At 39.5% G+C, this 130958-nt stretch overlaps 1 protein-coding gene across 1 annotated transcript; it reads left to right on the top strand.

Annotated features, from left to right (window-relative positions):
• Positions 1–56968: 56968 nt before the first annotated feature.
• ST6GALNAC5 (ST6 N-acetylgalactosaminide alpha-2,6-sialyltransferase 5) lies at positions 56969–130138 on the top strand. Its single transcript, XM_086617285.1, has 5 exons — positions 56969–57034; positions 57695–57916; positions 117040–117449; positions 122796–122903; positions 129907–130138. The coding sequence occupies exons 1-5, from the start codon at positions 56969–56971 to the stop codon at positions 130136–130138; spliced, it is 1038 nt and encodes a 345-aa protein (XP_086473411.1).
• The last annotated feature ends 820 nt before the right edge of the window (positions 130139–130958 follow it).

Below are 130958 nucleotides of genomic sequence, written 5' to 3'. Positions count from 1 at the left end.
GTGTTGATTAATTCACACACATGTACACAGACAAAATGGCATGCTAAAAATCTCATACACTAAAACATCATAGATCAAGTCACTGGCATGTATTTTTTTGCTGAAAGTCTTGTTTAAGCAAGGGAGACTGCAGAGTTTATACTTGCACAACTACATGGAAGCTGTATATAGTGAGCAACTTGAGATCATCAAGTGATTGTGGAGGGAATTACTATGAACAATATAATGATTTTATTTCTCGTTATTTCTTCATGCTATCTTGAAAAGAACAGTTCTTTTCATCAGTACCTCAAAGATTCTTCCAAAAAAGTATGGAGCAGACTGACAAAGAGTTTCTGAAAGCAGTTTTGATTACATGAAAGGAAGCAGTGAGAATTTAAGGCAGGGAAAAGAGTAAATATTTGAGCTGAGGACATTTAGGCATAACATCTCAGTGCTTTATGTGCCATACGTCTCATTGGCATCAATGGGAGCACCTACTTAAAGCTTAGTACAGGGCTTGGGGTTTGTGCTTCATATCTGCAGATGGCTATAAAGCACAGAAAAAAAGAGGCCAATCTTTTCCTGGCGCTGAAGCCTTTGTTTTATCTTTCATGATACTTGAAATGGCAACCAGCCTTAGTGACAACTCAAGTAAATGTCAGAATGCACTTTTTTCAGAAAAAGGAGGGCCAGCGAGTCAAACTGTACCATTTTTCAAGGGCAGCTTTGCAATCCTTGGGAATTTTAAAATGTGGAAAGTACCGTGTTAATTTGAGTGGCTCGGTAGTGAATGGGATAATTTAATAGCACCTTCCGCTCTCAAGTATTTCTTTCCTTGAATAGATTATTAGGCAGCAAGAGTTAAGGATACAAACCTTGAATCATGAAAGCATGTCTACGTGCTGAAGAAGTATCACAATGAATTATAAGCACTGGTAATAGTTTAGCATCCAAAGGGCTGGTGACCTTTGCTTTTAAAAACATGCTTTAAATGTTATCATTCCACAGCAGCGTTTTCTCAACTCTTTATCTTCTAAATGCTTTTGGACACACAGACCATGGGATTAATTACATACTGCAAGCAACAATTCATGAATATTTAACACACTCATTTATACTTAATGAATAAATTTGCATTTTGACAGTGTTATTTAGTGTGGTTTAAGAAAATACTGCTCATTACCTTTCAATTTTGTAGATTAGGAGAATGTAATTGGAATGATAAGGTAGGAAAGACGGCACGATTTCCATGCGATTATTCGCACGGTTTGTTTCTGCAGGTTTTTGATTGAAACAGCTCTCTTGGTTTTGTTTGGGGAAAGTTTCTGTCTTGGTTGTTTCATCCCGTTCTTAGAGGTGAAGCGGGAAGCAGGGAGATGCGTTCCCGCCAAAAGGCTGAGGCGCGAGGCTGCCCCACCTCAGCGCGCGGCCACCCGGCCTTGGGGCAGGGCTTTGCCAGCCCGGCAGAGAGGCGGGCTTTCATTGGAGGAGAGGAGTGCCACTCTCCGAGAAGGGCCACGGGTTGGCTGTCCGTCACCAGCCTCTCGCTGAGGGAAGCGCTTCTGAAGGCGGCAACGGGCTCCTCAGCGGTGGGCAGGCAAGATGGCGGCTGGAGTGGGCGAGGCCAGCGGCAGCTCTGGCAGCTGATGTGGGCTGGGCGGTGCCCAGGACCTGCTATGGGTGTGTTTACAGCCTGCTGGGCAGCAGAGATTGCTCTGGAGAGTTCTAGCCAGGCATTTCCACCCTGGAGCTCCCTGTGGAGCGGCTGCACGCAAAGGGCTGCCCTGTTGCTTTGAGAAATCTTTCTTGGCCTGGGCACAGCTGGAAAGGATGGTGCCAGGGAAATGGCACCCTTGTAAAACACATTCTTCAGACTTGTGTGCCCAAGCACTGCCATCTCTGCTCAACATCTTCCAGCAGCAGGATCTCAAAGTTTCCAGGTGGATGCTGTCTAGGTCTGCCAAGGCCCACCATTGCAAACCACTCTAGGCTCTTAAAGACGTCGTATTTCACAAGATTTTGTGACTTTTCCTAAAGACTTGGTTCATATGAAAATGCTCTTTGGAAGAAGAAATAATGCAGTTCATCTTGCAGAAAAAACTCACAATTGATCTGTGTACCTTTCAGCAGTTTGGAAGTGAGAAAGAGGTAAAAAAAATCTTTTTTTCCTTTTGTATTGTTAATTTTTAAGCCTATCTCATGATTTGCAGAAAGGGGAAGCAGTGGGGAAGAGGAAAATATATTTTTTTTTCTATGAGCAGTACTGATATGAAAACTCTGTCCCATTTAAATTTCTAAGATTTTTTTTTTTCTGGTGATTTTAATAGGACTAAGTACTCAACCTTCGTACTTGGATGTCTTTGCTTTGCCTTTTAAGTGTGTATTTAAGCAACTCTAATGTTTCCTTAAGGCTAAAGATACCTTACAGATTTCTTAGATAGTACAAATGAAAAAGTATAAAATAATCAGAAGTAAAAAAGAATTGCCGAGGACTTGAAGGTCTTGGATATTTCTGTACCTGAACAGCAATGCACACAACAAAATATCCCACAGATTTCCTGTATTTAATATCAAGGGTTCGTCTTATAAAACAGTTTTTAAAATTGCTTACAATTTGCAGCTTTAACAAAGTATATACATTGTTTCTATTTGTCAATTTGAAGTGCCATATGGTGGCAGATACTAATCCACAATATGTTGCCATAGTTCTCTCTGATCACTCTGGAAAACAACATAATTACCCAAATGGAGACTTGACCTTTCATTCAGTTTAATGGACTGTTTTCTGAGCACATTTCTAATCAAAAAGAATTGCATGAAACGTTATTGTCAAAGTTGGCTACATATATCTTGTTGGGGAAGGGAAAAATCTTCGGGCCAGAATCAGGCTATACACCGTCTGTTCAGCACCCAGAGTAACGATGTCTTGATTCTCACAGGAGGGCTCTGGAAATAACTTTGATGTTAAGCAAAAGCAAAGATTTGAAATGTAAAAAACTTTGTTGATATCCTCCTCTTCCGGGCAGCGATGCATAAGCAAAGCCAGCCTATCTTTGACATTCTCTTTGTCCTGCGGGAGTATTCCCACACAATCTTAATAGGGGTGGATATATCAGGTAAGGCTTGGATCTGTGTTTTGGTATTCCTCTCCCTTAAATTTTGTAAGGTTTGAAATCTTACTGTTCTGACTGCATCTAGCGAGCTGAGGCCTATGATTTGCACTCACATTTCAAAACTGTCTGGGCCTCACTGATGTTACATCACTGTACATCTCCATATCAAAAATTATGTTTCAGTCTGTCAGTGACTTAATGTATTTCTAGTTTTAATATATCAAAAGAATCTAAGCTCCTGGAGGAATGCATGGGGCAAATCTAGGTGGATTTCCTGCACGAGATCTCCTTTTTACTTGATTTAAAATGCAAAAGATTTGTCTGGGGCAAAAGAGGGTGAATGCAGTCACCAAGGCCAGTTGTTCGTCCCAGAGAAGGCATGCAACCATTTTGTGTGTCTGCAGTTAGTGCTGATAGGCAATGTCACAGGCTTGGATATGCAGATGCTCCAAAGGACAGTTGCAAAACACAACATTCCTCCTGATTGGGAAGCGGTTCTTTTAATGCTTGGGAAGAGACCTTTTAGCACTGGTCACAGGTTTTTGTTCCTGTTTTGGTCACAAAAACGGTTGATAATGTTGATAACGTGTAAGCTAAAGAAACTAACATTCATTCTTTTGAGTAAATTTTTTGACATGTGTTACTCTTTTGGTCTGGAATTTGGTAGCCCTTTTAGTCTGTTTTTTCCCTCAAAACATTTTTCTATCTGGAATGCAGAATAGATCTGGGCTTAGCACACTGCCTTAACCCTTCTATCGGTAGCAGTAAATCCTAGAATTTCTGAGAATGGCTAGATCAAGCCCTTAGTATATTTCCCAAGATACTTGTTGCTGAAAACATGTATTGCTTGCTTCCATTTTGATAAGGCATGAAAGCAATAGAAGTCTTATCTTTAAAACTTTTCCCACTGGGAAATCTTGAATTTTTGAATATGGTGACTGATTATATGCATCACAAAACAAAAATGCATAATTGAACAGCAGCAACTGTCTGAAAATAATCTACTATTTTAACAGTTGAAAGTGCCAGTGTGACAAGTCACCAAGTATTTAAACTCTCTTCCTCTGATCAGTCTACATAATAGCTAGATAAAAGGTATTAGCTATGAAGACATGAAAAATGCAGTTTAATTCCTCCCATGCCACACCTTTGAGTATGCCTGGAGTCAAGTTTCATAGCAGCATTACCAGTAGGGGCACAACAGGCACCAACATAGATGGCGTCAGCCCCCAGCTGAATATAATTTTTCCCCCAATATTAAAGGTTTAAAACTTCTGGAAACAAAAAGATATTTCAGGATAGATTAAGCTTGTCTTCTTACTTCGGTGATCTAAATTTACTTGCGTAATTTAACTCAATAATATTTCGCCTGAAAATGCATGTGATGTGAACTGGGAGATGAACAAGTAAGCAGCCCTATAACTTTTCCTGAATTTTATTCCAGATTTATCTGTTTCTATTTAACAAGTTTGAAAATTGTATTCAGATACTTGAGAAATGCATACAATATGTTTGCTTTGGATTTTCCAAAGCAGTGGTACTCACATCCAAATATACAAAATCTGTATATTCATAACTTGTAATATATAAGGAAGGATTAACATCAGACTCCTTGGCTATGGAAATCAAGCCTGGGGGCAATGTTTAATGGAACTCAGAGTCAGCCATGTTTCGTCTGTGGCCAAAGCAAGGTAACTTTTCTGAGACAGAGAAATCACTCTCATTTGTATCCTGTGCCAAGGATGTTTAAGCCCTATGGAAATCTTCCTCTTTAGAGCATTCTTCCTTCCACTACTGTATTTCCTCTTAACAAGATATTGCTCTCATGCTATTAATGTTAATGAGAGTACTAGAATCTCCTAATAAGAAAATGTTTGAATTAATAAGGACATTGCCATTGCTGTCCAGGATCAGCCTGATTCTATATGCAGAGATTTCTATGGACAGTTTTACAAATGCTTTTATTAGGCCAGAGTAAGGGTCCTCTGGAAGCCCTACGCTTTCAGGGAGTGGCACGAATACTGTAGTCAGGCTATTTGGAAAGATAACACAGTAAAAATTTTACCAGTAAATTCTTTATATTATCTCAGCCTAAAAATGTTGACACCTGAGCAGAGCAAGTGCTGATACACTCATTTATAATGAATTAACTAGACTTGCTGGAGCTTTTGAAGGTTATGTGACTGCCTTTATTGATCTCATTTCACTGATATCAATAAAAACTGAAGTTTCTTGTTACCCCATAAGGCCATCCATGCTTTTGTCTTCCAGACTCATTTGCAGCTGTTGACTTTAATCTAGAAAGCTAAATAATCTGAGTGAATCTTTAGAAGAAGCTCTGTCTGATACGGTTTCTGTACTTATTGCCAGTGAAAGGACAGAAGCCATAGCCCTATTACTAGTTCTGGGAGTAATGAAGTTTGGTTAGCAATTGATTTGTCCTTAATAGTCTGCATTTCTCCATTGATTTAGCTCCACATCTCCCATGTCCCTTAAAAATCCTCATACTCTGTGATATCTCTATGTCCTCTGTCTTTTTCCACACTACCCATATCCCTTTTTTCTGTCCCTGGATGTACTTTCTGCTGCAGTAACTTCTGAAGTTAAGGTGGCTTCAGAGCTCCTTCTCATATTCTCTACCAACCTTTGCCCTGTCTGTTGATCAGAAGAACACATACTTTGACTAGTTTAAAATTATGTGTAGACTTCTGGTCTGGTTAACACGTGTGCCGACTCACCTGTTTGCTACTTCTCAGCCTCTGGGCAAACTGAACAAAAGAGAGACAATTTAAACCACTCCTGCCGTTCCTTCATTTGGAGTGCTAGTAGAGGCTCTTTCCTAGTAGCTGGCTGCTGAGCTTCATGAAGCTCATGCCTGTATTTGAGACTTTTGTTTTTCTGTGAAACTAGTTTTAAATTATCCAGTGAAATCTGAAGTTGCTAGACGGAGGCAGACAGACTTGTCAACAAGCAGAGTGTCTGTGATCACATATACTTTGACTAGATTGGGACATTAGGGTTAAACAAAAATGAGTGGGAAGGTGGAGGCAGTGATTCACTGTTCCCATGGTTGTCTTTGTTAACTTTCAGGATGGTGTTTCGAGGCAGATTGCTTCCTTCCCCTTTGGTCACAGAGATAGATGGGCTGAGAGGAGGCAGCAAGAGGGTTTGGGTGAAACTGTTGGAGGGTTGTATCATATTTTGCTTTAGGTGTCTTTCTTATTTGATCATATGGCAAATGTTAGTCATTTGATTTTTAAGAGGTTATCAAGGGGCCTGGAGACCTGCAAGTGCCTAATTTTTGATGTATTAATACTAGAACAATAAATCAGAGGTAAGAATAGAAATAAGGTGTGCAGGGAGATTTAGGTGATAGAAAACTGTGGGAAGAGATTTGGAGAGGTCTGGACTGCCAGCTGATCTGGAGGAGAGGAAAGAAAAGAGCAGCCTGACCTTTCTGTGCTGCCCTTATGAGAGGTCAAAGGAATGAAACAATAATGGCAGCCTTCAGTCTTGAAAAGGGCAGCAGGAAGAGAAGGGCAGTAGCAGAACTCAGCTACTGCTCTACATTTAATTAACATTTGCTGCCCACAATCCCATAATTTTTCACTGAGTAGGAGCCAGAATAAAAGCCATCCTATTTAGTGTCCATTTCACAAAGTGAAATCTAATTAGTAAAATGTTTAAAAGTTAATGAAGAATACACGATGTCAGAAAATATGTTCTAATGAAGTGCAGTCCTCTCATACAAGCACTTGTGCTGTCATAAACTCTTATTACGTAAGTAATATCTCAGTGTCGATGCTAATAAAATACGTAAGTAAAGGGCCAGGAGGAGTGCCACGCAAAATGTCTAGCCATCTCTTTAGAGGTTCAGCTTGAACGTTAATGAAGACTCCCTGTAGATGCCTGCATGAAAGGATCTTATTAATTTCTGGGGTTTGCCTGCCATTCATATCTGTTACTGCAGAATATTGGGCAATAAACCTGTGAAGATGTTTTATCTAGGCATGTGGGATGCAAGCACTGTTTTACTTTTGGACTGCTGCTTTTACACAGGCGCAGCCTAGTGTGAGATATTTCCCCAAGAAATTCCTGGGAAAAAAAATTCTAAGAATTGTCTGATGAGCCACAGGTATCACTGGAGTTCCTGAGGGATCTAGCTGACAGAGCATTTATTTGGCAGTTAAATACTAGACACTTGAATATAGAAGTTGGAATATTACATTTTGGATGCTGTAATATCTTCAGATGAAAATCTCTGATATGAGACTAAAATTCAATATTACACAATATAATATTTTACGCTTACACAGTGAAATTTCAGCACATTAATCTCTGGAAGAGTTTCCAGGGAATATTATGCATCTGTGGGAGATGCATCAGAAAGGAAATGGGTATTGAAGGTCTTTGAATTTGCACATGGAGACTGAATCAAAAATTATCAAGCCAAGAGACTGACAGAGTTCATTGGTTGTGGTTTAGACCTTTTAAACACAGAAGCTTTTTTTTTTTTTTAATAAAGAAAAGTTGCTTGAATATAAAAAAAACTTTGAATCAGACAAAGGCAAACCTGTTAAAAAAAAGTATTGGGTGAAAAAAAAAAAAGTATTGGGTGCAATAGCACTGCAGAGAACAAGGCCAAATTGTGTGTGGGAGTACATCAGCATTGCTCTGTTGAAGCCAAACGGAGGAACTGGCCCTGAATGTTGAGTCCTGCAAGAATCTTAGGTAATTTCTTCCTGAGCCTCTGTTCTGCTGTCTGCAAGCTGCTTGATGGCACCTTACTAGAATCTAAATGTTATCATTTCAAATGTGTCCTCTTTTTACAAAAAATATTCATGAAAATTAATTCCAAGCTCTTGTTATGTCAAGATCTAAATACAAGTTGTACCCAACTAGGACATAGGTATAGTGCAAAGCCTTTTCTTGTTATATAGTTACCAGAAACACTCTGAAAAACTCCAAGTAGGAAAGACATTCTCTGCTATTTTGATCTATGAGTAATCACATAAAATTAAAAGTTTTTAGTTGGAACTGCAGAATGATAATTGTATGACTTGAAGAGAAAGGAACAAAAGGTTTTAGTTGGAAAAATGGTATTTCTGTTGAAGAAAAAACGTGAAAGAAAAATCAACCTCCAGCAAAGGAGCTAGATGTGATGAGAAGAAAAGATATAAAAGTGATTCCTAAAAAGTGGAAAGAAGCTCTTCTAAGAGGTGTCTGAAAGGTAGGGAAAGAATCAGCTACCAGGCTTCTCTAGAGGAGTTATTCATAGCAAAATGCTGAAGAAAAATGAATATACTAGAGACTTGCTGTGTAGTATGTGTTCAGGCTCACATAAATACGTTTCACAGCCTTTCCAAGAGTAGGTCCTGTGAAGATTTTAACACTAACCTGGTGTTCACCTGTATCAGCTATCACTGTTATCGTATTTCATGCTCCTTGAACTAGGTTGGGTTTGTAGGGTTTTTTTAATTGACAGCTGTGGTTAGGGTGAAAATCCTGGTGGGTGAATTAGGAATACCTCCTGCTTCAAATTCGGTTGAGCGGGTTTGCCACTAGGATAAAATCTTATGACTTATTTTATATTTGTGCATATATAGAAATGGCCATCAGAAGAGGAAAGCAAAAAGTAATTTTACTTTGTCTCCAGTCTCTGAGGCGGGAAAGGGCACTAAGAACAGCCATGACAAGTGTATTTCTAAAATCTTTTAACAACAGGCAATTCATTCATAAGGGCAGATTCTCATTTGGTGTAAACTATGTACTTCAGTCATTAGTCTTGCTGTGCTGATTTTCACTGGAGAATCACCTTCACAACTTTCAGAGTATCATCCTATACGTTTCTTGCCCAGAGTGCCATCTCACAGGACAGTCAGATATGTTGACAATGGATATGGCATAAATAGGCAGAGACAGATCTCTGTAGCGATCATTTTGAAAGAGCCAGATGGCAACAACCACATTTATTTTTTTTCCCAGCTTCACAAATATGCTTTGCAGTAGGGCTGTGCATTTTCATTCCAAATGAACTCAAACAAAAATCCATGTATCTTTTCTACATACATTTCAGTTCCTCCGAGAGACATCTGTGGTTCCAATTATACAAAGTCCAAGCATCGTTTTACAGACTTACCATCCAGGAAATGCAATGACATAACCAGAGTACTTATAATTGTCGTTTTTTTAATTGGCTTCCTGAAACATTAAAAAAAAAAAGTCAGTAAGAAGCTGAGTTACTGATACTAGGCCCCACACATACCACTGCTTTGCACGAATAAGCCTTTGATTAATTCTGAGATCCTTTGAAACAGATCTTAGTCACGCTTAAAATGTAAACAACATTTCTGTATTCGATATGTCCACAACATTCATTTAGTAGTACTTTGCCTCCTACTTTCCTCTTTATATTCCTTCAACTTCACTGCTAATTTTTCCGTTTTATCTTAGTGCCACTCATAAGTTCATACCTTCTCCTAACCAACTGAAAACATTCTGTCTGCAATGGAGGTAACACTCTGCTATCCAGAGCATGTGTACTTTTGGCACTGAGGAGCATACATGCATCAGTTGAGTCAAGAGACTCATTAACTGACACGTAACTACCCTCTATAAAATTCTGGATTCTAGATGTCTAAACGTTATTCCAGACACAGGACCATTCGTGTGCTTTTTCTGCTTTTGCAAAGTTTTTACTGATTATCTTTACAGATAGCAGTACAGTTAGATCAAACATTCTTAAGATAAGTCTACACTGTTTTGTTTATCATTTTTTGCATAACAAAAATTGCTATTTATGGTGCTATAATGCAGCAAGGAAGAACTTCCCAATCCCAGATTCCCACTGAAGCACAGCTCCTGTTTAGTTCAGAAGATGCAGGAGATAAACCCTGATTCCTCCCACCTGCCCTGCCCTGAAGGTTATTTACATTGATGCTAAGGAAGGGCTGCACTGCTAACTTTCAGAATGGAGTTTAAGGGTTACTCTCACCCACTCTCTTCTGTGGAAGCTGCCTCTCCCCTGTCTACAAAGTATTTTGAAAACTGTCATCCCATTGGGAATGTTTGTTTCTCCCTCCTCCTTGCTGTGAGTTCACTTTTCCCTTTAATGAGGAGCAGTGCAGCCAGGCAGAGAGATGCTAAACGCAGCAAGATGACAGAGAAATCTACATTTTGCCAAGAAGGCTTAACACTGGCAGGTTCAACCCCAGACCCTCCCTTCCTTAGGCTCGGATTGAACACAGCTAAAGGGGGACAACCTGACCTGGATAGCAAATACAGGCTTTAGGGTTATCTTTGAGCCAGCTCTGTCAGGTGATCACACTATCAGCTATCTAATCTTTCAATATGTGATACTGGCCTGAATATGGTATGCAGTACACTGGAAAACAAAGGAAAATCTATTTCTTTTTATTTTCAAACTGTTGTCTGAGTGAGGAGGCAAGTGATTTGGGGTTTTTTTGTGTATTTTTATTTCTGCTTGGGGAAAAGTGAGGACTGTTTTTGATCCAAGTATGTCTTATATTTGGGGACAGTAAAATAAAGGCAGCAATAAACCTCTGTAAATACAATTTTCTGGAGTACAGTGGCAATGGTACTGATTAGCAATAAGTGCGCTGTTGTTCCTCGATATCTCTATGAAGTGGAGGCACAAGCATTTTACTCCCTGGTGATCACTCACTTGAGGATAACTTTTGGTAGGAATTTATGCTCAGCTGTATTCTGCCCTATTTCCTGGTATTTCTGGTAAATCAAACTGGCACCTTCAGCACATTTGCCTTTGTACTTTGAATGGATTGTCTCTTCAGAGATGACAAATCCTTTATACAAATTTTAAGGATAACAAACTCTGTGTGGCTTTTATATTCAAATTTGTTTACAGAATGATATTTGCAAATAACTGTTTAAGTCACTTTTTTTTTTTTAATCTGATGATGCAGTCAGTAGTTTGTTCTGTGCTTGGAGGTATATTTCTTTCATTACGTTCATTATTCATGATGGTTCTGTAGTTATTCCTATGCTGTGGGAATCTGCTGCATTCATTAAATATCGTTTCATAAAATTGATGGACTGTGGCTGGCACAAGTTTATCTATAACATTTTCAAAGAGAATATATCATGAAAACCAGCTTGTAAGATAAGCTTATGAGTTTTACAAAGTATGCAGATTTATTAAGCATTTCCTGTTTGTATTGCTCTGTCACCTCCATTAATGGAGGGAGCACGTCTCCAAATTGAGCCTAGATGCCTAAAGACTCTTGAAGCTCGTACTTGATTCAACTACATTACTGAGCAAGCTACTGACATACTGCGAGCCCTTTTCAAGATTTCATCTCCTATGTGACCTGATGCATAGTTTTGGAAAAATAATCATTGCATTCTAACCTAATTCCTTCTGCTAGTTCTATCAAGGGAAATTTCTTCATTTCCTGTATCAAATATTTGTGATACAATTTCAGTGTTGCACACCCATGTCTCCATGCAGGAACTGTTTATGATTTAAAAGTACATAAACAATACAACATACAGAAAAATACAAATAATTTTGAGATCCTTAGGGTTTCAGTTTTGTATACACATATAGCGAAAAATTATTGTTGCTATGATGGTCAAAGAATACAGATAAGGCAAGGTTAAGGTTTTGAAGAAAAAGTCATATGCATTATTACAACAGCTATTATAATTGTTGATGGAAAAAAACCTTTCACCTGAAGAAGACCTTGCACACCCAAAGCTAGTCTGTTTGTCTTTAGCGTATTTGCTAGTATAATAAAAGGTATCACCTCTCCCTAATGTGTCAAATTTATATTTTTCCTGAAAGCTGACTTTCCATGTGTATTCAGCAAGCTAAATTTTGTCATAGCCACTAGCTTTTTCTGTGGCAAGTGTGTCTGCACTCTAATAATGAACTAAAAACTACATAGCAAGGAGATTGTTATTGTAGTGGACAACACATCTGAAACTGATGGCTTCCGCACCGATCACTGTAAAAGTAAACCACAGATGGTGGGAAGTGCTGTGATCATCTGATTACATTAACGTGGGAGTACATTAGCTTAATGTATTGAAGGTCAGGAAGTTTCCATCTCAGTGTCACAAAACTGAAAATCAGCAAAATGTAATATAAACCAGCAATAAGTATAACAATTGATTGTCATTAAGAAATTAATTAACCAAAGAGAACTATTTCTAAGCAGTAGTGAAGAGCAGAAAACTGTAGACAGGTGCAATTTTACAATCACCTTTTCTCAAGGAATGTTTTTATTTGCAAAGTGCTGCTCTTCCTGCAGACACAGTTACAATAGATTCTACTTATGTGCTTCAGTCACAGAAGTCTATCCATGAAGTCATATGAAGTCTACCCATTCTTTGGGCAACCTGGTGTAGTGGAGGGTTTCCCTGCCCATGGCAGGGGGGTTGGAACTAGATGATCTTTGAGGTCCCTTCCAACCCTAACCATTCTATGATTCCATGAAATCAGAAATAAAGAATCAGAGCAGGAAATTGAACATTGGTGGTTAGTAATTTAATGTTTTGTGTAAAGTGTCATTCTATCCAGATGATTTTGTAGATCAGGCTTATGTTTCTTAGATAAATGTATGCATAAATTAAGCAAACAGTGGCAGAACTATGTTTCTTAGGTTGGCAGGTATGGTACTGGATATTTATAACCACCACACAAGTGTGGGTTTTCTGTCTGTTTGCCTAAAGCCTATTGCTGTTGCGATCCTACTTATTTTCCAAGCCTGGAGGAATTACAGTGTCTAGAAATACACTCTGGATTCTGTGAGTACACAAATTTACTTGACATTTCACAAATGCTAGAATTTGTTAGGCTGTTCTTTGTTGGATATGAATTGGCTTTGTTAACCTGTTCACTAACAGACATAAGACCATATAAAGCAAAAACCAGGACTTACTTAATTTGCTTTGCACTGATCTGCTAATGCACTGGAAGACATGACAGAATCAGAGAACCTGGCAAGTTCAGTAAGTTCATGGGTTGGTGCTGGGGGATTTAATGATAGAAACATGCTTGGCAAAGCATTTCTTAATCCTAGGGACATTTTCTCTCAGAAAGCTTAGATCACTGAAAATATGAAAACAAGAAAATTCTCTTTGATAGATTACGCTTCAACTTTGATTCTCATTCTGCTTAGCAGCCTTGATCCGAATAGATACCTCCTGTCTTTTCTTCTCCCAGCTAGCTCTGCTTACTGGTTGCAAAATATGGCTTTCGCTTTTCTGGCAGCTCCTCAAGTTAAGTGTTCAGATAGACAAACCACAGCTTTCACAGCAAACAACTGGAGAATTTCACTTTTTTTCCCATGTAGGTTTCTTTCCAGAGTTCACTCAAAGACTTTACTACTAGGAAACTGTATTTCAGTGAGGAAGAGACGTGTACAGTTGAGATCCCACAATGACTCTCAAGTTCGTAGCGGTTTGCATGGTTTCTATCTCCTGGCACAGTACGGATGGTTTAGTCCTAAATGGAGCTTGTAATGCAACAAGCCAATGACAAAACATTTGCCTTTAGCTTTCAGTACCGAGCTATCATCTTTCAAAATGGACAAGTCAGAAATGCTGATCTCAATGTCAGAGTGCTTCTGAATGTTTTTTGCAGTTAGCAATGCTTCCACTAAACTTCATTAGTCCACATTAGTGACCCAGCAATTGAGAGAACTTTAATTCTGTCCACTGTGACCTGAAACGTGGTGTGGCTGTCAACATGCCTATAGGATTGCTTAGTTTATGACAGATGGAGAATTTCACACTGTAAATACTGTGCAGTGCTTTCCCATGGTTTATAACTGCATCATATATGTATCCATGTCCAGTTATCATGCTGCTGTTAGTTTCTGAACCTATCCTGAGCTGAACTGGAGAGGCCGAACTTCCACTTCATTGGTCTTGGCCTTTTTTGGGTTTTTTTTAGCAGCCAAATAGCAGCGTGTAAAAGCTAGTGGTTAGAAACTTCCAGAAGTTCATCTTTATGTAGTCTAACAGTTTCCAAAACAGTATTTTGGAAGAATATATACCTGTTTTTCTTTCCCTTTCTTGTCTTTAGTACAAAGGATGCTGTATTACTGGATATTTAGTTCATTACTTTTTGTGGTATAATGCTGCTTAAAAAGATCTGCAAGCAGTATAAATTCGATGGGAATATGCAAATGTCATGCAATACAACAGCCTGTGCTAGAGTGGAAGAACACAGACAGCGGATCTCAATTTTATAACAAGGTGGTTTGTTGTTGGTTTGTTTTTGGTTTTTTTTTTTTTTAATGAGGCCATTGAGCAGAATAAAAAGTGTGTGAATTTTTTTCCCTCAATGCAAATGCGTCTCTCTAATCTTCCTTATTCTTTTATCTTTGGATGAGCTATTTATAATAGGAGCCCTCAGAGTGCTTTGTATTTTTTGAGCCTGTGATATTTTCACATCTGTCATCCAAGAAATAATTTCTTATAACAGACTTTCTAACACAGCCAGAGCATTTATCTTGCTGGCCTGTTAAACTGTTTTTCGGATCTGTTTGTCCAGTAACCAAAGGAATTCGGTCTGTCACATTTCCCAGTAACTCTCCTACAGACTGAAACACACCCTGTCTCAGAACGCTCCACTCATAACCCAGTGTGCAGACATTACCAACTGCTTCCCTGTTTCGTCATTCACTGACAATTATATGACTCATGCATGCAAATTAAGGATGAACAATTCTCATGAAATTTGAGTTTACCCAAACTTTCTAAACATTTTCTGATGTTTGCAGATGTACTTTAAGTTTTTGAGTCTTTAGGAGACATGATTTGTTTTTTCTTTTCAACAACAACATCTCAATGCTAACTATGAAGATGCCAACCCAGTTCTAAAGCACAAAAGATTTCCAAAGGCTAAGCAAGTAATGTCCCTGTCTTAAAAAAATAATACAGCCTAGTTGCACTCTTGAGAAATTTAACAGTGCATAAAGAGTTACCTTTTACTGCCTGCAAAAAAAAAAAAAAAGACAATCTTTAAAAATATGTGACCTAATTATTCATATTTATTTCCCCCAGGTAGCCAGAATTCAGGGGTTTATAAGTTATTGCAGTTAGGAATTTGATGCTGTGGTCTAGTGTCAGGGAATGTTTAACTTCTTATGGACCAGGCCTGAGAGCATCTGTCAGAGTCAGCGCCATTTGAGCTGGTATTTCCCGCTTACCTTACTGAGTAGTTAATGGCCAGAACGCTGTGGATATTCCACTTAGCCCATTCCAAGCATTTCTTCACTATGCACTGTGGTCTTCACAGATACACCTTTGGATGCGTTTTTAGACATGTGGACAGATGTATATTACACAGTTTCTATCTTACAGCTTAGAAACACCTATGCAGGCGTACACAAATGGTTGACATGTCCCAACACGGTAAGCAGAATTTCTGCATTTTTTTTGTGAAAGGAGAATTTTTCTTTGACAGGAACCTCTCAGGAAAACAGGCCAAATCCTTGATTAGCAAGCTGTCATACTCTGCTAACATATTTAATTTAAAAGGTTGCTGTAGAAAGAAGACACTTGTAGGCAGTCTAGCACATAGTAAAACCATATTTGAAGCAGACAAATGGAGCTAAATAAATCGAGGCAACCTACACCTCATTTAAAAAGGTCTGAAGTAGCATGAGACTAACACAAAACAAAACAAAACAAAAAAACAAACCAGAACCAAAACCAACCAATCAACCAAAACCACAAACAAACAAACAAACAAACGAAAAAGGAAGCTTTCTAGGATAATCATTATCCTAAGTGTCTGTCCTTAGTGTCTTGACTGTCTGGATGGCAATTTTTAGAATTCAGGAAATCAATTATATCACCACATTCAAGAAGATTCAAACTTAACCAGTCTGGCTTTATCCTTCTGTATGGTACCTATACTTTTTTAATGGTAATTCTCTGTAATATTTGAAAGATAAGCATGCTGCAAAAATCACACATATTGTAAGAACTTTCAGGAAGTATAAGAGCAAGGGCTTTCTTTATGAAAGAGACTGAGCACATGAGCAGTCAGATGAATATGGACAGCTTGTAGACAAAAAACACAAACTCTTCTTAGGAATTTCTGAGGAACAAGGAAGTTATCAAGAAAGAGAAATTTGATATAAACAGACTGTTTTACTCATACAAATGCTGAATACCAGCAATTAAAACATTTAAAGGATGGCACTGCATGTTAGAGACTGTCTTTGCAGAAACATTATTCTTCTCTAGTCTCGTGTAATATGCTTCATCCCTGAAGGGGATGCTGAGAAGTTTGAAGGGAGGTCTTAGAAATATTGCTCCTCCTTCTGCAATGAATCATTCCTTCCCAAGATAGTTAACTAATACCATCTATTTGCCATAAGCCAAATGATAGTCTAAACTTGATTATAGTAGCAATTTGCTTTTCTCTAGCATCATTTCAAAGCAGAGAACCTGAGGATATGTTTATTTATTACTTGGTGAACGAATATATTCTCAGCAGATGACAACTGAGGATAACATCCTGCTTTAACGGCAGTTTTTCATGGCATGGATTTTTCCACTTTCCTTCATACTCACCTTCTTGGATTTTTTGTTTGTTACTAGCTTCTGATGCATGTAGCAGTGCTAATCAAACAGGCTATGCCTTTAAAGCTACATTCTCTAGTCGTGCCTGGGTTGAATGTATGAACACACTAGCTTTCCACCTAGAGACACCACTGATGATAGATTGTGGTCTAAAGAGAAGTCTAGTAATTTAGACACTGGTAAAACAGCCACTTGTTGTCAATAGAAGTAAGTATAATTTGGATGGTGGTGTAACACACTGCTAGTATAAGTACAGTCTAAAATCTCTACAGCAGTGTCTTGGGCAAAGATGAAGAAAACAAGGAGGAAGGATATGTGGGAAAAGAGGCATCATTTATAGTATCATGACGTTTTGTCTGGCAGGCATGCTTGAGGAGTGATGGTGTAAGTGTCATCAACTTCAGAGTGTACTTTAAAGTCAAAAGAGTATCTTCTTCAGGGGAATTATTATACTGTATTTCACATTATAGCACCCACAAGTCACTTGTAAATATCTATATATATTTTAAGAATAAATAGACAGCCTGCATTTCAGGAGTAATCAAGCTCTGACTCTGGACAAGTAATACAAGGTTATATTACCTCAGAACTCCATAGTGGTCTTCTCTGCTTCTGTGTCTGTAGTGCGCTTCCCCGTAGCCTATATTGTCCCCGCGCCTAAGCTTCAAAAGCCTGTTTCTTCTTGACTGGTAGCCCTGCTGCTCTCACAGTGCTCTGGGGACTTATTTTCAGGAACTGACACTTTCAGAGGAAAGTATGCAGGGAATATGCATACTGATAAGTTAGTTCCATAGAGTAGCCAACATATGTAACAAAAAAGTACCACAGTGCAAGGTGAATATTTGATACATACTATGAATAGCTTGATTTTAATTTCATGTTGCTCTTCAACAGAAAACTTTTAAAGTCAGTAGGTCAAATTTCAACATCATATTTTTCATTCTCAAAATTAATTCCCATATTAAGAAACTGATAGCCATAGCTCAAAGCCACTTTTCCATATCCATATTCACGTACAGGCGTTGGGCCTAAATGACCTATTGAATAATTTAGAGCAAACAGGAACATTTTTATGGCCCCTTATAGCAGTTTTCTGGCTGCTTTGAGCAGCCACAGCTGCATAAAGCAGCCAAAGCCAGTCCCAGAACCTGAACCAAATACACACAGATTGCTAGTCATGCTGTTTAAGCCAAGAGTAAACCTACTTTTGAATATATTCATTTCTGTGTTGTAAGCAAGCTTAGGGCAAAGCCCTTGATGAGAATTTTGCTAGTGCATAACTTTTTGATTACTTTAGTTCCTGGCCTTATGAAGCCGTTCATAAGGCACTGTGTTTTGTGTCTTCTAAGACTCTATTTCTCAATTAGTTGATCCTATTTTCATTGCCTTTTAAAGGCAAGTCTTAATTTCTTTCTAACTGTCTGCACTGAATGATAAGATATGGGCCCTGAGGCCCTTTCTTTAGTTGCATTCACTGCCATTCAAATATAGATCCATATTAAAGTTTTGATCTCTTTCATGGGAATGTATGGCTGAGAGCTGCAGTGTATTTAATAAATCTCTTTTGAAACACTGAATGAAGTAGAAAGCTGATGAACACAGATTGATTATTAGTCAGGCTTGAGATGTATATTTTAGGAACACTGCCATGACTTGGTGTAGAACATCTAACTTTCCACAATGCTTAATATAGTGTCACCAGTTAAATCACTGACCTGGGCAAGGTTGACATGGCTTTCCTCTGAATTTCTGTCAGATTGCTAATTATGTGGACAAGCAACACATCTTTATCATTTACTAACACTTTCATGGACTTCCTACCCTTAGTTGTTGACTCTGGCTGGCTAAAGGAAACTGAAATTTTAAAAATTATATACTGCTTTAATCAAATATTACACTTCCATACAAGACAATTGAGGTTTTTTTCTGCAGTCTTCCTTGTTTCATCTGTACCACACTTTACTTCTTTCCACATACCGTCACTGGGATGTGTACAGTTGAAAATTAAGCAGGCCAAATAAATAATATCTGAATCGCAATGGGGGAATTTTGTAAGCTGCCTAATGGGTCTGACACCTAATCTATCTTGATAGGAGACAACTAACATTTAATGTTTCCATTCATGAAGAGTAGCTACTTAGACTGCTTAGAGGGTACCTTAAATTTTTGCATGCTATTTATTTTTCGTTTATGTGTGTTCTTAAACATCTTCCTCTGTCTGTTTGTTGGCTGATAAATCTAGCCGTTATAGTCTTAGTGTAGACATCATTTATACCTAGAAAAGCATATCTGAAAATGCATTACCTTTAAATAGCAGGATCCATCACATCTGAGCTCCCATGTCTGATAGCCAAAAAGCTCCATTTCATTTCAGAAGAAAAATTGCTTCTGTCAAGGTAAACAGAATGCATTATCCCCCTTTAATAACCATTTTTAAGCATGCTTCTGTATTACTTTTTTCACAGCTGTATTGCAATAAGCCTTAGAGTTATTGCCAGTTCTTCTGTCTAATAGGTTCATTATTCTTTTGCCATAATTGCAGCCATTAAACGTCCAATTGTTAAATTTCCACTCCTACATTTACTTAGAGTTACATTTTATAATGGGGTATGTCATTACAGCACCCCAGTGGCTACAGCTGTTGTTCAAAGTGTTTCTAAAAGTCAATGAGATCTATTTGAGATATGTCTGTATTCTTGATTTTTAACAGATTCTCTCCACTGCACTATGTGTGTCATCTTTTTTTAGCTTTTTCAAAGATAGCTGCATTTAGGTACACTTTACTGAAAGTTTAAGAACCTGACCTATTCAGGAAGACATAAAGCTGTGACTTTAATATTTCTAAAGCACCATTTTTTCACTTTTATGAAATGATTCATATATAACAAGGTGATAGAGCAAAGATTTAACTAAGGGAAATTAACACTTATGGCTTAATAGCTTTTTGAGAGCACTGATTTATCTTTTGTCATATTAAATTTGTTGGGCTTTTTCTTTGTTGTAGAAGCAGCCTAGCTTCTAGGGTTAGCTACAGTTGTGGTAATAAAATGATCTATTTAATGCCCTGTGCTTCATTATTTGACATTTCTAGATAAGTTAATAAGTATGCTAGGGTTTACTTCTTGTTTGTGTGAAAGGAACTTGTTGATTTGAAATGTTACATTTGGACCTGCTATGTAAGCTTTATTAAAAATAAGTAAAAACCCTCACAATTATCACTCTGTCCGTAATCATTAGTAATCCTCTTTCTTTCGTAAGACACTCATGATCTATCTGGTCTCAATTAGTCTTTTTAGAATGACACTGAAAAATGGTTTTGAGACACCTTTACTAACACTTGCATTAGTTTATGTTGCTGACAAGCATGGAGGAGCTGTTTTGGAAATTGCTGGTACCAACAATTGTCAACCCCAATCAATTTCCTGGGAAAGTTGATACACTATGCCCGATAACCCTATATGCGAGGTTATCCAGCCTCTTTTTAGGATATAACTTCATACCGCTTTAAAACTCTCACAGGCAGTATGTCATTTTTATTACTTAGATTTCACACTCCTCCATAAGAGGTTGATTAAAACTGCATTTGAAATGTATATCACATAAGGTTTTTTTATATATCACATTTTCATTCTTAACCTCATTATCAAGCTACAATTTTTTTCAATGATTAACCTAAAATTGCAGCATTTTGTGTCAGTATATGCAATATTTCAAATCTTCTACCTCATACATTGTAACAAAAATAATATGATATAGTGAGAAAGATATTTGATTTACAGAAAATAGAGATTTTTATTGAAGTACTTTTAAAGCGAAACATTTTTCTCATCCAAATTCCTTTCCATGTTGTAGAACATATACTGACAATAGAAATAGGGAGAGAAGAGCTCACTGGAAAAAAAAAAAAAAAAAAAAAAAAAGCGCTTTTTTTTTCTGTATGGAGGTAGGCTTTCCATAGAGGAAGGCAAAGAAAAACCCTCATGATCTCTGTTTCTAGATTGCAGTTCAAATCTACATCATTATCAAAGTAGAAAGTTGTTACCACATCATGTCTGTGTACATGACATTTATCTGCTTGTTATAATCATGTTTTCAGTACTGAGGTAGTAGGTAATTAATTCTTTCAGTGGCTGGCACTAGATTACAGTTATACGAGATATGCCAAGGTGTTGAAGATGCCATTCAGATGTTCTGTTCTCTTGTGGGGGAGTTCTTTTTGAGCAAAGTAGATGTGGAAAATTACTACTGTAAATGTCAGGTTTATAGCTACAGAACAGGCTTCGCTTTCCAAGATTCCTGGACTGCAAAACTCAAAGAGTACAAAAGCAGAGAGAAAAAAATCCATCAGGTAGCAAACTGGAAGAAAAAAAAAATACAATGTGATTAGTGTTAATGTGGAGCAAATAGGTACCAGAAATTATTTAATTAATGAATTTTTCCATTTTTAGCTCTTTGGGTCAGAGTGGAAAAAAAATGAAACATATGCTTTGTTCACAATCCAAGCCAGAACAGTTTCACAGTCAGCAGATTATCAGATTGTGAATTTCAGATATTTCAACTCGATATACTATTCACATATCCATCATAAGTCATTCTGCAAGTCATATAACTTAGTTAATAAATACAGCTTGTGTTTCACACAGGCTAGAAATAATTCCCATTTACATTTTTCATTGCACTAGTTACAAGTGTCATAATCTTCTCTCTTATACCCACAAGCTTGTCTCTATGACTGGTTGGAGAATTATGTAGTTTCAAAGATATAGTGAAGGTATAAAATTGCTATATTTTATTTGGCAGAATGAATTAGTAAACCAAATTGCTAAAATTGCATATTTTTTCCTTAACAAAGGTAGCTCATGTTAGTTAATGCTTAATAAGAAGATTATTAAGGTGGAAAGATGTTGGGAACAAGGTAGCTGACAAAGTTGTTTGATAGGGATAGATTGCAAGGAGCATTTTGAGTTTGGAGCAATGGAAAGGAAATTTGCCAAACAGAAAATTTAGATAAACTATGAGTTTGGAGATTCATCTAAAAAGAAGATCCAGGAAATGGTGTCTGGAGAGATGAAGAACAGAGGTGCCACAGTAGGATCTGATTTAGCTGCAGGACCAGCCAAGGCTACTAAGCAAGATAGGCTTAAAAACCTCCACAGTCACAGAAAGACCATGGGTTACTCCATCGGGCTTTATCCCAGCCAGTGGTGAGAAAACAAAGACAGTGAAGTGCACACAACATTATTTTTGAGCACAAATCTTAATATTTATTATGCTGTTCAATTAAAGAGACCATGGTTTCAGAAGTGTTTTACAAAATCTTTGTGAGTTATATTTACCATGTAAATTTTTGTAAACTGGATGAGTGGACATCTTCCAGTGGAGATTTCTAGAAAGACCGATTAAATCCCAAATGCTCCTGAAAGGTCATTGCCAAGTCCAGTGGGCAAGGAGTTCACCTGTGTATTCTGGCTGTCTGGAGAAGTTTCTAGAAATAGTAGCTACCTCACCAGAGCATATGTGGGAACTCTGAGTGCAATGTCTTCGCATTGCTTGGACTCCAGAGGTTGATTAAGTGACTAAATATAGCTCATGAGATTGTTTTAAGTTGCATTAATGACCAAAACTAGCTAAGGAAAAGACTTTTTTTTTCTCGTGTGAGCATAAGGTTGCATAAAATGGATATAGATTAAATAGCTTGGTACAGAAAGCCTTCATTGTTGTGTTCTTTAATTGTGTGATATTAACTGCAGTCACCTGATCAATGTCTTTAGATTTTTTACAAGTGTAATTCATTCTGGAAAACCGACTCTTTGAATATTGGCTTTTTTTTTTTTCTATGTTTCACCATCAGACATCCTCACAAATGACAGGGAATGGAATTAAAATCAAAAGCTGGAGCAAAGCAGAAAATCAGACAAGGTGAGAATATGATTCCTGATCAAGAAAGCTGGGTGCAGCCATATCTGACTATACTTAAAGGTCAAAATTTGACGCTTCTGTCCTCCCATATCCACCCCAGAATGGTGCCTCCTCTTCCCTGAAAACCCAGAAAGCTGTCTAGCTGTTAAAAGTTTAACTCTTCTTGATGTCTTTTGAGAATAGCAAACTTGAGAATAGCAAAAATAGCAAAAACTCCCAGCCAGGAGGAGTTGCAGGGTGTGCAGCCCATAAGTCTGCCCATGCTCTTTAGGCTTTTCCTAACACCTATAAGGAGCGATAGTTAGGCTTATAAGATTGGGAGATTAATTTGTACCATAATCTGAAAAGTATGACAAGGCTTTTGCACAATTTTTTCACACACAAATTAAAAAGTTCCTGTTGTTTAAGGCTCGAGTGTACAGGTCAAACTTCACTGAAAGAGTAGGACTGTTCACGAGCTAAAAGTGAAGGGAAAGTGCTACCTAAGTTGAGGATCAGAGTGCTGTGTCTTTGGGGTTTGAGTCCTGGGTAGGGGTTTGGAATATCATGATCTTTAAAATGCACTAGAAAAAGGTCTAGGGTAAGCTCTATTCTGGCCAAGCTCTGTGAAAGTATGACAGCTTCTGCCTGTGGAAGCAACTTCTTCTTGACTGTGGAAGAGGCAAATAATGCATATTTTCCTAACAGCTAGTGCTGAAGTCAGTATTGAAAGGCAGAGATGAGCCTACTTTCATTGGGGCAAATGAATACACACACGGTGGTGTTCTGGGAACGTGCATCTATAACACTGATGGTTGCCCAAAAACATTTTTAAGGCTTTAAGATCCAAAGAATCCTGAATAGGCTGTGCTTCAGCATGCTGCTGGGGAGTGGGAGCGAAGCGCATGTGTACATAGGCATGTTAGTTGAATGGTGAAGTTGTACAGCAAGTTGTGCTTGTTAATACAACTGAATTATCTACCTGTGGACTTAGTAGGACCTTTCTGCTTTCTGTTCTGCATGAACACCATGAACTACATTCCAGCTGTAAAATTGTTAGTAATGGAGGCAGAAAAGACAGAAGAAATGTAGTTTAACTTTCAATTCCTGAATTAAGGCATTGCAACTGAGGCAAATCCTTGCATCTTCTAAACTCTTAGTTGAAAAAAATGTTCCCTTTATCTTGGGAGTTGAATGACTTTAATATGATATCATTGGTGTAGTCTGTGTAACCTACAGCGGATCTGCTCTTGTTCGTATTGAAGGCACCCCAAAGTCATTATTACAGTGACTTTTTCTGTGACTGTGCTTTGACTCCTGCTATTGTATCCTTTTCTTTTCTCGCAACAGTACACCAACATATCAGCTTGAGCTTGAAATAATAATAACATTTTAGATAGTTTATGACACAGCCTTAACCTTCTTTAATAGCAGTTTTATGTATTCAATATTCTGCTGCTCTAGTTGGCTCAGTCTTTCAGAAGCACTGGCCACTAAATAAAATAAAGTTCATATTTATTGCTATGTGTCATCTAAAAGCAATCACTCAAAACAAGAATTATAAGATCTTCTACAGATGAAAATGTTTTTGTAATGGAAGTTGGCAAGGCCAATCTGTTATCATGAGGCGTGGAGAAGAAAGGCCAGTGTTCTTGACTGTTTGGTGAATGCACTTATTTTCTTTTTGCAATTTTCATTATGGCAAATTGTTTGACCTAGCAGAGAGACATCTTCTCAAGGCTGGGATCATATTGTTTTGCTAGTATAATTCCATCACAGTCAACAATGGATATAAATGGAAAAATGAGGCAGAAAGGTACAACAGTATAGAATGGTATGTTTTCAGATCAGTAATCAGTGTCTATTTAAAATAAAATAGAAATATATGAAATGAGGTGCTTTGGCTCCATTTCATTAGGGTGAAGTGAAGTTTTATTACTAGTGTTATGATCAAATGAAGGAAAATAGGGGTAGTAAGAGCTATACACAGGAGAACAAAAGCAAGCAGCTAAAAATCTGTTATATTAACCTTACAGTTCTTGACATTCCGTAAAGTCATTGAGATGTGATTTTTCATCCAAAGCTAAAAAGTTTCTGTGATAGTATTTGTTATATAAAAATCGCAAAATGGAAGTCCTGTATGTTGTGTGTATCACCATTGCAGCAGACAACGTATGTCTGATTTTCTTTGGGACAATGTAAAAGAATAAGAATGCAAATTTTCTAATCTAAATCCTAGAGAATAAACAGCAAAATAATAGCAAAAATAGCAAAAATTACTTGCAGAATATTAACTTCTACAAACAGAAGCACTGCTTTTTCCATTGCATTGCCAAATCACTGCAGTGGCATTTAACTGAGTGTACATATTCTTACTTTCTTTTTAAAATGGAGGTTTCTTTTTTGTTAGACTTTTAATGTATAGAAAGCATCATGCCTAGAGTCATTCTTTCTTAAATTTTTATAAGTTAGGAAAGCTTATTTTACAGTATAAACCAGTAAGTGAAGGAGCATCAGCCCTTCATGTATACTTACGCAGCCCAGTACTCACATGTGGTTGCAGTGGGCCAAATTTAACAATATTAAAGGGGGAAAACAGATATAAGTTGATCTTACAAACTTTTAAAGACATGTCTGTAGTTTCACAGAAGTTAAATTGAATTATGCAAGTAAGATCACATTTAAACAACAGCCTTCTATTTTCATGAACTACACAATAAAGATGCTTATGTAGACACTTCTTAAAAAGAAAAGGTTTTCTATGAGATAAGAAAAATAACACTATTTAATGTGGCTTTCTGTGAATCAAACTGCAAATATAGTGTTTCACTTTCTGAATTTCTGAACTGTTTTAATTATATTATGGATTTATCTCCATATGGATGTTGACATGCATTGAAACCATGGTTATTAGTCATCTGAACATGTACTGTCCTGTTTTTTGGTGGGGCTAGATTCTAATTGACATGAAGTGTTGGACACTTGCTGAGCAATGAAAAGGGGTCTTTAAAAAAATCTGCTTAGATGAGGTTTATCCCCCCCTTTACAGCCCCATAAGATGGTCAAAAGCAGGTACCATTACCTTAGTGCAAACTAGGATCAGACCCAGTACTTTCACACACATTTATTTTAGATCTTGGCATTACGGGTGTAAATGTGTACACGTGTTGTAAGAGAGTGGATAATTAATATAAACTTGTATTTTATATGCCTGTGATCTCTGGAATGAATCCCAACATATGTACACACATACGTACATACATACCTACATACAGCACTGAGACTCTTGCAAACATGAGGGCCTTTCAGTGTTTAATCAGCATAGATGCACATGGGTTATGATAACCCTCAGCAGCTTTGCCAGCTCACTTTTGCAACGGTCCTCATGCATATGACACACACTCACAAACAGCCTAGATATAGTGCTTTGCCTCCTACGGCCTTTTTATCACCAGTGGTTTGGCTTCTTGAGAGATGCTGAGGGAAGTTGGACTACTCTAGAAGTGAATCAAGTCTTCAGTCTTAGTTTCGTCTGGAAGTGCAAGGAGAGGAAGGAGATATGATAAAAAGAGTTCTCCCTTGCCATGTATTATGTCACGTTCAGACCTAATAGTAGTTCAGACTACTGCTAGCTAGCTCAACTGGAGGAAATACTGCTGTACCCTTTTTGTCAAATCCCTGGATTGATTTTTTTTTTTACTACTCCTGCAGTCAGAGGTGGCTGAACATAGAGTGGAAATTACTACCTTGAAATAGTGAAGACTTAGTAAAATATGGTTATTTTTTTTCGATCATTGCTTGCCAAGATACTCCTTTAAAATATGAAATTTTTATTTTTATTTTACTTATGCTTTTTAGAACAAGGTGGAGGCTTTTTGGCTTGAGACTACAACCAATTCTACTGTTTCACAATCTGTTTTTAAAAAAGTTATTTCTGACTGACTTATAAATTTCAAATCAACTCAATCTTTTTTATTCTGTTTCAATTTTGAGATATATTGATAGTGATGAGTCATATGAAAAAGAACTCGCATATGTAAGTGGTTACTGGAATTGTTAATATATTCAGCAATGATTTGCCACAGCGTTGGATAAAACTGTATTTATGGAAAAGATTTGTAAAGTCTCTGAGTGGGAGTTCAGTTTGAATAGACAGTAAAGAGTCTCTCGTCATGTTTATCCCATCTTTTCTTCCAATGTTTTGGGAAGCCTGCTGTAACTAATGTGTAGAACACTTAAAATGGTTGTAAAAATTACATTTTAAAAAAGGTTGGAGGGTTTTTTTTCCAATTTCTGAACACTCTGAATTTAACAGATTGACATCTGACATTTACTAAAGAAACCCATTCAGGCTATAAGAAGAAAATATCAGTTCACATTTTCATTTTGGTTGCTTCAACTCTATTTGCTTCAGTGCAGTTAACCAATAGAAAGATGCTGATCCTGAGAACATACATACCCATGGTCTCCTATCATTAGTTTATTACTGATCGGACTATCTGAAGTCCAAATGTTGTCTGTCTGATTCCTACAACTGTTTCCTACATCTTCTTGCTTTATTCTGATGTAAGCAAATAACAAACTTCAGGCATTCAAACAGAGCCCTTAATTCAATGATGTTGCATACTTACCTGTTTAAACTATGTACTAAGTACACTGCTGAACCGAAGCAATAGTGAGAACAGAATCAAACTTACTGGGTTTTTTTTCAGTGTTTATTAGGCTGTAAAGACTGTGAATATGCTTTTCCCAAATGTTAATGAGGATTGCTTGTCATGTGCAACGGGCACAATTCAGATGAGTGTACTGTCTGCTAATTTGCCATTGTACGTTCCCACTTGAAAGCAGTCAGGGGAATGAACATTCGGCCTAGGCTAAAATCAATGTGAACAATGCTATTGACAACATTTATCACATATTGTACGAGTAAATATAGTATCAACTGGAGTAATTAAGTGTGGCTCCTCCATATCTTACAACTTGTACTATTGCAGAAAGGTATTTATTTTAAGAATCAAAAATAACTCAAAATTACTGCATACTTCTGACAATTCCACATGCTAAACTTTCCAAAATTGCATTCAATTTTATCTTCTCTTTAGGCTTATTTTTTATGTTTGAGAGGCTTTTTCAAATCTGCTCCAATTCTTCAAGAATAGATAGGAACTATTTTTATAATAATTCTGTTTTGAATATCTTGATAATTGTGAAGCAAGTACTAGCAATGGATGACAAAAGAATAGTCTGTGCTTTCTATTTAAGTTACCGTTGAGAACAGATGAACTGTCGCAGCTGCAAGTGACGAAAGTCACGTCCACACTACTGAGATTCCAATTAGCCAACTTTGAACACAGTCCATTTGTCAGATTTTAGGTAGTGAACATTGCTGTTAGCTGGAAGCAAGAGACGCTTCTCTACAGGGAAAGCTATTACTGGCATAACACACGGAAATATTCAATTGTTCTCTACAAGCTATAGCTTTTGTTTCATCAGCAAGTATGGCAGAAAACCTGGCCAGGCTTTTCAATCGTAGCACAGCTTTCTTTCATCTGATTTTGATAACCTTGTCAGTGACGGGTAGCAGTGTCTGGATTTTGACATTGCCAATTTGATATAACTCAATGAAATTTCTTAAACAGATTAAAAAACTGATAAATTACGCCTTTTCAATTTTTCTTGATGCATTGTGCGACTACCTCAGGGCACAGTATGAATATTAATAATCAGATATAAGGTAATGCAGATCTGACTGCCAAAACACACAATTTCCATTCTTTATCTCTATTTTGTTTCCACTTGTTTTCTATATCAACAGTGGTTGTTGAAGTCCAGAAAGAGACATGTACCTAATCTTTCTCTATGTATAGGTTTTTCAGGAAAGGACAAATCTTAAAGGCAAGGAATATTTCCAAATCTTTTAATTTCAGTGACATCTCTTCTGAAAATCACTGTGGCAGTAACGGGCTCTGTTGTGTTGTAGTGGCTGTGGCAAATCTCTCTACTTAGCACCTTGGGCTGCTTTGCTAGGGATCATGTTAAGACTTGTAAACTTTGTCAATTCCTCTGGCCTTGTCCACTTAATTGTTTACAAAGCACCTGTGCTGGGTTTGTGTGGTGGGATTTTGGTAGCTGGGGAGAGGCTGCAGAGATAGACCCTGTAAAGAGATGCAAGAAGCTTTCTTGACTCCAAAACAGGTCAGACTGGTCTCTGGCCAGGTCAGACTGGCTTCTGGCCAGGGTCGAGACAATCAGCACCTCTGTGGATGCCATATTTAAGAAGGGGACAAAGGAACCTGAGCCAGACAGGGCCTGCAGTGAAGAGAGGGGAGAGGCAGGGGGCTGGCCCTTCTGGCCTCCCGAGCGGGCAAGTGAGCAGGCAGGTGGTTACCCATGCTGGGCTGTCACCACTCGACTGGAGGTGGCCATGGCAGCGTGGCTTGGAGAGCTCCTAAGCACCCCGCTCCCAGGGCACCCGCTTGGCAGAGTTCATTGCTGCTGGGACCACTGAGTTTCGTCAGGCCTGGCTCAGCTGCAGCAGAGAACTGTGACCTGGGAGAAACGGCTATGCAGACACCAAGGTCAGTGAAGACAGAGCAAGAGGAGGTGTGCCAGAGCTGAAACTCCCCTGCAGCCCGTGGTGAGGTGGCAGACTGCCCCCCTGCAGCCCATGGAGATTAATGGTGGAGCAGAGATCCACCTGCAGCCCATGGGAGAGGACCTCACGCTGAAGCAGAGATGCCTGTGCCCGAAGGAGTTTCAAGAGGACTGTTTCCGTGGGAAGGGACCCCCACACTGCTGGAGACTGACAGTTGAGCAGAGATCTATCTGCAGTCCATGGGAAGAGACTCCACGCCAGAGTGGGTGGCTGTGCCCTAAGACACTGTTACTCCATTGGAAAAGCCCGTGCTGGAGCAATCTGATGCGTAATGATTGCATCCTGTGGGAAGGACTCATGTTGGAGAAGTTCGTGGGGGACCGTCTTCTGTGAGGAGGGGCCCGACACTGGAGCAAGGGAAGAATGTAAGGAGTCCTCTCCCTTAAGGAAGGAGTGGCAGAAACAGCGTGTGATGGATTGACCTGCAACCCCCATTCCCCATCCCCCTGCACTGCTGGTGGGGAGGAAATAGAGCCAGGAAGAAGGAAAGGGTGGGGGGAAGGTGTTTTTAAGATCTGGCTTGGTTTCTCCCTATCTTCTCTGAAGTAACTGTTAATGAACTACATTGATGTGTCCCCAGGCGGAGTCCATTTTGCCTGGGGCCATGATTAGTGGGTGATCCCTCCCTGTTCTTATCTCGACCCTCAGACCTTTTGTTTGGAGGAGTGAATGAGTAGCTGTGTGATGTCTTAGCTGCCAACTGGGCTAAACCACGACTGCATCTGACACTCTTACAGTGCAATAATTAAATACATAATGGATATCAAAATACATGGTGTGCACCAGTTGACCTCCATCTCACTTGTAAGGCAGAATCACTTAGAGAGGCAGGAAAGGGTTACAATGCATAGATTTAAAATTTGACATCTCATTTATTTGGTTGGATTTTCTTTATTTATTTTTCTATATTTTAGTTCCATTGGTGCAGGATGTTTGTTAATAGTATGAATAGTAGATCCAGATCATAGAATACCAGGTTGGAAGGGACCTCAAGGATCATCTGGTCCAACCTTTTGTGGTCAAAGCATGGTCTAGACAAGGTGGCCCAGCAGCCTGTCCAGCTGAATCTTAAAAGTGTCCAACATTGAGGAATCCAGCGCTTCCCTGGGGAGAGTATTCCAATGGCTGATTGTTCTCATTGTGAAAAATTTTCCTCTTGTGTCCGATCACAATCTCCCCAGGATTAACTTGTACTCATGACCCTTCACTTTTTCCATGGGACTCCTTGTAAAAAGAGAGTCTCCATCTTCTTTGTAGCCTCCCTTCAAATACTGGAACATGGTGATAAGGTGTACCCTAAGCCTTCTTTTCTTGAGGCTGAACAAACCCAGGTCTCTCAGCCTTTCCTCATATGGCAGGCTTCCCAGTCCTTTGATCATCTTTGTGGCGGTTCTCTGGACCCTGTCCAGTCTGCCCACGTCTTTTTTTGTATAGCAGGGACCAGACTGAACGCAGTATTCCAGGTGTGGCCTGGCAAGCGCTGAGTAGAGGGAGATAATGGCTTCTTTATCTCTGCTGGTGATGCCCTTGTTGATGCAACCCAGCATTCTGTTGGCTTTCTTTTCTGCAGCATCAGCACACTGTTTGCTCAGGACCCCAAGGTCTCTTTCCACAGAGCTCTTCCCCAGCCAGGTAGATCCCAGCCTGTGCTACTCTCCTGGATTGTGTTTTTCCAGGTGCAAGACCTTACACTTGTCCTTGTTGAATCTCGTAAGGTTCCTGTCAGTCCACTCTTCCAGCCTATCCAGGTTTTCCTGCAGGGTGGCTCTCCCTTCCAAAGTGCCCACTTTCCTGCTCAGTGGGGTATCATCAGCAAACTTCATCAGGGTACACTTGATCCCATCATTCAGATCGTCTATGAACATATCAAACGGCATTGAGCCCAATATCTATCCCTGGGGACCCCACTTCTGACAGACTGCTAGTTTGAAAAGCAGCTATTTACCACCACCTTCTGGGTGCAGCCTGTCAGCCTCCAAAGACCACTTGTCTAGACCATAAAACATCAGTTTCTCTTGGAGGAAGCTGTAGGAAACTATATCAAAAGCCTTGGAGAAATCCAGGTGACAATGTCCACTCCTTGCCCCGCATCAACTGAGCAGGTTACTTTGTCATGGAAAGCCATCAAGTTTGTCAAGTGCGATTTGCCCTTGGTGAATCTACGCTGGCTTTTCCCAATCATGTGTTTTATTTGACTTGTGATAACCCCCAGGAGGATTTGCTCCATAACTTTCCCAGGGACTGAAGTAATACTAATGGGCCTATAATTTCCTGGATCCTTCTTTAAGCCCTTCTTGTAGATGGGAGGGACATTAGCCTTCTTCCAGTCTTCTGAGACGTCCTCCAATCTCCACAACTTTTCAAAGATTATGGAGAGCAGCCTTGCAATGACGTCCACCAGCTCTCTTAACACCCACAAGTGGATAAATTAAGATAAATGAGATAAATTAGATATTTTGAAAATAGGAAATCTCCTAAAGAAGGATGGAGTTCAGAGAAATTCTCAGTGAAGTCTAAAAAGCAGGATGATTACTATGAATGCAGCTGTGGGAGTCATCTAAGAGAGAGGCCCTGATCTTTCTATGATTCTCAGTAATCTAACTGAATCTAGTCTAATCTTGTCATCCTTGTGACCAGGACACTCCTTTTTTCCTTTACTAACTTCCTCCCCTTGCTGATCAGCTTCTCAGACAAGAACAGCACTAAATATACCATTTGTCCTTTAACAGTACCAAGCAATGATTATTCATTAAGTCTGAGAGACATCTTTAATGGCAGTTTTGCCTGACAATCGTATTTCACTGCCTTCTGGAAAGGTTTAGTAAGAGAGATCCTATTTTTCAAATTGAATTTGGAGTCTAGTTTCTGGTACGGTTAAGTGAGATAGAAAGTTAGATGGAAGTTAGATAACACTTTGTCACATAGTCAGAAAGTCCATGAAGATGACATCCATTTCTGGCTTTTGTCAACTTTCTCAGGCAAGTTCCACTACTGCTGACAAAGGGGGTTTCATTAATTCCCAGTAGACACCTACCTTGGCCATGGACTTAGGAAGCTTCTCCTAGTATTCTGGTTATATTTGCTTTTCTGCCTTCATTTTGTAATTCTTTATGATGATCCATTGTATAACTCTGAAAAATTTCACTGCTTCCTTGTCAAGTATTTGTAGATGTTATAATATTCCCTACAGTCATTCCTGAGCAAGTCTTAATTTAGTTATTTTAATCCTTCTTCAAAAGCACCTTTTCTAATCCACACATCATCTCTCAGGGTTTTTTTCTGAATTATGTTTCGTTCACTGACACCTTTCCAGAATTAGAGTGCCAAAAGCTACTACAGAATTCGATGTGCAGTCTCACCAGAGCCACAAGGAGAAAGATGACCACCTCCTTGGGCTTTGATACAATCTTTCTACAACCCAGAGCCAGTTGTTACGGTTGCTTCGGCCCTTCACTGTAAGCTTTAATTTGCCATGCTTGGCTGTCTCTTTGGACTTTCCAGTGTGTCCTTTCTATAGGATTGAAGTGCTTCAAAGCATATCAAAGCATTGATTTTTGGAGGAAGAATTTAATTCTAATTATTTTTACTCTTATTTCTGACATTTAAGAGTTTTTTGTATGACTTCTGTCTTTGACTAGAATATGAAAGTGCCAAATTGATTATGAAATGATATGCTGATATATGAAATATATATTCTCTACCTCCTTTAAATTGTCACTGTTGTAGATAAAGCATGCTAGCCTTCTGTTCATAGCAATTTTTGCTTGCGTCCTGTTGCTAAGACAGTGATCATATCCAAGATAATTTCAATACATTTTAAATAAGATTTTGTGAGAGGTGTTTTGCTAAGTCTGTTGATACGTCAAAGTCTGAAAACATAAAAAATGGAATCCCACAAGGATCTTTCCTATGTCCAGTCACATAAGCTATTGATTGAGATTGTGAAACAAAGGGTAAAAAAAAAAAAAAAAAATGTAGCTGAGACCAAAAGGTTGGGAGGGTCTGCAAGGGGAAGATTAGAGCTAAAAATAGTGATGTTAAATTGGAAAAACATTCTGAAATCAGTAAGGTGACATCCGATACAGACAGATCTCTAGATGGAAACACCAACACACCTCGAAGTGATTAGATATGCAAAATCACTGCAGATAATTATCTGGCCATAAAATGAATAGCAGTCGCTGCACCAATGTGATGCTGGATGAAAAAAAAAATACCATTCTGAAGTGTGGAACAGGAGTGTGATCTAATTAAGCCATGATTATTAGTACTGCTGGGGCTCTCCAGGACCACTATACTTCATTTGCAACCTCACAAATGTGTGGAAAATTCTGAGAAAGCTGAGAGAATTCCAGCAAAACAATACAAGGTTCGGAAATGAAAGGTTGATAGAACTGATTGGTAAAGAAGGAAGCTGAATATAGTAATCACCTGCAAGAAATGTTGTGACGAAGAGGACAATGATATGAGGTTTTTATTTCCCTGTGTCTACTTACAATAAAAAGGAAGAAATGAGTCTGTCTGAAACATATAATGTTGTTCTGACGTTACGAAAATCTTTTTCTTTATAGGAGAAAAGGTGGGGAGCAGGCTGCCTCTGGAAGTTTTGCAAGCTTTTCCCAGAGGATTTTAGAAAGATAAAATAAGCTAACTATTCCTGATTCTGTCTCAGCGCAAGGAGACCTTCTCTTAAGGCCTTGTCTAGCTCCGTATGTTCATATTTCTCTATGCACAGTGCTGTTTCCACCTCCTAGAATTAAAGTCAGAGAGGTCAGACTTGATACAAACTCCTTATTTTATGCCCCCGCCAGGCTCAGGACCTCTCTTGCGAATATTAGTGTAGCTTGTTGTAGAAATAAAATGAAGTCCAATTTTGTTGATAACAACAGTTCATCAAAACTTTTTGGGTTCAGCAAACTTTCTCTGAAGTGAAGGTAGAGATGTGGGGAAAACATGCCTGCCTCCAGGTGAGTCTGCCCTAGGGAAGCCTGGTAAAAGCCTTGAGCTCCTGAGCCAGGTATACAGAGACAACAGTTTTCTTTGATACTTAACTGTCCATATCACCTTTTCTTATTTCTCTATTTTACAGACCAAACTTGAAAAAAACAAAACAAAACAAACAAAAAACAAACCAAAACAAACCACAGTGCAGACAGCTCAGTCATTTTTTGTATCATTAGTAAGATAATCCTTCTGATCGTTTACTACCTGGCCTAATTTCTCATTAGTGTATTTTTTTCTTCTTGATGTCTGTAAATATTCTTTTATCCACTGTTTCTTCTTTAACTAAAATTACCTCAGTGCACATTCAGTTGCTCTTATCTCTCTCCAGCTCCATTCATTTATATCTAATTCTCTCAATTTCCAGAACATTCTCACTGCCTTACATTCTTTGAGTAGACATTTGGGAAGCTGTACTCACTGCTTGGCATTTTCCTTTCTTTATCAGCAGGATTATATTGTATTCTGATGCCTTTCAAGAGTCTGAGGGCTTCTTGCGTTTTTGTGTCAGAAAGCATCCTTGAACTCCAATATCTACCGCTTTGTGAATCCGTTCTTTAGCATGTACCAAAGGACTAATGGGCACTACCAGGGAGCATCTCCGTTATTTAAAATCAGTTCATAGGATGAAAAATTGTAGTAATGAAAGTTAGATCCATGATGAATGTTCTTTGTCTAGAATCTTTACTTTTATGACTCATGAAATTGTCTTTTGCGTAATTTAATTTTCAGATTCAGAGTTAAACTCCATGAGGCCAGTTTTTTAATTATTTTTGCCACCTTGCAAACAAAGGAGCTATATCCAGGCCATATACAGCCTTCTACATATATATTCAGGAACTATAAGCAAGCCCTAGAAAATATTACCTGTGCATAGAGAAGGTCAGGAGTGAGATATTCCAAAACCACACTGCAGCTCATTTTAGCTGTCACTAGTTTGTTGATGTAGGTAATAGGATTCAAGTTAAAGCAGTATGAAAAAATAGTCCACAGCTGGCTACCAAAGAGGGAAACTGTGAACCTTTCTTTGCATCTTTGCATTTTTCACACTGTTTCTCGAAGGAACAGAAATCAGAGAACCGAATGGCGAACAGTCATTAATTTGCAGTAGTCATCCAAAAGTGTTTGGCCAGCTTGAAGTGTCTATATATGCTGTTATTATAACCCTCACTGGATCACTCCATCAGTTTTACAGATTTTACCTGGATTCTTCTGTGGCCACCTCTCAACAGTACTGGAGTGTCTCACAGCCACTAAATTTGTCTATCCACACACCATTCCCATGAAGCCACTGTTACCGCTTTCTAAATAGGAAAACTGAGTGCCAGGTAAATGTCATGCTTAAAGTCATAAAAGTTCATGGCAAATCCCAAATCTATAGGAATCCTAACTGACAATCACAAAGCAACGACATATCCAGTATGTTCTATGGTACTTCAGATTATTGAGAGCTGAAATACCTGAAGATGGAATTAAATTAAATAACTTTTAAAACAACAAAAATTTTTATTGGATGTGGCCGCTGTGGGTCCTACTTCTGTCCCCACAAGAAGCAGCAGATGCATTCTACTGATAATTTTAAGGAAACTGAAAAATAAAGACTGACAAAACCAACAAATTCTGAATGTCCTCCTCAATCTTATTTTGAAACACCACTTTTTTAGCACCTGCAGTCCATTTAATGAAATGTCAGCCAGTTCTGCAGAAAACAGGACATAGCAGTCCCAGCTAATAAGACCTGGAATTTGTTGGCACTGTAGATACAGAAGTTCATGACTGTGTGGTTTAGAGAGTAAAGTGTTTACTTACCCTATGGATCCATGAGAAGTCAGACAGCAAGAAAGGTGAAACAGTAAGGTGCAGAGGTATATGTCATCAGGTACTGAAGCAGTCATGGGTAAATGCAGGTAAATGGAGCTCCTCTACTTCTAATTTAGAATAATTTAATAATAAAGCTTTTTACGCACTTCTTACCACATTTGTGTTTACCATTATGCCATTGTCTGCAAACTTAATGCACATAGTGCTTCTGGAAGCAGGGATTTTACAGCTATTGCAGCCTTCACTTGTAGGACAATAGCCACATTTCGAACTTGTTAGCCTTGAAAAGGACCCTTGAACCTTTTGATTTATGGAAGTTATTAGACTGTAGAAATCTAAATAGGCTTTCAAGGGGAAAACTATGAACTGTATTACATTCTTGGTTTACAAAAGCAAAGAAAGACTGGCAAATAGGACAGATACTGCCTGCGCATTATCTTATGGGAAGATCCCTGTGTGTTGGGTAAGAGAAGCAAAGACTGTAATACCCCATCATACACTTTTAAGCTAGCTCTTGTGAAACATGTTACAGATAATGCAACCAGAAAGAGCTATGTAGATGAGAGCAGGAGATAGTGGGTAAAGGCTGACGAAGTCAGCTCATGAGCCATGACATTCAGTGTTCAGAGAACAAAGCTGAGACTGGAAAATGCAATACAGCAACAAAGCAAAAAGCATGTCAAATAGTGGTATGGAGTGAGGTGGGCTTGCGATAATAAAAATTGCCGTGCATTTGTGACCTCCTATAAAGCACTTCTTTCTTCAGATTATCAGCTTTACAGTATTGATAACCCTGTGTGTAGAAAGAAACTACTTTGTTATAGACTCTTGGTGTAACAGAAAGGAAATAACAGGTATATTTAAATGAATTGTTGTATTTATTTTTCTTTGCATTGCGATGACACTTAGAGCACTCAGTCAAGTCAGACATGAGTGAGTAGTGGGAACTGTATATCTGCATTAGCTCTCGCATGTTTTATCTGTTCAGTCATACATATGAGTGAAATGTCAGGCACCTGCAGATGGGAATTAATTCTTATTATATTACAAGTTCAGCATCATCTAAGGCTAAACGTAGAGCCCATGGGTTCCTGTTATTTTTAAATTTAAATTGTTTCACGTACAGTGACAGGGGAGCTAGTGCAGAGATCGCTCTGAGTTTTGCATTGGAAGGATAAAGGGATATAGAGCCACTTTCCATGGAGTCCTTCAGATGCTCAGACTGCTAGTCAGGAATGATGGAGCATGGAGTCACACAACATGTGGATTGTTTCAGCACGGTCACAGGGAATTCTATACATCTGGGTTTAAGGAGTTCCCTTTTCCTATTCCTGTCTTACTGCTCCCCAAGTCTTTGGCCTCTGTCTCTATTGTAGCACTCTGTCTTGACTATTCATTTTAGCTGTTACCTTTTTTTTGTATTCTCAACCCTGATGTTGTTCAGCACCCTGGAAGAAGATCCCAGGCAGTAAAAAATTATTTGTGAAAACATTAACTTACATTTAGGTGGGTCATGAAATTGAGTGAAAGAGCTGATCTGGGACACTTTTCTGTCCATCTTTACAGCTATCTTTGCCCTATTCTTTCCAGATGTACAGCTTGTGAACTATACAGATCACCCAATGACTTGCTTCTAAGGAGCCAGGCTAGATGTCATACGTACTTCACAGCTGGTTTTCCTTTCTGGGGCCTGATGGAAGCTTCAGATTTGGGCTCAGATTGCAGAATTTCCAAGGAGGTGGGCTAATAAAAAACACACTGCAGTTGACTGCTTAGTCACTAGGTGAAGCTGGGACTGTGATTTCTAGGAAAGTTGAACATGGATCCCACTATAGGAATGAGAAAAATAGAGGACTCATTGCTGTATTAAAGCAAGACAACAACTGTGAGGATAGATACCTTTATTTTCCAAATCTTTTGAGTGGACCCTAAATCAATCCTACTAAACAGTAAATATTGTAAGATCTGATTAGTGTGTAAGATGATGGCTTTATAACCCTAAAAAATCTTTAGGACCCATCTCTATAGGCAAGAAGGATATGTTTTGACTTTGTCCTCAATTACAGACTACAGTTACTAGAGAATGACTGACAGCTTAGAAAATCAAACCACCAATTTTTTTGTACACATATATGTGTGTCTGTGTACGTATTTCAATCCATAAAACTTAAGAAAATTCAAAAGCAACTTGAGCATTATGTTGATCAGCTCACATGCAGATTTTATTCAAGCAAAATTCCTGTTTGGTTCAGAAAAATTGGGAAAGGATGGCAAAGTCTTGTCTTTAATCATCAGAATAGCATACATTGCACTGCGGCAATTTATATCCCTGGCTGGTCCACGTGCAAAACTTTTACATATATCCTTTCTGCCAGGATCTGAGTCCTGGGAAAACCAAGGTTAGCAAAGGAGTAAAACTAAAATTAATTGTGAAATGCTTTTTTTTAAAAGTAATTTATCAATATTCAGGGGTGAAAAGTAGCTTCAGCCTGTCACTGCAGATCTAGGTCTGCTGAAGACTTTCACCAAGCTTGACTCTAAGCACATCAGTCATCCTTTAGATACAAAATGTCTCCTAAATTGCAGAAAGTAAAATATGTGTATTTGTCCTTACTGGATGAGGGCTTTGAACCATGGGTGAAACTTCACAAATTGCTTTGTCACTGAATTGTTTTACAAGAGTGTATGAAACACCTTCAAGTACCAAAATGAATCAATTTACAGCATATGTTAATTGCAGGAAACTTCACTCTTTACACAGGGCTGTAAGACCTCAAAAACATCTTCAACCAACTGGGTAAACAGCGTAAAAAGGATCAAAAAAATATTGCAGCTGCATGCCTTTCTTCAGTCATTTATAACCTCATTATTATTGCTTATTTATAAATCCCTAGAAATAGGTGTTTCTAATAGATCTGCTGATAGATCCTGAACCAGAATGACACAAATGGCACACTGTAATTAGATAGGGGGAAGGGGAATGAATCTCATCTTCTGCCAAAGCTCATTAAAACAGGTTGTGCACTCCAGTGCAGAGTATCGCTCATGACTGGTAACAGAGGAGCATACCACTAGCTTGATAGGGAGAACATGAAACTATTTTTCTAAAAACTGAGGGAAATATTTCTAAAATATTTCTAAAATATTCTAAAATTTTCTAAAAACTGAGGGAGAAGAACGGACAAGTAGAAAGAAGAGTGAGTCTTCTTTTCAAGGACCAATATATTGCTGTTCCTAACCATACATTAGTAAACCAAAATGCCTTTGTGCTTTACCATTTATTAGCACGGCAAAGGTTTACTGCTCAGACAAGCCAAGGCCAGAGTCAGTGTCTGTACTTCCTAACCTGACTGGCATTTATTTGGCAAGGTGCACAGGTTTCTTGGCAGATCTGGTGACTCGTCTTTCTAATCATGTACTATGCATTCCTGTGCATTTATGTTTGACAGTATAAAAAGATGTGTGTGGTGCCTGGAGCTGCCATTTCTTATTAAAGCCAATATAGTTTTAGAAAGCATTTGACTTTGGGATAACTTGTGCATTCTTACTCATCCTTGTTTTCTAATGGTCAGTTTTTGACCATGAAGGATTCTCTGAATATGTAGATTGCACACATACTGCCTGTCACATTACCACTTACTCCAGCAATGCCAAACAAAACACAAATTACTTGGCAGTCTTGGCTTTTCTGCGTTTGCTTTGGCCAGACAGAATGGACACCCTGCATGTGGTAGCAGAAAAGAGGAAAAATATTGTTGAATGCAGCAACTTGCCCATGAAGCTTATTCTGCAAACAAATGTTCTATAGTTCACAGAAAGGTAAAAAACAGTGAGGCAGGGGTGTGTACAGCAAAATAGCCTTAAGTGCATTGAATATCCGCTAAAAAAAAAAAAACAAAAAAAAAAACATAAAACAAACCAGAAAGTAGATACTGTATAAAATACTTAAGAAATGGTGCTAAATAAGAGCAGATGTAAACTTGAGAGAAAGTGTTAGGGTAAATTATTTAGTGACCAATTAACAATTTTAGTGTAATGAAGCTTTTGGTTAAAAAGGCAGGAATATTTCCCTTCTGCTGAGATCCATGTAAGAGGAAGCTTTGGAGAGTTTGAAGGTTACTTCGGCCATAGCATGTCAGGGCAGGAGGCCCAATTTCAGCGCCTATTCTGCACAGGTCTTGAGGGAGAATGCAGATCTTTAAAGGTTTAATGTTATCCATAAAATACTTCTTTGGCTTTCATAAACATTGTATTAGCCAGTATAAGGTATTATTATTCTGTAAATCCTGTACAAAGTAAAATATCATTCCCATTAATACAGGGTAGGTGAGATGATTTGTTCCCACTCGGATACTAAATGTTTTGTTGACCTGAAGAACTCAGTAGAACTCTCTTGAGTCTTAGTTCTGTTTTCCCTTAGTAAACGGTATTTCCCAGCAAACTAGGTTTGGGACTCCTTGTTTGAATGCTGTTCATATATCATATGGACATATTGTGTCCTTATTACATGAACAATATTAGCGCTGTTCATTAGTTATTGATCAGAGACAATAAAACTCTCTGGATCCAGTTCTGATTTCAGCTGTAATAATATAAATCTAGTGGAACAACAAAGCTGATAGCTTTCTCTCAGTAGGAATCGGTGAATCCAGACTGAACACCTGCCAGCCACTCCTAGTCCAATTCATGACCAAATGACCACATACCAATATATCAGTGTAGGACTATATATGGTGAGATGAGGTACTGACAGAAATGCTAACAAAAAACAAGCCTTCTCTATTCTGTGGAAAGCAAAGAGCAAAATCCTCTCTATGGTTGACTTTGGTAGCTGTTTTGGAGTTGATTGCCTTACGTGGATTGACATTTGCTGAGAATTTGGGATAGAGGTTCTCCCATACTCAGTAATTTGGAACTGGATGTTACAAACCAAGACAACCATAGAATCATGGCTATTTGGAAATGAAAGTTTTCAGCATCTCTGTTTCTACTGCTGTGTTATGTTCTCAGCAACAATCATATCTGCTTGCAAACGTATGAAAAAGTTTTCCTGACAAAAGCCAGGGAATGGTAGAGGAAAGTCCTGGGAAAAGAGAATTTTCACGCTCTATGCCATGTATACCTGGTTAAATGGAGAGGTTAGTTGTGCTATCAGTTAAACTCCTGACTAAAAGATTGTGGAGTTTTTATGATGTGTAGCATCAAGAACAAACTGAATAACTTAAGGCATCACACAAATTCACAACTTAGAATGACTGAAACCTACAATTGTTACTAATACTAAACATACAAATTAATGGTAAAGCCTGGGAATATGTCCAGGCCTCTACAGTACTTCCTATATTTACATTCTTCCTCCTGCACAGACAGAGAGTTACTCTTTGTAAATGAATGAATAGATGTTAAGATGGTCCAATAGAGAGATTACAGAACATTAGCTGCTGCTTTGAAGTGTTATCCTTAGGGAAAGTAAGTTAAAACACAAAGAAGGCAAGTAGTAAGTTTGCTTCTGAGGCAACAGATAAGACTCACTTGGAGAAGTTTCAACACCAAGTGACCCAGCATTTCACTGCTGCTGAGGGAGGCAGAAAGTAAGGTGCACAGTCAAAGACTGATCTCTATCACAAGTGGCCACTCCTGAAGCCAGGGAAGTATTTAGAGTGGACACCATTTTCTTAACAGGTTCTTCTGAAGTGAGTAGTTCAGAGCTGTTACACCAGATCTTCACCCACCAGAGGGCTGCTCTTTAATTAGCAGAATCTGCAGCTGTCTAGCTAAACAGGTGCTATAGCTGTTTTGTACAGTGTATCTGGAAGCCTGTCACACTCTTTGTGTGGTAAACTTTTGTCTATCTAGGTATTTGAGAGTTACTTACCTGAGTAAACTCCTGGGATGCTTGGGTGCACCTCTGTCTCACCTGGGATTGTGCTTGCAACCTTGAAGTTTACATGACAGGTGAATGAAGTCTGGATAGAGGCAAGGAAATAAATCTTTCTCTCTGCTGAAGTCAGGAATAATTTTGCCATCAAATTCAATGGTACTGGGAAAAGATTTTATCCAGTATATGTAAATCTGATTCTTTTCTTTTGATCACAGAGCTCTCTTGAGCTTAGTTGTATGACATGACCCATTCAGAATCACAGTGCTACTGTTATGGGCATCAGTTGTTGTGATGAATTCCTGAGGTATGTTCCAAGCTCTGGATTTCATTGTTAGCTTTTGGTCCTATTTAGTGATTTTTGTTCTAGTTCTGGGATTTGACATTTCATATTAAGAAATGGTGTTTGCAAGGCAGCAGGCATTAAAATCAGAGTCGGTGGGAGCTTTACTGACCCTGACATTTGATGAAGACCTCATCTACCTACATAAATCAGCTTGGTTACTGGAAGACTTTGCGATGTGTTTACTTCTGAACAATAACACAAGCCAAACAGATACATCAGTAAAGTGAAAGAAAGAAAACATGTCAACAGAAGTCTGAATGGAAACCAAATACTGATGAGACTGAAACCTTATCTCAGGATGCAGGAGTTGGCATTCCCTGTTGCCAACAGCTTTCATGAACCAAAGAAGAAATATTTTATAAAAATTATAAAGAAGTTGGGAGACCCCCTTAGATAACTATCCACCTACATGTGGCTGTCACTGAAAAACTAAACAGCAGGAATAAAAACCCATAAATGACTATTCTTCAGTATGGCCAAGCGTCAGCCATGAGCCTCCAGTGAAATGAACGTGCTCTGTCTCGGGTAAATATATGTATTAATCACTTGGAGCTGCACTATCAAAGAAAACCAGCTGAACAACAGAACAGCAAAACAAAGAAGCTCTGAGGCCCTCCACTGCCTACAGCAACACGCAGTCGAAGATGAATACTCCGCTCATTTCCATTCTGAACTAAACTTCATCTTCAATGCCATCAATATCATCAGTGTCATTACTGCAACTGCTGTGTGAGTTTGATGCAATAATTATTAATTAGACCATTTTGCCCTCCTTCAACAACAGCCCTAGTGCTTCAGTTCCTGATGGAGTTTATCTTATTGTATTTTGATTTTGCTCAGAGCAGCCTTTCTGAATTCTAAGTTACTGTAAGGTAATTGAAAGTACAGCAAAGGTTATAGAATACCCTTCATACTTTACCAGCTCATCTGCTTCACAACATTACACATCAGCAGCACAAACAGCCAACTCAATAATGAAGAATGCTGACATAAAACATAGCACCCTACAATCACACACTCTAAGTCTTTCACTCTGCTCTCGATGGTCAGCAGATGAACAAAATTGGGAATGTCAGATCAAAGCGAGAGAGCACAAACCAGTTAAAACTCTGCTTTCAGAGGCAAGAACTATTCATCCTTAAAACATCATTAGTTGTTCCATTTGTCTTACACCACGATGATTGCCCCGTGTACCTCTGATACTTTTGGATTAGTCTAAATCTAATAGTTTCTTTTCTCAGCCTATAGGTATATTTAGCATGTTAGCTAACTTGTTAGCTTAAGTCAGCAGTAAGTTAATTTGCATTGTAGGAGCGCAGGTTGTTGCATCATCATTCTGCGCAGGGAGTAATGTACATCTGTCTGTACCAACACTGGTGTGGCTCCTGCCTCCTTTAGTTACTGAGTAGAGACAGGATAACAAATACACTCTTGTCTTTTCTTATCTACCTCTGTCTCATCTGCTCCTTTGTGTTTTTACAGTCCCCATCGCAAACAGAGCTCAGCTGCTCTGTTTCAGCAAAACGAAAAGAAAAAATATTAAGGTTATCTTCTGAAAATCCAGCTCCTTCAGTCTGTTGCAGGAAAGGTTGCAAAGATTTCCTGATATTCCCACCAATGTTCAGCTCTGTTTTCCTCATCTGTGGGGATTAATCTGTCCACTAATTAATGAACACATAAACTGGTGTTTACCTATAATTTTGGAATGGGAAATGGGTTTTATTGATCATTGCTGTTGTAATCCTTACTGGTACTGTGGGTGAGTTTCTGCTTCCTCACTCAAACAAATTATGTAACATTTAAGAACCAACCTATCAACCAAGGAAGTTTTAATGTGTATATTCACAAAGGTATACATATATATATACACATACATTAGTGTGTGTGTTAGAATCAGCTATTCTGTGAAATAGCTCTGTTTCCTGCCTCTGGATTGGGGTGTGTTTTGAAGGAAAGCACATTCATTTCATAAATTAGAAAGATATGTGGGTTTGGGTTTTTTCTAATGGAAAAGAAAGTTAGATGGAACCCAAGTTTTTAAACGGCAAAATGCTGTGCCTCATATTTGGTTCCAGTTTCTGCTCTTCACGTTTATCATAACCAATAAGCCAACATATAACTAGATCACGTGCATCTGATCCAGCAGCTTCTATGCAATCAAAACCTCCATTGACTTCCACTGACTTAAGAGTAGCTTCTTACTGCTGCTGGTGATGAGTTTGAGTTCCTACAAGTGTGATGCTTTAGGTTCGAATGGGCTGAGAGGCTTAAAAATATCCATGAACAGAACTACTGATAATCAGTGTTGCTGAAATGTCAGAGAAGTAACTCAAAAGTGTCATGATGCAGTTTCCTTATCACTGAAGTTATCCCTGGAATGGAAGAGAACTACAGAGGCTTTCATAATCTTTTTATAACATCGTTATGGCCTCATCCCTTTAGAACACTTGATACTCCTGGCTCCCAGGAGGGAGCACGGATGAAGTGAGCACGTAGGATACTTGGCAGTATCACAAATTTGCAGTCCTGAAATCTTTGGTTTTGAGATTCAGTGCAAGTTTTGCCTGAGTGATTTGTGAGGTAGATGCTAGGAAGGAAGCTTGAGGATTTAGCCCTATATGTCTCTTTGGTTTGGACCCATAGGTATTTAAATCTCCATTATTGTTTCAGTAAAGTTGTGTAAGAATTTGCTGAAAACTCTGTCCCCCTTGATTCTTAATGTCTACAGGATATTCCTTATGATAAATATTAATAATTTGCCAGGACATGGATGAATGCATTTTTATAATTATCAAAAAATAGACATACTGGTTTAGTGTTTAAAATTAATTATAGTAGGGAAACTAGCATTCCATAAGGGAATTACAGGAACTCATCGGAGCGAGTTCATTTTGCCTTTCAATTTACCTTTGTTAAACTTTATTTACTGATTTTGTGTTTAACTTCTAAGCACTTAGTGAAACCTCAATTTTTGATACTAGAGGGCTTTATTCCTAAATGTTTGCATTGATGTGTATTTAATTCACATCACCTTATATTTAAACCTGTTAAAGTCTATAAATACAAATAAGAGGAGTACAAGGCTAATGAATTTTCAAAAAGTTCCTTCAGTTGCAGTATTCTTTTTGGTGCAAGAATAGAAAATTAGTATTTAAGGATTTTAGATTGGTTTTCCCTCTGTATATGCCTCGGTTTACCATGTTACCAAAAGGCAAAGGTTGCCAAGAACTAGTGGCAGTTAGACATTGTTGATTTCAGGGCCAACTAAATGTCCTATCGCCTTCTCTGGTTCTCCTGTATCCTATCATAAGGATCACATTCCACTCAAAAAATGCATTTCCTTGGTCATGCAGTGTTATCTGCAGTGTTTTTCATAGTGCGAATGATGATCTGATTACTCTTAATTGCAGGAGCCTGTGATAAATTGGAACCAGTTGTTTAGTTAGTTTCATCAGGTACCTCTCAACATTTCACCTGTATTTTGTCGATTTCTGTGTTGCCATAGGGACTAATTCTAGCTTCCCAAATCTGTAGCACTGAGACTGATGTGGAGGTTACAGGTTACAGCTGTGAGCTGGCAGTGGAAGGATCTTTGCCAACACCTATCTGCAAGAAGCTTCAAGCTCATTTGGTGCATGAGAGGACAGTAATAGACTCAAGTAAGTGTTGATGTGTACTGGAAAGCACCAGTGTGGGAGGATGTTCTTTCAGCATCATTAATGTGAACATAATGCAGGAAAGCAGTCTAAAATACCATAGAAGAGAGTTCTGACATTTAATGTGGGGGAAGCAGGAAGCCAGGAAATGCAAGAAGAGCTTGTACCACAGTTGCTCACACGATGCCTTGTTTTACTGAAGGTATTTACTTTCCGTTTGTAGAGGCAGAGGCTTATTCATTTTAATACTGCTGGCATACTTCTGTCTGACTCTTTCAGAACAATGAGGAAAAGTAATAAAGAAATTGTATAGCTTTTTAAGAATTCATAAGGATTTTACATTTTTCTTCATGCTGATATGCTTTACTGCAAGGGGAGGAGACACTTCTTCCTTACATCACCCGTGATCACAGCATGGGAGAACAGTCCATAATGCTTCTAAAGAATTCTTCCTTCATAAAATCGCGTGAAAATCCAAGCTTAAATTAAAGTATTTTTTTCATTTGAAGCCCCACTATACCCCATGCAGGCCACTGTGAAGGTCCTCAGACTTGTAAGTTTTCAGTTTAATGAGTAGTGAGGGACTCACAGCAGTTCCACAGCTGTCATCACTTCAGCTCCAAAAATCTTTGGCTGAATCGTGATCCACTGCATATCTGGGAAGTTGTTTAGGAACTGTAGTTCCCTGCAGAATCTGTTTTAGAGGCTCCAAATGGTTACTGATGTATAGCAAAATGGGACACCTTTTTAAGGGCAGTTCTGCAAAAACAAGATCTCAGCTCTAATGCATTCTCTTTTAGAGTCTCCACCCAATCTCCCTAGTCTTTTAAAGATTGGTTTGCTTCCCTTAGCAAAAATAGCACTGAAAGTAGGCACCCTTGACTAGTCTCCCTCGAAAGTCAAAATTGAGATAGTATTGTGACATTAGTATGCATCCTTGCTCTGAACAGTGTAACTGATGCAATACATTTACAGCAAATTTTAAAATTTCCATCATAGTAAAGAGAAACTGCCATTCAATCCAGTGAAATGCTTTCTCAGCGTCAAAAGATGCTATTACCACAGGACTGGCATAATTTTTCATCTTAAAGAGGATATTAAATAAGCACAGCAAATTCGTGCAGGTGAGCCTACTGTGCTAAACATAAAATAAAACTACGCATTGTTCAGGATGAATTATTTTAATGCTTATACTTTGAGTCAATTGGCCAATAACTTTGCCAATTTATTAATACCTGCATTTAGGAATAAAATGGATCTATGTAACCCATATTCCTATATGTTTTAGTCTGATTCAATATTGCCACAATCAGCAGTCTGCAAAGTATCTGCTGGTCAGCACCTGGTTTGCATAATCTAGTGTTACAATGATGCAAAAACAGCCAACATCAGCTTCACAAAAAAAAAATTAAAATGTTCCTTTTTGAAATGTGAAGGCTAACCTTGTCTAATGATTATAAGACTTATGAACAATTCAACAGCAATAGACTAGAAAAGTGAAAGGTCAGCCCACATGTACACAAAGACTAAGCAGCTTTGGGTGAGATGAAAGATAAGACGAAGATCCAGCTTAGATCTAGAGCTGTATTTTCAGGACAGCACAGCGTGCTGAGAAGTAACATCCTTATACAGAAATAGTTAGGTTTGGGTTTAGGAATACACTTTAATCACTCAGATTTGAATACATAGTCTCCCTCTTTGTGGATCTTGAGCTCCAGACAGGGTGAGGCAGAGATGTTATTTCCTTTTACATCACCTCTTTATTAAGATTTAGAAATTATATTTCCCTTATATTTGGTATGGTCAGAGAGCAGCCGTTGCATGCCATGTTTTCTGTGTACCGTCTTCTGCTTCCTTTGCTAAATCCTAATTAGCTGGCTTGAAATGTCAGCAGCCCAGGGCAGCCTTTAGGCCCCAAAGCTTTCTTTTCTGTTTGTGTGAGTGAAGCTGTGCACATCAGACTTAATACTTTTCTTTAAATCTCTTTTGACTTTTTGATGGTTTGTGACAACATCTAAGACCTTGTTTATCCCTGACACACCCCTCAAAGTGCTTCCCACCCTGTATTATATCCATATTTGCTGCATATACTTTTTCTGCCCTACTCTAATCCCTTCCTCTTCCTCTCTCACCTTCAAATATGTAAAGCTGTGAAGAGGAGACCCTTTCTTCTGCGTGTTAGTTAACAACATCGAGACTGTGAAACTAAAACTTACAGCTCTGCATTCTAATTAATCAAAAAGACATGCTGTAATAATATAGCTACAGATAAGTAGCCGTGCTAGCAATCATCCAGTGCTCTGTCGAAAAGTGACTTGCCAAGCAGACCCATCATTAGCCAGTCACATCATGGAGCTCTGCATGGATTGAGTAAGTGCATGGTGGAGTAGGTGGCAGGAAAGAGTAGCCAGGGAGGACCCAGTCCAGCTACTCAGTGAGAGGGAGAGGGAGTGCAGGTGGTTCTAGTTGAAGATGAGGGTGGGAAGATTTGAGAAATGTTTATGTCAGGTGTTAGTCACAGGTGTAATGTGTTGGGACAATCAGTATCAAGTAATTGGAAAGTATTGCAGTGATTATGAGCTCCTGGACAGTTCTGGTTCAGCTCTGCATAGTTTCTTGTAGGTCCTCATGCCTCGCTGGCTGGAGAGGTGATGCAAAGCAAAAAGGGCTCAGCAAAGCCCCTGCAGAAGCTGAGAGGCGGAAACTGAAAATCAGAGTTGGACCATGTGTCTAGCACATATGCTAATAGAGGCTGGCCCAGTTTCTTATAAAACGAGCCTGTGCATAGTTCATCTTTGCCTTTTGGGGAAGGGTGAAGAAAACATTTTTTTCTAATGACCCATTAGTCTCCAATGTGTCTCATCAGCTTTTGATAACTGTTGATAGTAATTCGGGAGAGACGATGAGGTTCCATAACTTGGGGTTCCTAGAAATATGCAGGATCAGAAAGTCAAGTAATATTCCAAGCCATCGTTTGTATGAAGTCACTTTCCACCCAATTCTGTTTGCAGCTTTTTTAACAGAGATGGGAGATGTTGCTATGGCAGCAATCTTCAAGTGATGCTGAGAAATAAGAACTTTTGGTTTTAAGAAGTCAAAAAGGTTCAAATTGACAAAAGAGTCGTCTTCTAATTTTCTGTGCCCAACTTTAGGCTTTGTGGGCTTCAATACCCAAGGTAGTAAATATTCATAGCTACAAGGTGACAGCTGTAGTTAGTGAGCATCATTTCTTACCTTCACTACACATCTTCTTTAAGTAGGGATGAAACCACATGGATTTTGTGAGAACTACTTAAGGTGTACACAATGCTTGAAGACTAATAGTGCTTAGGATAAAATTTTTTGAGGATCCTAAAGAAACTGACAAAGTCAGTAGTTTCTTTGGTTAAAATGATATAGCCAGCTACACAAAAAAGACTGGCAGATAATTCCTTCTGTCCTCACTTAGAAAGAAAGTCCAACACTGTCTACACTTGCTCACCAGGAGGATATCAGATTATATAGAAAAAAAAAATCTCCAAAATCAGTGACTGAGCAAACATTGAGCAATTGTTTTATCTAATATGTTTTATATTGTTTTATCTAATACATCATGCCCATTGTTTTCACTTCTCTGGTAAACTTCTGTTCTTCTTTACTATTTGCAAGTTCTTGAACCACAACCCACAGTGTTTCAATCTAGCAGACTGCTAGTGAGTCGGAGCTGCTGTGCAGATGGACCTGAGCTCCTCTGCACAGGCTCCAAGCCTGGGCAATGTGAGCCAGCTTTATCCCAGAAGGCTTTAATCACAGTAATGCAGTTCTGTGCCTGAGTTAATGTGCCAGTATAGACATGCTTTCAGATTCCAAGCTCCACATTTTCCAGACTGACATTGCTTAGCAGAGAAGCTGTCATTTATCAATGGGCAGAAACTGAACCCACCAAAATGGAGTAACCATTGTTGGAGAGTGATTTGGGATTGTGACAGAGATAGAGCAGTAGGAGATTGAGCAGAGGAAACTGGTACAATGAGCAAGAACAGCTTGTGTCACGTTACCACCTGTTCCTTTGACATCTGAATTTATGGTCTAAACCATAAATGGCCTAAGGCCTCATTTATTTGAACTCAGGACAGAAACAGCACATGCCCTACAGAGCTTAGTGTCACATTTCAAGTACTGATCACAAGAAAAACTGAACAAACCTTGCAGAATTTAAGGGCCTTAAGTAACAAATAAAATTAGATACTTATCATAGAAACAAAAACTATCGTAGAGAAAAAAGGCATCAGAATAATCCCTTCTAAGCTGAAATAAATCACAATCAAAAAGGAAAAATAAAGCAATTATATAAATATGAGTGTTTAATTAGAAGGCTTTGGTTTCTGGAGAAATTCAGCAAAACAAAAGGCCCAATGCAATTGCCACCAAGGAAATCATCAGAAGGCAGTAAAAGTACTGCGGCAAAGCTCAAGTCAGTATGTTCCTGGCACTGTAGTTTATGGGAAAGAATAGATATATAATCATCACCTTGACTATAATATTTACCATGATTGGGAAAAGTTCAGGATTTTTTAAAGTTCTGTCACTTGAATCAAAAGCATAAGGCAGGTGGTGGTGACAAAGGCTAGGGAATGTGATAACAAGTATTAATAGCAGTTCAAAGAAAGGAGGCTACAGCTGCTGCAGGAAATGCTGGATCCAGCTCTGCAGCTGAGCTGAACTTGGTCCTCTGCCCTGAAGTGTAAGAAAGAAAAATGAGTGCACATAGCCATGGATTTGCTCTAATCCATGATTCGAGGATGCCAGTAGGCAGCCAAGATATCTATCCTGTATGAAACAGAGAAGACTTGTTTTCTCTATTTGTTTAAGAGTGACAAATATCAATAATATGGCAGAAATGTTTAAACAAGGACACAGCACATTACAAAGGAAGACAATCCATCTGTTTTAGCAGCTGGTTGGAAGCATTGGTCTATTGCAGTGAAGAAACTCTCCCACTGTTTCAGGCTATTTCTTGCAACGCTTATTCATCCTTGGTAGAAGAGCTGTCTAGAGTGGTTTGCAGTACCAAATTTGGACATAGGAAATTGTTTTAGAGCCATTCTGTACTCTCTTGTAGATGCAGATTCCAGGTTCAATGGCAATTAACTAAGCAAGGTACATAAATGTGGTCACTATCTCCATACCTCTAAAATGACTGCACCCTGGGCCCGTGATCTCTGATATCTCCTAGTAGAAATCTGTCCCCATCTGAATCTGCACATGGCTAGAACCAACACTATCTTTAACAGACAGCTCGCTTGAATGCAGACCTTCCTTCAATTCCTGTCAACTTCCTTGGGAAATGAGAGTACTCAGGACCTCTCGGTGGTAAGCTCAAATCCCCAGGACTTCAGTTGGGTAACTGTGTCTGGAGTGTGCTGGGTAAATGGAAGAAATTCACACATAACAAAGGCAGCCACTACATAATTCCAGAAGCACACGGGACATGGACATGAAATTGCTGAGCTATGACAGGAGTCACCAGCAGCCATTCTCACACTGTACATTAACTGATTTATTCCTCTGGATTTGCATATATGCTTATAGAGTGATATACTACGTGCATATCAAAGACGGTTTCTATAAACCTGTAGGTAAGAACAATACCTATGACCAAAGTAAGATATATATAGCTTGGCCACTGAAGGACTTTACTTGATTCTGTGACTATGCCTTTTCAGTTTGGTGGTAATGGATCCCCTTGTTGCCATAGTTGTTCAGCCTGTCATCATAAGTGATGTTTGTGTTTGTGTTGGTAATAGCAGGAGAGTTTGCTATCGACTCTCTAATAATACATAAAGAACTGCAAACCAATCCATAATGAGCACTTAACCTTCTTTGCTTCCTTTTTTTTGCTCTAATGCTCCATGTCTGATATTTACTTGGTATTTTTTTTTAACGTTTAGAAATTCTGTTCCATTTAGCACTTTGACTTCCTGTTGGTGTAGTTTTTCTCTGCAAAGGAGCAGACAGACACACACTGAAAGCTGAGCCGTTAGGGATCCACTGAGTTCTGTTATATTTTAGCAAAGAATTTTAGCCCTCAGAATATTCAAATGTATCCAGTATCTTACCAAATTATAGTAATTACGTCCTTTAGTCCATGTGTTAAATCTGTGCTCTGTTTATAGAGATTATTTGTACTTTCCTTCTTTTGCTTTAGTGGTGGACAGTAAAACAAAAGGCCGTGAAGAGTAGTTTCTGGTCATGCCTTTTGGCTGCCACAAGTGGTACTGAGTACTCTTCATCTGCAGCCTCCTGTGTTAATTTCTTAACCTTCAAAGTTTCTGACTTGAGCTATGGAATTTTGAGTATGCTGTATATTCCAGGATGTGCCCTGTTTAACTTTCTCTCTCAAAAAAAGTTATTAGAATGAAGCACAGTGTTTCCTAGAGTCATAGAATGGTTTGGGTTGGAAAGTGGTCTTAAAGCAGATGAGTCCATTCAGTTGAGCTAGACAGATTGTTTCTGAAATACCCAATACCTTTATTTATGCTTCCTAGATTGGGGAGAAAACTAAGAAATAGAAAAGAAAAAAGAGCAGATTCAGCAGATCTTATCTCACTATTTTCCTCCTGTTTTCATTTTCACTTCTATTTCCATGCAATATTTCATTTTTTTATGCATCTATCACTGTTTGCTTCTGTCAGAAGTTCAAAGAATCACAAAGACAGCTTGCTTTCATGAAGGAGAGACAGTATTGACTGATCTATAATATTGTTTCTACTTTTTTTGACCAATCCTCAATGCATATTTCCAGTTTCAAAAAGCATTTCATGAATCACTGGGCAGTTTGAAAAATCTATAGTGTATGCTCATTACATTCCTGGCTGCTGAATGTTTTCCATTGGTTGTGCTTGTGATGCAAAAATGTAGCCCTTTCTCTCAGGAAAAAGAGGTTAAAATTTCATATATACATAAATAATAAAACAACATGTGGAGGTAGTATCAGTATGACGTATTTCATTTCCTATATACCTTTGACTGCCCCTCTGTCCATTAATCCACACAAACTTTCATAATATTCCAACCTCCTTAGCACCTTTAGTCTCATTTTTTCTAGCTAGTCAGTCAAAAAATGCTTGCTTCTCCCCCTTGAAATGTGGCACTTCCAGCCGTCCTCCCAAATGTCGCTGGCTAGAGGCCCAGGACAAGCAATATTCTGTTCTACGCTGGTGATCATGGTTTAAGCTCATACCTCATGAGGCTGCAGGGCTAGAAGTGAGAGCTTTATGCTTGCTAGTGAGCTCCTTGCCCCAGCAAGCAAGAGGGATAAAAGATACATGTACAAGAGTTAATTTCTGTGGGGCCAGGATTTTACTCTGGGAGACAGACCCAAGGCTTCACAGGCCACCGGATATAATGGAAATGACAAAATGATGCAACTTTAACAGGAGCCGCTTTTAGATTGTATTTTTAACAAGTATTTTCTCATGCTTAGCCACATACAGAATCTTAGGAACTCTGATTCTTCGTTTCAAAGGCATAAGGATATAAAAGTGGTCCTGATACAATTAACTTCCCCTCTCCAATCTATTTTAAGTACTTCTATCACCAATATTTTTCTGAAAAACACCTTCATACACATAGCATGATGGAAACGTATTTAAGTGCTTTCAGCACTCCTGCAGAGTAACATGCAGAACTAGAGTTTAACTGCTTATATCACACCAGATCCCTTTTCTTCTCACTATTTTGTGAAGGCTAGAAGATAAACAAAAAATTCATTTTCTTACTCTCTTTAAAACTGGGAAGAGATCTAAACCAGTTTTCTAAAATATTTTCTTTTTTTTTTTTTTTGCAGCAAGGGAGCCATATTGCCACATTTGAGTCACAAAATAATTAAACATTTAAGACTGTCTGGGCTTTCATTCTGAGGAGGTGACAGGGCTGAAGAGTAGCTGCAGCTGCCAGTTTGGAGGCATTCTGTGTACTGCACGCACAAACACCCTCTGGTTATGGTGGAAAAGAGAGAGGGACAGCAGGGTCTAGGGCAGGGTTTGCTGGAGCCACACAGGCAGTAGCTCTTACCTCATGAGGTATGAGCACTCAGGGAAAACATCCTGGCAAACAACATCTGGGTCATCAGCAAAAATACTAGCCATTGCACTCATCCTAACTCGCACTGAATATTTTGGCTACCAGTTACTGAGATGCACTGGCATATGTGAAGAGTAAGAGGCTCCTCCACTGGAGTACTTGTTCCAGGCCAACCATAATGCGGCAAGTATGTTTATAATTGTTCATTATGTTAAGGTGTAGATTATGCTATGTTGTTTCTATATGAACTTCATGAGAAATGAACCTCAGTTGGAAAGGGTGTTTTACAGATAGACAAGGAAATCTCTGAAAGACAACCTGGGTTAAAATGCATTATAAAAATATAGTTATTTAATTCATCCAGACAGCTCAGAGAAAGTTGTTGCTTGAGCAGTTTTATTTAGGAATCGGTGAAAGAATTCTGTTGCTCCAAGTCCATTATCAGTTTTGAGAAGTTTGTCTCTCTCTGCATCACTACTTCTTACATGGATTTCTCACTCTACATGGATTTTTATTTTGTTGTTTGTGTCTTAGGTCCTCCTGAAGCTGCCATGAGCAGATTTTTATTTCATCTGACTGTTTTGTCAGCCTGTAGCTGCCAGAAAGGTGAGAGTGAGAAGGATAAATTGGAAGAGGGGACAACACTTCCATGCAGATGAAAAGCTCTCCTCAGTCAGACTTTGTTGAATAACCTAACCTGGCTGGCTCTGTCGCTTTTTCTCCTGGGCTAGGGAAAGTAGCTGTTTATGTTTTAATCTGTCCTTACCCCTAGCTCTAGGGAAGAATGGAAATGCATGAACAGTTCAGTATCTGTTGCATATTGAAAATAAATTGGTTGAAGCAGGAAGTCAGGTGGACTTTAAGATGTTCTTTGTATTGTTTCCAAGTTGCTTAAATGCTTATGAGTTCAGCCTATGCACTACTTCTCTTGGAAGTCTAACTATTGGGTATACAGATGCATATCTACAAGTACGTAGATTCCAATAATGTTAAAAAACAAACCTCCAGATAGCTAGAACTATTAATTCATAGGAATATAAAATTAAATTAAATAGCTGGGCTGTTTTCCAGATGATTTCTAAAGTTCTCATGCTTACACATAAAAACCTCTGTAGGATTTACATTACACTACTGCATTTGTTTCAGTGAGCATTTGACTGCCAAAAATACCGTCTATGACCATCATGGCAATCTAATTAAATGTTTGACGAGCAGAAAGCTGGATATTATTCAAGTCAAGCTCAGCATTAAATTAGAAAATTTAGTTTGTCTCCTTTATCAGTAGATTTTTAAATCAGCCTATTCTACCAAAACCCGTAAGTTGAATGAATTTGGTCAGACATACTGTGTAACAGATGTCTAACATACAGCCATGAGCCTGAATCGTAAAAATGATGTTTCAGTTTGGCATGGCAAATATATTAGAAAGGCTTAGAAAGGTCAGCCACCAGCAACCTGCTTGCTGATGGTTGAGAAACAGCACTGTAAAATGCATGAGCTGCCTTTTGTAGTCTCTTGCAGGAAGCCTCAGAGAGCCACAGATAATTTGCTTTCAATGATTCATCAAGTTGGCCCTTTGTTTCACTAATTTGAGTGTCAAGTGCAACCACATAATAAAGAATTACCAAGACCTGATAAGATTCTTCTTATATTGCTTCGTTTGTCTCAACAACTGGTACTATTGAAACCCAACTCACAAACTGAATAAATAGCAAGCATGCGTGCAATATGGCATTCTTCTCTGAAATGATAAAGCATGTTTACTGTGCTATCCGCTGATGTACCATACATTCTTGTTTCTTTTTACTCTCTTAAAAGGCACTAAATGCTGCATGCTGTGCCAATGCTAGAGATGGCATTTGCTTCACTATTAGTCCTCCAATGAATTAGTAAAGATAAAAAATGGATTTCAATGACAATCCCAGCCTTGAGAAGGCTGCTATTGTGATCATGGTTGAGTTAGCCTGCTGATCGTTTTCTCCTTAATGTAATCTTTAATGTTATATAGCTATAGGTTAGATGTGAAGTCATATATTAGAACTATTATTGCCATGAGTAATTTCAAGAGAAATATCTTCATGATTAGGAGATAGATGATTTTTTTTTTTTTTAATACTGTGCTGTCAGTTTAATAACATCGTAAGAAATCAACCTTAAAATGGCTTGTTTTGAAGGGGCACATTTATAAAGGCGGAATTCCCAGAGAAAGAAATCTATGTAATTTGAGGTCTGTTCATAAAGTTTTCACAACTGAAATGTGCGTCATTAACACACACGCACACACACAAAAAGAATTAAAACCCCCAAACTTTAGAAGGCTGCTTATGAAAGGAGAGTGGGAAAATGTTCGTCTTCAGAAACCAAAGAGATGGCATGGGGAGCAAGCCTGTAAGATTTACTTTAAAAAAGGAGGAAAGCTTCTGTGAAAAGGTTTTTAAACTGGTTTTCAGGGCTTGGCAAAGAAGGGCTGTTGTTAGCGCCGCACAAGGAGTTGAGGGCGTCGATTTTTTTTACTAACGTGAATTTAGAGTACTGCCTGCGCTGCCAGCTTCGGGAAACCCAGCTAGCGGCGGGAGAATGACGAATTTTCCGCTAGGGAAAAATACAAATAATGTAACCTGAGGGTCGTGCCCGGTGATACAAGCAAGGCAGAAGCCTGGGTCGAGCGAGGGAGGGTCTGCCTCTGCCCGCCCGCTCGGTGCCCGCCGGGGGCGCGGTGCCCGCCGCTGCGATCCCCGCCCCCCCGCGCCGGCGGAGCAGCGCGACCGAGGGGGAGGCAGAAGTTAACTTCCACCTGCCCTGAAGCTGCCGCTGCGCCGGCAGGAGGAGGCGGAGGCGGAGGCGGAGGCAGGCGGGGCAGCCGAGGACCCGGCTCTGGCAGGCTCCGAGGGTCCGGCCGAGTGTAATTCCCCCCTAATCCCCGCCACGGCGGCGCTTCCCTGGCCGAGTCATGTCTGCGGCTTCCCCGCCATGCCGAGCCTAGCGGGGAGCGGGAGGACTGGTGGCCGGGAGGCGCACAAAATGAAGACCCTGATGGTAAGTGTATTGTTGGCACTGCTCATCCCGGCTCCGGCGGCGGGGAGGAGCGGCGCGGCGCGGAGCGGGGCTGCCCCGGGCACCCTGCACACACGCTCCAGCCGTCCCCAGGCTGCATCCCCGCGGCTTTTCGGGTTCGCGCGAAGGCGAACAAACCCCCGGCGGCGGCGGCGGCAAAGAAGAACTTTCCGCCTGCTTTCTTTTATTCGTGTTGCTCGTGATTTGGGGGGTTTGTGTGTGTGTGCGTTTTATGGAGCGTATAGAAAGCCGGTCTGCTTAGAGGACGAGGCTGGAGATAGCTGCGCGGGGGGGAGCGCTACAATCTCCAACACTCGTTAAAATGCATGAATGACATGCTCAAAGGGGAACGGCTGCATGGGAATGAGGCGCGGGGGAACCGGGCACCCAGAGGAGAGAAGAGGCAAGGAAGCCGGGCTGGGGGAGAGGGAGGGAAGCAGGGGAGCGGGCCGGCGAGGGGCCAGGAGGAGGAAGGAGGGGGTTCCCCGATGCTCTCCTCGCACTTTTGCCGTGTCTCTGGCGGCGTGAAACTTGCGGGCGCCGCGAGTGCGGCGGCGGGGAGCGGTGCGCCCCGCTGGGCCCGCGGCGTGGGGAGCCCGCTGCCCCGCAGCGCTGAGCCGCTTCTTTCTCTGCCCCCCGCAGCGCCACGGGCTGGCCGTCTGCTTGGCGCTCACCACCATGTGCACCAGCTTGTTGCTCATGTACGGCGGCATCGGCGGCGGCGGGGCCCACCCGGAGCCGCGGCGGCGGCAGCAGCAGGTGGCGGCGGTGCCCAGCCGCCCACCGGGACGCGGGCAGCACCGCCCGGCGCTCCCCGTCGGGGCCGGCCTCCTGGAGGGCTACATCAGCGTCCTGGAGCACAAGGTGAGCCTCCGGCCGCGGGGCCGCCCCTCTCGCTCGGACCTCGGGGCCGCTGGGGACCCCGCGCTGCTCCGTCCTCCCGAGGGGGTACCCGACCCCGTTCCTGCAGAGCTCTCCTGCGTGCCCGCCGTGCGCGGGATGGAGTGCCCTGGTGACGATGTCCGGTCTGACTTTACTGCCGTAGTGCCTCGCCCTGGGTGCGTGCATTAACGGGACCCGGTGTCCAGCCTGCGGTTAGGCCTTTGTGGAGTGTTGGTTTTCTCTTCCTTGGTGCAGTAGGAGGTGGAGGGTGAAGTGTTTAGTTTCTGATGTTGGATGCTAAAGGTACACTACAAATGTATGTTTATGATAATCTTAGGAAGGGTTAAAGGAGGAAGTTTAGTTACTGGAAGGTAAAGTCGATAGATAGATAGATAGATGTTTATCCTTACCTTCTTTCAGCTTGGGAAACTGAAAAGAACTGTTACTTCCTGCACCGATGACCTGTTTGTCCTCCTCCAGGGGAGCAGTTGCCAACCATAGTCTCCATTCTAGAAAGTGGGGACACCTCTTTAATGGTGAACAAAATGATGTCCCTCCCCTTGACACAGGAATTACCAGGCTGGATTGTCAGACTGTAATACCCGTTTACCAGCGATAGCCAAACTAAGCTTTGATAACTCACAGGACAGATGTAAAGACATAAAGTGAGCAAGGTGGCCATTGATGCCAAAGAGATACTCGAGCTTCAGTAATTTTCTCAGAAGGCAGATTCCTCTGCTTCTTGTGCAGTGTTCAGTTTGTTATATTTACCTGGAAACTCCAAGGACCGCTCAGCCAAAACCTCAGATAATGTTTAGTACACACACTTCTTCCAGTAAACATTTACTGTAAAAAAATAAGCAAGCGAAGTGAGGATTCTTAACTTTTTCATGTTTTCACATCCAGATGGACATCTTTCTGAAAGATATGTTGTCTAACTAAAGTTACTGAGCTCAGTTTAGAGGTACTGTGTGAAGGTTAGTGACTTTGATATACAGAGATTTTTATTGTTCCTTCTGGCTTTGCTTTCTATGCAAGAGTTATCTGTAAAGCTCTTAACACAGAAAAATAGCTCATGATGGTCCCTCACAGGCTTTATTTGCTTTCATACATGGTTCTCCTGGAAATTCTCAAATGTAATGTCTGTATAGAAAAAGCAAGTTTGTCTCTGGGTCTCCCTACTGTGTGAGGTGTTCTCTTGTAATTCTTTTGTTCTTCTTGAACGTGACTGTAGTGGCAAGGTGTAGATCTATATGCACATGGTTTTTGTAAGCAGTAATAACTGAAAAGGTATCTGGGTTTTTGGGGTGTATATGTGAGTAGCCTTCTGACACTGGTAACCCATTGATTTCTCATGACTCCCAAACATCTCTCATTAGTAGAATGTACTTAAAATTGCTGTTCTTTGTTTATTATTTTCTGGGGTAATTTTAATGTTTCCCTGTGTTTTGGAGAAAGCTGATCCTCTGGCTTTTTAGTATGTAGTAGTATGGCCCAAACCCCACAGATACTCCATTTCTGAATTTCATTTCACATAGCTCATGCCTCATGGTAATGTGCTGAAGCTGTAATAACTTTCCATATAACTTCTGAGGGTCAAAAAGAAGATTGCGCAGTCCCTGCTGTGTTCCCAGCTTGCTTTGTCTTATTTTAATGCACATGAGATCATGCAGAGAGCTGTGCCACTGTGGTATACAGAGCAGTGAGGACACTGTATTACCATCAAGAGATGATGGGAGAGAGAAGGGCGTAGATTTGACTCTTTGTAGTGTATTTGTTTTAGTATTTTAACTGACCCATGTATTTGACATGGATTTACAATCTCAGAATACATAGGTTTCCTGCAGAATAAGAAAGTGAAGAATGTAAAAAATCACAGGCATTTATGGTTTGGAAAAAGAAGGATGCAGAATTGGTGATGATGAGAATAGGGAGAGATTGCAAGAACTGAGAAATGTTGAAAAATTTTCAGAGAACGTGGTTTTTGGGTGGGACACTGGAGACTGCAGAGAAGACAGCTTGAATAGCAAGCAGCATAAAAGTCCAGACCAAAGTAAGAGAAAATGAAGGAATCAGGGAGGTTTAAGGAATATTAGGAGAGCTTCAAGAAGAGAGCAAGACAAAATTCTGTAGCTGTGAGAAGGATATGATATTTGAAGACACAGGGAAGTCTGGAAGGCGATGAGAAGTACCTGTTGTATGAGAACAACAGGCTTGGAAAGGTAAGGAGGAAATGACTTCAGCAATGGTACGTGTTATTTTGATGGCACAGAGGTGACAGTGTGAAATGGATGGTAGATTTTTCACAATATAGTTTCTTTAACTTTCCTTATAGAATCTTGGGGTTATCTGTCAGATTGAATGACCTGAAGCAGAATGACCACTATACAAAATTCATCCATGGTATGTGTTCGTGCATGAATGACAGTGAGCAGCAGACTAAATGTCTAGATTATTCAGATCTAGAAGCTGAAACATGTTCTTAACTTTAGAAAGACTTTGTGTCTGAATCCCACAGTTGGCTTTCCTAGGAAAACCTAGTCTCATGCTTATGGTGGTGTACCCATTCTGATACATTTAATAAATATGCACATATATATACAAGCTATATGATAAGTACTTAAGTTATTATTAATCCATAATTACAATATGAGTATTGACACATAAAGAAGTTGTGTTATACGGTAGACATTTTTCTCCAGGGATAAAATTTAATAATTTTCCACGTTGTGAAATACCATGTATTACAAATGTCTGTCTCTACTAGCAGTACAGCTCATTTAGTAGTGCTGGAAGATCATGTATGGAGACTGTATGCCAGAAAATCAAGGTACTTAGTAAAGTACCAATGATTTCAAAATATAGTTTGCAATATTGTAATTACCAATTATTTTCCTCCTTTTATTTTATATTCAGTAAGAATTGTAGTTCCTCATCCATTCTGTCAAGATAAGCAGGTGGTCTCTGAGAATACAGCTAAAATATGTGATATTCATTTTACGGGTTGAAGAGCCTTTTTGCTGGAGTCCGTTGTCACTTGGGCAGATTTGTGATGTTTTGTTTCTTAGTGCTGTTTTTCCCTGAATCAAGTAGCAGAGATCAGAACCCATGTTCTTAGCTTTAGCAACCTTTTGCAGTGTAGCAGTGCAAACTTTGTTTTTGTTGACCTGAGCTCTTAAAACAAGAAAATTCAGAAATGCAGTGGATTCACATATGGGTTCTTGGCATGTCCCAGACCAGCAGCAGTGGACAGTCATTGATGGATGTTTGAAATGAATGAATTATATCTTTTTTTTGTTGTTCCTAATAGCCAGATGTTTATATCCTAAAACTTCTCACGTTTGGAGCCGAAAACACGGTTTGCTGATAGTTGCTATTGAGAGGTCAAAACCCAAAATGAAATGAAGTAGCAGCTGCCTCTGCTTCAAGGAGCTGTTGCTTCCTACAGAGGCACGTTGGCAGAGCATAGCATTGCTTAGTTATTGCATCTGTTCTGCAGTTAGAAAGGACAAGAGTCCCAGACTGTCAAACTAACATCTTTCCTGAATTCTTTGAGTGTAATCCTGAAATTAAAGAGGCTTTGTCTCTGGCATCGAGGGAAGCAGAATTATGCTTTTCCGTGGGGAGGCATAGGGATAAGACTTTCTGTTGATTTATCATCGTGCTAGCAAGAAATTACAATGCTAATATTTTTAAAACAATTACTGCATACAAATAAGAGACTGTTAATGAAAGTAGAAAACCTAGCACTATTCCAGAACTTGCAAGAAGTAAATATTTAACTATTATAATACTATTCTGAAATGAATGTGAGAACATGTCTGGATGGTTAAAAAGCTTTTCACCCAGTATTGACTCAACAGTTGGTACTGCGAATAAAATACGAGTTTGTCACGTATGTAATTGAACAATATTTCAAGCCATCAAGGATTTTGTTTCTTAGAAGATAAAAAAAATAATAAAAATCAATCTTGCAGGCAAAATGTATGATTTATTAGAACCACGTTTAAATACATTAAGAGAGCATTGAGGTCAACATGATAATTCAAGTGATCACAATGATTTCTTAATTTATGATAATGTAAATTATCATATGCAAAGAAGTCTTTGTGATCCCTTTAAATTAATGCAGATCAGAGAATAGTGTAGTTAATGAAGTGTTTGAGGAAGAGTCATTCTGCAAATAGTGCTATAGCTCCTTAATCTCTCAGACACAATAAGTTGTTCTGGGATGGAACTATTTTTTCTGGGATAGTAAACTTTGTGCACGTAAAATAGAGGGTAATCTTGACATGTTTTGTACTCCTTTTAGTGAGTTTTAGATAGAAAGAGTTTGGAAATTGAGTTTTTACCTAAATAGTTAAACCATTGACAGTTTTGGGCTGAATAGTTTGTGGAGGGTCACTAAATCAACCTTCGTAACTAACTTACATGGAGATGGGAAGAAATTAAATTATTTTGAGGGCTTTCAAATGAATTCATCAAGGAATCATAATGTATCTTACAACAAAACAGCTTGTCTTGCCTGAGGTGGGACTGAGTCCACTGAGTTGAGGTAAACCATGTAGCATGATTTCATTACACATTCCTATTTGCCTCTGAAATTCTTACCCACAAAAGAAGGAGCACAGACTTTATTGTGCAATTAAGTATTTGATGGAGCTTTTGTTATGTGAGAGATCCACAAGAGGGAGACTGTATTCTGGAATAACCTTGTGGGGACACCGTCCGTCGGAGACCTAGCAAGGCGGGAACCAAAAAGCCCCTTTCTCAGTTTTGTTGGTTTCTTGGTTTTTTTTTGTATTTTGAGGTACTGTGGTTACCTTTTATGCTGATAAGCTGTAGGTTCATTAAACTCTCATACAGTTGACAGAATTAAAAAAAAAAACACAAATAAAATCAGAACCGTGATAGTCAGAGAATGTAACTGAATATCCACACGCACGGAGCAGAGACAATTGTTTTACCATATTTACCCAGCATTTGAATTATGACTCTCCTGTGCTTTATATTTTCTTGCTTTTGAGCTACTGCAGCACTGTGCTTTTTCAGCCTAACAAATCATAATACTAGATTAATTCATTTGATAACACTTGTCTAAAATTTTTAGCAGCTTCTGTGTGTGCTAGATGATAGCCTACAATACATAGCGCACAACAATGGAAGGAAATGATGGTACATTTTCCTGTTTTCCAGGTTGCTTGGCACCTCTGCCAAGAACTAGACAAAGAACTGGCCTGGCACTGTTCCTACTTAGAATATCTTGAAATATTTTCAAATGCTTAAATAAAGGTATCAGTTAGCTGTGCAGTTTATGCATTAATTTTATTAAAAAGGCCATATTCTGTAGTTGGACAATTTTTAAATAGAATTCTGACTCCAGTGTCTGCTTAAGACAGAACAAAAAAGTTACTTATCAGGATAATAAAAGCAAGTGATATTTTACAGTTATCACTATCACCTAATTCTTTCTAAAGTAGGTGGTGTTAAAGGTGAAATCTAACTAGTAGAGGTGGTGACTCCAGGCAGAGGTCAAGACCTGTTGCTTAGAAGAATTGTCTAAAAAGAGTACAGGTACTATTAAATATTCAGATGTCCCTGAAAATTGAAAGGTGTTTGGTATGCGTCTCATACATCGTGTTATTACATTCATTCATGTAACGTCATGCATAAAAACCAATCCAACCACAAGCTAGCTGTGTTCTGATCCTTTCCTGGTTATTGAGAAGATAAAGGAGGGTAAATCATCATTGTTATACTGAAAATAGAGAAAGTATTGAAGTTTATACCAGGTTAAGATCTTGCCTTATGTAATTTGTGACATTTTGTGATGTAGCTTTATTCTTTCACAAACACAAAGATTATTATTATTTATTCTTTCACAAACACAAAAATTGTTTCAGAGACTGTATCACAAAATCTTGATGATTGATTTCTGTACAAATGTAAATAGTGGGTACATGCTCAGGTCAAGACAGTTAATGCAGAATTGTGTTTTAATTTTCTCACATTTTAAAAAAGTCACATCTCACAGCAATATCTGATACCGTGAAATTGGTCATAATATGTTATCTTGGTTTTACAACTGACTAAGACAAAGTTATTTTTTTTCTTGTTTTTTCTTCATAGAAGAAAAATTGCAGAAGCATGAAAGTGTTTTATTTATTTTGCACTTCTGTTTTTTGATTGATTCTGGATTATAGCCTTTATCCTGAATTGTGAAAACTGAAGAACGAGTAAGAATGCTCTTATCTTTTTTATGAATATCCTATGCATCATGTTTTAATAAGTGGGTGCTGTCTTTTTCCCTTGTCTGCTTCCCTATCTTCTTTTGCGAACCTGCAAAATTCTTCGTTTGGTGGATATGCAAAATACTTCCAGGCTAGGAATTGGTGGCACTTTGCTGGTGAGATTTGCCTGTCTGTCATGTGAAACCCCTGAATTTTTTTTTCCTTTTCATTTTCATCATTGGTTTCAATGACCGCATTTATATTTCTAATATGTGCTGATGTATATTATATTTGATAACCATTTAAAGTTACCGTATTGTGCACTTTTTGCACAGTCTTTCACTATGAGCATTTAGGCTATTTTCATCTTCCCGTGAAGACAAAGTGTTCTTTTGAAGAGTTTTAATCCTTAGTGGAAGCAAGTCTGAACTAAATGAGATTTTTCAATGACAGGAAATGTAATTTTTGTTCACAGCTGATGGATATCTCTGAATAGAGTTCCTTAAGTTCTCCCTTTCTGCTTGTCCTGGGGCATAAGTGGATATTGAGTGTCATCCTAGCTATGTGATATCCTCAGAACAATAGACTGCCGGTAGTTTCCTTCTGCCGGTGACCTTCCGTATTCGTTTAACCTGTATTGCTCAGTAACGCTCTGTATGCACATCCTTGATGCTGAGGTGGCATTGATAGGAAGAACTCAGTGTATTAATTGAACTTCTAATTAGGGCAATTATGATCAAATCAGCAGTCGTTTGGTGCTGATGCAAGCAGATGTGACAGCACAAAAGCTACTTTGAAGGTGAGATGAAGCATCATGATGTTTCACCTCACTCGGTTTCACCTCATCCCTAAGCAATCTCCATTAGTCATCGCTCTTTTGTTCTAGTAGTTAAAGCTTCAAGCGTTAAGACCAGGTTAATTATTGAAGGTTGTTATCATCTGGAAGAGCAAATATTTTCAGTTCAGAAACTGCTAGTAATTGTTCGTCATTGTCATTCTGAAAATATCCAAATGCAGTTTTATTCTTAAGAGTCACATAGGAAGTGAGGGGGCAAGTCAAAGTTGAAACCCTCTGCCTTCAGAGAGTCTGTTTGCAACAGAAGTGCAAAACGCAGATGGAGCAGTGGAGCTCTGAGGTGCCCCTTGATGGTGTTACATGAAAGATAGAGTTGGATGCTGAGAAACACGCACGTTCCTGTAGAGAATATACCACATTTGAACCAAGGTCAGGCGAGTCTGATAATCCTGTTAGTGTCTGGACTGTATTTAGAGAGACATACCATATAAGAGAAGCACAATGTTTATATTAACTGCAATAATAAATACTAGATTCTTACTGGAACCTTGTAAGAAAACTTCAGAATAAGATTGGGTTATCTTAAAATATGGAGGGCCCAAACCAATATATTTAATAGATTACTAGAGTATTTTTTCACAATGACAGTGAACTAGCGCAAAATGTTCATTGTCCAAGAAAAGGGAACAGTAATGGGTTTATATGGTATACAGGCAGCATAGATCAGGTTTTCTTAATTCAGATTTAATAATCTGGACTGTCGTAAGTAATGTAGAACAAGAATATATGAATGTGTACTTGGTTGTCGAATAAAACATGTTAAGAATTCATTGCAGCTGTAGAAAAATTTCCATTACATGGAATGGCTTAGTAAGAAATAAACTGGAAAAGAGGAGGAGAATGTTTCTCAGTAAATAGTCAATACATTTGGAATATGCATTTTGTTTAGCAAATAACATATTTTGATTTTAGTATGTTATTATCATCCTCTGGTATTGGCATAATGTGTAATATTGCAGAAACAAAATATTCTGTACATTTTGTACTGTTGGACAATATTAAATCAGAATATATCTTGCCCTCAGCTGTAGCAGTTCATAAAAGTAGATGTAATAACACTCAGCAGAGCATCAGTCTGAGTTATCTGTAAAGAAAAGAAAAACTCAACAGTGCAAGTTTGTGCAAATGTACATCTGTATCGAGCCTTGCGCACAGGAAAGTTAAAGGAATATTGTTACGCTTAAGAAATGGCTCGCTGAGAAATAGGCTTCTGGAGACTGCACTCATCACCAGGTACGTGCTACTTACCGGTTTGCCTGCGTGAGGTTAAAACTTTTTCTCCCAGTTTGAGACACTAGGCTGTGTTTCACAGATAGTGAGGTGAGTTAAATTTGGGCTCCTTACCTTCTAAACTTTCTTGCTTGCTTTGCGTTCTCTGTGGATAGACATTTTTATTCTATTTCAGTGATATTCACCTTTGTCACTTGTAGGAAACATAAGCATCTGAAGAAGCACGTAATCGAGGCAACTGACAGGAAGGTAGTACATGGTTATGGGCTACTAGAGTGTGATGCAGAGATCCCAAAGCTAGTGGAGGCTGGGTCAGTAAGTCTACATTGCCTAGTTTGAGACAGACTTGTTAGCTTGAATTTGAAAGCAGAATAGTTGCATTGTATCTGAAAAAGTAAATCCTGACCTTTGGCAGGCACATTTCTTCTGAAGCTGGGCTGGCTCTGCACTGTGCTTTCGGTGCTGTTCTGGGTCAGGGTCGGCTGAAGCTACACAGAGTGCCCAGGGAATGGTGGTACAGACAGGCCCAAAACATTTCTGGGCGATTCTCAAGTGCGGTGCCAGGGACTGAAACTGCATGTCAAATACTAGCTGTTCTTTAACTTTAGTCATTCAAACTGTGTGTATGTTGTATTTGCAGAGATTGAACGTTTGGCCACAGTGAAGATATGTTTAGAAAACATTATGATTTCCAAGACTTGTCCATAGTCCTTTTGAGAAAGCTTTTTGGCCAAATGCACGGAAGCAGTGCTCCGCCAACCTTATCCTCAGTGTTTATGCAGAGCGCAGAGGCTCACAGGGAGTATGTGCTGTTGTACAACGGATGCTGTGCCTTCCCTACTCCACTCTAGCTTTCAGTATGGCATCTTTGGGTCTGTCCTTCAGACACTTGGCTAAATTTCATCCTTGGAGATTAGAATAGTGACAAATGTGCTCCTAAATTTTGTTGCTGTCCGTTTTATTCCTAACGCTACTGTAAAAGTGTTAGTTCTGCGCATCTCAGCGTATTGGTTGACTCTAAAATAGGAACATAAAGCCTCAAAATGCAGCCAGGGGTCTGAACTGTAGCTGCCAGAGTGATGCAGAGTTAATACTGCCTGTCCTTCCTCAACTCATCTGCCTGTGCCTGCACAATTGTAGGTGAACTTCTCTTTTTAAAACACAAAACATAACAAACCACTTTGTGTTTTATTTAGATGATTTCTTTCTTAACACTTAAATTCCATAAAATGGTTATTATTATTGATATTATTGATGACTATCCAAAATACATTTTACAGATTAAAAACCTATGGCGAAGTCACTGCTATTTCCATTTGTTCATCTGCTCATGTATTCTCTTTGTAATACTGCTCTGGATTTCTTTCTGTTTTTAATAATGTTTCATGAGCTTTATGAAGACTGAGATAGTTTGTTATAATGCTGCTCACATTATCCATGAGAACTACCTTGGACATGAATGCGACTATACATAACCAGCACTTCAGTAAGGGTTTCCCCCTCTTGCTGAGTGCCAGCTGACATGATGTCTAAGCATATGTCTATATGGGATTTTGCCAGCAGACAAGAGCATGCTCTGCCCTCCCTTTGAGCTGGTTGGAGATGCATCAGCTCTGCTCTGGCAGCTGAGTAGCTGCAGTTAGCATGTTGCTAAGCCAGAACTAATAAGCTTGACTGAGCGGCAGGCTTTATTATCTTGGGCTTAGCAGCATATTTAGTGCAGTTATGTACCTTCCACCACAGAGCTGCTTCTCTGTGTTCTGCAGTCTTGGCACGCTGGCAGAACTTGCTTGTGGTTGGTTGTACGGAGCATGGTCAGTGTTTGTTTGCATCTCCCTGCAAAAACCTACTACTCCATATCCTAATGGTTTCCTAACCCTGCTCCAGAGGGGTGTTTTCAATCCTCTGCCACACCACCAAGAATTTCCTACTTAATACGATTGAAGAATGTAACTCCAACTACAGATTTATTGTACAATTGCACACTTCTCAGTATTCAGTCAGAAGTTTTACTTCCATACCTCCCACCGCTCTTGTTACTTAGATTTTGGTCATTAGATTGCCACAAATTTAGTACACTTAACAAAAAAGACTATTTCTTAGCATTTCTCTTTCATACAGCAGCCTAATATCATAGATGATGTTGTGGATCAGGTTTTCAAAGTTTGAAATGAGACCCTGAATTGAGTTCACAAAACACGATTTAGTCATCTAAGTCACCATTTGTAACAAACTCTGCTGGTTTTGCTGGGCATATACTTATCAAAGAAAAAGATTTTAATTGCTTTGCTTTAGAAAATCATGTTTGAGAATGAAGCTAAGGGTTTTTTGCTTGTAACATGGCTATTTCTATATGCATAACTTATTTTATCTGTAATGTTTGTGCTTCCTGGTATTCTTACCATGTATATTTCTTTGGAAATGTTGACGATTGTATCTTAATTTCAGTCAATGAAGGATTTTAGCTGATAGGATATTTAGTAATATCTTCACTATCTTACATAAGACTGCTGAGTCTTAGTGTTACTCTTTCCATATGTAATTATCATATTAATAGATTTAATTTTGATTTATCTTTTAATTTTTATGAATAGCTGAAAGCTCTGTTTTTTTACAAGTAGAGTCAAAACTAGAGCTAAATTCTTCACTTTTGCTGTGTCTGCTTTATGTTTCGGTAGCAGCGCAAAGAAGCAATGAACCTAGTTATGGATATGCTGAATATTCTTTCTCGGGAGTAGTGTCGGTATATCCCTGATGGTTTAAGGGCATAAATGAAGTACTTTGTGCAGCTGGTAGATGTGGAGGAGGGATGTCAGGGCCAGGAGGGTATCTCTGGTATTAATGTGTCTGATTTCTTCCAGCACAGTGATCCCTTTTGATCTGCAGCAATTTGTGCAATATAGAACAGCTTTCAGGGTATCTTTAATTATGCCTGTGGACGTTTTGGCCTGGAAAGTGAAATGAGGCTTTAGAATCACCTTTCACTCCCAGCTGTGCTGATCTGAAACTTTGAACAGCTTGTTACCTACTTGGAAGTGTAGGGATCATGTTTCTGCTCTCATGAAAGACACTGAATGTGCAGCATCCTGGGCTTCAGTAGAAGCTCTCAGTCTTTCCGTCAGAACTCTTACTGCTGTCAAGATGGAATAGCAACATGTCCTATACATACATATACATATAGCCTGTAATAGCATGTATCTTCAGATCAAATCTAGATTTGAGATAATTCACAGGACCTGAAAACCTGTCTTCGAGGCTTCGTATTGATATGGAACACAGTGAAACTGCTGCATTAGGAGCACCTTAGAGGTAGAGTTTATGCTAAAAACAGGCAGAGCCATTATGCTTATGTCAGTGCTCTCAGGCATATATAGAATAAAATGATTGATGGTAAGATGCATCAGCTTTATTAAAGTTTCTCAGAAATTATTTTTTATAATTATGCCTCTTCCTAGGGATATTTTTCAGTGTGTTATGAAGATGACATATCCTATTTGTAGTGTGTAATGTGACAAAAATCACTTTAACATGACAATTAGTGTCCTAACATTTGAACTTTCAGGTATGATTGTTAATTTTCATGGTCTATAATAAATAAAAAAGGATTAATTCCACTTGAAGCTTCAAGAGGTAATCTCCGCTATGCCATGCTAAGTCCAAGGACCAACAGTTAGTTAAGTTCTCAAGACCTTTTAAAATTGAGTGCAGTGCTCAGAGGAACTGCATGAAAACCTTGTGACTGACATCAGAAGTAAAACCAGCTATAACTGAGCAGTGTGTAAGCCAGTTTAGCTGAAATTGTGGTCCCATCACCTTTTGATTGTGGATGATGAACTTGCATCTGCTTGTCTTGTTTTAATTGGAATCGCTTTTTTGCGTGCCAGTCTGCAAAGCACCGAGACTTTGAAATTCAAAATAAAAGCAATCTTTAAAAAAAGTAGGTTTTCTATATGTAGGTTTCTACATTTTCTAAATGTAGGGTTTTTTTGTTTTCCTTGGAAAACAAATAGATCTGTCAATTTATTTTTTTTCATATCCCATACTTTACATCAGTAAAACTACTGAAAATTACATTACACTGTGTTTATTAAACTTGTGCTTCTACGCAGTAATACACATAAGACATCTTATACTGCCTTAAGGATTAAGTTAAGCTCCTTTGTCAAGCCCGTTGGTATGGCAGGACTGTTAATCTTTAACTGTCAGAGTCTGGTTAGATCCTTCTTTAGGCTGAGGCCATGTCTAAGTGCAAAGAAATGAAAATGAATCAACTCTCCTAGTATTTACGCCTTCATATTTTTGCACAGAGCAATCAATAAAAAGAGAAGCTATGTTAAACATACATATTTCTATAAGAAGATTGTATTTCAAGCTCTTATTTAGCAGCATCATAGTTTGCTTTATGTTTGTGCTTGTAAAATATGAAGACAAAGTTGACAGAAATTGTTGCAAATATTAGATTCATGAAAATAAGATGTGCAGTGGGTGACAGCTCACTGAAAGGAGGACAGCGGAAATTTTGTGAACCTACATTTTCTAATTAAAATTCCATAGAGTTGTCTACAGTATGTTCATGTTTTATTACATCAGTAATTACTCTTACATTTTCCTTCCAAATTACAACATGCAGTCACAAAAGAAGAAATGTGTTATAGTTGCAGCATGGTTAGACAAGGCAAGACTTGAAACAAAACTATATGAAAAGAATGGTGAAGCTAGGAGGCAAAGTTAAATCCATTGCAAAAGAGTAAAGCTAATATTTTAGTCCCAACAGGGTGTAAAACTGGTAGTAGGGAGCCACGGTATTGTGCTATAGGTGGCAAAGGTTTACATTTCACTGTGGATGTCTGTACTGTTTAATTAATGATGTCCTAGCTAAAAATTGTGAAGAAGAATTTTTTAATAATTATCTGATAATAACCAATTAGTGTAATTTGTTTAAATATTCATTCAAAGTGGTAACATAATCATCCAATGAAGTGACACAGGTTGTATGTTGAAGCAGTAGGTAAAATACACTATAAAGAAGCTTTTGAGTGTGGTAGATATCTAAATTGTACTTTCCTAATCAGGCCATATTTTTTTAAATAATAGGAAAAGAAACCCTCAACAAGTAACAATTTTCTTTCATGTTCTTCTTCAAATATAGTTTCAAGTGGCTGTTTTTATATTTTACACACATAAACCTCCTATTTTCTGAAACAAAAGGTTCTTTCCCTCAACTCATTAAATAATAATTCTTTGTACTTACATATCACATTACTTCTGAGGATCTCCAAGTGCCATAGAAGCATTAAATGGAGACTCCTGCCTTCAACAACAGGAGTATTAATTCCTTATGACATAGGGGGATAGTGAAACAAAAAAGTTCAGACCCTAAGTCTGACCTTGAGTGTCCAGCGAGAAATTTCAGGTAGGGGTTTGAAAAACGCTGAATTGTTGAAAGCTGAAGGGACGGAACCTCAGGATAGGTACACAAGCAATCACTTGAGATACCTGAATTCCATGCATTTCTTGGAAGTGAAATTTCAGACCTTGTTTTATATAACACTGGAATTATATACAGTGGATTGAGGGAGTTGTGCAGCTCTCTGCTGTGTAGAGCTGCCCAACAGAAAAATACCTAAGTGCACTTTCAGTCCAACCCTCTGTTTGGACAGGATCATGGTGGAGAATGGTTTAGCCCAGATAAAAGATAACAAAAGACAATGCAATTTGTGGTGTTGAGTTGGGGATCTTACATGGAAATGATGTTTAAAGCATTTGAGTTCCTGCTCCAGAAGCTGTTAAAGCACATGTTCTGAGAAGCACATACATTGGAGATTACAGCTTTGTAACCTCTGAACAGCTTTCTAATCTATTTTTACCAAACAGTGTAACTCCCCCGACTTCATCTTATGTGGCGATGTTGGATGTCCTGCGAGGCTGCCCGATTTAGCCCCTATCAGATCGTAGCAGACACACAGAAAGAGCAGTCCTTAAGCACAGATTTAGATGGTGGCTGAACAAGGCTTTTCAAGACCAGACTTCTGGTTTTGGCTTTCAGGTTTTGTCAAAGCATCATCAACTGCGTCTGAGACACTGAGATCTCAGTCTATATTAGTACACAGGCACTTAAATAAATGGCCTCATTTTCAGAGCATGTTGAACTACATGCATTTTGCATCAACCTTGGTAACTTAGGGCAGGTTAACTCTTTAAGTGTAGTATTTGATGTGTGCAGTAGGGCTGCACAGTATTTTGGGCTCTAATAAGCTTTAATGGGGTGTGCAAATACATGCACTGAACAGCATTAAATAGGCACCCTTGGGTCCTTAGGGAAATAGTGTATTCATCATACTGGCACCAACTACTTACACAAAGTTCATTAATTTATTATGCCTTAAAAATATTTGGTATATATTGTACGTTACTATATTATGCATTTGGTATCTGTTATATGACATATTAAAACTATATTCATTTTAAAAATCAAATACATGAATTTCAGTGATGGGGAGAAGAATTGTGATAGCACATCTCAGATTTTTGCATATTCAAGTAGTCCTGTCATATTTTAGTGTAAAGAAAAATAAAATCCTTGCTTGACTGCAGAAGATGACCAACAAATAGGATGATTTAAAACATATTTGAATATAAATGTGCTTGTATGAAGTGCCTGATAGTTTTGGAGTATGAAGTCTATCACAATCCTGTGAAACAACACTTTGGGAAGAGCAGGAAAAATCTTGCCACGTACCTGGAAAGATAATCTTTAAGAGCAAAGGTAGAAGTAGTCTTTAGACTGCCAGCTCAGTCCTTAACCTCTCTATGAATGCTGATCCAGAGACTCCTTGGACAGTGATTTGTGGCAAAATCACTTGTGGTGTGTCTGCGCTTGATCTAGTGGATGAAACTGGTAGGTGTCCTGAAATTCTGTAGACTCTAAGGGCATCCACTGTCTGGTTAGTGTTTAGATAGCCCTTGGCTTTCTTTGCCTACGCAAAGTCTAAAGAGCAAGTTGTTGTGGTTTAACCCCAGCCAGCAGCTAAGCACCATGCAGTCACTCACTCACTCACTCCTGCCCTGGTGGGATGGGGAAGAGAATCAGAAGGGTAAAAGTGAGAAAACTCATGGGTTGAGATAAAGACAGTTTAATAGGGAAAGCAAGAGCGACGCACACATGCAAAGCAAAACAAGGAATTCATTCACTGTTTCCCATTGGCAGGCAGGTGTTCAGGCATCTCCAGGAAAGCAGGGCTCCACCACATGTAACGGTTCATTGGGAAGAGAAATGCCATCACTCTGAACATCCTCCCCTTCCTTCTTCTTCCCCCATCTTTATACGGATACGTCATATGGTATGGAATATCCGTTTGGTTGGTTGGGGTCAGCTGTCCCAGCTCTGTCTCCTCCCAACTTCTCATGCAGCCCAAGCCTACTCGGTAGTGGGGTGGTGAGAGAAAAGGCCTTGACCCTGTGTAAGCACTGCTCAGCAATAACGACAACATCCCTGTGTTACCAACACTGTTTTCAGCACAAATCCAAAACATGGCGCCATACTAGCTACTGTGAGGAAAATTAATTCTATCTCAGCCAAAACCAGCACACAAGTACAAAAATTACAAACCCAAGAATACAGATACAAAAAGTCTTAACTATTTTCTGTATAGCAGTAGTGAGATACTACCTGGGTACAGAAATATAGGATTTATGGAGTATGATCTTTGAAAAAAAAAATTAAGGTCTTCTTTCAGGCTTAACATGGCGCAGCTGAAGTCTAAATGACCTTGGTTTTCTTTGCTTTCTATGGATTAGGAGTAAATATTTTTCTTTTCTCTTTCAAAGGGTAAAAATAACGATCAGACAATTCTGTTCTCATTTAGGAAAGTTGGGGAAGACAACTGCAAGTAGTGAATCCTATTATCATCAGTAATAAAACTGCAATAAAAGCTGCACTGCACAGCTTTCAGAGTGAAGGTGTACAAGTCAGACCATTCTGATTAGACACTGAAATACATATATTTCTGCCAGAGTGTTGTACCTTAAGCTAGATACATGACTCACAAATGGTGAACTCTGACAAATAATCCATCAAGTGATGTTGAGACTCTGTCAGGGAAGGCAGCCTCAAACAACTCTTTTTTTTTCTTTATTATAATCCATCACTGCTTCTTGTCTGTCTCCTAACGGTCTTATATTGGCAGACATTCTTGTAACTTTCTCTCTCTTTGTATTTCTTGGGAGAACAAAACTATAGCTTTGGGTGAAGGCCATTCCCACATGCTGCGTTGCAGAGTGAGGAAGAGACACATGAGGTCAGAAAATGCTATGAATGAAATATTTTTATTCAAAGAATCCAGTCTTGCTTCTGCTAAAGCTCTGTGGAATGCTCCCCTGGAAATCGGTGGAAGCAGGATTAGTACCCGGGTCTGCAGCCCAATCAGTTGTTATTAGCAGAGGCTGCCAGTGCTGTGGGCACAGGCCTGCAAGACGTTAAGCATCAGCTACTGATCACCTAACAGAGCACCTCTCATGTTGGCGCATAGGCTATTTCCTCTTTCTGCTTTCAAGTGTTGAAATCTATAGATCAATAAAATTTGAAGACAGAAGGGCAAGTAGCATGCAGGGTCAGGCCCTCTCTGTCAGATTCATACAAATTAGGGAAAAGAGTGAGAGGCTGCAGTCTAGGGCTAATAATTGTTAGGTCCCAAAGGCTCCCTACACTGAATGTTTCTAAAAATCTTTGTATATGAGTCTCATCGTTAATGGAGCACGAGAACTTAGAATATGGCAGAAGAAACTGGAGCCATAGTGTTACTACAGAATTGGGATTGGGGAAATAATTATATTATTTTTAAACAGTTTTTAGGATTCTCTGCATGACAGCGATAGAAAGTGACACTTGTTTTTCTATCAAGTCTAGATTTTAGTAAAGTACAGACTTTGGCAATGCTTATTGTCACATGTTATTCTTACAGTGTTTGTACATTGACCATTTGTAAGGAATTCCCGTTTGAGGGTTGATGTTTCAGTGGTCATCCTCAGACCTGAGGAAATCTATATGGTTTTATGAGCAGTGCTGGGATTATACAATTCAGGGACACTGAATCTCTGTCTTTTCATTCTTGAAACTAGCACTGAGCTCAAGTCCCAGTGGTGCCCTGAAAGGCCAGAACTTCCTTTCATAAGCCACTGACCTTTCTTCTTGATTATCTTTGTGAACTGGTGCTGTCTTTCAGTTAATAGAACTTTGTAATCAGGGAGCTAAGAGGGATAAAATAGACGTTACAGTTTTGCTGCTGGTTAGATTTTAATGTGAGTCCTGAATGTCTTTTAAATATGTTATTTTAAATCTGAGGAAATGGAGAAGAGCACTCCTATGTATTAAAAAGGCCAGGAAAACAAACAAACGAAAAACTCATTTGTCTGATAAGATTGAAGGATGTGTCACTCAACTTGAAACTGGAGATATGGATACAGAAACTCTTTATGAATGCAAAAATACAATGCCTTACTGTATTTTGTATGCTTTCTCGAAAGATTTACTATTTTAAATATAAATCCTGTTTGTAAACATTACTACACTACAACTGACTTCCAGTTTAGTCCTGTAGTTGAGACTGGAAGAGAAATTCAAACAGCAAAATATTTCTGAATCTGGACTGTATCACTCTTGGCCCCTGGTGAGAGTTAGAGCAGCTCCATGCTGTCTCTAAATGTATTCTTTTTTTTTGTGTTATCCTTTGTTACAGAATAGTTCAAGTCTGTATTGTTTGCTGCAGCCTATGCTAATGGATAAGGGAGAGGTTGACGTGAAGCCGTTCTTGGATGCTTCCTAAGGTCTGCCCACTTGAACACTCCTATATAATATTTTAAAAGTATGAAATGGGCTCAGTGTAAAATAGAATCAGGCTAACTAGTCTTTGTTTGAAATCTGGATATTAAACTTCCAGCGTTTCAAGATGAATCTGTCTGTGTCTGGATGTGCCTTAGGTTTCAGAGAGGGTCCCCCCTCCCAAGAAAGTTAAGGCTCCACATCCTGAGATGTTACAGGCTTTCCTGTAAGGCATATGGTTGATAACTTTGCAGAAGGCATTTGCGGTATATTTTAGGTGAAGGCTGAAACAGTGGTAGTGAAAGCTCCGTATCTCCTAACTTTTGCTCTATATCTCACTTTTAAACACTCAACTCTCATTCTTAGAGGGGCCATTGAGAAACAGTAAAAGATACAGAACAAATGCTATCAGCACCCTCATCTGGCCACACATTCAAGAACCTCGAGTGCATTTTCCTGTGTTAATCAAGTTGTTCAAACATTTCTCTGAACACTCAATGTGGACATATTCTTCTAGGAGTGATGTCTTCTGCAGGATGCACCTCCCATGAAATGGTGCTTACCTAATGCTTTGTATTGAAAGCAATATTTAAAGAACACAAATTATAACTTGGCTTTAGCAAGTGATGTTTGGCAGTACGTTTGCTTTCTTAAAACAGAAATGAAAATAGTATGACAGTATGTGAGAAATTGTTTATTCAAGGCTGTACAAGAAGTAGACTGCTACGAGTAGACCTTGCTGTTGTTTCTGTTAATGGACTAATTGGCTCCGAGGACAATGCAAACAGGCCACAGTTACAGAATAAGGTGTTTATTTATGTTAACATTATTCCTTTAAGCCTTCTTGCAGAGTAGGCTCTGAGATGCCAGGTGCTTTCAAACACAGGGTGAGGAGACAGTCCCATTTTATTGATTGTTCTTTTTACATGATATACCTAGCACTTGCATAGCTCTTCCTCAAGTGCTTTGAGCCCTTAGGGTAAAGAAGTGTTATGACTCTCGTTTTAGAGATGAAAGATGGAATTCAAAGTGATAATTTCACCATAAACTAGGCCGCCTGTGGGTTCGAAGTGATCTGCAGCGTTGCTGCTTAACCTGAAAGGCAGCCTGCATTGTTCGCCCGGGGCTTCTCTATTTCTTGGCCAGTGGCTGACCAGGAGGATCCCGATGGCTGACTGGGAGGTACAGCCTGGCCAGCTAGAATAAGACTTAGTGCACATCTGTACCCACACTTGCTGGACTTGCTGCATGTCTGCTGTGGTTGTTTGATGAAAGGCAGCAAATTCTTGTTTAAGGGGACTGACTTGCAGCCAAGAAATGGGAAAAAGAGTGAAATTAGATATTTTCACTTTTGCGTTAAGCATTTGTCCTACAAAATTGTGTAACTCAAGTGTTGGATGCTGAATGCAGGTGAAACATCCTTATCTTTGGAAAACTATACCGAGAGCATCACAACCAAGTGTCTGTATTTTGCATGTGATTATCATGTTCTTTTTTTGTGGGATGATTAAATGGTGTTAATTTTGATTTTACCCTGTGTAGCATATCTAACTGCAAAAGTAGCAGGCGTTCTTTGCTGCCTTTATCATGTAATCCAGTGGTGTATGTGAAATCACCAGTTTTGCAGATACGAGGGAGGAGACGCCAGATTTGTATTTTCTCACTGATAAAGCTTTTGAAAAAGATTCTTCCAGCTTTTGAAATGGCTCAGTTGTGCCAGTTCAGATTTGCGTTTCAGAATGGTTCATCTTCTTATTTCCAGTAAAAGTGGGGATATGGATGAGATATGTAGTGTTGGGGTATGGGATGGGATACAGACAGGATATGTAATTCACCTGCAGTGAATTTGTGATACATGGTGGATTTGGTTTAAAAAAAGAAAAGATCCATGCTTTAAAGCCCAGTGATGGCAATATAAATCAGCTTTTAGTTATATTGTAGCTGTGTTTACATCAAATTATTTGGAGACGCCAATGCTAAAGTGTAACATAGTGAAACATTTGTTCTGAAGTCGGAGGAACTAGCTCCTTGGTCTTCTTTCAGTGAAAGTTAAATCCTTTATTGGAAGAGCAGTAATCTCAAAAATGCCAATTGTACTTCATCTCAGTGTGACTTTTTTTTAAATGTTCTTTTTCCTGTGTGTTACTTCATCATCTCATTGCGTCTCAGTGCAGTCTGTTGCTGTGCATTTAAATGAAATATACCGTTAAGATATATAATACTGAAAGCCTCTGCTCTAAAGTCCAGTGAGACGCATTTTCCCTTTTACTAGTAGATAGTGGTAACGTAAGTCTCTAATCTCATTAGTTCGAAAGAACCACCCCAGAGCACTTGGGTGCTTTAAAAAAGCAAGAAATAGAAGAGACATGATTAAGTTTGTAGAAATTGGAAGGAAAATGTTTCTTTTGAGGTAACAATACACTTACGTGTTCAGTATTAATGTTCTGGAAGACAATGGAAGTGTCTTTGATTTTGAAGTTAATTTGCCTGTGTCCTGCATGAGAAAATTTAGTATTTTGCATTCATTTGTTTGTGATACAACTACAAAATGGCATGTTGATATTTTTTGCTTTTTGTAATTTGCCTTTCTATTAATATTCTTTATGCTGTGTATCGTCCAACCCTCTGTGAGAGGAATTGGCAACTCCATTTTTGTTTTTAGCTGCAGTGTTTACGATTATTCTCAGGTGTGCATTGCTACTCTTGGCAGCTACAAAATCTACCAGCTCTTCATAGACATGTTTATTAAGAATCATTATTGTTTTATTCAAGCATTTAAATTTGACTGATGAGTTCCTCTATATGTTTTTTTTCAAAAGTCTGTTAAATCCATGTATTTGATATTCTGATATAATTGCGTGTGCTTGTGTTAATGCTGTTTTCCAGAAGATTAAGCATATGCTATAGAATCTAAATTCCAGTTTTTGAAAGAAAAGTGCTGATGATTTCAGTGTTTGGTTTAGATAGAAAATTAAGCTTGATAGGGGACAGACAAGAAGCAAGTGGTGAGAAAATAAATGTCAGGTCAACTCCTCATGTATTTGTTATTCACCTGAGCCATTTTACTGTCTGGTTTGTAGGTCCATCCCATTGTCATGGTTTAGCCCAGCCAGTAGCTAAGCTACCACAGGGCCACATGCTCACTCTTCCCTGCCCTGGTGGGGTGGAGAGGTGAAAAATGTGAACAAAAGGTCTGAGGGCCCAGATAAGAGCAGGGAGGAATCACCCACCAACCATGGCCCCAGGCAAAATGGTCTCCGCCTGGGGACAAATCAATTTAGTTCATTAACAGTAACTTCAGAGAAGATACGGAGAAACCAAGCCAGATCTTAAAAACACCTTCCCCCCACCCTTTCCTTCTTCCTGGCTCTACCTCCTCCCTGCCGCAGGGGGACAGGGAATAGGGGTTGCAGGTCAATCCATCACACGCTGTGTCTGCCATTCCTTCCTTGAGGAGAAGGAGAGGACTCCTTACATTCTTCCCTTGCTCCAGTGCCGGGCCCCTCCTCACAGAAGACAGTCCTCCATGAACTTCTCCAACATGAGTCATTCCTGCAGGATTCAATCCTTACCCATCAGATTGCTCCAGCACGGGCTTTTCCAATGGAGTCACTGCTTCTTAGGGCACAGCCACCCACTCTGGCGTGGAGTCTCTTCCCATGGACTGCAGATAGATCTCTACTCCACTGTCAGTCTCCAGCAGTGTGGGAGTCCCTTCCCACGGAAACAGTCCTCTTGAAACTCCTTCGGGCACAGGCATCTCTGCTTCAGCGTGAGGTCCTCTCCCACGGGCTGCAGGTGGATCTCTGCTCCACCATTAATCTCCATGGGCTGCAGGGGGGCAGTCTGCCACCTCACCACGGGCTGCAGGGGAGTTTCAGCTCTGGCACACCTCCTCTTGCTCTGTCTTCACTGACCTTGGTGTCTGCATAGCCGTTTCTCCCATGTCTGAGTCCTCTCTCCACTGCAGCTGAGCTAGGCCCAATGAACCTCAGCAGTCCTGGCAGAATGAACTCTGCCCAGCGGGTGCCCTGGGAGCAGGGCGCTTTGGAGCTCTCCAAGCTGTGCCGCTGCAGCCACCTCCAGTTGAGTGGTGACAGCCCAGCCTGGGCAACCGCCCACCCAAGAGGCCGGGAGGGCCAGACCCCATCTCCCCCCTTATTTCACTACAGGTCTCACCCAGTTCAGGTTCCTTTGTCCCCTTCTTAAATATGGCATTTGCAGAGGCGCTGTTTGGCTCAGCCCCGGTCAGACTGGTCCAACCTGTTTTGGAGTTGGGGAAACTTCTCACAGCTCCTTACAGGGGGTATCTCTGTAGCCCCTCCCCTGCTACCAAAACGCACCACATAAACCCAGCACACCCATGGTCTGGATGTCACAAGTCTCTTACATGTAAATGTCAGCTTAAATTTGTTTCTCAGTCTGTTTTGTTCAAAACATGGAAAAAGACTAAAGGGTCAATCATATTTATCTTAATCCAAATTATTTTCAGTAATTGTATTTTCACTCCTCATTGATTCTAATGGGACATAATGTATTATATGTGCCCTAAAAATCCAAATAAAATACAAAGTCCTATTCATGCAATTATGAGTTAAAAAAAGATAAATACCCATTATTATTCATGTAATGCTGTATGTTTTTATCAGCTGCGCCGTATAGTTTATCAGATATGGTACATTGAATCCTACTGAAATCAATGAGAAATGGATATGTGACTATTCACCATGCTCGTTTATTGTAATGTTTTGGTTATTTAGAGCTGCTAAGGGTTTATCACCAGAAGTTATTTTTGCGTGTACTGCAGTTACCCTTAAAACTTATCTGGTAAATTAGCACTCAGAATGGAATGATTTGCTGTAGCGGCATTTCTGATGTCATGTCATGTCTTGTCTTTCCTGCCCTCCCTGTCCCTCGTTTTGTCCTGTCACGCATATATACGCATTTGGAGAGTGGTGGTGATGATGATGGGGTTACACATGTGTATTAACATAAGTTTGATCTACACACTTTGAATCTTGCTGTGGAGAAGAACTCAGTTGTGCTGTTAAGTAGTGAAGCAACAATCTTTAGAGGTCTATGGCAGTGTGAAGACTTACTATATATAATGTCATCTAAGGTATTTATGGTAGAAGATGAGCCATATTAAGAAACGAGAGAAAGAACAGTCAGTTCTTTCTAGGGTCGTAGTACTATCACCTTGAATTTAAGTAGGTATCGAATGTACACTCCTCTCCAGAAGGACAGCTGCTTATTTAACATGTCCATCAGGTTATAGAGAACTATATTATTACTTGGAGAGTCAGAGTCTTAAACCTACTCTTTCTCCTTGCCCTTTTGCAAAGCTTTGTTGTGTGACTCTCTGAAAAACTGTTGGCCTATAGGTACCTTAGTTGTTCACTTCTTTTGATAGGAAGGCATATGGTGCCATATGCTGGCCCCTTGCTCCACCTTTTGTGAGATGGTTCTCTAAAATTCAGTGCTTTTCCAAACTATCTACAGTAGCTCATCCTTTAGTAGTGGTGGTGTCTTCTGGAATGTTAATGACAAGTTCTTCCTTAGGGTTATCTTGGTTTTCATCCTGAATGTCAGGTAGCCCGATGTGATGAACACAACATTAGGCATTCCAGGAGTGTAGACAGCACTTTCATCTTGTACTTGGTTAGAATTTATTAAATGAAAATGTCTTACGTTGGATTCCGATGTCCTGGAGTCAATACCAAATTCATCAGTGACTTCTGTGCGGCATCTTAAGAGATTGTAATAAATACTGAAATGTATTCTGTGAAAGTTTTCTATTCTTTTTGTTACTGACAAAAAAAAAAATTCATTCTTTACTTTGGGACGGGCAATGTCTTGTCTCAAGGAAGCTAGAAGATACATTTCATTTTGCTTCATTTCCCAAGAACTTTCAGTTATGTAGAATTGAAAGTCACAGTTCTGTCAGCATACATGCCTAAGTTCATGTATGTTCGTGTTGAGCTGTTCCAATAGCTGTATGAATATTCTGTTTAGTAATGCAAACAGACGTCAGAGCTTGTACTGCAGACCCGCAGATTTCAAACCAAAGGGTGCTGTAGGAGTCCTGTAAAGCACTGAATTGCTTCATCTTGAGCCATAACAGACCGGTATCTACGGCAGAATATATTTTCACTGGAGAGCCATATAGGGTTATAAATGTTATATGTGATCATATAATACATTATTGTAATTTGCACTGAAAACTATTTTGGTTCTTGGAATATGAGAAAACCTGAAATATGGTGGAACTTGTGTCATGAATCTTAATGCTCTAGCGTAGAGTTTCTTGAATTAGAAACTTGACTTGTTCATATACTGTCTACTCACAGCTTTTAAGTGAATCATTTAAACGCAAAGTTCATTGCTTGACTTCCCATCCTGTACATTTATTAGCATAACCTCTGGCTTTTTGAAACCAGAAAATGTTTGAGTTTTTGTAGATTTCCTTCCTTTTGGAATAAAACTCTGTGTTCCCCCCCCCCCAAGATTTCAGTTGAAGTTCTCAGCTGGTCTAAACACAGTCTAGTATCATTCAATCTTTTGAACTCTTCTACAATATTGGTGAAATGTTACCTACTGTCTGTATGTGACTGGAACTGACACAGTTCCCGTTCTTTCCTCCGTAAGTTAGGTCTTTAACTTTGGGTGTAAGAAAAGTCCTTAAGTATTCTCTGCAAGATTTCATTGTTGTTATGCAAGTGTGTCTCTGAAGATGTGGTGTGCCCTTGTACTAACGTAGTTCTTGATATTTGCACTCTCCATGAGGAAGTGTGATACAGGGTCTGTTTTTATGCACAGATTTGAAGAACAGAATATAATTGAAGCACGCATTAATCAAAAAGTGTAGTTTCATTACCTTTAATAGTTCATTTACCCACTGATGTTTTTGTATTGTAGAAGATCAGGATTGAAATTTTCTTCCCTATAGCTGTAGTTTGGAAGTGCAGCAGGTCAGCCCCTTAAGAAGACCTCTGTGCTTGCCATTGCGCCAGGGTGTTGCCGCAGTTCACCATGGAGTTGTACCGTGTGGGGTTAGTGTGCCCGACCCCCCTCCCTCAGCGCCTCACGCTGTCTTACCTGGTTGGCTGGCAGGTGGACTGTGCTTTTGATCACCTCCTTTCTTAGTCAGGTTTTGGTGTCAGGAAGGAAGCTGATGAGCATTATTTTTTTCTGATCCTTTCTGAATACCAATTACAAGTGTGAGATCTGTTTGAAGGACCATGAGTTGTGTTCCCCCTTACTGAAGAAATTTTCTCTAAAAATTGTCCCATGTCATTATCCATTATATTTTTCTAGTACTTTCTTTGAGACTTTTGACTTTTGCCTACTCCATAAGTGCGGTTTTCTTCTTCCATATTACAGTGTAATGCTTTTTGTGAAATTTCACATTTTCTTGCCTTTAGTTCTTTCTTCTTTGCGTTCTGCTTTCTCCTTCCTACTTGCTGAGTTAATCCTGTTTCATGTTTTGTTTTACTTCTGCCTTTCAGTTTTCCCAGACTTCAGTTGTGGTTTTGTGCTAAGTATGGCTTGGAGGCTTATGGTGCTAATCAGGGCTTACAATGCTTGTTTTGCCCATTACATATAATAAGGATCAATACCTTGGCTAGATTCCACCTCAGACTTCCATGTCTTTAAGCAGGAATTAGGTTTGAGCTCCATAACACTAGCTAATGCCAGACATCATGTCCATAGTCAAACTATGCAGTTTACCTGTTCCGAAACAGATGGGAATTTGGAGGACTGTAGCTCCTCTGCAACCACTATCAAATTTCCTGGTACTCAGAGCTCAAAAGAGATGTGCCTTTTCAGAGTAAATCCGATCAGGCATCCAGCCTGGAGCTGTGCAGAATTTCTCAGTCATATTTAATTACACAGGTTTATCTTTAAATTGTGTTTCTGCAGGTGCATTTCTTTTGTCATAGAAAGCCTTAATCCTTAAAAAAGGTGGTTTGAATTTAAGCACTGAACAAATTTATGGTTAATTACCTCCACAAACTACACTGTAATGAAAGTGAAGTTAAATTTGATGCCAGGCACCCAAATCTTTACATTAGTTACTAAATAAAAGCTATCCTATATGGTCAGTTATTTGCAGCTGTAAATACTGTTTGTTATTATGTATCAGGTGTTTTTATTGATAGCTTGTTTGTTTGAATACAGTTGTAGATATGTTCTGACAGCTGTGAACATTCATTTTTCCTATGTAGGTGATTGCATGGAGAATAAAACTTGCCTAAAAACCTGGTGATATTGAGTGTCAGGAATATTGCAGGATATAACAAATGTTATTTTAGTTATTGGATAAATTAATAGCCTGCACCTTTGCACTTTTTAATGGGCATTCATAAATAACTTAAGGGAGAGAGGTAATGCTTCTGAGCATTGCAATATGCTGCCCCAAAATGAGGCTGTGGTTTGGTGTCTGTGGTTTGTGGAGGAATTAATGATAGTGAGTATACGAAATTACTTTAATATGCGGTATATTTCCCCGAGTTTTGAAGATCAAAGAAAGCATAAACATGAAAACAAATCGGATCTATTTACTTATTTCGCTCTCAGATAAAAAGGAATCCCAAGTGAAATTAAATTTATTTTAATTACTGATTTAATATAAAATAATTTGTATGGTAGAGTATTTCTTCACTTGTTTTTAAGTGAATGGAATGGCTCTGAAAGTGTTGCATTTAGTTTTTATACTTAGTGTGTTTGCCAGTGAGCAATATTATAATAGTAATGAGAGGATGAGTTTCTTTCGCCATTGTCCCATACTATGCTGTATTTAAAGGGACCAAAGATAACGTACTTTGATAAAAATATACTTTTGAAAAAAATATTAACAATTTTCAAAACAAAAGTGTTTTGAAAGGTTTTCTGTGAAGAGAATCTGTGTTCAAATTGTGACCATCATTGGTATTTTGCTTTTCTGCTAAAGGCATCAGTTAGTAATGTTTATGATGGGATACTAGTTTGAGAGGTAAAGATGTTCCATTGAGAACTTGTATTTATCCTGCTGAATCATTCATTGCCTTTCACAGTGCTGTTATAAGGTTGTAAATTTGACCATTAAATATGTGACTGGAATGTTTACCTACTTCTGTAAATTTTTCAGGCCAGGACTCATCTAGCTTCTTCCAAACAGTTCTTCTTCCCCCTCAGTTAGTGCCTTCACTGTACAACTTCAGATTCTTAAAAGAAAACAAACCCCCAACAACCCAAAACTTCTATTATGGTCTGTAATGTTCTGTTACGAACAAACATCAAATACAGTAATTTAAGTTCCAAGTTCCAGCATCAGTGCTGTGTGTTACAGCATGTCAGGGGTTCAGTGAACAATCTTGAATCAGGGCAAGTCACATTTCTCTGTAACTAACAAATTTGATATTTTCAACTGTACCATACTTTTCAAGCTTTTATAAATGTTTGATGATGGAGCGTTTAATTATGTGTTCAAATTCCAAAGATTGTGTTTATCATGAATTATTTACTAGGATGAAGATTTTACTCATTTTTTTTGTTCAGTATAGAAGATTTTAGGAAAGGGGACTTCAGAATCAATTTTAAAGCCTGTTTAATGCCTAACTCACTTTGACTTTCTGTTGCATCACAGGCCCTTGGGGAGGCATAATGTTTAGTCAAATAACGCACGCTACTGTATTTTAGAAGCCTCACTGCATTGGCTACCTGAATACTTAGGAATATCTCATGTATGGGGCAGAGCAGTGTGTGAGCACTAAGTCAGATGATGCTGAGAAACTATTCAATGACTCTGCTATTGAGGCCCTCTCCTCTCAGCCGCTAAGTCTTGCTCCAGAAATGTCCACACACTTTGGAGAATCTTTAGTGATATTGAAAGATCCTGGCAGGAAAACCAGACTGTAATTACAGCTATATTCCAATGAGGTACTTAAGCATGTGAGTTCATCTGTTACTTTAGTGAGAATAATTAAACATTTAAGCACATATTATCTATCACGCATGGACTCAGCGCTGGACTCCTGCTTATCCTAGTCTGATTCCAAAATGGCACCATCTTCCCCTGGTGCATGTAAATGTTGTCAGTGGGTTCGGGAAGTGATGACCTCTCATGAAGAGATCCTGTATCTTTAGGAATATGTGGCTACTTATATCTGCACATGGGTAGCTTTTGAGTAGTTACTGTCTACATGATGTAATCCGTAAAAGTGGTGTTAGTGCTTTTATATCCAGAACTGAAGCCCTTGGTATAAAAGGGGCTCCTTCTCCCCTACTTTCAGTTTTATGTTGTACCTTAGCAATATGAAAAGGCATGAATTTTTGTGCATTTATGGTCAGTCTGTTTAAAAAAGATCAGAATAAAGTACACTATCTGTTGGTTCTACCAGAGAGAACAATTGTTACTCTGTAAATCAACATACTCTCCACAAATCTGAGAAAGTATAGGATATAGAGTGGGGTTTTTTTTAAGGATGGTTAAATTCTACTTATTAGATTTGGTTGTATGGACCAAGGTGTGCTGAACTGCCCTTTCTTAGATGCAGTAGTTTGCTCTGAGTGGAACGTGTGAATTTGCATTGGTTTGGCCGGAGAACTAGAAAGCAACGAGAATTGAGACGCTGTTGGTGAGTAGTGTCTCCAGGGAACTGCAGTAAAGAACCTTTTCTGTTACTGTGTATTTTTTTTAAGGCACAGGTAGGGAACCAAGCCTGAATGTGCTAAGAACTCTACAGAAGTGTAATAGATCAATTCTCTAACCTAAAGATTTTGAGGACTAAATGAGATGAAAGACAGTAGGTAAGGCGAGAAGGTGCAAGGTAAAGCATAAGGTAACAGATGAGTGTTACAGTACGCTTGCATCTAAACTATGAGAAGTTTTTGTAAGTGCTAGAAGTGTTATAGGTACTGTTTATCTCATATCGGTACAGTTATATACTAATTTAAATAAATAATGTAACTGTATCAAACGCCAGAAAAAAGTCAAGAAGAATGTTGAAGCATCACAGGATAAAATAAGTGACCAAATTATCTACGTATTTCTGTGCTTCTCGTAAGTGCTGCTGCAGTGGAAGGTTCCTAAAGTACGGCAAAATGTTTCGAAGGCTCTAAACTCCTGTGATCCAAAGTGACCTGTCCGTTAGTAGAAACAAGGTTCTCAGTACAAGTGTGAGGATATATGCCTCTGTGTGTCAGTCCTGGTTAGGCTGAGTACGGTGGATAAAACAGAACAAAATGTTTTATGGTATTTAAGAATACACTAGATGAGATTAAGATTATTAACTACTTACTAGGCTGCAAAGGAAGGTCGAAATATTTCTTCAGAGCACTGATACCAAAGCAACATATCTGATGCATGTGAAACATCCACTGTGGGGATTACCTCATATATCAGCTACATCGTTCAGTTAATGTCTGTGTGCCTGTTGCTTTCTCAGATCAACCGTCTCGTGTCCTTGTATTGGTTCTGATCCATTAAGAACACAAAAGGCCACATTTGTCATATTACTTCAGTGTGTGTAGAAGTGTCAGTGCAGACACACAGTGAAAGTAGGATGTTTTGGAGTCTGCAGTTAAGTAGTGACATCTGAATATTAAAGAATTGTGGCATGATAAAGTTAATTTTTTAGGTATATTCTGAAGGAGAAAGCTTAGTAGAATGTATTTTGAAAGAAAGATTATGCCTCATTTCGGTTTGATGTTGTGACACTGTGCTCATCAGCTGTGTAACACGGTAAGGTACTTCAGCATCTGTCAGACTTGTAATCTGATGAGCTATACTTGGAATAAACCTGAGTTGATGAAACAATCAGTGAGCCTTTGGCACTCTCAGAACTGATTAGTGGCAATCTAGCCAGTCTTTGCTCATGGACACATGACACCGCACTGTAGGTACTGAGGCTGAATCATTGAGGTTTCCCACCGCGACTGACCGTTACTTAATGCTAACAGCTGCTAAGGGCATGATCGCCTCATTTAGAGAGGTCGTATATCCTTTCAAACATGGTAGAATTGTGATTATGTGGATACCTCAGTACTTGTTGAGAGGTAGCCATCTATCGTGGGGTCTCTTATTGTTATTCCAGACAGTTCTGGTCATTTTTCCATAGATATAAGTAGTGCAGTGACTGCTAAATGCACAGGAATGATTGATTCAAATTTATGCATGTTAATTTTTAGACTTTCTGTCTAGACTCCATAAACTTAACCAGTCATGCACTGAGATATATCTGAATTTAAAGGTGCTGCCTGACAAACTCTGACATCTCATGCAACACACCTCCACGAAAAGCAGTGGCTACTTGCCACGTAGCTGATGTATTACACATACGATGCTCTATTTGGTATATAGTATTTCATGCATTACACTTGTAATACATGCACTTAACATGGTTCAGGGAAACAAATATGCACTTTTCTATCTGAGAAGGATTTGTACAAACCCATTGATGTGATTACTCACATGTATCAGATTATGGGATTGGTCCTGAAGTCTGTGGATTTACTTGAAAGTACAGTCAAGGTTTGTGACCTTCATCTGCAGGCAAGCAAGAATACTACAAAACGAATTTATATATATAGCTACATAGTGTTATACTGAGTGATTTGAACCAAAATCTTGTCTAATAATAATTCAGTGAAATTCAGGAATGTCTTTGGCACTCTGCATTAGTATCAAGTAATTATCTCCAGCTAAGTTAAAATGAGGGTCAAGACTGATTCTGGCTATTGGAGCAGGAGTGTTGCTTGCTTTATTGAACATGTTAATTTAAAGCTGCATTAGGAAGAGATGAAAAAAAAAATAAATTCTCCAAAGTGAATTTCATAGTGACTTTTTTGAAAGACTGGTCACAAGTTTTTTTTGAAAAATGAGAGGGCTGTTTGCAGTTAACTGTGTGTTGGTTGGATGGACACAAGCTGCCCTAAATCGATACTAGTTGACTGCTTCTGGTGTTGAACTTGATATCTCACATTTAGGGCTCTTCAGTGGAAAGATCTCATCTCTTATTGTAAAATAATGACAGCAGGTTTATAATTTGGCATTTTGTAAAACTCCTCAGAATGATACATATGGGAGAAAGATCATAGCCTGTTGTCTTATCCTGATATGCCTTAGACTGGTAAAATTGTAAATGATGTCACTTAGTGTGGTTTGGTCTAGCTGTGCCATCATGGAATCATTGTACCTAGGAGTGGTGGGCAGTACCATCTAAATGTTTTATGTGGTACCCAGAAATAATATAAATACTTTAAATACTGTTTGACCTCTCTATCATTTCTCTGATGCCTAATTTCAGATCATTAGATCTGAAACTGACAACATTGCTGTGGACTGGATACTGCAGCACAAATGGATGCTGGGACCTTTCTGCCCAATCCAGGACCCTTTCCCCACGCAACTGGCTGTTTCATCTGGGTTCGCCTCAAAACCTACAGATACTTTTTGCATGAGTTGCATAGCAGCTCTGCTTTTGCTTTGGAGAAGGATGTGAACAGCTCTACCCACCGCTCCTGTGGGCCTAGGAGCCCCATTTCAGGCCAGCTCAGGCTGAGGCCATCAGTCCCTGCCCCAGTGACTGACACCAAACACCATTGCAGTGCCAGTCTCCAGCTCTGCCCCAGCCTAGCCCTGCCAAGCCACGCCCAGTCTGCAGGCTGACATCCTGGCCTGGCCTCAGCAAGTCCCCGTCCCCGTGGAGGTGCCTGGTACCCAGGGCAGGGGCTGCCCCAAGCTGTCCTGCTGCCTGGCTGGGATGGTAAGGCTCTGCCCTGCTCGCTTCTGGGAAAACCCTCACTGCTGCTGCACCATAGGGATCTGCTGGACCTCACTAGCGCACAGATGCCACGATAGCATGGTAGAATCAGCACCTGGTATTTTTAGTATAATTCAGTGTTTGGGGGTTTAGAATCCAGATCTTAAACTGATATCAGCGTATTAGCCGTCATGGTAGGAAGGGATCAGGCTGCACAGAACAATGTTAGTATTTGAAACAGTTTGAAAATGTTCAAAATTTTAATGTGAGATTATTCTCTTCAGTGAGGAGGGTGCTGCAGACCTCAGCAGAGGGATTGTGTGACTAAGCCAATTTCTTGTGTGAATACATTGTCTGTGATGATAATACCCTGAGAAATCCAGAGGGCCAGGTCTTCAAAAGTAGTTTGATGAAAATTGTCATTCGTTTCAAACAGATTTAAATATCTATGTGTTTTAAAGTTCCAGACCAAAATATTATAAAATCCACACAACATTAAATGGGAATAATGGAAATTAACATTTTTTGACTGTGACTCAGGTGAATGTATTCCTTAGCTGTTCATCACTGCTGTGGTTCTCACCTATCTCTTTAAATTAGTATTTGTTTGAAGGTTTGTTACAGTTAAGCAATTTTTCATGATGGTCCCTGTAAATCCAAATAAAAAATATATTCTCAGTTGTTTATATTCGTTTTTTCTAGCGCAAGAGGAATATTTTAAGGTATGAGTTTGCATCAGAATAATTCATAAAGCAGAGTTTGTTTCAGGGCTATTTCATAGAATCATAGAATACTAGGTTGGAAGGGACCTCAAGGATCATCTGGTCCAACCTTTTGTGGTCAAAGCATGGTCTAGACAAGGTGACCCAGGAGCGTGTCCAGCTGAATCTTAAAATCCTTCACTTCCCTGGGGAGATTATTCCAATGGTTGATTGTTCTCATTGTGAAAAATTTTCCTCTTGTGTCCAATCGGAGTCTCCCCAGGAGTAACTTGTACTCATTACCCCTCATCTTTTCCATGGGACTCCTTGTAAAAAGGGAGTCTCCATCTTCTTTGTAGCCACGCTTTAAATACTGGAACATGGTGATAAGGTCTCCTCTAAGCTTTCTTTTGTCAAGGCTGAACAAACCCAGATCTGTCAGCCTTTCCTCATATGGCAGGCTTCCCAGTCCTTTGATCATCTTTGTGGTGGTTCTCTGAACCCTGTCCAGCCTGCCACATCTCTTTTGTATAGCAGGGACCAGGCTGAATGCAGTATTCCAGGTGTGGCCTGACAAGCAGGAGATAATGACTTCCTTGTCTCTGCTGGTGATGCCCTTGTTGATGCATTCTCGTGGCTTTTTTTGCTGCAGCAGCAGCACACTGTTCGCTCATGTTGAGCTTGTTTTCCACTAGGTCAACTAGACTCCCAGGTCCCTTTCCACAGAGCTCCCAAGCCCTCTCAAAAGTAGCTGTAGTAGAATTATGGATATTGTGATCTTCTTGAGGTTTACTTGTACAATTGCTCCAGGAGGGCAACTTGATACTGTACAGTGGTTTAGTAGATTGTGGGTGCAGGTTGGGATTGGAGGAGGCATTGCCTAAGAATGCAGCTGGAGATAATGGTGCTCGGTGCTAGGGACAACACGAAGGTTAACATAAGTTTCCGTGCTCTGTAGAGCTGTTGAAGAAGTCTAAGGAAGTAAGACAGAATGTATGTTTATCCTAGCACATCACAGACTGTTCGGAAGCATATTGGTTCAGCCAGGAGGAAAAAAACTACATGTATGTTGGTATCACTGCAAAATGCTTCAAATATGTTGATGTCCAGAATATGTCTGGCTACAGTAGGGGAAGATATAGTATTTTTACATTAGAAATAGTTTTGGCTGTACTCATGAGTTACTTTGGTATTTCAGAGGAACATTTCTGCATAGAAGGTAAGATGGCTCTGTCAGCATGAGACATTTCAGATTTACTAGTAGATATTCCTGTCTGAGTGCCTGTCCTGCAGAGGTCTGTTGCTTTGCTTCTTAGACAGTTTTACGTTGTAAACATTTTGGTTCTTATCAGCCCTGTCAGGAAGCAGACAGTCTGCTGCTCTGTCTATACATTAAATTGTATTCTGAAAATGGAAATATTTGGAACACAAATGCTCTGAATAAATATTGCAACCAGCACAGTGATACAAAGCAGCAAAAAGAATAAAAATGCTAGGCTCCGACTTGCAAAGTGATAACTCCATTGAAAGCACCTCATAACTGTGGATCTGTTTCCATCTTCCATAATTACACAATGTGAAGCGCTATTAATGGAAAGTCTGTGTGTACAAACCCTGAGGAGAACATCAATGAGAAGAAAAGTTTCCTTTGTGTTAATAATGGTGTGCCTTTGATGTACAAACAAAAGATAACTGCTTTTTCATGCTTTTTTTTTATCAAGAACCCTGTTTTCACTCTTTCTATGAAAATGTGCTCTCTTTTGTTGGGACCGGTCAACATGCAGTTTTCATTCTATTATGTTCACATCCCTAATAGAAATAGTCATCTTCTGCCATGGGCATAGATATACAGTGTCAAGATGCCTTATCCCAGAAATGCCTTTTATTCTTGTTTTCCAAGACTAGCTTATCATGGAACAAACACCTTTTATACCTCTAAGTCTGCATTGACATTAAGACAATTGTACTGCTTTAATTATGCTTTTATAATTAAAATGATACGACTTCTGCATGTGTACTATATTTCCGTGAGCACATTGTTTAGAAATTTTTTTTTAAGATATCCATCTTATTCCTAGCATGTTTGTGTATAATCCTACCTCTCACTACCCGTAGTCTCTTATGTGTATCTAAGTCTCTGATGGTGCATTGTATCCTCAAGTCATTTAGCCCTTTCTCTGTTCATAATGATACCACTGACCCCTCTGAGGCAGTTCCTTGAAAGGAGATAAGTTTTTCCCCTGCCGTTGACCAGTAGGCTGACCGTTGTGTTCAGCTCTCCTGAGGACACTGTTCTGTTTCCCTTAGGAATACGAAAAAGTAGTTTCCCCAGATAACAGCCAAAAACCCAATTAAGCTTAGATTAAAGAAAGGGAGGATTTATTGGTGGTTTATGGAATAGAGAGAAAAGGAAAATAAAAGATAGGAGATATTAAATTGCCTGAAGTGGCGACACAGACTGTCCAGTTGCTAGCATTACTTTTCAGTTTACAGAATAATTGGTGGAGTTTTAGCCGGTTTTAACCATATAATAGTAAAACACTGGCTCTCCCACAGCCCAAAGCCTTGACTGTCTTTTTCTGTCAGAGCTGGGAAGACTGTGACATGTTGTCTTTGAAACACAGTGTATGGCTGGAAAACCCCCTCGGTGACTTGGTCTCTGAATTTGATGTGAAGGTGTCAGTAGTTACAAAACATGTTTATTTTCCCAGTGGGATGCTAAACTGCATGCAAATTGGGCCAAGTATACAGGACTTTAATTTCCGTTTTCCTGGTACATTGTATTTTAGCACATGATTTTCTAACGTCTTTCGTATGATGTCTTTCACGTCTCTTCGTGATCTTCCAGAAGATCCATTGTCTTCTCATCACCTGTTTAAATTGGACACTAGGTACTGCCTAGCTTGAAACACAAGAAAACAAATTGTTTGCGTATCTTTAATTAACCCTCTCTTTTGTGTAGATTAAGATTGCCTTTAGTAAACTGTCAGGTTTCTTGGCCAGTTGAATAAACAGCTTCTTGCTGCGTTTCAATTACTGCACTTTTGTATTGCTAATGAGACTAAGCAACAGTTTCTTGGAGGCAATCTTAATTTAGTGATTTCATTCACATTTTTATACAGGTACAGTGTTCCAGCTATGTAATTAATGGTGCTATCTCAGCTTTAGAGGTAGATAGAGAATTAAAAATCAGCATGACAAATAATTCAAGTATAGTTCAAATTGTGAATCTGTGTTATAACTTACCTGAAATTATTTTCATACTGCAGAGTCCTAATCTACTTTACATAGTGCATGCAGAATACACATAGTGCAGACCATTCTGTCCTCAGAAAGCAGCAGCCAAGTGGACAGTATCTGACTTGGGAAGGTTCATGACCAGAACATGACTCTTGTGAATAAGTCATGCCATCTTCATTACTGGGAGTAGGCAGGACCTTAGAGCTTTTATGGCCTTGTTAGGAGTGTTTCTTCACGGCAGACTGAGTGAGCCTCTCAAGGTGAAGGGTAGAGCTCACCAGTCTTATTAATATAGCCAAATTCCTATCAAAACCAATGTTTATGTGTACAGTTACATATTTTGAAGTTTCAGCAGCATTCAGAATGCTCTGCAGGCAAAGCTGTGCTCTGATGGACAGCTGCAAAAGCAGTGGGATAAACTATAGTCGGATGATTTGTAAATGACCCTTAGGTCTTTTGTAGTTAGGCAGAGGAAACTTGATTATAAATAGTTCTCATTATACTATTAAAACTAGCATTCAGCTTGTTGGCCAGATTACTTCAAAGAGGAATTTGGAGCTACTGTACCAGGAAAGCAACCAGAGATACTCCAGATACAACCAGAGATATTCCAGGGTCAAATGGTAAAACAGCATCAGGGAAGGTTAGAAGGATACATTTGCAAGTCAAGACAACATAGAAGGAGATCTAATTATAGGCTTAATCGCTGTAGGTAATGACAATTCAAGCTACTATATTTAACATAGCCTGGATAGTATAACTGAGGTCATCCAACAAATGAATCAAAGCAGATTTTCAAGAAACATTTAGAAAGGAATGGAAAGTCTTAGACACGCTGAAGCCAAGATGACTTATTGGTCAGAGCCCAGATTTCATCCTATGTATAGAACTGTGGCTTTGTTTCAGAAAACATCTTCGATGTGATTATTCATAAATTTCTAGTAATTTATATGCTTAGAGTTTTGCTGGAGCAGTGCCCATGAACACTGTGGGTTTTGAAGCTGGAAGTTGAACTAGGGTACATGCTATGGTCCTGTTACCAAATCCATCGCTGGCTTCCATGGTGAGTTTGGCTGAGGCACGTGGGAATGTTACGACTATTTACTCCCGAGTCTCTCTACATCTCAACTACCTGTCTGTCTTCATAAAAAGCTTAAACATCTCTGATGAATAGTGCTATATAAGTGCACTAACTTGATGTTTTCAAGGAGGATACAAACAAGGGCCAGTGAAAGAGTTGACTGGGTGAGTGAATGTAGCTGTATTCTCTTCATTCCCACTTGTCCATATTTGTAGTTCACAAAAGCGGAAACAATGTGGTATTAATTCATGGTCTATAAAACAAAATCGCATTTTTAGTCTTGCATTTCAATCGGTCTCATTTTTATGAACTTTTCAGTTGTGTTTCACTTGGGATGTATTTGGCTGCTTGACAAAGTGACTGGAGATTTATAATTCCTTATTAGTAACTCAGGGCTCTAAAGGGAATAACAGAGTACTTATTTACTTTTCTAGGTCAGACTCATGATGTAGGAGTTTAATGAACTTCTGCTAAACAGGAATTGAAGCAGAATTAAAATCTCAGAGTGCATCTGTCCAATAAGGTTGTTCATCTTATTTTCTATAGGTTAGATATTTTTTCCTTGTGCAGGGCTATTTAGGCTGCACTTTCTAAGTAATCAACCAAGAATATGAGACTCTCATATAGAACCTGGTGTTAAGTCAATGCATTGGTGTGATTTTGCTCTGAAATTGCATTATGTCAGATAACTGTATTTATGTATCAGTGTTCAGGGCAGTAAGATCCCAGTTCGAATGTGCTGAAAAAGAGTTTGTGATTCATGTCAGCAGCTAAACTATTGTTCCAGTTTAGATGTCTCTCAGATATTGTTCGAATCAATAAGGTGGCTGCTTCTCTGTCAAGAACACATTCAAATCTATGTTCAAGAAAAACAGTGCAGTATCTACGCTTTCTTATAAATGTGAAGGGAATAGTGTTTCATATTCTCACAGGAGATAAACATTGGAATTTATTTGGAATTAAAAAATTAGTGATAGAAATAAAGATACATGAAGAAACACAAGAACACATTACATAACCACAGCCATGCTTTCCACTGGACTTTTATTGCAGGAAATAACGTCTCCTCTTTAGTGAAAAGAAGAGTTTGTTTTACATTCAGAACTGTCTGTGAATCAAACATGTAAAGCAATAATATATTTGGAGATCCTAAGTATTTCAACAGATACTGTTTAAGCCTTGGAGGTATAACTGTATGCGCACATAAAATGCCAAATCTCCTTGGTTTATGCAGTATTGAGTAAATATATATCCATTAACATATGTTTAAGACGGAATACAATTATCTGAAAAAAACACAACAAATACAAACCAAGACATAATAGAAAACAGTGAGTAAGGGGTTATGTCTTAAATATCCTATCTTCATGCTTATTTATGGCTCTGATGAAACACCTTCCTTCACATTGTCCTAAATGCTGATCCTGAAATAAGTTCCTCTGCCCTTTTCTCAAAAATCAGAGATCAAGGTCACCTTTGCATAAAACCTTCTAATCTTCAATTAAGCAAGGTCTTCTGCTTTGCCCTGAAGAGTAACCTGGTGGTTAGAATGCTTATCTGGAATGCAGAAGGCAACACTTTCATGTCTTCCTTGGTTGGAAGTGATTTACTATTCTTTCTCTAAGGATACAACAATAATCTGTGAATTATAAACTAACATGTGGGTCAGAGTACTTCGTACTTCTTTTTGGACCTGCGCCTCTAGCTACAAAGAACTGAGCAAGTGGGACCATGAGCCAAAGGCTGGGAAGAGCTTGATTCAGCCCCTGCTCCTCTTTCTGCGTTTTATCCAATGATCATTTTACATAGAACTTATGAAAGTCCTCGGAGCATCGGCTGGCTGCTTTAGCCTTCAGGCAGGCATGTTGGACAGACTCTCTTCACCGTTTCTTCTTGTTATTCACATTAGATTTTCTTTTTCTTTGCCTGATTTCTGCATTAAGTGATGGAAAGGTGTATTGAATTTCAAATTCTTTTTCGGCCTTACTCCTCATCAACCAAGTTGCCAGCTGGTAGAGAGTGCAGAATCCTAATTACTCTCTATGATGTAAGAAAGAGAAAGAACCTAACTCGACATTTGGACCAGGTGCTAAGAGATACATGGAAGGAAAACCAAAATGGCCTTTTTATTAAACAAATCTGATGGAGACGAGAGGGAGGAGGGGATTTCAGATTTGCTTTTCTGTTTTTGACCAGAGAATACTTGGCTCAAGAGCAATAAGCTGCCATTATTCTTGCTTGTAAAAAGCACTTAAGAAGCAGGACTGCATGCAAATAGTAAGATGAAATTCAGATTTAAGAATAAGCAAGCAAGGCTGTGCCCGAGAGGTGAACAAAGGAAGCTTTCAAAGTGTTACTGGTCGGTCTGGTTTTGTTGTTGGTCAGTGGGAGGACAAGATGTAGTTGTTTGTTTGCCAAAAACAAAGGCTGAAGAAATTAGAATTTCTAGAGTTTTCTCAGGGAATGCCTTATTGAAATGGCAGTGGAGGTTGTTGGCTTCTTCAGGATGAGAATAATGGGAATAACTTTGTGTGACTGCTGATGGCCAAGGGAGGAAATCAGATGCCAGACCTCTGCCAAGGAGCACTGTAGGTGTTGAGAGAGGACAAAAGGTGTGATCACAGACTGCACAGTTGTTTTGGAAAAGACTAATATAGAAGCATTAGTACTCCTAAGTCTGGTAGAATTGGACTTGATTGTGAGGAGGTGATGCGGCTTGCCTAGTACACAGCACTTCTTTACCATGTAGCTATATCTCTGATAGAACTGCTTTTTTGGCATAATATATTTGTTTTGCTGTAACAATAACATGCCTCTAGAACAAAAATGACCTAAGAATGAGAAGGGTTGAATACAGAGTGTGTGTCTCTCTTTTTGGGAGGGGTCGGTAGAGATAGCATTCCTATCCCATTCATTGATAAGAAATTTTTTCCACTAAGATATATGAACTACCTTGAAAACTGGGTCAACTTAAGCGCTGTCACAAATGCTCATCACCAAGTGTATATTGCGGCATACCTGTCACACTCGGCAGCTGGAACAAATTTCATGAGGAGACTGGGGTAGAAGGTGAAGCTCAGCAGGATTATTGGCTGTGAAGGAATCACACTTTTGCGGTTTGTCTGGTATAAAACAAAAGAAATGGGGCAAAATGTGCTTACTACTGATAAATAGAAATAGTATTTGTCTTTTGGTTTTTAAACTGATATTTTTGTTAGTCAAATTTATTTGCATACGTTTGGTAAATACAGTGTTATTCCCATGGTGGATTATTCTTGCTGCTTAAGAGACTGAATTTATTGACGTATCTAGACATGAAAATTTACTGGGAATTGCTTGAAACCCTTTAGGAGCTGAGAGTTCTTTAAATGAAGTTAGTTTCAGTGTAATAATGGGATTGTTGGTGATAAATTACAATATTACATATTTACTGCTAACCAAGGAAGGGCTTTTTAGAAGATGCTTGCTCTTTTATGCCAAAATGAAATTGCACGGATGAAAGTCATGGTGTCCTCTCATGGCATATCTTTGCTCCAGCAACTCTTGATTGTAGTTCACTGTAGAAAATTTAGGATTTGTGTTGGACAACAGCAGCATCTTATCCTAGTTGATCTGTCCCGTAATGCCTGGGAAATAATAGCATGTATGACTGATGTGCCCCAGTGCTGTATGTAAGAAGGTAGCTTTCCAGTCTGGAGAGCTAACGTCAGGGTCAAGCCTGTACTTTCCTCACTGTGGTAACGCAAGCTGAGAGCGTCCTCTGAGACGGGTCGTAAGCTTTCCTGTGGGAGTAGGAAAATGGCAGAGAACAGTAGTTAAAGTTCAGGCTACCTCTGCAGTTAAAGCCTGCCCTAGGAGTAAGTGATTCTTGTCTGCATCTGTATCCATTCAGTCCTTGGCTTTTTCACTGACAATGCCAGAAGGGTGCCAGAAGGCAGTGGTGGCTTTGTGATGCAAATCAGTCCTGCCAAGTCTCACTTACTAAGAAGGTGACTCATTCATTCGGGATCAATTTTTAAGGCAGCTTGTAACATCTCATTTGGCATGAAGGATTTTGCCGAGGGTTTCAATGAGACAGTTACAATCTCACTCAAATTATTATTTTTAAAAAAAATTCCTTTTGTTCACATTTTCTCTCTGAGGGTTGTATGTGAGTGCCAGCAGCTGGACAGAGAGTCTGAAATGCAATAAATTTGGTCTGCAATAAAAGGGTGAGTAGAAATTTTGCCTGCAAGAATGAGTTGAAGAGTCTTTGGGTTTTTCTCGGGAGGAAGGCAAGAGCAGAGAGGAAAAGAGTGGTCCAAATGACCTTACTGTTTCTACCGGGGCATATGGCAGAGGACTCCTTAGTGGTCTGTTCTTCAGAAGGAGAAGTGGAGGGGAAGCAGCACAATAGAATCTTTTGCTAAAGCGTGAAGAGTAAAGCAAATAGAGGCTCTAGTGCTGTTTGAAAGGGAGGGAGTAGGAAGAGACTCACTCAAACATGTGTGGCATGTCCTGGAGTACAGGGATGGAGCCAGCAGCATAGTGGCAGAGCAGAGAGGAGTTGCTGTGATGCTGAAAGCATGTTAGCCTGCAGAAAATTTGTGAATACAGAAAATTCTCAGGTTTTGCTGCAGAACTGATTCTGGGGAGGAGGACATGTTAAACTGAGGCAGAGGAAATGCTGGGCTCAATTGGAAGCAGAGCACCTGAAGCACAGTTCTTCAAAACGCTGGTGGGAATCTTGGCATTAACAGGGTTCAAGAGGAGAATATGATGTGAGACTTCCCAGTTAGGACTACTCAAAACTTCTAGGTGGAGAGTAGATACAGATTAAGCAGCAGTATCTCAGTGGTGATAACTACGGAAGTCTGAAGTGAGCATATATGGCCGTTCTTCACACGTTCCCTAGATACCATAGCTCTGGGCAATCCAATACTGGTTTAAAAATCTTAAGCTATAAATATTAATATTATATTGAGAGTTTATTTTTTCCTTTTCTTTTGAAGTTTGCATGTGTACTTAATGTTACACTTTCCAGTTTCTCAGCCACTCTGAGAAACTTGTTCTTTTCTCATTCCATCACTCCGAGACCTGGAGATTTAAGAAAAACATGCAATATTACGAAATATACAATAAAATTGTAACATTTGGCAATATTGTAAGAAGAGTAAACAGATCATCAGTCTAAGACCATTATATGCAGTAATTCATCCTTCTCTGTTGGTGATGGGTGAGTCAAATGATTGCCAGAAGGAAGATTGTCTACTGAGGTCCAGAAATGCTGTTAATTTCCATTTTTAAGTCATAAGCAACCATCACTATATTCCCAAGAGAAAAAAAAAAAAAACAACAAAAAACAGAATGTAGACCCTGAAATTGCAAATATATTGAAGTTACCAAAACATACTTTATTGGAGTAACAGCTATATGTTTTTAACAAGTGAGGAATACATACAGAAAACCCATTTTATAATCTGTCCATAGGGGGCAGTTTGTCCATATGAAGTCTTTGGTAACCCTCTGCTGATAGCAAATACAAAAGAAGTAGAAAAAAGATGAAATCTATAGCATGACCAGCTGATTGCTATAACATCCGAAAATTCACATTCACATCCTCTATTTTTGATGCCCTCCTTTCATCCTTCAAAATGAATTTCAGGGATGTTTCAAATGCGTTCTTAATTTACCATGTGTGCTTCATTTATGGTGTGTCACTGCAATGGCATATATGTGGCATAGAGATTTTAGCCTAGAAAATAAAGATATACTGGGGAGTGAGCAACCATGAAAAAATGGAAAAAACACTGAAAAAATAGTGAGTGGAGAAGCTTTTTGCAAAGGAAGCAGCTTGGATTTGAGACAGAATTCAGTGATGCCAGCCTGCCTTTGATAGCTGAAGTGTATTAGACAGTTGGAAACAGAGTTGTAAAGGAGAAATTTAATCTTCTCCTTAGAAGACAGTGAAATTCAACTGACGCTGGCTAAAGGAGAACCTCCTGTAATGCTGTATGTCTAATTTTCACAGAGAATATTTAATTCTTTCAAATATTGCAAGACTGCATTTACCGCTTTAGTAAATAGAAAATCCATTTAGTAAATGTTATTTTGGAGGGTGTTGGCATCTTACATAGTACTGAGGCTTCTTTATCCACTTTTTACCTGACCTGCTAAACAACTGCAAGTTTTCCTTCATTCAGTAAGCTTTAGCTGAATAAAACCCCCTACCAATTCTTAATAAAATAATCGGATAAGAAAAGGCATGGTATTAAGATGAATGGTTACTATGTGGAAAATTATTCAAGATAGAAATATTCTGCCTGCAGTTCTATTAATTTTATCAATGCATATATATATATGCATCAATGCATTTATCAGTGCACAATTATGGTATATAAGAATTACATATAGCTGTGTGCAGTAGAATGCATGGTATCTAACAAATCTTTACACTGTAAATAATTTACGTTTATTGCCCAGCAGAATCAGAATTTTTCAATCTCAAAAGAAAATAAAAGTCTTGTCAGCCCATCATGTTGTCATTATTACTGAGTGCCTAGTAACCATTTCCACAAATGTAAAAGTCTAGACATCCTGCCTCTTCTTGGATGAGATAAGTCGATTGATTCCTAGAGCCAATTTGCTCAAGACGCACCTACCTTTTTCGAACTCGATGTAGCATTTGCTCCGGGTAAGAAGAATAAAGAGAATGCTGGTACTTGTTTATGCTTTGGGCTAATCTGGAAAGGGTAGAATATTTTATTTTATATTTTATATACCCCCTGCTACTAGTCTTGCTATCTGGGAGAAAGGAGGCATTTTTCTACCATGATACTCACAGTACTTAATTAATACTCACCACAGCTAAGCCCTGTAGAAAACCACAGGTAAGGTTTTTTGTTCTTGAAAAGAAGAGGGAGGCTGACTAACTACTAAGACGCAAATTGCCATGGCTAACACAGGAAGTATGCAGTTATTTCTGATGAAGATGGTGTATTAATGTTTTGTTTGTCTGTAGACTTGAGTTGATCATTGCAGTCTTTTATTTAGGAGGGACAAATACACTGTAAAATATTGCGAGGTAATGTTGGATAACTGGTCTTCAAGAAGGATTAAAAGGCATCATTCAGAACATACAAGAGAAACCTATGTCAACATGTAAAATGCACAGATTCTTTCAGGTTATATTCATCTGCAAATAGTAAATACGTAATTCACATTTCCGAGGTAGGAGTTTGTACTCTTCACAGAGCTTGCATAGCCTATACTTCGTAGGCAACTCAGGAAGGCGATCAGTCCAACTCGTGCCACTTCCCTGATCTGAAAATCTCATTGATAGAGAGTTGCACAAGAAAGCTGGTTTGATGTAAAAAAATAGGCATTGAACTTGCATATATAGTTTGTCTGTGATACAAGTGCTGCCTCTGTAATGCAGATTTCGTCTCTTAAGAAACATTCACTTCAAAGCGTTATGCAAACTGCTGCACTACAGCAGCAGCCATAGAAATGTATTGCGGCGTGTCCCAGCTATTACACACACCTGTCAGAGCAGGAATTGTAAAAACAATCCGCTAGCAAGCATTGGAATCGCACTGGTACAGTACTTTCTGCCAATTTAAAAATAAAGACCTTGGATAGGGTTGGTGTAATGTCCAAAGGAAGCCTTGTGTGGTTACAAAGCTGTGGCATTGTGCTTTTAACCTGCTGTCAGCCCAGAAGGAAAGATGAATCTGTTTTCTTTGGATTATCTGAGGTGCCACTACCTGGCAAACCAGAAATGTCTTCCATTTATGCACACTAAAGTGAGCACTAAGCAGGGCATGTCTTTATTAGCTCTGGGAAAGAGCTTTCCTATTCTGGTGTTAGCAAAGGCTAGGATTTATTACAGTGTAGTGTGGGAAGAAATTAGTCATCCATGATGTGGAGTACGATATTTTGTCTTCCATGTGGTTTCTCCAATTTTGCCTTGTAAGCCACTAGCACTTTCCTGCATTTTAGATGATGCATTTGCATTTTCAGTTTGTACATTTCTCTTTCTGGTTTGCTCTTCATTAGCAGATATGAGGGGAATAGATATGGGAATTAAGGGGAAAGGTGGTGAGCACTCCTAAAGCTGCAGCAGAATGGTTTGGGGAGAAGTGGTGTCTTTAGATACTGCTATGGCATCTGGATACTTGAGAACCCCGTCCATACATGTGAACTAAACATAGAAATGCCAAAGTACTTACAAAGGGCCCAATTTACAAGTCATGTGTCATTTTTGCACTGAATAACTGATATGTATTTGCAGTTAACACCATTTGTGTCTGAGATAGAAAAGTAAATGTAGCATCCCTGTTTCCTAGCAGTTCAGAATTAGGACTGTAATGTAAAGTATAATGTCGGGCAGTGCCTTGCCTAGTCTAATTTATGGCTTTGGAACAGCTTGTTACACACGCGGTGTGGAACTTGGTGATGGGAGTAAAGAAACCCCCATCTTTTCATGTGCCCTAACAGCAGATTGCCTGGTCTGCAGAGCTCTGCTGCATCAAAAGTAGATTAAATCTTTATTTAAGAATCACAGGATGGTGATAGTGCTCCTAAACAGTAGCTGCTATTAAAATGTCAGCGTTGCTGTCAGTCACCACCAAGTACCTGAGTTAGCACTGTTTTCCTTGGTATTGAGAATGGAAAATAGACAGGTTGCTATTTAAAGTGAACTATTGTAAATGAGGAGCACAGATTTAATCTGTTCTGATATGGCTTATTATCCATCTGTAAGATTAAAAATGTATGTTGTATTACTTCAGGGGTTACACTGACCTCTACATTTCATGCTTCTGGATTTTATTATTTCTTATGTACCGTTAGGTTTTTATTCCATATTTGGGCAATATCAAGGCTTAGTCATATACATGAAAGAAAATGTAAAGTTACAATTAAAGTAGTAATTGTCCATTTTATGAAAACTTTAGAGCTTTGTCTTGTGAGCATTGTGCAAAATGGCAGATATTGATATTTTAACTAATTATTCACTCAAGGATTTGGCAGGTCAGTCAATGGGAATGATGTACAGTGGACTAGAATTGATCACACTTCATTTCCCATAAATTGGCAGAGCAAACGGTAGCTTAGATGGTAAATTAGGATTATTGCCAGTCGTTTTTGGGCTCATGCCTTCCGTTTTTTCTTTCTTTTTCTTTTTTCTTCCAAACAAGAACCCCCAGACTATTTGATGGAAGTCAATGTCCTCTGATGTTGGTAAATAAAGTAATGCAGAGTTTTTGTAGCCTCTGAGGGACGTGAGACTATTTCTGGCTCCATAATTGATGCTGCTGCATAGTCCTATAATCACCTAATCTTATTGGATTGTCCCCATGTGAGGATTTGATTTCAAATTTAGTAATCATACATCATTTATTTTCACATAGATTACAGGTTCATCTGTAAAGTGACAGAATTTCACCCCAGAGCTGTTTGGATGTTCAGCTTTCACTTCTACTCTTTTTGGATATGCTTGTGACGCTTCCAACTTTGGTGATTTACTAGCAATTAGTAGGCTTCCATGACAGATTTATTGTAGCCTTTCCAAAGAGTGATGAATCAGGTTTGTGGTTATGAAGAAGTGGTTCCTTAGGATTTCTATTTAATACAGGAACGCAGATTTAGATCTCGTGAAGAGCTTTGGTTTCTAAAGCAGGACTTAACCCAATTAAAGCTCCACTCCTAAACCTAAATGTAAAATTGCAGTTTAAAAAAATCTTTGCTTAGCTGCTGCCTAACCCTGAAAGCACATAAACCAACTTGCTGTTTCCTCATTTGAATTTCAAGTGGACTGGATGCCCACACTTTTTTTTCTGCATCTGCCAGAATCTTTGCCTGATTCCCTGTATAAGGCTGCTCAGGAGCTGGAAATTAGAATTTCTTTCTCCCAAATGCTCTGCCTAGTTTGGCAGACCCACGCTACATTAATACAGGCAGCCATGCCCCTAGAAACGTAGCTGGAAGGGATGGTGTCATCTACCCATAGGAGTTGCTTCTTGTCAGCGTTAGCTAGAGGGTAGTTTGTACTTGGTGTGAGGTTTTTGCATGCATTCCAGTTTCTGCTATTGTGCTATTTTGTTCCTGTCAAAAAGGTAACTTACTATTTATCTTTTGGGACAGGGATTGATTCCTTTGGAAACGGTGAATATTCAAAAATAATCTAGTTGTGACAGGACCAAATGTTTTTGCAGTAACAAGCTTTCTTTTGAAAATCTATTGATCTGTTCTTTTTATTTGCTTTCCCAGATGTCTGTTGCTCAATAGTGACTGAAAAAATATCTCATTTCTTATGTGAAACCATCCACATGCTAAACAAATACACACTGAACCAAAATAAACTATTTTAATAACTTATTTTTTTAATTAAATGCAAATGTAGCATCCATTGCTGTTTGTTAATGCAAACAAAACCCCCAGTGCGTTTGACACGTTAAAAAGAAGATTTTTTGCTGTGTTCGGAATGTTATACAATAATTAAAAAGGAAACAAGCTAAGCCTTCAGAACCTGTCGCCTTCTATAGAATGTAATTAATTTCTGTTTAATTATAGTAGTAGGGCTGTAGTGTGATTATTATTTTTGAGGGGTAGAAATCTCGCACTGGTTTTCGTGTTTTGGAAAGCAGAACACTTGACAGAAAGGGAAAGATTTGAACCAGGCTCCAGCTGTAATTAAATGCTGACATGTCAGTGGAATTTGGCTGCTTCAAATGTGGATTTCCAGGACAGAGGCTCCTCCCAGCTGTAGGGTGCTAACAGGAGCAACAGTATCTCCTGGGAAGATGATGTGTTGTTTTTTTCCTTGGATGCACAAATCTGGGAAATAGACAGGCCTGACGCAGTGCAGACACTGCCATGGTCAAGGTGAAATTCCCACTTGGTTCACACTGGTTTTTAGGATGTCAGGGTGCCGGCTGTCCACGAGGGCTCTCCCTTCAGAGTGGTGTGGACAGTTGGGGTCTCACTGTGCCTTCAACCGGGCAGACCGAGCCAGGATTATGCTCTCATGCCATCTCCTGGCAGATTGTCACCATGTTTGCCTCTCCACGATGCCTGTGCCCCTTCTGCCCTGCCCAGTTCTCTGCAGGTGTGTTTGTCACAGCATGCCAGCCCTGTGAGATGGGTGTGACAGCCAGTGGGGCTGCAGGGGTGCGTGGGCACGGTGGGGGATTTGGGGAGGGCAGCGCAGGCACGGGGACACTGCATGGAGCCCTGCTGGGGATGCTGCAGGGGTCGGATGTTACACCTGAGCAGGGTGCGCTCAGTAAGGTGGGCATGACCGCTGGGCTCTGAAGGTATGTCAGGAGTGTGAAACATCAGGCAGCTCCCGAGAACCATCTGATGTACGTGGGCGTGTGGGCAGCAGAAAGGCTGGTGCCACCTCGCCCTACCAGCGAGGCAGTGGGGTCTGGGCAGCTGCAGGCAGTCTCCTGGCCCTTCTGCTGCAGGGTGAAGTGATTCTGAGGGCTGTGCACTAAGACAGGATGAACCACCTGGTCACATCTGTTCAGTGGAATGAAGCAGTTACACCTTATGGGTAGCTGGTCTTCCTCTTTTTAATTCTTTGATGAAAGATTCTGATAAAAAAAAACCCTGTCAACACTTCAGTGTTTCTCCCCTACGAGAAGAAAATACTCTGCCATCTCTCCTGAGAGTAGAAATTGTGGCTCTAGAGAGGTCTAGGTTTGTCAAAAATGCTGTTTAGGTGGGTGGGCATTATTTGGGGCAGTAAGCTGGAAAGATGACCCACATGTCCAGTGCTTTAGAATATGCCTGTTGCTCTGAAGAACCTGCTTGACAGAAGTTTCTTCACATGAAGCAAGAATCCTGGGCTGCAGCCAGGCGTGGTACAGAGACCCGAAGAGCAAACACTGGTTACAGAATTTAAAATTTCCTGCTGACAGGTACCTGTTAGAAGTCAAGGCATTCAGTAATGGTGATTTGAAACAACGAAAGATTAAGAGATACTTTGAAAAACCTCTGCAGCCTAGTACTTCTTGGTCATGCTGCCATGTTCGCCTATTCATTCTTCCATGAGCACCACCACTATCACCTATTTTACTGTAGCATTTTGGGCTGAATTTGATACACCTTCAGTGTCACTAAAGAAAGCAGTGCCATCCACCTATCTTATTCTTCTTCTGCCTTGGTTTTACTTCTGTTTGCTTCCTGTTCCCATTGTGAAATGGATCCAAGGAATGATCCAGTGAAATATACTCCCCCTCCAAGGCAGGAAGAAGTGAGTGGGAATTGCTTAATGTCACTACCAGGTAAAATGCACTTCAAATGACACATACATCACAGCCAAGGAGTGCAATTGAGAACTAGTAATGTAAAAGGAAAAGCAGATGAAGTTTATAAAGCACCCACAAATCCCCTGGGACTCTGGTACTCTGCATTTCACCTCTTTGCAGGAAGGTTTCACGTCTGCTGCTGCTTACTAAATGATGATTCCTTTTTTCCTGATATCTGTAGTATCTCTTCTTAAACTTACCTCTTGCATCCTCATTATGGCACACCCTTCTACACTTCACATTCCTTGTCCAAATGCATTGGGTAACTGTGGATTTCATTTCTCAATTTATAGATAAGCTTCATCTTTAAGCAAGGGATATTACTGAAGAGTGTTAGCCAAGTGCTTGGGAATCATACTTCACTCGAATCAGTTCATGGTAAATCATAAATAAAAGCATTTGTGTGCCACAGCCACAAGAGATGGCACAATTATACATGTCTGTGAAATACACAGATATGGAAATAGACATAACTCTACTTCTAGCAAGGTCAAATCCCCTCTCTCCCTGTAATTAACTGGCTTGCTATCAGCTCTTTCCTGGCTCAGTTTTTCAAGGACTCTCTCTTCTCATTCCCCTTGCAGCTCAGGGTACCTTCCTCTGAGAGAGACCTTCCTTTCTCTCCAGCCAGCCTTTTTTTCTGGTTCCTTCAGAGATTCCAGTAAACCTCATCCTTTTTACCTGAAGTTATTTACCCCTAATTTACTCAGAAGATAGTTTCGACGTTCTGCTATAAATTGAAGAGCATCTCTTTGGAGAAGCAATGCCACGTTGGCAGACAGAGTGCCATCTCTTGCATTTGATTGTCTAATTAACCCTTGATGGTAGATGCACTTCAGTGCTAAATGTTTCCATCCACTGTTTAATTTCGTATTAACCTGCACACTGACAATTAGACTCGATACAAACATCCTGATCAGATAACTATGTTTATTTGTTTATTTTTGTCTCCTGATCAGGACTGTGATAATAGTAAACAATTGGAGAGACATGTTTGGGATGCTTGAGATCCTTTAAAAAACAAGACCCAAAGAGCTGACCCCTGAATTCAAAAGATTATTTTTCAAATTTAGTCGTAGTCCAAAACCAGTTAAAATTGTAGTGATACATAGTTGCAGATACAGATTTTAAAACATCTGTCTTCAAGATGTTTTCTTTTCACCTGGTTTTAGTCCAAAACTGAATATACAAATATTTTAGCCTAAAACACGCTCTCTTTTTCTTCTCTACATATGTGCATGGGAGAAATTCCCAGTGACTTTCTGCGTCCTGTAGCTATGAAATGTTTTGACCAGTTTTGCTGCCAGTACCAGTTTCCAGCATCTGTCTTTAGTGTCAATATGCCAGTGATTATGGAGGCTACCTTGGGATCTTGCTGCAGAGGTGGTACAACTTTGTATATTGTCAAACCTGATACATCCTCAGAAAAATATTTTAAAATCAGACGTGGTATCCTTTTGCAAAAAAAATATTTTTAATCTGCTTTCGTTTCCTAATTTCTGATGTGCTTTCAACTCAGAGGGACAGCAGTAAGAGCATATAGAGCAGTCTGGGTTAATATCAAATAAGCTGATGAAGATTACATGGAGGTAGCCACAAGAAAATCAAAAGGCCTTAGAGAAAATTGTGAGGCTGAACATTTTTGACAGCTTTTGAAACAAAGACCTTTGAACAAAATTTTTGAACAAAGACCTTTTAAAGGAATGAGAAGCCTTATATTTATTTCAGTCTACTTCAACAAGGTAAAGAAATACAAGACAAAATACATTTTAGAGAAAATTCTCTATGGGTTCATTACTTCTTTCTAACCAGACATTTGGTCTTAAATTTCATCTGGCCTGTTCTAGGGGCTCTGTGCCGTGTTGAAGTTGCCGTGTTAAAAGTGAGTGCCATTGGAAAGGCTTGCCTGTGTCCTGACAATTGGTATCACATTTTTGCCTTGCAGCCGTAACGGTCACAGCGAGAGTTTAGAAGCATTTGGACGAACCAAGTAGTGTCACAGAAAGCAGCAAGTGGTCTAGTTTGAAAACTTCGGTGCAGACTTTAAGGATCAGTGATTCTTAGCTGTGAAGCTGGGTTAGGTTAAAAAAATGACCCTGTAAAACTTGAAGCTCAAAAAAATCTCGCACAACCATGGCAGGTGCAGAGAGAGCAGCTGAGGGCGTATTTCCATGAAGCATTTAAACTGGAAAGAGTTGCCAAAACATACCAAAGCAGATGAGAGAAGTTGATGTGAAAACTTGCTGAAGCAAAACCCAGGTTGTCCAATACCTTTTCTATAGACTGTTGACATAATTCCTGTTTTTTCTGACACCTCAGTGATAACAATTTGCATAGTTAAGACACCACGCTTGTGGCTTTATTGCATTTTAGCGCAAGTACTTTAGCTGCAGAACAAAAGGAAAGCAGCTTGATGTAATACGGATGTCTATTTGCACTCCTTTTAAGATAAACATTAGGTAATAACCATTTCTTTAGAGCCTGTATATTGTTCATATGATTCTCTCTCTTGTATAGCAGCTCATGTTCATCAACATGATACATTCCTGCCTGATTTTCCAGTTCTCTCTTTCATTGAGGATATTCTTTTCTTTCTCTGATTGCTTTTTCGTCTTAGACCATTACTCTAGTTGATAGCTTCAGGTTATCATTGTATCCTATCTCCCTCTCCAATAAGCCTATGATTGATACTAATCTTCCTCATGGGACACATTTATAGGATGCAGGATGGAAACTACTCTCTAAATCTTAGCTTTATATGTGCTGACAATTTGCAAGGTTGCACCTTATATTCACTTCAGGTGGCTTAGGGGAAAACATCAGCACCTGGTAATCATGCTTCTAAATAAGAAGAGAAATGTGCTCCATATACTAAAAGTTATCTTGTTGTTCAGTCTCCTGTGCTGCTTCTGCTTCTATTTGATGTAACTAGAAGGGGCTCGGTTTCCATAGGTGGTCAATGTCCTGTAACCAAACTCATGCCTTTTGTTTCCAGCGAGAGGAGCCATATTTTAATTAATTTAATAGAAGCTTTGACTAGCAGGCAGTCCCCTGAAAAAGAGTTAATGTGCCGGAAAACACTTCGCACAAGCAGAAGACTCTTCATTGACTAATGTGCTTAGCGGTACTTCTTCTAAGAAAATTATCCCAGTGAAAGCTTTATGGAGTGCATTTGTTTTTCTATTTTTCTTTTCATAATATAGCCTCATGGTTTGAAATTGAATTAGGTATGTCTAAGGACCTTTTGAAAATAGAATTATTATATTTTTACTACATGTTTTGCAGATACCCATCAGTATAGTATCATGGAAAAAAAAATATTCCTTTTCTTGGAGGAATAAAGCCTAGGGCGCTGTGATCACTAGTGTGATGAATGCATTTGCTGAAGTTTGGCTATTTCACTGTTACTACTTATCAAATATCTGAAGGCAGTGTCCAGTTATATAATTAACTCCAAAGAATCAATGGGAAATGAAGATGCTAATGTTTCCACAACATTTGCATATTCAAGCTCCACAGCCCAAGAAACAAAGAGAAGCAATAAGAAATTAATTTGGTATATCTTTTATCTTTTTAAGCAGACATGCATTTATCTTTATGAACAGACTTGCCAGACCTTTTTTGAATTGCAAAGTTTAGTGGCAAATGCTTGTTATTTGGATTTGCATGAGGATTAACAATGTTGGGCAAGTGGTATCTCCTAACCCTTTCTGTTTACTTGAGTGGTACCAGTCACTGGGATAGAGCTTTCAAGGCAATCAGTGCTTTTAGTTCAGTGGACAATGCAGTTTGTTTTCATGGCAGATTCTCTAATGTTCCAAAAGTCTAGTTCAACAAAAATTATAAATATGTTTGCTCATAGGATTCCCCCCCCCGCTTCTTTAGAGCTCTCTGTACCTGCTAGCATAAGTGTTAAAGAATGAAAATTTATGAAACTTGAGGGGAAAGTCTGAGCTGGCATGCATAGTGTAGAAATTAAGCTACACTCCCTATCTGAACATGCGTGTGAAAATGTCATGGTCAAAGCAAAATTATGTCTTAGATCAGAACTTGGCACCACCAAATCAAAACTCCCAGAGACTCGAAAAGGGTGTGTACCCAGCAAGTTCTAGTTGGTTGAAGTTCAAAACTCTCTTCACACTTTAAATGTTTCAGTCTGTTTTTTGTTCCAGCTTTTTATACACAGAAGTGTTACCTAAAATATCCCAATATGCATCTGAATAATTTTTACTGTTCAGAGAAGACTAGTTTGAGAGCATCATTGCATAGTGTGTCAGGTAGATGGGACTTGAAAAATACCAAAGCAAACTCTTTGTGCTTATATGTTCTTTCATTTTTAGTTCTTTTCATATTACTATGAAAGCACTGTTCCAACACCTATATATTACAAAGCAGATATTGCCAGGGAACTTGCATTATTTTCACAGGATCATGTCTCCTGGAGTACTTGCATTGTGGATGTCACTTCTGAAGTGCACAGAAGTGTACTTCACTAATGAGACAGTTTGAGCCCCACAGCTTGCTGCATTGACTTACAGAACAGAAGTTACTTCTTAAATGCAAAGCTTCAGGGTTTCTATTCTGCTATAAGGTAATTGTTGGGAATTTCTCAAAGAAAAGCAGATTTGGCCTTAAAATTGTCAGTCCTCCAGGAAAAATATTAAGGAAGGAGGCACGCTGATACAAACAATATGTATATCTTGCTCATGAGGGACAGACGTAGTGGCAAGAGAAGCTTTTACCTGGAGCAGTGCTGAGTGACAGGGGCTCACAAGAGCTGGAACAGCCTTTGTGGTGTACCAGCAATGGGCTGGGGATGTCTGGAGCTCCTGCAGAGGTTGGGGTGCCCACTGTGACAGGGGATTGTCCTTGAAGCCTTTGGGAGAGGAGAATTGGGAAGGAGCAGCCAGCCTAGGGGAGCAGCGGTCCCAAGCCAGCAGCTTGTCAGAAACCTCAAAGCTGCTCAAGGCTACAAGAAAGTAAAAAGTTACAAATGAAGCTGCCAGGGCAAAATATGATATTACTGGCAATGCATTAATTACTCACTGTTGTTGCCCGTGGCTGATGACCCAGCAATCAAGAACAAGCCGTAAGTGATAAATTACACTGAACATGAGATGAACACCAGGTTCATTAAACATCACGTGTGAAATGCTGATTAAGTTCTGTGCACAAGGCAAGGAGCATAAAAAGCAAATACTGAGCTAACGTACAGTGAGTGTCACAAGGTGGCTGTTGTGCTTAGACCAGGCACAATGGGCACTAGGGAAGGGAGATGGGCAACTCCTGCCCATGAAATTGTCTGCTTTATTACAAAAAGAGAAAGCTAGACTGCTCTGGAGTAAGGTCACTTTCTCCTGAACAAGCAAGGCTGTCTCTTGTAGTGTATGTGTGCACTTTTTTAACCATTAATATAGCCTTATGCTGAATTAATTCAATTGAAAATGGAAACCGTTTTGCTTTCCTGTACATCAGTTGTCTTATTTCTACCACTGTTTTTATTTAGTGGTCAGTTTGGGAGCTCTTGCAGAGGAGGTGGCTGGTTCCCTGACACGGTTCAGGTAGCTAACACAGAGTGAAGAAGCCCTATAGCTTTTCATGCCAGATCAGACAGGAGACAAGCATGCTGACGGTGGCTAACGAAATGGTGTAGAGTTGTTGCAGTGCAAGAGGAAACGTAGCTATCAAGTATCTTATTGATATTTTGCACTTTCAGTCTCAAATGCTTAGCTAAAGGTCATTCATCCAAAAGGAGTTTGGGTATTCTGTAACCTTTCTCGGTCTCTCTTGCTCTCTCCAAATACACTTTGAAGTCATCTGTAATATTTGAAGATGTATCTATGAGGAACGTTGGTCTTGATGAACTGACAGGTGGTCTTTTGCTGCTGAACTCAGTAATGAGCTGTTCTTTGCTCCAGAAGATTTTTTTTTTTTCCCAGTTGGCCAGGTCATCATTGCCCAGATAAAATACTCTTTTTCTTATTTATAGAAGGGAAACTTTTATACTACTGATAATGGAGTGATCTGAACCCAGGGATCTTGAAAGTAGGTCATTAAGTACTCACTATAGGAAAAAGCGTGTTTTCCAGTGTTCCTGATTTTACTGGAGGGAATTGTCTTGTTTTCTAAATCTTGGCTTTAAAATCCAAAGGCTTTTATAAGCAAAAAATGCTGATCATTTGATTTCATCACAAGGAAAATAATTATATCTAAGAGTAACATATTTTGAATTGGGAATAAAATTTTTCCATTGATTTTTTTTTTTTTTTGAGCAATAAAGTGTCTGAAAATAGCATTTTTCTATCATTGGCCAACATAGATTTTAAAGTCAATAATAGAGCAAATTGCCTTGAAGTGGAAAATACACAAACAACTGTGGCATTGTTTTTTGTTTCTGTTTGCCTGTGTGTTGGCATTAAACAAATCAGGTCTATGTGCTGTAGCAGCAGTACTTAGTGGGCTATAATCTATGGAAGTGAAAGTTGCCAGGTGTCAGTCTGGCCCATGGTGTGTGAGGATGCACCCGTTTGTTACGGCTACTGTGGTACTGCTGTAGGTTTTACCAGAACCTAGCAAGGTTCACCTGCTCCTTTCAGCCCCTTGGGATAGCCCATCTATCCCAGAAAAGCACCAGTTGATTTTGCCATCTTTTGGGATTCTAACACTGTGAGCTTGCTCTTTTGTAGCCTCGTCTGTCTCTCTCCCCCCCCAAATGTATTTTTAGGTGACCAGAACTGAGAGGTAATTTGGGCGATTTATTTGGCTGATAGTTGGCTCGTTCACTACGTGCCCTGAGAATTGATATGACTGACTCGTGTCGTAGAAGTAGCCACGTGCTCTGCCGCGTAGTGCAGTTCAGGTACACGGGAAAATGTGGCTGGTTTCTGACAACGGGTACCATTAGATGTCAGTGGCTTTCACATGCGTTATATGCTACATTTCCAGATAATTAATACAGATGCCATAAAACTCACCTACTTCTCACCCTATCCCTTCTCTGGGCATTTTGAAGCAAGGCTTATAAGTAAGGGCCGCATCGCCTGCCTAAAATATAACTCATATGTCATGGCTTTGCTTTTTTTTGGTTTGCTTTTTTTGGTCCAAGTATCACTGTAATAATTACCGTAACAGAGAGCTTTCTGTGGAGTTAATGTTCTTCTGGCTTAATGGCCCCTGGTTATTCTCAGGCCATCAACTTTTCCCAGCTGGTCATCAATCCCAAAGAACTGCCTCATGCCTCCATTATTATTGCTTAAGTAGATGACATTTCTGGTGCAACCGCTGCCTCCCAATGAGATGATATTACAGCCAATAGCTTTTTTTCCCCCTTGCTTTCAGTATTGTCAAAGCATTATGAACAGCTGGTATGAGAATGTTGTGGCTGTTGGCTGTGAATTCCTCTGACAATTTTTAGGTGCGAGGTTTGTAGATTTTGACGGAAAGAATCTGAGTGAGGGGACTGAAAATGACTTGCCCGGAGCCAGCTACATGGGCTCAGCCTCCATGCATCATTCAAGAAGTAGCTGGGCAATACCTGAATGTTTCAGTCCAGAGACTTTCTCCCAGAAGGAACAGTTTTCAAACAAGATCCGTGACAGATGTTTTGGGGAGTGTTAATGTTTATCATCTAGCAAACGCTGACATCCCCTCCCTCCCCAAATTTCCATAGCTCCACTGATGGGTGCCCTTGTTTCCTAACAATTGATGGATTCTCTGGCAGACTTTTAAAAGAAGCAAGAAAGTTGTAGCCCAGTAGGCCAGAAACCAGCAGAGATTATTTAGGTGAAAGTGCCTTGCTATGTGGGTATTCAAACCCATGTGAGTCAACATTGGGGCTGACTACATTTCCTTTAACCTCATTAGCACTTCATCTTGCTTTCCCAAGCATGATGGTGGAGCAGCTAGTTCACCTTAGAGCCTTTTGCTAGGTAATTCATCAAAGTGGCAGATGAAAACTTAATAAAATGCATGTAAATACTGCATTAGGAACCTCGGCTCACAAAGGCATCAACATTTTTACTCATATCATTAGCTCTGGATTACAGTCCGTAGATGTGAAAGAAAAGGGACTTTGTTGTTTGGGGAAGATGGCGACACAAAGCTTACTGGTTGTATCGTTATGCAAAGTTTATGGTTTAGGTATTTTCTCTTTAATAAAAAGCAAGTCATTATTCATTAGGTATTCTCTTAGAAAAAAAGCTCAGACTGCACTGACTTACTACCTTCAAAATTAAAAACAAGTTAGTTGCTTAAGTAAAATACCCCCTTCAAATGATAGAGGCCAAAACATTCCCAAACGGGACTGAGATGATCTCAAACCTAGGTTATGTCTTCTTTTCAGCTTTAGTTTTAAGCTGTGCCTTGTAGCACGCTGATTTAGTCGTTTGATTCCTATATACATGTGGTTGATACTAAGTGTAATTATATGTCATCAATTTCTAGTAAACCCACCAAGTTACGCCTGGAGACATGCTCGCTGTGTTTGTAACGGCATGAGCAACGAGCTGCCATGGGGAGCCACAGGGTTCGATCTCAAGGAGCTGAGGCCCTCGTCGTCAGAGATGGGTTTATATTGCCAGCGCTCTTCAGGGCCAACAAAAACTGTCTCCTCCTTGGTGTGGCACAGGATCAGGCAGTGCCACAGTGCAGGAGATGACGGCTCTCAGCGTGTTGTGTGTCTGATTTGGAGCCTCTGGAATTAAAGAAGCCTGTTGTTACTCACCAGGAAGGTTTTGGAAAGCCATTCTTTATAGTTAAAGATGAAAACAAAATTCTGATAGACAACCTTAGGCAAGAGGATCAGTAGCTCAAAATGATCATGGACCAAAGTAGCCTTCCAAGGAACTTCAGACTGGTGAGCAACCAGTTCAGTTTGTTTGCCTTTTTTTTTTTTTTTTTGCAAAGAAATGTTAAGATACACACTCTGTATGTTCTATAATCTGATGTTACTGGTCTTAAACGCTGCAAGATACTGTTTCATGGAGGGCCACCCAGGCACACCTCCAGTCTTTACTGTCTGGTTTATTGTATTCTTGTTAGAAATTAGCACTTTGGGGATACTGTTAGTTAACCCTTTGCCCCTTTCTAGTTCTTGTGCTGAGTAGCAGACACATTTAGATACTCCTCTTACTGATACTTCAGCAATATGATTTATAATGTGTTTTCATTTTCATGAAAGCTTGTTTTACTCCCCTGATTCCACCAGGTCAGATGCTCACTGAACAGGCACCTCTCGTTCCATTTTACTGTGTAACTTTTAAACATGACCTGACAAGCTAGAAAGAGTTCAGTGCACTAACTCACTGTCGTGTAAAATATACACAGACATTAATGACCAGCTCTGACTGTTGAACCACAAAAGAGGTACAAGAGCATTACAGTGGTTATGGCACCAACTCGGAGATGGCAGGGAAAGATTGGACCAAGGTATAACTCTCTTCCCTTAGCAAAATGTCCTGACACCAAGGTTGCAATGCTATTCACACTTGTGGTTATGAGGATTTACAATTGATTATTTTCTGCCAAAAACTAGAAGAATAAAAATATTCCAATTATAGCTCTTCTATGGCAAGTGGAAGAAGTAAAATCCTATGCAGCTGGGAGCAGTATAGAAGCTGTTATGATTACTGTACATGACACAGCAGTGGAAAGGAGGATTTAAACAGTGCTCTTAAATCCACAGAGGAACATTGAGAACTGTACACCCATACCTCATTCTCCCCATCTACACAATGTACAGGTAATGTGTCCCCAGTTATTTGAGAAGACTGCTGGGGGAGATTTATGTAAAATCCTCTCGAGATTTTTGCTGTAGAATATGCCATGTATATGTAAAATATAGTTATCGAACAGTGAATAGTGACTGGGATGACGTTTACAGCTAATTTTGAAGTGTCTTTGTCTTTGCAGCCTTTAAAAATGCACTGCAAGAGTTGTGCATTGGTGACCAGCTCTGGACACCTTCTGGGAAGTAAACAGGGTGACAGAATCGACGAGACAGAGTGTGTAATACGAATGAATGATGCACCTACTCGAGGTTATGGAAAAGATGTTGGAAACAAAACGAGCCTTCGAGTCATTGCACACTCCAGTATTCAGAGGATTTTGCGAAATCGCAACGAACTCTTAAACATGAGCCATGGTGCTGTGTTTATCTTCTGGGGTCCAAGCAGCTACATGAGGAGAGATGGTAAAGGCTTGGTGTATAATAACCTGCAGCTGATGAATCAGATACTGCCTCAATTAAAAGCATATATGATTTCTCGCCACAAGATGCTTCAATTTGATGACCTGTTTAAACGGGAAACTGGGAAAGACAGGTGAGAACTTATGTGAATACATTTGGGGGATGTCATATAGTAATAGAATAATGTAGTTTATATATACCAATTTCAGATCTGCTCAGAGGGACCATCACCCCATTACATCCTCTGCCTCATGAGTTGTAATAGGGTATGACATGCCAAATAACTTCACTTGTAACATAAGTAAAAAATATGCATCACAATAATTTGCATCAAGTATTGCCTCATGAACTGAGAATACCAGAATCTGGATGTACTGTTTATACAGCCAAGGAGGCAGGAGCTGTTTAAATCTCACTTTGGGGTAATACACTTGAAAGTTTTTTTACCGATTCTGAAAAATCAGAATGGATAGGTTATGTTTTCTTATAGAAGAAATGCCACCATTCAGTGAATTATAATAGCTGTTTATTGAATTTAAGCATTCTTGGAACACTGCAGCTGTGAAGCTTCTTGTAAAACAAATAAACATTAGTCATACATTAGGTGCTTCAGAACAGTTCATCTCATATTTCCAACTGGGAGAAGGAAAGTTATTATGACAGTTACATCTTCATGAGACTGTTTATGACTTGTAGGCTCATCTTCCAATCAAATTTTTAATAAGTGACCCACTGCAGGACTTGAGCATTTTCACATATAATGTTTGAAAACAAGCATTTAAACCAAAGACTTTGTAGAAAGAAATAAATTTATTTTTAATGAACTCCCATTTTTTACTTATTAAATATGCTGCTGTAAAAATGGAACAGGGTTCCCATGTAGGTACAAATGAAGAGGTAACTCAGGGTGAGGTTTTCTGTGCACACTAAAGCTTGGAGCTGGGCCCCATCCTCTTGTAAACAGGGAGGACTCAAGAGCAGGGATTTTGTTTTCTGGGCTGCACAACAGAGACAGAACCAGTGTTAGAGGAGACCGTTGTGTCCTCTTAGCTGACGGCGACTGTATCTTTGCTTCACAGTTGCTGCCTTTGTCTGTCATACCCCCAATGGTTTGCTTGCAGACCTCTGTTCAGTTACAGTGGATCAAACTTTGTATCTGAGTTCTTGATGGACTCACACTAGAGCACACAGTAACTTGGTCAGTTTCTTACCATTAAAGGTCCTTTTCTTTCATCCTCAAATCGTTGCTTCTGAGTCTCTGCGAGAAACTCTGCCTCTGCCAGAACGAGAAGGAAGTATAACGAGGGGAGATACCCTGCCAGATCTGATGTGTCACTGTCTTTTCCAGGTTTGTTCACCCAGAGTAGAGCGAAGTGAGAAGGTGAATTAAGCACTTGAACTCTTCAAGAAAAGGATTATCTGTATGCCCAGTATTTACAAAGGCATGAAAGTTAACAAAGCTGTAGTTGCACTGTAACATGGGCCACCATGAGCCCTGAAGGTCAGGCCCTGTACAAGGAATGCACGCTGCCACCTCCTTTCCTGGATTACTCTTCCAGTGTAAGACCGCATGCAGTCCCCGCTTTTGAGGAACAATTCACCTCCTCTGCTTCAGTCTGGCCAGTTCTGCCATGGGGAGCCAGGGTCCCGTTCCTTTCCTGACACTTGCTGTGCAGCTTCAGTTCTGCATCACCCATCTGGAGCAGGAGGCCAAGAGCTGTGCGTGTGATGAAGGCGTTTCTCTTTCTGCACAGATGCCAGGCTCAGTCTTGGTTCCTGAAATATCCTCAAGGCATTTCAGACATTAATGACATTGTAACAGGTTTATAGTGGACTCAGTCATGGGCACCCTGAACTCCCAGTGTGAATCAAGAGCACTTGGATGCTAGGAAAATTCAGCCTCCAGAACAGGTCCTGTTGCTTTTAAGGAATTGCAGGCTCTGCTGTGTATGAACCGCTCCTTTAGAGGGCACATACAGCATACTTGAAGGACTAAGAAGATTAAAATGGGAGATGAAAATAAATGAATAGGCAGCACAGAAAAGGAGGGGGAAGATGAAAAGAAACACTGGTAGGAAAGAATTTGTAAGGGAAAAAAATTTATGTAGCTATGGGGGCAGGAGCAGAACATCGTACAGCCTGGAATGTCACTGTAGCCTGGGAGGTTTCTGCTGAGCTCTTGACATTAGTGCCTGCAAAAAAACAAAGGAGGGAGAGAGAAGCCTGATTGCAAGGTTGCAATAATCAAACCATTATTTTCTGTCTTGAAAATGATGAGAAAAAAGGTAATTGGATGCATTGTGCTTTCTGAAAAAAAAAAACCAAACCACATCTCATTTCGAAATGAAGGGAAACCTTCAGAAAACATTGCCAGTTAAATAGTATGGTGAATGACAAAGGCTGCAGAGCAATATACTTGGTATTATAAAGTAACTGTACTTGAAAATAACTTTATAATTGAATAAGGGTACATTAAGAAAATATGATTCAGAACCAATATTATAGTAATTAGATAAAGGAAGCATAAATGAAATAACTGCAGGAAGAGTATTTCCATAGAGATTATAAATGAGATTTTGGTGGAGCAGAAAGGCCTTTAATTGTAATTTGGTGTGCACTACAGAATTATCAGCACAGTGTGTTAGTTCATCCTATAAAAGAATATCTGATAATTTCCCCTAATAAGCACATGACAGTTCTTCATATTCTTTCATTACAGCTGATTAGGTATAAAACCAGTATTATTTGTTGGACTCTTACTCAGATCTTGTATGAAAAGGCAGGACACTCTAACTCTGTTTCTATATTGCTGTCCTACAGACCTGGTATTTAAAGAGGCCAAAGTGGTACTTGAGTAAGTTTTAAAATTTTTATTTCATTGTTTAGCTTTTATTTAAATTTATTCTCCTATTTATTGCAAACACTAAATTACAGCATAAGTGTGTGTAAGCAAAAAGAAAACTAACCTAGCAGACACAGCCTAGCTGGGTTGCCTGACCTGTGCAAAGCCCAGCCACTTTGGTCATGGTCTAGATATAACGACTTCCTCGGTTTTGGAGTGTACTAAGGTCTTCTGCACCTAAAACAGTGGCCTTGTGCAAGCTCCAAAGTACTCTTAGCCTGAACATGTTCCTGAATTATCCAGTGATCTATAGGCTCAGAAACTCTCAAGTGGCAGGAAAGCAGTTTTTAGATTTTTTGCTAGCTTTCCCTTCTCTCATCATTTTGAGCCAAAAATTATTATTTACTGTTTTGTATTGTTGCAGTGCCTGAAGACCTTTGCTGAGCTTATGACCCAGCTATGACATTGTGACAAATTGCACTATACCCCCCCGAGCTTAAGTGCAAATTCAGAAAATAAATAAGGCCCCATAATTGGAACTAATGAGATGCTTAAATCATGTTATTCTCCAAATGCTAGCTTAGCCTGAAAGAAGCTATACGTCAGGAGCAGTAAAAACGTGCGTTCCAGGAGTTCATACGTTACCAGGTGACCCACAAAGGACAGGACAAATTACCAAGGCTCCCCAGCATCCTTCAGGCATTTTTGGTTAAAGAATTCTCTTATATTTAGAAGTACCTTTTCAGCAGCCAGCACTGATACCAACACTTTTTTTTTTTTCCTTTGCAATAGTCTAATTCACTGAGGAAACGGGAATCCTTGGTACAAGGCATTCCTCAATCTGACAGTGCTCAAAACCTCTCCCTCCGAGTGCCCCATAGGTGACCTACCTGGATCCGACTTGTTCAGCATTAGGTTGGGAAGCTGCATGGTGGGCTCCTGCCCGCTGAATGACACAGTAGTGATTGCTGGCACTTGCTTGCAGTGGCTGTTGTGGCTTCAGGTCCCTGCTTCCAGGACTGTTGTGCATTCCGCTGTCACTGAGTAAACTGTGAAAGATGGCCTTGGAACTGGGCACAGGACCTGGGATGCCCAGGTGACTGCCCTGATGAGAACCTCATGTTCTCTGCTGCACTTTTTTGGGGAGCTGCAGAATTTCACAGGTGTCAGGTGGATGTAGGTGTGGTAGAATAGGGCTGATGTAAGTTCTGCATTAGTACAATCTGACACAGCACACGAGCCATCCGGAGCCTGCACGTGCTCTCACATTGCTTCGGCTTCAGTGAGAGTTGAAAGGAGAGCCAGTCACTGTGACAGGCTGTCATCAGGCAGCTGAAGCATTTTTAGGACACAGATGACACAAACTTGAACTTCTTCCTGCAGGACTTTTCTAGATGAGTGAAGAGCCATTAGGGAGACCTGCTGTCTCCTTCTTTTACAGTATTTGAAGGAAGAATTTTGAGTGAACTTCTTTTCTCCGGAGCAAATACCTGACTACGTCCCTCCATTTCTAAGAGAGGTGCCTGACTGGGTCCTGGAGGACTGCCCCTAAATATGCCTTTATGACACCTTTAAGGTGTGCTTCTCACTGGCATTTCCTTGACCCTCCCATTCCAAGACTGACAGCTCTCCCCAGGCATAGGAACAGTGCAGGAACTTAACAGAGGACTGGGACTTTCAGTGCATGTGCCCAGCAACCAGTAACCATTCTAGTACCCAGCACTTACAGATGAACAGCAATGACAAGCAAATGCTGGAAAGAGGAAACGTTACTGTTGACATTTTGCAGATAAGAACCTGTGATACAGCAGAATTTAAGCACAGCTTGTAAATCTCTTACATCTGTGAGCAGTTACATGGAGATATCTCCTATTTTGCATAAATAATGCTGAGATCAGTTGTGGTTTTTTAAAGATTTCTCCCAGCCTGCAGTGGTGGCCAGGAAAGGAGCTGCCTTTGAGGGCTCCCCTGCAGCACTGACATTCATATTCAAAGGCCCCGCCAGGCAGGGATGGGACTTAGGGCAGGCAGAGGGATAGCATCAAGGATGGTGGTTTCCCCAGCTGGCTATGGGACAGGTATAGCTGCAGCTAAGAGTTCCCTGCCAGCAGTCACAGTGAGTGGCTGGGAGCTTCTAGAAACCAAATAATGGATGGGGTGGGAGGAAGGATGGTTAGACGCAGCACTATAGGCCAGGCCTCGCTGCAGCAGACAGGCTCCTTTGTATTCTCTGGGAGGCGGCATTTTAAGCAGCCCTCTGCATCCCCCGTGATGTGTCCTTCCGAGCACTTAGTGTGTAAGCTCCATTAGGTGATTACGGATGGGTATAGATTACTAGCAGAAGAATATAAATATAAGACATGAAGTTTCAGTCACTTAAGGTAAACTTAGCAAAAGGTCAGCTAAATATTAACATTGCTGTGCCCAAAATTAATTACAGCAAGGGCAGTTTCTGCATAGATTAGTCCACTGACAGAAGACACTAGCAAAATCATTAGAAGATGAATGAGCAAAGTAGTGTTGGGTGCCCAATGTTCATAACCTTTCCCAAGAATGAAAAAAAATGCCCAGAAATAGCTTCAGATATCTCAAGAATTATTTGTCAGCCTAGAAACTTAATTATGTTTTTGCTTTCAGGAAGATATCCAACACTTGGCTTAGCACGGGCTGGTTCACAATGACTATCGCATTAGAGCTCTGTGACAGGATAAATGTTTATGGCATGGTGCCACCGGATTTCTGCAGGTACGATTTTTATTTTGGAACCATTATTAGCCAACAATGTTGAACGTTACAGATAAATATCTGAATCTTAATTTTTTTTCTCTGCAACATGTCTTTAGTCCACTTAAAGCAATTAATTACCATGTGCCAAGATCTGATTCTGAAAACAAGAAACAGCATTTAATTATGTTATATAAAATATTTAAAAAATTTGTTTGTAGCATGGGAGAATTAATCTGTCTTGTTGGTTTCTTTTAGTCTCTGAATATTTATCAGCTAAAAGTAATGCAATAATTGGCATGAAATTAATCTGAAAAAAGGAGTATTGGAAAACATTAATTTCTTTTTAAAGTTTCTCCCCAGTTAATAGAGGAACAAAGTTCTCACAGCGACTACCTTCTAAACTGAACTTTCTATGCAACTCAAATTAAGGTTGTATCTCTGTCACGTGAAATCCCAATCATTCAGGAAACTAGCTTCCTAAATAATCCCCACCAAAAAAAACCCAGAATTTGGACCTGCAGAATAGGTGATCGGTCCTGAGGGATAGAGGGAAACAGTCTGGAGGACTTCTGGTACTGGAGCAAAATCACGTTAGCCACATGATGCAAAGCACTGATCCATTGCAAGTTCATACAAACTTGTTTTACACGTCAGCAATCATTATGCTGACTTCAGTATCACCTGTCCCTCCATTACTAAGCCTCACTCTGGCCTTTCAGAAACATGTAGTTATGTGCCCACACCTCGTCCCGATCCCACTCGCACCCTTAGGTGACCCAGCAACACACAGAGCTGGTACTGGCAGTCTGTGATGGCAGCACCAGTGTAGTGTTTCATCACCTGCTCATGAGTCCCTTTCACTAAGAAGTACTTGCTTGAATTTTCCGTTGCAAATCTAGTGCTCTCACTGAAGTCTGGTTCATTGACTAATTCAAGATGCCTTTCAGGGGCAAGGGGAGCAGGGCTGCAGTGACAGGTGAGCTCATCTATCAAAGAACAGACTTTCTCCTGAACATGGAAAAAGATCATTCAGGAATCTGCATTTGTCCTGAGCACATAGTAGAAATCCCTGAAGAAATTACAATATAAAATGTCAACGCTAAATTCCACTTTGTAAGAATTTCCACAAACTATAACAAAACACTGATGATAAATGCTGTGATGTACTGCCAGATTTCATCATGAATTCTCCAAGGAAAATAACAAACTAGATCAGATATTCCAGACAACATAAATACCTCCCACAGCACAGCATTTTGGTTCCCCTGTCATTTCAGTTGGCCAAGACACACTTCTTCAGTTTTTGTAAGTGGCTGGTCTGTCTTACTCCAGAAGTGGCAGTATTCCAGTGGCACATGGAAGTAATTCTTAAATAAACTGCAGAAGACAGCAATTCACTGTGAAAGAGTGCTCAATCCTAACTTTTCAGGCAAAGTCAGATTAGCTTGGATAGATATACTTCATTAAAAAAGCCAACTGTTTTTAAGAGAGGCTAAAATTGTCACCAAGACCATAGAAAGGCTTTCATAGAATTGATGAACTGAAATCAAATGGATATAATATTAAATTATAACACCAGAAGGGCTGTAATCAATCCTACCATTGATAGGTGTGATAATGCTTACAGCCTGCATAAAAAAAAAAAATAAATCTTAACATAAAGGTACACTTACTTGGTCATAAAAAGGCAAAAGGTCATTTCTGAATCAAAAGAATATAAAGTGTCTTTACTTCAGGTTTGTTGCCAGATGGTGAAGGGGAAAACTGTAGATGCCACACCTGGAAGAAGCCACGCATGAGGATCTATGAAAGGAACCTCTTGCTATAAGTACAGTTAACCACCTTAGTTTGCTCTTCAGCCAAGATGGTATAGCTACTTTAGTTGCTGTGCAGTTAAAGAATCATTACAATTAAAAAACAAACAATCTCTTATTTCTATTCAGAGTTAATAACACCAAATTTACAACTTCAGCAGATACCCATTATTTTTTAAATATTAATTTGTGGAGTAAGTAATGAGTGTGGGTGATCACTGTCCTGGAACTAAATCAGTATCGCATCTGTAACGTGAAGGACATCTCAAAGGTACCATGAATATCACACTGTTGATTCTGCTTCAAATTATTGGCTTAAGATCATTAACCAAACTGCTTCCCACCCATGCAGGAAAAATAGTCTAGCGAAGGAGTCTGGAGTACAGACTAAAAGATTTGTCACTGTAATTGCAACAACGTGTTTTAGATTCATTTCTATTTACTGTCACTGGACATTGATTTTTATAGCTGAACTGGAATTGGTGGCCTGATTATTATAAATTTCTAGTACTTTTCAGCAAAGCTCTATGCAATATTGAATCCCTTTACTCTGCTACATATTTCAGCTGTAGTAAGGGTTAACGGCTTTGATATCGCTCTCATGCTGTTAAACACATCCGACTTGCACATTCTAGAGCAAGATGAAAGCTTGTGCTCCCGTGCGTGTTGCAAAGGTTTTGGAGAGCATGTGCACCTCTCGCTCTTTTGTCACAAGACAGACGAGCCATCTTGATGAATTTCTTCCAGTGCCCAAGGATCCAATCCTAGCCTTTGCTGGAGCAAACTAGCACCCCAGATGGGAAGCATTTCCTTCTCTGAGCTCCCTTTGGCAGCCTGCCGTATGCATGGGACTCACTCCTGAACTGGGACATAAAGGATTTTTCCTCTTGCCTCCCTCCATCAGCAGCCAGACTGTGGTGCACAGAGAGCAAGAGACAAGCCTTACGGAAGTTTGTAATAACTCCAATCCCAGTCCACTGGAATATCGGCAGCAGTGAGCGGTTGGTTCCTTGTAGATCTCTCTGGGTACTCATGCACACAAGGAAAACTCAGGGTGTTGGTGAGAAGAGCCCTCTTTAACCCTCCTCCTCTTCATGGGCCTTCTGGAACACACTGAAACTTAAAGCTTAATTCTGAGCCTTATTTTAACTAATAGGAATAATTTTTGCTCCAATTATGGAGCCAGATCATTTTCCTCTAAGAATCCTTGTTTGACTGTCAGGCCATTTCCCATCTATGATAATTTGCCTGAAAATTGGCATTTGAAATCCTTTAATTTATTCCTGTGGGTACAGCTTTTAAATCTAGTGTTTTCTTACCTCCCTCTCTGCACTGTCCATTGCTTTAAAACGAGCGCAAAGATGCAGTTGTTGCTGGTTACATTTGCTGGGGCTTATGAGGGGTTGAGGGAAGAAGGGGCGCTCACAGGACTGTAAACTGGATGGGAGGTAAGTCGTGTCCTTTGGCCCATATGCCTGGATCTCACCTCGTTACCTTAACAACTTAATAACAAAATGCATAAATGGTTTGGAAAATAGGGCTCATATGGAGGTCAAGGAAATGGGAACCTGGGAATAGAAGGCAAAAAATTAGGCAGAAATCTTCATAGCCCTGGCTCAGCACCTTGCCCTTCACTCGGCATGTTAATGACACTTTATTCACCCTTCAGGACATGAATTATTTTACAAAGCGTGTGAGTACATAGTTTTAGCAGGTTGATTTATAACAGCTCTTCATTGGTAAAGGAAGAGCTTGACCAGAATGTGATGTGGGCTGGCCTTGGTTTTCCGCCTTGTTTCTTTAGAGGCAAACACTGTTTGCTGTATTTTCAGCTTTCACTGTGGGCGGATACCATCTGTGGGAAAATGTGCGCTGAAGTGGCAAACAGAAGATGACTGACATTGAGTACAAGCGCTTACACGGGTGCTGCGCTGGCAGGCTATGCGGCAGGAAGTATAGGATATTTTACAGAGGAACTTTCCTAGATTCCTCCCAGCTGTGATATTAATATGCATGCAAAGTCTGACAAAATACTGATTAATGTCCAGCATCAGTCAGTGATAAAACAGCATCTGTTTTAATGTTAATAAATGAGGTGGCAAGCAATTTCCGTATAGAAATTACTCATGCATTTCATTTGCTGGTGACACAAGCTAATTGCAGAGTCAGAAGATAACGCAGTACAGTTAATTTGGGTTATGGTGTAGTTACTCAAGCCAGAGTTCAAATCCAAACCTTACCAGCATGCAATCTACAAGAATCCAGAACTCCCAGGAAAGGAGAACAACTTCAGACAAAACATCCTACGCACGTACCTTTCAAAGTTCCTAAATCCAAAATATGACATTTGGAATTTAGCCTCAAAGCCTCAGTCAGCTGCAGAATAGTCTTGGAGAGGTCTAAAGCCACCAGCATTTTCATTTTCGCATTGAATTCATCTCCAGTTCAGCCAGTAGACCTGCACACAAGCCCTGACAGCAACCATCAGGAGATGCCTGAACATGGCAGGGTGCTCAGACTGCACTCCTCTGCCTCCCTCACCTGCCATGCCCTGTGCAGCAGGTGTTTCTGGACTGTTTCTGATGGGACATTGCACAAAATACAGTGACCAGTTATGGCCTGGAGCTAAGGGCATCCACTTAGGATACTCTGGTGTTAGCTCAGAGCCTTTGATGTAATGTAGAATCCCTGTCTTCAAAAGGGAAATCCCTTGCTAAAATATGCACTGGTAGAACACTGATAACACAAGAGATAAAGTACTTACCAAGAGGTACAGGCTTCAAAATGTTGCTTCAAAGAGGTAACAGAAGAGTATAACTGTAGGTAAATACTAAGTTAGCAGAGCAAGGGAGAAGAGAGGGGACCACTACCAAGCTTTCTCTCCTTCTTCTCTCCATGTGATCTACCTAGCCCCTGTACCTGTATTCTTTGGGTTTTATGTGGAGGGAAAAGGGGGGAAAGAAAAAAAAAAGCCACCATTCCTACAGATCGTCCATGAGAAATCCGATTCCAGTTATTGCTATCATCTGTTAATAATTTCAGCGTACAGCAAAGGAACAGACACACAGCAATTATCTTCCTGCTTTTTGCTCTTCCAGTTCATGCTCTGCGAACCCAACTCTGGCCTTCATGACAAAAGGGGTGGGGTGGGGCAGTAAAGGAGGATCCCAATCCAATCTTCCCACAGTCCTCCCAGAGGTTCAGCCCCACTGCCTCGCAGGTGCACTCTGCAGTACTGGGCCCTGAGCAGTTTGCTTATTTCTGCTGTGACTGCATTTGTTCAAAGTCTGATGGAGACACGATTTTAACTTTAATCCTCACTTTAAAGCAGCAGATCCCCACCAAGCAATACAAGTTTACCCTCGAGAACACAAGAGTAAAATCCAGCTTCAGTGCAGAAAGGAAGACCAGTCTAAACAAGAGGCAGAGGCCTATTTGTTTAGTAGTTAAGAAAAAATAAATCACATTAAAATGTATCCTGCTAGATTTACAGGAACCATACAAATGATTCATTGAAGAGATTATAATAAGAGGTCCAATGTATCAAAAAAGCATGTGAAAAATTAACTGAAGATGGAGATCTAATAGTTGTAGCTAAAAAAATACTAAATTTCTATGAAGGGTATTTTTTACATTACAAATATGTTTTCTGTAGGTAAGGTATTGAAGGATTTCTTTTCACTCTCATGTATTCCAGTGAGAATATATACAGTAAATTCAGAATCCATCTTATTCTAGAAATGTAATTTTATTGTTATTCTGGTCTTGTAAGATTGATCGCCGTGTTGTGTTACCAGGAAGCTCGATTGATTGAATTAAAACGTTAATCTAAGGCACAAATGGAAAGCAGCAGGAATATCATACATTACCGCTGCATATACAATAGGATAATGGCAAAACAAGAAAAATTAGAGAATTGCATAGGTGACAGAATTACATAGTAAAAGTAATGACCAGGACAGAATACTGACAGATTGTGGATGCATTCAATTGAAAGTGAGCTTAAATATCAGCTCTTCAAAATGAAAATAATCAACTCAATATTAGAGCTGCCAGCTCTGAATCTGCATGAGATTTCTTGCTCTGCACTAGGGCCCCGTTCTGCTCCGGCTTTAACACAGACCGGTTCCAAGGCGTCACTAAACGGCAGTATTTGGATTAACTTTTCCGACACTACAAAACAGTTTGTTGGCAGCAACTATGGAGATTGGTACAACTGGGTTATTCTGCCTGGGACAGCTCTCTCTCCTTGGATTTATGACAGAGGTGGTTGTATGAGTTCTTGTCAGCCCAAAACGCCTGTGCCCAAAGTAAAAACATAATGGGTACAGTTTAACGTAGAGAATAAAAGAAAAATCAAGCACTCTGGCTTATTTTAATTATAATACAAGTAATTTGTATTTGTATTATAATTAAATTTGTAATATTTGTAATATTTGTTACAGAATGTAACATCAAAACATTGAGGTTAGAACTGCTAAAATGAACTTTATCCTAAATATCTAATTGGTCTTTGGCGTATCCTACGTGTCACCACATAAGCACTGCATCTCCGGCTCGTTAATGCTGATGGGCTCACAAGGTCAGATGGATACTATGGGTGAACTGTTTTAATTTTTAGCTTAGATACATGAAAGTTGCTATTGTAAAATCAAAAAGAACTCATTTGTGCATCAGATGTTTCCTTATAAACCCAGCATCAGCACGCTGTAGTACTGCCCTGGCATGCAGATAGGCTCACTGAAGTTGAGAACCTTGTGCACCACGCTGGGAATGTTCAGCTGAGCTGATGTGACACAGATAACCGCCCCTCTTCTATCCTCCCCTTCCCTTTCTTCCCCCAGTTCAGTAAATACCTCTGCAAGGCTTTTTACAAATCACAATCTAGATATAAATCTCTTTTAAGCGGTTTGCTTCAAATTTCAGAGTAGTAACGCAGCCCTGCAGCACTCTCCCTTGTTTTTGAGCTACTACTGTCCTTTATTTAACTGGGAGGAGGAGATTAAAGCAGAGCAATAAAAAGAGCAAAGAAAACACCTCTGCCCCATTCCAATGTATTAAATATGCAAGAAGAATACAGCTACCTAGAAATTTGGTTTAACTGGAAGAAAAAGTGGATTTGAGCCCATCAGCTTATTAAAGATAGCATCTTTTCATTCAGTAAAAAAGAACATCTCGGGCTTCCATCTATTTTCTTTCTTCCACAGGGATCCTAATCACCTTTCAGTACCTTACCATTATTACGAACCTTTGGGACCTGATGAATGCACAATGTACATTTCACACGAGCGGGGACGAAAGGGCAGTCATCATCGGTTCATCACAGAGAAACGGGTGTTTGAGAACTGGGCTCGGACATTCAATATTCACTTTTTCCAACCAGACTGGAAGCCAGAACCAGTCGCTGTAACTCACCCTGAGATTAAGCCGGTAGTCTGAGGGACGAACGCGCATGACCGTGATCACAGTCACCCACTGTGTCAGCCTGCGGGTGTTGGACCTTCCGGGACAGCAAGGCAATCGAGAGGTGAAGGGTGGCAGGACTTGCAGGTGATAACTGCAACAACTGTCAGGAAGTTACGATGAAGGAGCAGAGCGTATCACGAGTACTTTCTGTCCAACTGTGTGTTATCCAGTACATAGCCTTTTTGGCCATCCGACTTCCTGTATGCGTATGTGATGTGTGAAAACAACTTGGGTATCATTAACGGGACGGTTAATTCATTATGGTTTTTTAAAGTACGATGCCGCTGAATTTTCATAGTGAAAACTTAGGGTATTTATTTAATGGAGGTTTTTATGCAACCTAGGCCAGTATTTTTCTAATTCACAGCTACGTGGTTGTTGATCTTTCATAATCTTTCAAATCCAAAATTAATACTGCTGATGGTTTGAAAGGCCTAGCTTTTTATTTATGAATTTTGTTTGAAAAATATGATTCTATATAGCATGTAATTAATATTTGATCTGGAAACATTGCATTTCTTTTACAATTTTTGGGCTCCATTCCAGCCTAAAGCCTTTAACAGCAAGAATGGTCCCATGTGCAGGTCTAGCTAACTTTACATTCTGACATCTCATGTTAATATGAAAACGGTACTGAAAATTCTGTTTGATATTAATGTGCATTCGCTGCTGTGCTATCAAGCTGCTGTTTTTTAATTAGGGGTGGGAGGAAGGAGGGCGAAGCTTATCCAAAAAAGTCACTGTCTATAGCAGCATGCTTTGAGTGAAGAGGAGACCAGCTAAGGCTGGAGGG

This window comes from Tauraco erythrolophus, chromosome 10, assembly GCF_009769465.1.
Source record: "Tauraco erythrolophus isolate bTauEry1 chromosome 10, bTauEry1.pri, whole genome shotgun sequence".
NCBI classification, from domain to species: Eukaryota; Metazoa; Chordata; class Aves; order Musophagiformes; family Musophagidae; genus Tauraco; species Tauraco erythrolophus.
The sequence above is the reverse complement of the archived record's forward strand: the minus strand, read 5'-3'. Positions and strand labels throughout refer to the sequence as shown.

Bases quoted from the DNA above. Each gene is read 5' to 3' on its own strand.
- ST6GALNAC5 (XM_086617285.1), top strand. From the start codon at position 56,969: ATGCCGAGCCTAGCGGGGAGCGGGAGGACTGGTGGCCGGGAGGCGCAC. The intron at 57,035-57,694 runs GTAAGTGTATTG...TGCCCCCCGCAG, and splicing joins ACAAAATGAAGACCCTGATG to CGCCACGGGCTGGCCGTCTG. The intron at 57,917-117,039 runs GTGAGCCTCCGG...TTGTCTTTGCAG, and splicing joins TCAGCGTCCTGGAGCACAAG to CCTTTAAAAATGCACTGCAA.